Below are 144,179 nucleotides of genomic sequence, written 5' to 3' on the forward strand. Positions count from 1 at the left end.
TATGACAAGTTCATATTCACCTTCATATCCATGCTGGCAGAAGAAAGTAAGGCCATCTCTCACCCACATATCCAATCTTCTATGAGGCATGCCCTAAATATAGGCTAAAACCTTGGTATACCTTACATGTTTGACACCAACTGTCACAAGTCAACAATTCTGCCTATGGACATATTCATGAGAAGTGATATTCATATTCAGGAGATCGACCATTGAGCAGTGTAAACCTAGCATTATACATAGACCTACAACCAGGAAGCCATAACCCAAGCTAGCCTCAATCTTAGCTTTGGTCAAGTCAACACAACTTAACATTATGAAGTAAAAAATGTTATTTAAAAAAAAAAATTTAGTGCCAAAGTGTCATGATGAACATGGAACGTTGTATTAAATAGGGCTTGTTCCGGTGTACTGGTTTCACCTTCTAATCTTCCTTAACCCAATGGCATTGTCACACCACCATGACAGAGCTGGCCATGCACCTTGAAGATGTAGTGCTCTATGTAGGGAATAGGGTGCCATTTGGGACACAGGTTCACTCTGAGCCAACAGTGCACTGACATGACTACATTGTAGTTGGCATTTTCTCTTTCATTATTTAGGCAGGAAATGAATCGCGTTATGCTAACCCAATGTTAACTTTAATGCCTTTCCCTAAATCTAACCTTAACCTCACTGAAACTATACCTCATTTTAACGTTAACCTAAGTCTTGACCATACAGTGCCACTGACACGGCCTGCAACCAAAACATGCGGCCTCTCCTTCACTGCAGCCGAGGTGAGTAAAACATTTAAACGTGTTAACCCTCGCAAGGCTGCAGGCCCAGACGGCATCCCCAGCCGCGCCCTCAGAGCATGCGCAGACTAGCTGGCTGGTGTGTTTACGGACATATTCAATCAATCCCTATCCCAGTCTGCTGTTCCCACATGCTTCAAGAGGGCCACCATTGTTCCTGTTCCCAAGAAAGCTAAGGTAACTGAGCTAAACGACTACCGCCCCGTAGCACTCACTTCCGTCCTCATGAAGTGCTTTGAGAGACTAGTCAAGGACCATATCACCTCCACCCTACCTGACACCCTAGACCCACTCCAATTTGCTTACTGCCCAAATAGGTCCACAGACGATGCAATCTCAACCACACTGCACACTGCCCTAACCCATCTGGACAAGAGGAATACCTATGTGAGAACGCTGTTCATCGACTACAGCTCGGCATTTAACACCATAGTACCCTCCAAGCTCGTCATCAAGCTCGAGACCCTGGGTCTCGACCCCGCCCTGTGCAACTGGGTACTGGACTTCCTGACGGGCAGCCCCCAGGTGGTGAGGGTAGGCAACAACATCTCCACCCCGCTGATCCTCAACACTGGGGCCCCACAAGGGTGCGTTCTGGGCCCTCTCCTGTACTCCCTGTTCACCCACGACTGCGTGGCCACGCACACCTCCAACTCAATCATCAAGTTTGCGGACGACACAACAGTGGTAGGCTTGATTACCAACAACGACGAGACGGCCTACAGAGAGGAGGTGAGGGCCCTCGGAGTGTGGTGTCAGGAAAATAACCTCACACTCAACGTCAACAAAACTAAGGAGATGATTGTGGACTTTAGGAAACAGCAGAGGGAACACCCCCCTATTCACATCGATAGAACAGTAGTGGAGAGGGTAGTAAGTTTTAAGTTCCTCGGCATACACATCACAGACCAACTGAATTGGTCCACCCACACAGACAGTACCGTGAAGAAGGTGCAGCAGCGCAACGTCAACCTCAGGAGGCTGAAGAAATTCGGCTTGTCACCAAAAGCACTCACAAACTTCTACAGATGCACCATCGAGAGCATCCTGGTGGCTGTATCACCGCCTGGTACGGCAACTGCTCCGCCCACAACCGTAAGGCACTCCAGAGGGTGGTGAGGTCTGCACAACGCATCACCGGGGGCAAACTACCTGCCCTCCAGGACACCTACACCACCCGATGTTACAGGAAGGCCATAAAGATCATCAAGGACAACAACCACCCGAGCCACTGCCTATTTACCCCGCTATCATCCAGAAGGCGAGGTCAGTACAGGTGCATCAAAGCTGGGACCGAGAGACTGAAAAACAGCTTCTATCTCAAGGCCATCAGACTGTTAAACAGCAACCACTAACATTGAGTGGCTGCTGCCAACACACTGACTCAACTCCAGCCACTTTAATAATGGGAATTGATGGGAAATTATGTCAAATATATCACTAGCCACTTTAAACAATGCTACCTAATATAATGTTTACATACCCTACATTATTCATCTCATATGTATACGTATATACTGTACTCTATCATCTACTGCATCTTTATGTAATACATGTATCACTAGCCACTTTAACTATGCCACTTTGTTTACATACTCAACTCATATGTATATACTGTACTCGATACCATCTACTGTATCTTGCCCATGCCGCTCTGTACCATCACTCATTCATATATCTTTATGTACATATTCTTTATCCCTTTACACTTGTGTGTATAAGACAGTTTTGGAATTGTTAGTTAGATTACTTGTTGGTTATTACTGCATTGTCGGAACTAGAAGCACAAGCATTTCGCTACACTCGCATTAACATCTGCTAACCATGTGTATGTGACAAATAAAATTTGATTTGATTTGATATGCCTGTTTTCATTCTGCCCGTTGATTTCATTCTGGCACTGCACTGTGTCTCTCCAACAACACCCTGGAGATGCGCGCAGGGCATGGACAAGCTAAATATTTTGCACCCCTGCCTTTGGCAAACTGGGCACTGCTTATCATGAGGCACTCACCTAAATAGCCCTTATGCCACTGGGTGAGAGAAGTTATCATTGTTTATGGGCAGAATAATGTGATGTTTTATGTGTTGTTGGTGGTGTGTCTTTGTCAGTTTAGCTCGGAAAATGCTGCCCTCTTCAAACTGCCGCTCTAGGCGGCTGCCTAATGGACTGGCCGACACTGCCCTACATGATTATTATTTACCACCTCTATCATTAGTTTTAATTTAAGGTCAGGGTTAGCAGTGTGGTTAAGGTTAAGTATAAAATCCAACTTTAAGAAGATAATTTTTTTTTTTAAATAGGCAGGGTTTATAACTTTGTGGCTATTGAAGCTGGTGACAACCAGGTTTTTCGCAGGAGTGTGAATGAATTAGAGTGGTGCTGAGGGGAGAGATTGTAGATGGCCTTATCAATGGTGGAGTAGCCTTAGCTGCGGAGGAACTGACATGCGCTGGGTCCTGCAGAGCACAGCGCCTGGAGCTGATCAATAGCTAACTGATCAATAGTCACAGAAACCATGGCCAGAAAGGACAGACAGGGGGACTGGAAGGGAGGGGACAGGGCAGCTGGCTGACACCCAAAGAGCACCCTATTCTCTATACAGATTACTACTTTTGATCAGGGCCCTGGTTAAAATCAGTGCACTAAATAGGGAATAGGGTGCCATTTTGGATGCATGATCTGTCTAGTGCCCTTTGAGAATGTAGCCTTTTAACGAGGAAGTGACCGTGCAGGCGTCATAGAAGATTTGGTGTATTCTATTTAGTGGTCATTATTTTCAATCCATCTCAGTGCTTTAATGCATAACAGGTTGCACAACCTGGAGAGCACCACTGTAATTGGTCCACTGTTCTGGAGACACGCCTCTCCCTAGAGCATAGAAGGCCTATTAACAAACACTACGCCTACGTAACATGCAGTGAACAATGGAGATGAATGACAGTTTCCTGTTAAAATTGCTTCTATATTGGAAAATGTCATGTTTTTCATAGCGGTTCAAGTGTCTTGGCAGGCGACACAAACGAGGATTTAAGGGCACGCGCCCGTACGCGCTCACTCCCTTTTGCGTCAGCGCGCGTCCTCTGTCTTTCAGCCAGTGCGCGTGCTCCGTGCAGGAAACAGAATTATAGGTGATGATGGCGGAAGGGGAGCAGCGTTGAGTTTCCTCTGAGTTTTTTATTCTAACTGTAGAACCCTCTACAACTTCGTTTCTCTCCTCCGAATCATCTTCTGAGACGATGGGGAACGAAGGCAGCATCGAGGGTGAGGGCCAGCCGGGGCAGCCCGGCTCCGCTGTTCCTTCCCCGGGGGCTCCGACTTCCATTTCAGCACCAGCAGGCTCTGGACAGCTCATCAAGCCCAGCAATGGTGCGCCAACGGGAGGGACGGGGGCCGGACCCGGCCCGGGGATTAACAGGTACTATCTGGGGACAGTTCTCTGCAGAACCGTGACAATATAACAACAGTGTTTCTGTTTCCAGGATATTTATTTATCGTGATGCATGTCATGTAGCGTAGCCTTTAGTGGACGATCAGCTATAGCCTGTAGTGGCCGTTTGTCAGAGTGTGGAGAAAATAGGCTACAGCTGGTGTTTTTAATTATTTATTTACAATATCGTTGTCAACACATATTGTCCATATAGGCTAGGTTATTCCTAGTTTTGCAATGTAGCCATTTGTTGAATCGGTTACTTGTACAAATGTGATGCAACAGTCATGCATAAATGGCTAAAACATCCCGTTAACGGGCGGGTGAGCTAAAGTAAGGCAGTCGGCTACTGTACAAGCTATAAAGAGAAGGTAGACATTTTAAATCGTGAATGGTCACAGCTCTATACTGTATAATTATAGCGTGCGTAAGCATATTGTAGCCACCAAATTGAACATTTTCATTGATGAAGATTCCACGCCCGCTCTTGCACGGTGTGCGTGAGATTGGGATATCAGATTGTAGCTATACTAGAGGGGCCATCTCTTTACGAGGAAGCGAAACACCACGTTCATACTTTTTACATTCTCTTTTGGTGATCTCTAAAATGTAGCCCTTTTAGTAGATACGCGATTCCATTGCTTTTTACACTTTGATTCCACGATGGGCGTGACGTGTGAGGAAAAGCAGCTGCAGTGACTGTAGTGGTCTTTTCACGTGACGTAGATTCAGAGAAAGATCAACCGTTTTTTCTCGTCAATTGATCACACAACACCTGCTAAAAAGCAGTCTAAAAGGCGACCGTTAGAGTCTTAGCAGAAAATACAATCATCACTTCTTCAGTAGGGAATATTCCAATAGAAAAAGAAAAAACGATAGATTAGTAACATACTGTACTTTAGAGGCGGGGTGATGGGATGAAAGCATATTGAGTCAACGTGATTCCATGTTTCCAACTCTTGAATCATTTGTATCGCCACACCTTTTAAATGGTCGGTTGCTGTTGGAGCACCATGGGGTAAAAAAACATACATATTTTCCCACGTATGAGACAGTAAGATGGACTGTGCAAAGTAAAGTTTGCATGCTACCTTCATGATTAATGTTGCATTAACGCCGAATCGAGTGAATCATATGTCTCACGCGAAGGAAAGTCGCATTCCCTCCCCATATGGTCTTTTGTCAATTGTATTATGTAGCCCAGCCTACTGTGTGTTTACTATTAATATTCATTTGCTACTCATTATTCATTTGTAACACACACACACATACACGTCTTCAGCTGAGCATCCTGTGTATGTGTGTGTAGATAACTGCCAGACTGATGTTCTCTAACATCATTGTGACTGGATGACACAAGCTGAAGACCAGAATACCATCAGCAGATAGCGCTGCATGTAGTATGTACAGTATATAGGCTTATTTTGCATGTATGTAAGCCTTGTCTGAGACAGAACGCATAGGGTAGTGAAGGCCACCCCCTCCAACCCTCCAAAATAATATACGGTATATATCGTGCATTCAGACCCCTTCACTTTTTCAACATTTTGTTACATTACAGCTTTATTCTAAAATGGATAAAAATAAATAAACAATCCTCATCAATCTACACACAATACCCCATAATGACAAAGTGAAAACATTATTAATGTTTTTTTGCAAAACAAATCTGATATAACAAAAAACTGATATCACAAACTGAGCAATCGGGGGGAAAAGTGCCTTGGTCAGTGAGGTGACCAAGAACCCGATGGTGACTCTGACAGTGCTCCAGAGTTCCTCTGTGGAGATGGGAGGACCTTCCAGAAGGACAACCATCTCTGCAGCACTCCACCGATCAGGCCTTTATGGTGGAGTGGGCAGGCGGAAGCCACAAAAGACTCTCAGACCATGAGAAACAAGATTCTCTGGTCTGATGAAACCAAGATTGAACTCTTTGGCCTGAATGCCAAGTGTCATGTCTGGAGTAAACCTAGAACCATACCTACGGCGAAGCATTGTGGTGGCAGCATCATGCTGTGGGGATGTTTTTCAGTGGCAGGGACTGGGAGACTATTCAGGATCGAGGGAAAGATGAACAGAGCAAAGTGCAGAGAGATCCTTGGTGAAAATATGCTCCAGAGCACTCAGGACCTCAGACTGGGTTGAAGGTTCACCTTCCAACAGTACAATGACCCTAAGCACACAGCCAAGACAACGCAGGAGTGGCTTCGGGACAAGTCTCTGAATGTCCTTGAGTGGCCCAGCCAGAGTCCGGACTTGAACACGATGGAAGATCTCTGGAGAGACCTGAAAATAGTTGTACGGCGAAGCTTCCCATCAGACCTGACAGATCTTGAGAGGATCTGCAGAGAAGAATGGGAGAAACTCCAAATACAGGTGTGCCAAGCTTGTAGTGTCATAACCAAGAAGACTCGAGGCTGCAATCGCTGCCAAAGGTGCTTCAACAAAGTACTGAGTAAATAATAATAAATCATAAAGGTCTGAATACTTATATAAATGTGATTTTAGGTTGTTTATTTTATACATTTGCAAAAATGTAAAAAAAATCTGTTTTCACTTTTTCATTACGGGGTATTGTGTGTAGATTAATGAGGATTTTTTTGTTATTTTATATATTTTAGAATACGGCTGTAACGTAACAAAATGTGGAAAAAGTCAAGGGGTCTGAATACTTTCCGAATGCACTGTATATACAGTACCAGTCAAAAGTTTGGACAAACCTACTCATTGAAGTGTTTTTCTTTATTTGTACTATTTTCTACATTGTAGAATAATAGTGAAGACATCAAAACAATTAAATAACACATGGAATCATGTAGTAACTTAAAAAGTGTTATACAAATCCAAATGTATTTTTAGATTTTAGATTCTTCAAAGTAGCCACCCTTTGCCTTGATGACAGCTTTGCACTCGCTTGGCATTCGCTCAACTATCTTCACCTGGAATGCTTTTCCAACAATTTTGAAGGAGTTCCCACATATGCTGAGCACTTGTTGGCTGCTTTTTCTTCACTCTGCGGTCCAACTCATCCCAAATCATCTCAATTGGGTTGAGGTCGGGTGATTGTGGAGGCCTGTTCATCTGATGCAGAACTCCATCCCTCTCCTTCTTTGTCAAATAGCCCTTACACAGCCTGGAGGTGTGTTGGGTCATTGTCCTGTTGAAAAACAAATGATAGTCCCACTAAGCGCACATCAGATTGGATGGTGTATCCCTGCAGAATGCTGTGGTAGCCATGCTGGTTATGTGTGCCTTGAGTTCTAAATAAATCCCAGACAGTGTCATCAGCAAAGCACCCCCAACCATAACACCTCCTCCTCCATGCTTCACGGTTGGAACTACACATGCGGAGATCATCCGTTCATCTAAGACACGGTGGTTGGAACCAAAAATCGCACATTTGGACTCATTAGACCAAAGGACAGATTCCCACTGGTCTAATGTCCATTGCAAGTGTTTCTTGGCCCAAGCAAGTCTCTTCTTCTTATTGGCGTCCTTTAGTAGTGGTTTCTTTGCAGCAGTTTGATCATGAAGGTCTGATTCACACATTTTCCTCTGAATAGTTTATGTTGAGATGTATCTGTTACTTCAACTCTGTGAAGCATTTATATGGGCTGCAATCTGAGGTGCAGTTAACTCTAATGAACTTATCCTCTGCAGCAGGGGTAACTCTGGGTCTTTCTTTCCTTTGGCGGTCCTCATGAGAGCCAGTTTCATCATAACGCTTGATGGTTTTTGCGACTGCACTTGAAGAAAACACTTGGTCTTTTACCAAATAGGGCTATCTTCTGTATATCACCTGTACCTTGTCACAACACAACTGATTGGCTCAAACGCATTAAGAAGGAAAGAAATTCCACAAATGAACTTTTAACAAGGCATACCTGTTAATTGAAATGCATTCCAGGTGAATATCCCATGAAGCTGGTTGAGAGAATGCCAAGAGTGTGCAAAACTGTCATCAAGGCAAAGGGTGGCTACTTTGAAGAATCTCAAATATAAAATATATTTTGATTTGTTTAATACCTTTTTGGTTACTACATGATTCCATATGTGTTATTTCATAGTTGTGATGTCTTCACTATTATTCTACAACGTAGAAAATAGAAAAAATAAAGAAAAACCCTTGAATGAGTAGGCATGTCCAAACTTTTGACTTGTACTGTGTGTGTATACATATATATATATGATGTATGTGTGTGTGTGTGGACACGACTTCAAATTAGTGGATTTGGCTATTTCAGCCACACCCATTGCTGACAGGTTTATTAAATAGAGCACATATCCAAACGTTGGCAGTAGAATGGCATTACTGAAGAGCTCAGTGACTTTCAATGTAGCACCGTTGTAGGATGCCACCTTTCCAGTTCTTAAAATTGTTGTTCTTTTGAAGTGGAAATGTCTAGGAGCAACAACGGCTCAGCAGCGAATTGGTAGCCCACACAAGTTCACAGAACGGGACCACCGAGTGCTGAAGCGCGTAGCACGTAAAAATCATCTGTCAGTTGCAACACTCACTACCAAACTGCCTCTGGAAGCAACCTCAGCACAAGAACTGTACGTCGGGAGATGGGTTTCAATGTCCGAGCATTGAAACCCGCCTTTGGAATCTGGGGCAGTGGAAACGCGTTCTCTGGAGTGATGCTTCACTATCTGGCAGTCCGACGGACAAATCTGGGTTGGACAGATGCCAGGAGAACGCTACCTGCCCCAATGCATAGTGCCAACTGTAAAGTTTGGTGGAGGAGGAATAATGGTTGGGGGTGTTTTTCATGGTTTAGGTTAGGCCCCTTAGTGCCAGTTAAGGGAAATCTTAACGCTACAGCATAAAATTACATTTTAGACGATTCTGTGCTTCCAGCGTTGTGGAAACAATTTGGGGAAGGCCCTTTCCTGTTTCAGCATGACAATGCCCCAGTGCACGAACCGAGGCCCATACAGAAAGGGTTTGTACAGATCGGTGTGGAAGAACTTGACTGGCCTGCACAGAGCTCTGACCTCAACCCCATCAAACACCTTTGGGATGAATTAAAACACTGACTGCGAGCCAGGCCTAATCACCCAACATCAGTGCCCGACCTCACTAATGCTCTTGTAGCTGAATGGAAGCAAGTCCCCGCAGCAATTTTCCAACATCTAGTGGAAAGCCTTCCCAGAAGAGTGGAGGCTGTTATAGCAGCAACAGGGACCAACTCCATATTAATGCCCATGATTTTGAAGTGAGATGTTCGGTGAGCAGGTGTCCACATACTTTTAGTCGCAGTTGTGTGTAAATATATATAATTTATATATGTGATTTTGGGGGAAACAACAGCTAACTTTCTACAATTCTACACATTTTGCTATGGGGCAAAGAGAAAAATGTGCTGTTGTATAGCTAACGCCATGCTATTCTACACGCTTTGCCATGAGGCTGAGCGAAAATCTTGCTGTTTGAAAGCTAATTTCCTGCATTTCTACACATATTGCCATGGGGCAGAGAGAAACATTTCCAGTTGTATAGCTAATCTCATGCTATTCTACACATTTTGCGATGAGGCTGAGAAAATTCTGAATTGTAAAGCAAATTTCCTGGTGTTCTACACATCTTGCCATGAGGCTACAAGAAATTCTCCTGTAATTTCTTTGTGTTTTTTTTTGCCATGGCTTATGACATCTGGGGGTGGGGGGACCTCCAGGGTATTCCCCCCCCCCCAAAACAATCCTATGGGCCCCTTTCTTTCAGTGAAGTACACCCTCTGGATCACAGGAGGCTAGTCCAGCCGGTATGTATGCCTATTTTTGCATGTGCAGTAGGTGAATTCTGTGAACGTCAATTCAGATTCCTCCTCGCATATCGGTGAATTTCTGTCTCTCTGGGTGGTGCCACATGCACATCACAAATCACCCAGCCTGTGACAACCACAGATGGGTTCGACGGTTGGTGCTGTTCGCTCTGCATTTTCCGTGGCTATGTTTTATGGTGATATCTCAGCCAATAGCCCATGGCAAATCAATTGGTGTGAGACTGCAACATATATGTGTGTAGCCGTCTCTCTGGAGAGAGAGAAAGGAGAGAGGTAGGGAGAGAGGGCGAGAGAGATAGAAACCCATTACCATGTTTCATTAAAAAAAACAGTAGGTGGTTTTAAAGGCTCATTGCTATCTTCGTCTCACATTCCCGACAAACTGCCTAACAGAGGTGAGACCTAAATCCACGTCCCATACAGCCCCCTATTCCCTATATAGTGCACTACTTTTGACCAGGGCCCATAGAGAATAGAGGGAATAGGGTGCCATTTGGGATGCAAACTGTGTGTGTGTGTGTGTGGTGACTGAGCCACTGAACTTGATTGGCAACGTTTTCACACCTAGGTCTTCATCAGATGAGGGTGGAAAATGCCAATGAAGCACATGGGAGCATAGATTGCACTATGCAGAGTGTATTTTTAATTTAGCTGAACATCTGGTAATGTTAAACAGTAGTCGTAGAAATGGCCTAGAAAAAAAATCATATATGATTTTTTTCTATGATGAACCCAAGCACTCCAAGCTGTAGCTGCCAGAAAACCACATGTCTCTAGGCTTACTCAGATACCCCTCCACAAGGCCCATGGGAGTAGCTGTTGCTAATCAGCATTTGTATCCGTTGCATCCCAAATGGTGCCCTAATTCCCTATGTAGTGCACTATTTTTGACCAGGGTCCCACAGGGAATAGGGTTCCATTTGGGACTCATACGTTGCCAAATGGATCACACACCCGGTCACATGATTGTCCTTTCAATCATGGCTGCTTGTATGGTTCGTCATTGATTCGCAGTATGCAATCAGACAGATTTGATAATGACCGTTGAGGATTATTTGCATCCCAAATGGTGCACTACTTTTGACCAGGGCCCATCTAAATAATATTCTAATATGGTGCACTGCACTGCTATGGACCCATGTCAAAAGCAGGCCACTATATAGAGTCTAGGGTCCCATTTCGGATTTCCACAGGAACATCCCTGCCATTTGTGCGTCCACAGAGACTCAAGGGTCAGCTTGGAATGTGCAGACAGGCACAGAATATGTCCCAAATGGAACCCCGTGCCCTATATAGTGCACTACTTTTGACCAGAGCCCTATGGTCCTTGGTCAAAAGTAGTGTACTAAATATGGAATAGGGTACTGCGGACCCCATCATAGTCCTATAGTCATTCTGTGTTATTTTTCATTGCACTGCCACCTAGGTGATAGAAAAGCTTGGGGAAATGGCTCCCTCCCTGCAATCTTGGCCACATCGTTGCCTTAAATCAAGATCTATATTACTTGCAGATATTGACATGTTTTGGAATAATGGCATATTCAAAATATTATAATCAAATAATGGCATATTTTCACAATGGCTCCCAAACCCCAGACGTGGCCAAGACCAGGCGATTCATTCATTATGATGCATCCCAAATGGCCCCCTATTCCCTATTCTTGTGCACTACTTTTGACCAGGGCCCAATGGTCCCATAAAGGGAACAGGGGGCCATTTGTGATAAACACACAAGCTCTTCCCTACTGTGATTTATCCTTTGTGATGTTTCACCTTGTCTCTGAATGATCCATGGTGTTGTTCCCACAGTAAAAGAGCATCAGTGGTTGACTTGATCAAGCTGATAGTGATGATAGGTGGTTGTTGTATCATAAATGCTTATGTATGTACTCCCAGTTTACTGCCATGGAATCTCACAAACATACAGTACACGGATATGTGGATCTGAGAGCCTTCACAATACTGAACATGTTGTGCACACATATTACGTTCACAGTATGTTCACATGGAGACCTTCACTCTTACATTCCTACTTATCCCTCTTCCTCGTGCACACACACGCGCACGCACGCACGCACACGCATGCACGCACCCGCGCACGCACACACACAACATTTGAGTAGGAATGTCATGCAGTGTCTGAGTGTCTTTGTTAAACAAATGCACACACAGACAGACAGAGAGAGAGAGACAATCTAATTCTCACTCTCAGCTGGCTAGCCATTTCCCTTCCAGTAGAAGACAGGGAGGATGATGTAAATCTATGTACAAACTAAGAAACTCTCTGGGGTGTGAGATTTTCTCCAGACTATTACCTCTATCAGGAGAAAGATGGGAGGGAGTCAGAGAAACCCGGTCTGCTTCTCCAACGGCACACTATTCCCTATATAGTGCACTACTTTCAGGACCTATGAGTCAAAAGGAGTGCACTATAAAGGGGAATAGGGTTGCATTTGAGAGACACTCCAGCACCACCTCCTGCTGCTGAAATATTGAGTTCCCTGCCACTGACCATGTTCATAAAGGAAATGGTAATTGCCTGTCCATTTATTTCAATATATATTGCGTATAGATTGGAATAATTCACTGCTAAAAGGTCCCACATGAAGCGCCATTAGTGAGCACAGCCCTGTGTTGGTTCTGAGGAGGTCAGCGCCGTCTGTCTCTTCACGGAGGAGCTCTGTGTGCTGAGTACAGCAGCTGTGGTTGTACCTCCGACAGTGTCTGAATATCTGTCCGTGCCTGGAATTGTGTCTTGGCCAATTTTCCATGTGGCTCAGTTGGTAGAGCGTGGCGCCTGGATTGTGGGTTCGATTCCCGCTGGGGCCACCCATACAAAACAACGTATGCACGCATGATTGTAAAGTGCTTTGAATAAAGGTTTCTGCTAAATGGCCTATATGATTCTATTACTATCTGCGTTGAAAATGTGCAGTGAGGGGAGAGGCCTCCGTACTGAGAGGATACACTGCATGCTGTGGATTAATTTGTAATGGCTGAGAACATAGATATCTGTCTGTACTCAGAATGTTGTGTTCTATAGTAGCCTTCACTGAAGGTAATTGCTGTACACACTGTACATCGGTAGGCCTACTGCAGATGCGTTGTTGAGTTGTGTAGGTAAGCAAACGCTGTTCACTTGCTCGTCTCTGACATTGGTATTTGGCACGGTGGTTCGGAGCCTAGCTCTCTCGCTCTAACCGCACACCAACAAAAGGCTCTGCTTCCTACTCACTTCCACTGGCACCAGACTCAGAGCGACGCTTATCGGAGAGGAGAGTTGCACCAAGCGTTTATGCTTTTCACTCTGGGATAAAGCAAACCACCTGCCTTTCCTCTTATTGCTTAATAACAACAGATGCAAAATCCCAAGGTGCTTTGCTTTCAACAGAGTGCTGTTCACTGGTGGATGAAAGCGTCTGAAGAGGTTGTTTTGAAGAGGTGGATGAGCATAGAGCGCTGCTATCCCACTCGTGGCTTCCTGCCGTTTGGTTTTAATGCCTGGTGTGTGTGTGTGCGCGTTTGGGATTGTTTGTCTATCGCCTGAGGTTTGGGCTTTGTTTGTTTAACGCCTGAGGCTTGGGCTTTGTCAGGACCACAGGGGATTCCACTCTACAAGCCTTCATTAGCAGAAACGATAGGTTTTGAACCCAAATGAAACCATTTGTTGCCACCAAACATATATGTTTTTAATACTGCTTCATTTGACCTCTTTCCAAACTAGTTGCAGTTGTTAGTAATAAAGTTGTGAACGATGGAATGGAGAAATACAATCGTTTTCCGCGAGTTGAACGGTGATAGCTGATGGCCAGTATTACTACCATGATGGGCACTTTGCCCCATGTAGAACAACATGCTTGGCGCTCTTCTAATAAGACATTATGCATCTCGTAGATGTATATTTGATGTAACCCGGGAGCCTAGCTCAGCTCCTTTTCCTTCGGGTCATTATTACGGATCCTATTGGCGCACTGCCAGGAAGACTTTGTCGAAGCGACTTCTTGTCAAGCCTTTTCTAGTGCTAGTGTTTCTGTGAGCAGGTCTTAGGTGAACAGAACGGTTCCTAGAGAGAGAGTGAGAGCGGAAAAACGGGTGATTTGAGCGCTGCTCCACAACATGCTGCTCTGCTCCGCTCTGCTCAGCCCGTCTTCAGTGACTCACTGTCACAAACAGTTCTATTTTCATTCTCCTCTTCCCTCATTTCCATCTCCTTCTCCCGCCCTTGGAAGTGGTGTGCTGCCGAACAGAGTCTTGACTACTGAAGGAGGCTCCTGGACTTTGAAGAAGACGTGAGCATCGAAACAAAGGCCTGCGTAGCGTGGCTCGTTCTCACAGGGAAGCAGAAAGCTAGGACTTCTGTTTTGAATTGCTGTAGCCACTCCGTGGGCGGGTGTCTGCGGGGCAGAGAGGGCAGATTGGGGAAGAGAAAAAGAGACAAGAGGGGAAGTTGTTAGTGCTGCTAACGTCTGATTTTAAACCACCTTCTCGTCTTTTTCTTCTCAACGGCGTTAAGTCCACAGAGACAAGTCACCGGAAAGGCATTTTCCATACCCAAGACTCAATCTAAACCTCTCATAGGTTGCAGACACCAGCACATTTATTCCATATAGACTCAACACAAACCACTACTTGAATGACATGTATGCATGCTTGGTTCAGTACTCAGAGGACCCGCGAGGTGTGTGTGTGTGATGGAGAGGGCGAGTGTTTTGTCCAGTTGCCTACTTCTTCCTTCCATCTCCAGAGCTACTATGCTGTAGGGGAAACTGAGGCTGTGCCTCAAATGGCACCCTATTCCCTATTTAGTGCACTATTTATGACCTGGGCTCTGGTCAAAAGTAGTGCTCTATATAGGCAATAGGGTGCCATGTGAGACTCAGCCTGTCTTTTCCACTGCCAGGGGGTCAGAAGGCTGAAAACTGTGGGCGAGGAAGAGGAAGCAGTGAAGCAGAAAGGGATAAAAAACATTCACCGCTCTTTGAAGGAGCCAAACGCTGTTCTCCTCTTATCTCACCAGAAGAAAACAGACCATTTCTCCAGCTCACACAGTCTTTCCTTTTTCGTGCGCATATTGGTATTGGCCAAAGCAAATTGGCAACTTGCAAACCCTTTCATTCAGGATTCATGACCAAATAAATAGATATGTTTAAATGTTGTTACTTGTGATATTCAAAATCATTGCTCCCTGTTTAACACTTTAAGAGGTTTCAGTTCAATCTTTGACCCCAAAAAGGCCTGTTTTTCTGAGGTGTAACCTAACATCCTCTAACGAGAGTGTAATGTGTGTCTGTCCTCCACAGCATCTCTGGAAGACTCCCCCAGACAGACCCTGGGTCCGGGCCCAAGGCGGGGGTCCAGACTGGGCCTGGGACGGGGGACCGCCTGGCCTCCCAGAGGGAGCAGCAGGGTCAGAGCCACGTCGCCCGCAAGAACCTCCAGGTGGACGTGGGTAGTAGCAGGACAGGACGGTCCCCATCGGTGTCCCCCGCCGTCACCCCCACCTCACCCTACTCCGTGCCCCAGATCGCTCCCATGCCCAGCAGCAAGCTGTGCCCCGTCTGTAAGACGGCCGACCTGACGGGCACCACGGAGGACAACCAGCCAAACTGCAGCACCTGCACCCAGTGCCGATCCACGGTGTGCAACCAGTGTGGCTTCAACCCCAACCCACACCTCACCGAGGTAGTACCTGCTTCCGATCGGCCTTGTGGAACTGTTTTTTTTTAAGTTATAGACCTGTTAAACAATTATACAAGATATTGTTTATAGAATGTGGTGCTGTTTAGAGAATTTCCGGTTTATGGAATGTGGTCCGGTTTATAGAATGTGGTCCGGTTTATAGAATGTGGTCCTGTTTAGAGAATTCCGGTTTATAGAATGTGGTCTGGTTTATAGAATGTGGTCCTGTTTAGAGAATTCCGGTTTATAGAATGTGTTCCGGTTTATAGAATGTGGTCCGGTTTAGAGAATGTGTTCTGGTTTAGAGAATGTGACAAGGGTTGTAGAATGTGGTTAGAGCCGGTGGTCCAGGTTATAACAGTCATTTGGTCAGGTTGGTTGGTTTCATAGAGTCCGTGAGTCAGGAAGTCAGTGTCTGCATCCAAAATGCCACCCTATTCCCTAACTAGTGCACTACTTTTGACTAGAGCCCTATGGGCAATTCAGTGAGTCAGTGTTCCAGAGAGAAGATAATGCAGGTGGGGTGATGGTGATGAATTCTCCAGTGGTGAGGACCAAGGCCTGTTGGGAGGGCCAGGTAAGGGCCAAGGTAAATAACCCACAGTAAGGTAATTAATCCTGGGACTGAGACTGGCCATCCACTGGGCTCTGACCCAGGACCAGCTCCAACCACACTACTCACTGGCCCTCTGGAGATGCAGCAATGTGTCTGTGACTGAATGGGAGAGAGAGAGAGGGAGAGAGAGAGTGTGTGTGATGAGACAGAGAGTGTGTGTGACTGAATGGGAGAGAGAGAGAGAGAGAGAGAGTGTGTGTGATGAGACAGAGAGTGTGTGTGATGAGACAGAGAGTGTGTACTGTACTGTATATGAGATGAACATATATCGGAGTGAGTGTGTGCAAATAAGAGTGGACAAGAGATAGAGATGAGATGCCCCAGGCTTGAAATGGGAAAGATAGGAGAGGAGGGGAGGAGAGCATAAGACAGAGGAGAGAATGGGAGGATACATGAGGAGGGGAGGAGAGCATAAGACAGAGGAGAGAATGGGAGGATACATGAGGAGGGGAGGAGAGCATAAGACAGAGGAGAGAATGGGAGGATACATGAGGAGGGGAGGAGAGCATAAGACAGAGGAGAGAATGGGAGGATACATGAGGAGGGGAGGAGAGCATAAGACAGAGGAGAGAATGGGAGGATACATGAGGAGGGGAGGAGAGCATAAGACAGAGGAGAGAATGGGAGGAGAGGAGTAGAGATGAGGTTCAGAGAGGGGAAGAAAGAGTGAAATGAACAGAATTAGATGGGGAGAGAGAGCAATAGATAAAGACAGAGAGGATAAGAGAGAGAGAGAAATAAAGAGAGAAATAGATAGACAGAGAGGGTAAGAGAGAGAGCGAGCGAGAGTGAAATAGATAAAGACACAGAGGGTAAGAGAGACAGAGAAACTGAGGGAGCAGTGTGTCTGTGGGTGTTGGTATTTTTTCAGCTGAGCCCTGGGTGAGCTTGTCACAGGCTGTCAGGGAGACAGAGAGAGAGAGAGAGAGGCAGAGTGTTCCGCTTGATCTAGCCCGTGAGAAAGCACAGGACCATGAGATTTAACCTCGAACCCAGTTACCATGGACTGAGTTGGTCTGCGTGGCTGCCTGCCTACTGCACAGCACAGATCTACTTACGGTGCAATGACATTACATTGTCTGTATCGCTCTATATTGAGGTTGATGGGGAGGAAGAGGAGGAGGAAGAATAGGAGGGCTCTGGTCAAAAGTAGTGCACTACATAAGGAATGGGGTGCCATTAGGGACACTGTCCTAGTGTTCAGCACACAGCAGCCCTGACCTCCCCTCACAGTTGATTTATGATAGGCCAATGTGTCATCCTCATCCTGGTGGAATGGAACTCATTGGACGATTCCCAAGTGGCACCCGATTCCCTATATATTTTGGTTAAAAGTAGTGCACAGGGCCTCCCGGGTGGCGCAGTGGTTAAGGGTGCTGTACTGCAGCACCAGCTATGCCACCAGAGACTCGGGGTTCGCACCCAGGCTCTGTCGTTATCGTCAGGGACTTCGAGGTCCGTGGGGCGACGCACAATTGGCCGAGCATCGTCCGGGTTAGGGAGGGTTTGGCCAGTAGGGAAATCCTTGTCTCATCGCGCACCAGCGACTCCTGTGGCGGGCCGGGCGCAGTGCGCGCTAACCAAGGTTGCCAGGTGCACAGTGTTTCTTCCGACACATTGGTGCGGCTTGGTTGGGTTGTGTATCGGAGGACGCATGACTTTCAACCTTCGTCTCTCCCGAGCCCATATGGGAGTTGTAGCGATGAGACAAGATAGTAGCTACTACAACAATTGGATACCACGAAATTGGGGGGAAAAAGGGGGAAAATTCTAAAAAAAAAAGAAGAAAGAAAGTAGTGCACTAAATGGGGAATAGGCTGCCATTTGAGACGCAGACAGTTTTGGTGGTGTGAGGCTGAAGACGAGGACGCATAAAAACAGCGTCATGGCAGCCATGCAATTTAGAGTGGCATTAACAGGGTCTAACATATGGCCATGATATGCCATCAACCAATTGCAGGATTGTCAATCATCCATGCTCATCTCGTCATCTGAAAAGGGAAGATGGATGTTGTGTGCGCATGTGCATGTAAATTGGGGTCCGAAAATGATTGACACCTTTGATAAAGATGAGCAAAAATTACTTTAAAAAAATAAGTAATTCGAATACTATACTGTATACTCAAAAATACCTCTATTTTCATGTCATGCAACAAACTCCTAGTTTGCTTACCAGCATTGGCAGTTGGATTGGAACCAGTGTTTTGGTCAGATGACCTGAAAATAGAGCTCTGTGGCCTCGCACACCAGTGGTGGGTTTGGCATCGAAATGAGAACGCATGAGCCCGAAAATAACCCCATACCTACTGTAAAATATGGTGGCGGATTGTTGATGATATGGGGCAATTTTGCCTCCACTGGTCCTGGGGCCCTTGTTGAGGTCAACGTCATCATGAACTTTATCCAGTACCAGGACAAACTTTGTGGATCTTCCAGGAAGACAATAACCCCAATTACACATCAACATCCACAAAGAAATGGTTATATTTGCCACAAAATCTGCATTTTGCAACGGCCATCTCAGCCTCTGAACTTGAAACCCATTGAAAGCCTGTGGCTTGAATTGAACAATCTTAAGAGCTGCCATTTTATTGTGAGGAACGGCAGTTTCATCAGACATTTCTTCCCGTGTTGTCCTTTAGTTGTGTGAATGATCCTCACTAATGGTGTACCTCGACGGATGTTTACATACATGCAGACATTCTCCAACTCATAAAACATTTTTGAAAAAGGCCCAGTGCTGTTATCCTCGCAAGGTGAGATATCAAAAGGCATTGAAAACACTAATAATATCAAATAATATTGACCCCTATCTTTTTTAGGAAAGAAATATTACTTGTTAAACAAAATCTCTTTCTCTGAGCTATTTTTGAGCATACAATATAGTGCCGTATTTGAATGATTTTATTTTTATACAGTATTCTTGGCTCATCCCTATCAAGGGTGTCAATTTGGGCTCCCGAGTGGCCCAGAGGTCAAATGCACTCTGGTTCGAATCCAGGCTGTATTACATCCTGCCGTGATTGGGAGTCCCAGAGGGTGGCGCACAATTGTCCCAGCGTCGCCGGGGTAAATAAGAATTTGCTCTTAACTAACTTGCCTAGTTAAATATAAGTTACATTTATAGGTTACATTTTAAGCAGCACAAGATATTCCAGACCCCATTTTTAATTTGTACGTATGTGTGGTGTATGCTTGCGTGTATTTGTTGGGATGCGTGTGTACCAGTGTTTGTATGTGTGTTTCTGTCGTATGCGTTGCATTAGAGAGAACAAGAGCTGCTATGACAGAGATAAGACTGCATCAGACGACACTGAACTATTTGTTTTAAGTGAATGTGACGATAACATGCTGGTCTTATGGGGGGGGGGGGGGGTCAGGTGTCCCAATAACAACATCCTCCGCTGTCTACAGGCTGATCATTTCATCAGGGAGGGGAGAGGAGAGGAGAGACGAAAGAGATCCCTATTTTGAAGACCTGTATCGCATGCTATCTTTGCCATGGCATCAATAACCATTGGTTTGGGGATATTAAAGCCATTTCAATTGAACTGAATTGAAGAGTGGAAGATAATAGCCTGGAGAGAAAAAGAAGAAGAAAAGCAGCAAAGAAAGAGGGAGACAGCAGATAGAAAGGCGGAAATGAAATTAGAGCATAAGGCGATAAAAATCAGACGTGGTTAAACCATAATGTGAAGCCATGAAGGATTGGCTGATTTCAGAGAATTCGCACGAGGAGCGAACCTGATGGAATCAAGATTTAATTACAAAGTCATTCATGATTTAGTCAAACAATGAAAACCAACTGGAGAGCGAGCTTGTCGGCTTTTGGCTGAAAGATTAGTTGGAGAAACTGCCTGGTCTGACAACAGGGCTAGCTGCAGCACAGAGAATAGGGCTTGCATCCTAAATGGTACTCTATTTCTTTCATAGTGCACTACATTTGACCAGGGTTCGTATGGGAATAGGTTGCCATTTTGGACGCATCCTAAACCCTCCTATCCCGAGGCTCAGGGATTTCTGCTACTATCTCTCCATGAAACCCACATGTCCTAATTCCATTAAACACCAACTGTATTAAACACCATACTTATACGTTATAATAACTCATTATCGTGTGTATCCACACGTTTAGTTGCATCTTGGAATTTGACAGTAAATACAAGATATCATGACGTTCATACTGTAGGGCATGTGTATCTAATATGCAATGAAAATATATTTTTTTAATCAAACCTATCACCTAGGGTAGCAAAATCTTTCTAAAAATTCCATTTTTTTTTCTCCAGAAATCACGGTTGGAAGATTATCAGAATCAGGAGGGAATAAGCAGGAAATGTGGAATCTTCTAACCAGGATTTCTGGAAAACTTTGACAAGTTACCGGTTGCAACCCTATTACCAATAATTAGCCACAGCAGAGTCGAGAGTTGAGGTGTTGTGAGGTACTGTGCTCCTGGCCTAAACTGGTCAAGAAGAATGTCAGCTAAAAACATACAGAAAACTCTGCAACATCTCTGTTGACGAGTCTACAATATGTAAAACACTAAACAAGAATGGTGTTCATGGGAGGACACCACAGAAGTAGCCACTGCTGTTAAAAACACAACAACATTGCTGCACCTCTGAAATTCGCAAAAGAGCACCAGAATGTTCCACAGCGCTACTGGCAAAATATTCTGTGGACAGATGAAACTACAGTTGAGTTGTTTGGAAGGAACAGACAACACCATTCGTGGAGAAAAAAAGGAACAGCACACCAACATCAAAACCTCAACCCAACTGCAAAGTATGGTGGAGGGAGCATCATGGTTTGGGGCTGGCTTTCTGCCTCAGGGCCTGGACAGCTTGCTATCATTGACAGGTTTCCCAAGTTTATCAAGACATTTTGCAGGAGAATGTAAAGCTATCTGTCCGCCAATTGAAGCTCAACCGGACATCACTCAGAAGTTGGGTGATCCAACAGGACAATGACCCAAAACACAGAAGTAATTCAACAACAGAATAGCTTCAACAGAAGGAAATACACCTTCTGGAGTGGCCCAGTCCTGACTTCAACCCAAATGAGGTGCTGTTGCATGACCTCAAGAGAGCAGTTCACACCAGACATCCCAAGAATATTGCTGAACTGAAACATTTTTGTAAAGAGGAATGTTCCAAAATTCCTACTGACCGCTATGCAGGTCTGATCCGCAACTACAGAAAACATTTGGTTGAAGTTATTGCTGCCAACCAGTTATTGGGTCAACCAGTTATTAAATCCAAGGGTTCAAATACTTTTCCCACCCTGCACTGTGAATGTTTACATGGTGTGTTCAATAAAGACACAATTGTTTGTGTGTTATTAGTTTAAGCAAGCAGTGTTTGTCTGTTGTTATGAATTAGATGAAGATCAGTTCAAGTGTTATGACCAATTTATGCATAAATCCAGGTATTTCCAAAGGGTTCACATAACTTTTCTTGCCACTGTATATAAGCACCACTTTTGACCAGAGCCCTATGGCTGTCATGTGGAACAGCCTATGTCTTCTGTCTTTCCAGTCATTGTAGATAGGATCCTGGCCTTTCAACGGGGGCTGAAGTGAAGTGTATTGTATAGGAGGCTGGGGGTTGAGTTAGTTAGGGAAATACTGTAGCAGGAGGCTGTGGGTTGAGTTAGATAGGCAAATACTGTAGCAGGAGCCTGTGGGTTGAGTTAGTTAAGCAAATACTGTAGCAGGAGCCTGTGGGTTGAGTTAGTTCGTTAAATACTGTAGCAGGAGCCTGTGGGTTGAGTTAGTTCGTTATATACTGTAGAAGGAGCCTGTGGGTTGAGTTAATTCGTTAAATACTGTAGCAGTGACAGATAAAACAAGGGTTTATAACAGGCTGCCAGCCACGGGACAGAATGACAGCTGCCGCCTAGGGTAGGGGGCTGTTCTGTGTGTGTGCATGTGTGGGTGTGTGTGTTCACGTGTACTTGGATGCATGCATGCGTGCGTGCGTGTGCGCGCATGTGTGTGTGTGTGTCTGTGTGTGTGTGCATGCATGTGTGTGTGTGTGTGTGTTTTGTTTTTAAATGCATGTCACCTCTGCAGAATGTTCCATAATTAACCTTGGTAACTAGAGAGTTACAAACTGTACCTCACTAGACCACAGCGTTCTAAGAATCTCCCTGACTGTTTCCCAAATAGTACCCTATTGCCCATATAGTGCACTTCTTTTGACTAGGGCCCAGACACACTTAGGACAAAGGGTGCTATTAATAATCTAGTGGGGTCTATCGGCTGTCCCCATAAGAGAACCCTTTGAAGAACCCTTTTTGGTTCCGGATAGATCCCTTTTTGGGTTCCATGTAGAGCACTTTCCACAGAGGGTTCCACATTGAACCCAAAAGTGTTCTACCTGGAACCAAAAAGGGGTGCTACCTGGATCCAAAAAAAAGGTTATCCTAATGGGGACAGCCGAAGAATCCTTTTGGAACCCTTTTTTCTAAGAGTGTAATGGTGGCAGTTGTTAGGAATATGGTGCTATTTAAGACACACCTCAGACTTCACATTCCAACCACACATTTGACAAAATATTGCATACCTTACCTGAATAGAACATTCCATGTCTTCCCTTGAGCTAGCAGAACTGCATCATTTGGGCAGACATTCCATACCTCACTTCAGTAAAATGTGCCCATTCCTCACCAAGGCTGATGGCGCCGTTTTATTTAGAGAGCAGAGAGCTTCACTCTTCAATGTCAACAGAGTGCTTCTCTGCCTCGAAGTAAAATCTCATTACTTAGCCCAATATTCTGTGTAACACATGGTTTCTCGAAGAATAAAAAAAGGTTGGCCCTCTTTCGGGGGCCGCTTGCGTTACACCTAGCTCTGTAGAACGGACTTTACTGTATGGCTGCGATCCCCGTACAGGGATCAACATCAGGGGAAATTTCAGAGTGACAACTAAAAACACAACGTCGTAACATTAAACATTCTTGAAAATGCAAGTGTCTTACTTCCTTCAAAAGATTAGGATCTTGGTAATCAAACTACGTTTTCCGATTTACAATAGCTATTACAGAGAACAAATATCATGCTTTTGTTTGAGAAGAGCAATCAACAACAAAAAATATTTTCCGCCATGACAGTTTTTACACATTCACATCTGAAGGTAAAATTATGACTTTCATTCTGATATCTTGCTCTTATTTCTCTTCCTGAGGGTCCCAGTGATCAAATGAAGTGCCATTTTCTTTGATAAAATCCATTTTTATAGCCTAAATCTAAACATTTTGTAAACCGTTTGTGCTGTGAATTCCATCTCTATCAATTTTTTTACGGAGCATTCGACGTAATTACACACCGTAAACAATTGTTTATCTAGTCATGGTTGGTTTCAGTACATTCCTCTGTTTGCAACACAGCCAAACGTGATAGTTTTTTTTGGCGGGGAGTATTGACCGAAGTGAACTGATTTGAAGACAACGAGCAATGACTTCCTTGAGCACCAATAATTTTAGCGAAGCTTCGTTGATTGACTGTATTTCTGCCCTATGACCACTGATCTTCTTGAAATCTAGCTGGGTAGATGAGCTGAGCTGAGGTAATGAGCTGAGGTAAACGCCAGTATGTAATGGTTATGGGTTGGACCGCCATTCCTTGTTTGTTATCGCACACGTAACGAACTCCATTCTCGCCTTGACCATCAGAGGAGTTTCAGTGAACCTTGTTATGTACAACAGTATTTTGGAAAGTAGTATTTTCAACTATTTCATTGAAGACATCATGGCGAATAAATCAGGAAAAGCGAAGTCCAAGTTTAAATTTACAGATTTGCACCAGATTATAGAAGAGATTGATCGGGAAAGTGAGGCAGATATTTTTGTTTGAGGAATCTTTGAGTGTTATGATTCAAACAGGAGCTGAGGAGCTGTTTCTGCGAGGACAGGACGTACTTCTGGATGGGTAAGTGCTAATGCCGTTTTATGAAATATATATATTTATTTATTTTTGCAAAAAAATAAAATAAAAAAATAAATGTGGTTTGTTTGGGTGTGTGTGTGTGTGTGTGTATATATGTGTGTGTGTGTGTGTGTATGTATGTATGTATGTGTGTATATATACATACATACATACATACATACATACATACATACATACATACATACATACATACATACATACATACATACATACATACATACATACATACATACATACAGTGGGGCAAAAAGGTATTTAGTCAGGCTGTTCCACTGGATGTCAGAAGGTGAATTCACCAATTTGTAAGTCGCTCTGGATAAGAGCGTCTGCTAAATGACTTAAATGTAAATGTAAATGTCAGCTACCAATGTGTGTGAAAACCTTGTGAAGACTTACAGAAAACATTGGACCTCTGTCATTGCCAACAAAGGGTATATAACAAAGTATTGAGAAGTATTTGGTCAATAACAAAAGTTTATTTTCCACCATAATTTGCAAATAAATTCATAAAAAATCCTACAATGTAATTTTCTGGATTTTCTTTTCTCATTTAGTCCGTCATAGTTGAAGTGTACCTATGATGAAAATTGCAGGCCTCTCTCATCTTTTTAAGTGGGAGAACTTGCACAATTGGTGGCTGACTAAATACTTTTTAGCCCCACTGTATATTCCATGTCAGATATATATATATTTTTTTTTATTCAAATGGAATGGAGTAGAACAGCAAACACACACATGGCCACTGCACCTGCTACTCCTCTGTATTTCCATATGAAATAGCCGTTAGGTGCTGTTCGGGGAGGGCAGGCCCACAACAATGGCCGGAGTTGAATGGAACAGCACTTCACCTTAGTGACTGTTCCCTCTGCTCTATACAATACATATCTGTTTATTGTATGTGTTGATAAAAGGCTCATACAATATAAATATTTTTAAAAATGTTTTCTTTCACAGTGATAGCGACTCCGACTGGGAGCCCCCGGTGCCAAGCTGCCCGCTCTACCTCTGCCCCCACTACTCCTGCGGAGGTGTTCATATGCCACAGTTCATTGCTGCAGGCATGACTGCGCTTCAGGGCCAAAAGGGCACAGCATGGAGACGTCGTTGTGTTCTGTGTCGCATTTGTGTTAGAATTGCTTTTTGATATGTTGTATATAGTTATTTGCACTGTTGTATATAGTTATAGGTTATTTCACCAATTCGGCCACTTGGGTACATTTGGGCAACTTGTGTGGGACACCTGGGTGACTTCATGCTAAATGTCATGTAGCTCACCCATTCCTGAAGTTATCAGTCTGAAACTTTGCACACCTACAGTTGCCCTCTTGTGTTATCCATCAAAATGATCTCCAGCATCCTATCTGACTGTGTGGCTATTCTAGTACATGTGAAAGATGATGCTACAACAATAAAAAACAGAAAACGTATGCTCTTTCTTTCTCTTTTCTTCCACCAGATCTACAGTGTTATATTCTTCTACATTCAATTAACATTTCCAAAAACTTCAGAATGTTTCTATTCATACCAAGACTATGCACATCCTAGCCTCTGGGGCTGAGCTATAGGCAGTTAGATTAGGGTATGTCTTCAGGCTGAAATTGAGAACAAGGGATGCAGCCATAAGAGGTTAACTATCTTATAAACCGATCCGCAACATCTCACGGAGCGGAGGTTGACAAACACGGGTGTCGTACACGGAGCAGCAGAATCAGTGGAGGCTGTTGAGGGGAGTAGAGCTCGTAATAATGGCTGGAATGGAGCTCTATCAAACACATGGAAACCATACCGTTCTATTGATTCCGTTCCAATCCATTACTATGCGCCCGTCCTCCGATTTCGAAGTGCCACCAGCCACCATTGAGAAGCAGACTACTCTGTGAGTTTTTTTCTCCATCTGATGCCAGTCCTGTGGGATCCCTAGCGGGGCCCCTGCTGGGCCTGTAACGTCCTGTCATTGCCTGGTGTACAACATCGAGATGCGGCTTTCACAACACGGAGAGGTTTTCCACTAATCACCTTCAAGACACCTATCATCGTTTTCCTTCCAGCCGCCGAAGGTTTCTGCTTCAGAACTCGAATGCCAGCCTAGCAACATTTAGTAACGAGGGAAGCGCCTTTTGGAGAAAGTGTGTGCGCCCCGTTTGTGTGTTCCATAATTTGTGTGTGTGTACGCTACAAAGGCACAGCGAGGCCTTTTGATGTCTCCTGGCCCAGTTTTGTGCTAGTTGATAAACCACTGCATTTCGAATTCCTCCTTTCTCCCCAGACTGCAGTGTTCAGCAGCAACATGTAGCCTAGCCCGCTGCAGCTTGGTGGTACTGCAGAAGGTTGTTCTGCAGGGCATGGCTTCTCCGTCTGTCTACCGCTGGGTCTGGGTCCGTCTCTGTCCGATCCACCGTTCCTCACAGTACCACTGTGTCTGCTTGCGGCCCAAATGGAAACCTATTCCTTATGCAGTGCACTACCTTTGACCAGAACCCCCTACGCCTGTCTCTGTCTGTTTCGCCTGTCTCGGTCTGCTACGCCATTTCTCACATAACCACTGTGTCTTCTTGCGTCCCAAATGATTCCCTATGCAGTGCACTATGCAGGGGATAGGGTGCCATTCCAGACGTAGACAGTGTCTGCTTGACTGAGGGTGTGGCTGGCTGAGACCTGATGATGTTTAGCATTAGCTTGACATGGCAGCCAGCAAAGATAGAGGAGCAAAAGAAAGAGAAATGGCGTGTGAGAAGAATAGATCCTGATTAGAATTTATTAACATATTTGTTTTCCGCTGGCGTTTAGACAGTGTGTGTTTTGGTATGACAGTTCTGTGGTCTATCCCTGTAATATACGGGGTATATATCCAGCTCTGTAGGCTTCTCACTGCTAAATGATTTCCTAAAATCTCTCTCTCTCTCTCTCTCATTTATATTTGTATAAAAATATATGAGAAGCATTGATATCTGAAGCATTGCTGTGTAATTTGTGCTTCAATCAATGGCAGGAGGTGACAGGGTGCAGAACATACACACACACACTACCAGCCACTACTAGAGTAGTGGAAAATGGATGACGAGATGGGAGAGAAATGAAGATTGAGAGGACTGCGATGGAGAGATGAGGACAGGGGAACGAGTGATAAAGATGTAGAGGGAGACCAAGATGGAGGGAGGGCAGAAGAGAGAAATGAAATGGGGGAGAGACCGCGATAGTGTTGCTGTAATTTCATGCTTTTTCATGGAAGAAAAAAAATCACATTTGATCAAGACTCACATGATTGCCTCAGAATAGGCAGAGAGAGAGAGAGAGAGTTACAGAGGGAGAGAGAGAGAGAGAGGTAAACGAGTGCTGGCTCTCCACAAAATATCATATTTCATAAAGGTCAACATAATTGTCTTAAGCGATGCTACGAAAGAGAGAAAAGGGAGAAAGGGAGAAACTATGAGAGAGCGAAAGAGAGAGAGAGAGAGCTCAACCTTGATTTGATCAAGGCCCTGGCTTGTTTGTTTTTGCATATCTATTTTCCCTGCAGCCCACTGTTGTTTGTGAGCGTGCCAGGTTGATTGACTGTTCAAAGGAATGCCTCGTCACTCCAACCTCAGAGAGACTACAGGGACTAAAACAGGGTGTGGGATACTACTGTGACTGAATGACTGACACACACACTGGCAGACAGACAGACAGACTGACCCAGAAACACACTGACTTGTTGTCATTGACCACCTGACCCAGTGTACAAAATATCAACAAAGGCCTCATGGGAAATATGCACTCCTCAATAATAGGTGTAACAACCTTCTCCTCTCAGCCCTCTCCATTACTATGGTCCAGACGGGCTTATGGCAACAATACGAGATCTCGGCTGTGTCCCAAAGGTCAACATTTATTTCAAGTTTAGTATGATCTGGTGAGGCATCCTTCGCCATGCAGCGAGAGGGGTTCTTTTTCTAGCATTCACCAACCAGGCATAATGATTCTATGCTATCGTGCCTGGCTGGCTGGAGTTGTAATATGCTCTAGCTGTCCATGGGTGTGTCCCAAATGGCACCCTGGAAGTGATTTCGTACACTCGTTTTGACCAGGGCACTGTTTGGAATGGTACCCTATTCCCTATTTAGTGCACTCCTTTTGACCAGGCCCCTTTTTTAGAGCACTACTTTTGACCACTGCCCTCTGCTCAAAAGTGGTGCACTAAATAGGGAATAGGTTGCAATTTGGGACACTACCTACTGTATATGCTTGACACGACCAGTCCTGTGGAGGATAGTACAGGATAGTCAGATACAGAACTAGAGCCCTCCCCACTGGGGCACAAATGTCCATTCAACATCTGTTCCACGTTGTTTCATTTCATTGAAATGACTTGGAAACAACGTTGACTCAACCAGTGTGTGCCAAGTGGGTGTGGACTGCATGTTACAACACAGCCATGGCACCTTGGCTGTCACTGGACATGTTATTGCCCAACAGTGATATACGTAAATACAATAAATATTGCATCTCAAACTCTTCCGTATACAATTCTGTGTATGTCTTTGTAGAACTGCATATTTCGGTGACATATTGTGTGTTTGTCTGTCTCTGGGTACGAGTGAATATATGAGTTTGTGTGTCTGTCTGTTTGTATGAGTGAATACAGGAGTTTGTGTGTCTGTCTGTGTGTTTGTGTGAGCGGAATTAGACAGATCTGTGTGCTTTTGAGCAAAATGAAATACCGATATGCGTGTCTGTGTGCTTTTGAAGCGGTTCAAAATTGGATCTTCAGAGCAATAACATGGAAGGAAGTAATGAGGGAATCATATTCATGAGCAATGATCAATAGTGGCTGGTACAGACTGGCTAGATGGAAAAAAAACCATGCAAGACAAGATTCATTACGTCTCAGTACAAAATGAGAAACTTAATGATGTAAGAACAGACTCATTTACTTGCAATCACTTCCACAGACCATAAACAGCCATTAAATGCGGCGGTGTGTATTCATGGGTGCCAAGGGAAGCCAGGCTTCCCCAAAAAAATGTACCAAGAAAAAAACATAGAAACTAACGTATCTTTCCCCTCTGTGTTTCAAAAATATCCTTCAATTTGGAAGAGGCTGAATGTATCTCACCGGAGAAAGCATCCGAGCAAACGAAACAGCGCCCCTCTGCCTCAGTATGTGTAGCGTATCTATCTGATGCTGTCTGGTCAGAAAGAGCATTACATTGTTGCCGCCCGAACCATTGAATGCAAGGGAAGCCAGCAAGTATTTGGCCTCCCTTAATAAAAAATGAATAAAATAATAGCCAATCAGCATTGAGCTAAACTGAGTGACCTCAGCTGTGAATGGTCCTGGCGCACAAAAAAAAAAAACTGTCCGTTTTTGGATTTGGATTCAGGCCAATCACATCACATGGCAAATGCCATTATTGACAGAAAAACTTGAATTGTTTTACATCTCGTTGTGTTGCTGTCCTGCGGTGGCTAGCTAGCTAAAATCCTCTCTTTACTAAATTCTCCGTACTGGCTAATGATTACAATGGCGATTCTGATCCAACCATTAATTCATACATTGCTGTGCCCCTGGCCTGAGAGGATGGAAGTTTGAATACATACCTAGATATAGAAGGCTAACATTGCCCATGAATGCATGTTAGGCTAGTTAGCAAGCATTTTAGCCAGGTAGCCTAGGACAACAAAAAAGAAAAGAGTGTACTGTATGACAGCCATGGACATCACTGGACAGATGCTGCACTCCAGGTTTTGTAATGAAACAAAAGTGTGGTTGAATTTATTAATCAATTATTTATAAGAATATAATATTATTCTTATTGTCTTGGCATTTAGGGCTATGTATCACAGTCGCAAGGCATATGAACTAACAGGTTTTTAGAGCAAACAACACCATTATCACAACACATAGGTTGTAATATGGCTTTTCTTTCTGTATTGGCTTCCCCAGTGATTTCACCCACGCACCGTTACTCATTAAAGGAAAGAGCGAGTCCTCTGAAATCATACTTCGTTGATGAAACAGGGATGTCTGGGAAGACGGGGCCTTTCTTCTTTGTGTGAGTTGTGTGTGTGTGTGTGTGTGTGTGTGTGTGTGTGTGTGTGTGTGTGTGTGTGTGTGTGTGTGTGTGTGTGTGTGTGCGCGTGTGTGTGTGGTTTGTAAAGCATGGTGCTTGCAACGCCATGAATCGTTGGTTGGATTTGTTCTGGGCCACCCATATGAAAAATATATGCGTGCATGACTGTAAGTCGCATTGGATAAAAGCTAAACGCTAAATGGCATACATGATTAGTATGGTTTGTGAGTGAAACTAGGGGCCACATGGTTCTCTGTTCTAAAGGTCCGAGTTGCGCATCATGGCGCTGGATCAGGGGACAGGGAGGGTGTGGTTTTCCTGTCTTGTTACAGTATCTGCCTGGTGAAGAGGGAGTAAGGAGAAGGGGAGAGAGAGAGAGAGAGAGAGAGAGAGAGAGAGAGAGAGAGAGAGAGAGAGAGAGAGAGAGAGAGAGAGAGAGAGAGAGAGAGAGAGAGAGAGAGAGAGAGAGAGAGAGAGAGAGAGAGAGAGAGAGAGAGAGAGAGAGAGAGAGAGAGAGAGAGAGAGAGAGAGAGAGAGAGAGAAGGTGGAAGAAAGAGAAGGCAGGGGCAGAGAGAGAGAGACAACGAAGACATGAAAGGGAAAGGGAGGAAGAGGGAAGCGAGGAGAGAAGGACTGAGACAAGACAGCATGAGAGAGGACAGAAGGCGGTGGATCCCATGCCATGTGTCAGTAAGCTTACGTCATCATTTATCAGCCCTGCTGTTTACCAACAAGAGGCTCCTAGTGAGACAAGCCAAGGTGTATCAAAGTGCTGATTTAGGATCAGTTCTGCTTTTCCGATTTGCATTTTACGAACAGGGGGACATGACGTCTGAGACGCTTGATACACACGGCTCCAGTTCTCTTGCTCAATGTATATTTGACATATGATTTGTTCCTTGAAAACATCCATCGATTGTCTATAAAGTTTTCAGAAATGTATGTATTCATTTTTGTTAGTCAAACCAATCGGGTAACGCGCAATGATTTTAGTGAATTCAGTTGGTGACACTGGGTATGTATAGTACTCTGTATAGATACCTCTTGCTAATGCGTTTTTATTTCTTCTTCATTGCTACCGTAGGTCCAGGAGTGGCTGTGTCTGAACTGCCAGATGCAGAGAGCTTTGGGAATGGACATGGAGACACCTCGCTCCAAGAGCCAGCAGCAGATACACTCTCCTTCTCACCAAGCCAAACCAGAGCCCATCTCTGAACCTCAACCTCAGCCCCAGGTCCAACCTCAGCCGCAGGTCCAACCTCAGCCCCAGGTCCAACCTCAGCCCCAGCCCCAAGCCCCACCTAAGGCACAGCCCCTAACCCAGCATCAGGCTCCGACACAGGCCCAGCCTCCACCGGGCCCTAACAGACAGACTGGTCCAGGCCCGGGGCAGACCCCTCAGCAGCAGAGAAGTCCAGGGGGCCCTGCTCCAGCCCAGGGCCAGGGTGGGGCTCGTCTCCCCCCAGGAGCTGTCCCTCTCCCAGGTATGGCCAAAGCTCCATCCCAGCCTGACCTCCGTGGCTCCCCTGCCCACCAGCCCCTGCCCCTCCGCCAGGACCACACCCGTAGTGCAGGGAGCTCCCCGTCCCGCCAGCCCCCACCCCCGGCCGCCGCCCCCGAGCAGACCTTTGGGAAGCTGTTTGGAGGCTTCGGTGGCTTCGGTGCCTCCCTCCTCAACCAGGCCAGCACCCTCATATCAGATAACCCAGTAGCTGCTCCGCCACAGCCCTCCAAACCTGCCCCCAAACCAGCCGGACCCCAGGGAGCTGCAGCTGGGGCTGGGAAACCACTAGGAACTCATCCTGGCCAACAGGGACCCCACGCACCCCAACAGGGACCCCACGCACCCCAACAGGGACCCCACGCACCCCAACAGGGACCCCACGCACCCCAACAGGGACCCCACGCACCCCAACAGGGATCCCACGCACCCCAACAGGGACCCCCCCAGCAGCAGGCCAAAGGTGCCTGCTGTCCCCTGTGTAAGACTAGTCTCAACGTGGGGGTGACGGGCGAGCCGGCCAACTACAGCACCTGCACCCAGTGTCATGCCCAGGTCTGCAACCTGTGTGGATTCAACCCTGCACCCCATCTGGAGGTAAGAGCGGTCTCATCTCTAATCTCTAGTCATCGGAGTCTTCAGTTGGTTGTGATTTCTCTTCCTGTGTGTGGGTGTGTGTGTGTGTGGGGGAGTGTGTGAGAGGGAGATGCACAGTTTTGTGGCTTTGTGTGAGGTATGTGGGTGGATGTGATCATGTCTGAATAAGGGCCAAGTGCCCTGTGATAAAACTGGGCCATCTGTGGTGAAATAGATGATAGAATAGTTTATGGATGTGTTTCTATAAAAATGCCATGTCATAGTGCAATAGAATATGTCTCACTCTGGCTGCCCTAGTCTTTCTCTGTCTTTCTTCAACCTGCGTTCTACTAAAGCTTTCCCATGGGTGTGGGTCAGTGGCATTACTATTTGATACATCTGGGTTGTATTCATTAGGCACCAAACGAAAGAAAACAGACTGAAACAGGGAGGGACAACTTGATCTTGTTTTTGTTTTCTGTTGCAAAAACATTTTCCCGTTGAATGCCCCAGATGAATACAAACCGTGGTTTATTGGGCATTCTTCCTGTTGCTTCCTGTCTGTCTCTAGTAATCAGGTGGGATTGTGTCGCTCCAGAAGTGATGCCCTGTGACTCACAACAGTCTCCCCTGTGGTGGAAAGGGAGATTTAGGTCACGTCCCAAATAGCACCCTATTCCCGATGCAGCGCACTAGTTTAGACAGGGCCCATGGGGAATAGGATGCCATTAGGGACATTGACATGGCCAATACAACTAAATTGGGTTTGATCCTTTCTGTGTAATAGATGACTCATTCATTAATATCAATGAGTCATAAGGAAAGACCTATGGTGATTCACAAGGCAGTGTGAGTGACTCACCCCTTTAACCTTCTTAACCCACGATTGTAAAAAATACAACGCTGCCTAAATTACATCCAGTACCGGTCCTAAACTTAAAAAATCATGTCAAACACTACCTCGTTCGTCTCCTTATACCCAAACAGTAGTATTTGGTGTGTGTCAGTATTATTGTGGCATCAGTATCCCCTGAAACATTAGAAAACTGTCCGCTCGTCTGAGATCCCACTGGTCCCCTACACGAGCACACTGTCTGACTCCCGAGTGGCGCAGCGGTCTAAGGCACTGCATGGCATTGCTTGAGGCGTCACTACAGACTCTGGTTTGTATCACAATCGGCCGTGATCGGTAGTCCCATAGGGCGGCACGCAATTGGCCCAGTGTTGGGAGGGTTTGGCCGGGGTAGGCCGTCATTGTAAAATAAGAATTTGTTCTTAACTTTCTTGCCTAGTTAAATAAAGGTTCAATAGAAAACTGTAAATGAACAAGCATACTGTATGTTGGTAGGCGTCCATGCAAGCCCATGACTTGACATTTTTTTTCTTGTCTTCTCTAAGATGATTATGTCGATTTGTTTTGTATTTATTGAGAAACAAACATTTAGAGGTAGTTTTGTAAGTATTCCAAAAACACATAATTGCGCTTAAAGGTTTGCAAATCTGAGACATGGGGCCACATTCATATGTTAATGCAGAAGTAAGTGAGATGCAAATATGGAAAACAAAATGCTTTGATGTTCTCTCTACGTATCAAAAGAACAAACATTTATATATATATTTTGATAAATGATTGGTTTATGAGGTCAGAATACTGCCGTCGACGACCATTCATTTTATGGTGAAGAAGTAAGATAGGATGGCTATCTCTCCAAGTTCAACTAGAAAGGACAACCAAATATTACTGAAAACAAATTCAATGTTCTCCATACATAGAAAACCCACAAAATACTTGATCCTTCAAAAAAGTATGAATTTGTTAGCAAAATACTAACATTTGGATAGATCCAAGTTGATCAATTTAGCTATTTCAGACATAATATCACCTCATTTTAAATGTATATACCATAAGACAATTTTTTTCCATCACATGTCAATGCTTTTAATCCAATTTGATGTGATTTTTTTTTAAATAAAATAAAAATTTGTCCCGCCATTGAAGCTCAATGGTGCATTTTTGCAAAGCTTACATACAATTATTCTACAAACTTGAAATTCCAAAAATGTATTATTTTTATCATTGGCCTATTAGAAGTATTTCTGAAGGGTAATACATTTTTTTTATCCTCATTTGGATTTTTGCTTGGGTCTCACAGGGATAAAGGTGCGCCCCCTGATTCTTTCCAATAGAACCAAAACAAAAAAGAAGGCCGCTCGTTAGAACAGAGGCTTGTTAGGCTTTCAGGCCAATCAGGAGTCAGGCCAATCACGGAGCTTAATTATGCAAATCAGGCCCAATTGAATGATGGCAGTAATAACAAGATTAGTGGCCGGTGTTGGGCTTGTTATGGGCCTGCCTTGTCTTCCTCGGCATCTGGCTGGCAGTAGCAGTGGCTCCGGCCAATTATAGATAGATAGATAGATAGATCGCTATGGAAACATGGCGCTATCGTTTGTCAGGTACTGCTTTGATGCCTGGGTGGATTCAGAAGCAGCTGAATAAGCCGAGCCGATGAGTTTCATGAGACGTCCAAAGAGTACAGAAAGTTTCGACGTGATGTGATGAGATGTCTCGCCGTGGTGTTGTGCAACTCTACGGCAGCGTCAGTCAACCTGTGTGTGTTTGAAGATTGCATCAGCAGGCTAGGTTTTGTTAGTGGCAGATTCGGATGTAAATGTAATTGGTACAATGCCTATGTTGTATCTGTATCTGCAGGTTTGTTGGTAAGGGCTAGAGAACTGTGTAAGGAGAGTGCTGATTCTTCTGTATGCTTCCCCGACTAACACACACAAACACTCTCCCTCTTTTTTTCCTGTCTTCTCCCTCTTTCCTGTCCTGGCTGTAGGCTAACCCTCTCTTGATCTCTCTCACCCTCCCTCTAGGTTTATTTGTGGCCTTTCTCTCTCTCTCTCTCTCACTCTCTCTCTCTCTCTCTCTCTCTCTCTCTCTCTCTCTCTCTCTCGTCCTGGCTGTAGGCTAACCCTCTCTTGATCTCTCTCACCCTCCCTCTAGGTTTATTTGTGGCCTTTCTCTCTCTCTCTCTCTCACTCTCTCTCTCTCTCTCTCTCTCTCTCTCTCTCTCTCTCTCGTCCTGGCTGTAGGCTATCCCTCCCTCTCTCTCTCTCTCTCTCTCTCTCTCTCTCTCTCTCTCTCTCTCTCGTCCTGGCTGTAGGCTAACCCTCTCTCTCTCTCTCTCTCTCTCTCTCTCTCTCTCTCTCTCGTCCTGGCTGCAGGCTAACCCTCTCTTGATCTCTCTCACCCTCCCTAGAGGTTTATTTGTGGCCTTTCTCTCTCTCTCTCTCTCACTCTCTCTCTCTCTCTCTCTCTCTCTCTCTCGTCCTGGCTGTAGGCTAACCCTCTCTTGATCTCTCTCACCCTCCCTCTAGGTTTATTTGTGGCCGTCCTCTCTCTCTCTCTCTTTCTCTCTCTTTCTCTCTTTCTCTCTCTCTCTGGGTGTGGCTGTAATTGGTCTAATGCATGGGGAAAGGAGGAGAGGAGCAGCCCCACTGCACTAGACAGCTCCTATAGCCCAGACTCCGTCCTGGGGTCCCCCCTGGGGCACGTTTTGGTTTTTGCCCTAGCACTACACAGCTGATTCAAATGACCAACTAAGTCATCATCAAGCTTTGATTAGTCGAATCCGCTGTGTAGTGGACCCTGCTCAAGCCAACCCACATTCAGCACCCCTGCATTTCACAGCTCCTCCAGCCAACCCAAATTCAGCACCACATCACCGGACAGCTCCTATAGCCGTCCCCCATTCAGCACCACCTCACCGGACAGCTCCTTTAGCCAACCAGCATTCAGCACCACACCATTTGACAGGTTCTCTAGCCCAGTGGTTCTCAAACCTCTCCTCGGAGATCCCCAAATGTTTCAAAATGTTGTTGTAGTCCTGAACTAACTCACCTGATTCACCTAGTCAAGGACTTTATGATTAGCTGACAAATTGAATCAGGTGTGCTCGCTCTGGAATAGATCAAATACATGGAATGGCTGGGGGTCGCTTAGGAAAGGTTTGAGAACCACTGCTCTAGCCAACCCACATTCCCCACCATACAGACAGCTCCACTAGCCAACCCATATTCCCCTCGGGTCTAGCAGGTGCTGCCTTTGACCAATCAGAACATTTCATCGCTTGTCTCTACATTTAAGCGGGACCACTGTAGACCAGTCAGTGGTTTACATGGTGTACTCTACAATACATTGTTTCATTGCATACAGGCTTGGGCATTGTGATTTGTCATTGTGTTTGTGTATATTTGTGTGTGTGTGGTTATTTTAAGAAGTCTAATCTCTCATGGGCAGATGCACGTAACATAACTGGTATCGTAGCATCTGTCAACCGATGCAACGACTAAACAAGGAACTTTGTTCCGGTGTGCAGATTTTCCATCACTAGTCATTTAGACAAATCCCGATTTTTGCAGTTGTTCACATCTTTCGAAATCCGGAGGAGGAGGGAACACTTGGCCCATAGACATCGTTCCGCTTCCGCTCCTCGTCTTAGTATCTTCTCTAAAACTGGCGCAATTATGCACGATTTTAGTTCTCGAAGAAAACCCGGAAATCTTTACACTCTGAGAATAGGGTTCCAAAAGGGTTCTTCGGCTATCCCCATACGAGAACCCTTTTTGGTTCCAGGATGAACCCCTTTTGGTTCCAGGTAGAACTCGTTTGGGGTCTTCAAAGGGTTATCCTACGGGGACAGCCGAAGAACCCTTTTAGGTTTTAGATAACACCTTTTCCCCCCCTGCGAATGTGGGGTAGAAAATCTGGGATTATTTTTGGGATTACAATTCCTTTCAGCCCTATGGGAACCATAATGCATCATTCATTGCCATTTGATATATGGACTGTACTGTAGTGTATATCAAATGAGGACTTAGCTCCCATTTTAATCTGTACAGTTTACTGAAAAGAGAGCGAGAAAGACAGTGTGTGTGTGTGAGAGAGAGAGCATGGAAGTGAGAGATGAAGAGAGATAGCGGGAGGGAGAAAAAGAGAGTGCGAGACAGAGATAATGACTGAGAGGAGAGAGAGAGAGAGATTTTTTACAAGTAACTGCCAAAATATAGGAAACACCAAAATAAAAAGTGTCTTAATAGGGTGTTGGGCCACTATGAGACAGAACAGCTTCAATGCACCTACTTGCTTTATTAACTCAGGAACCACACCTGTGTGGAAGCACCTACTTTCAAAATACTAATTTACTCAAGTGTTTCCTTTATTTTGTCAGTTACCTGTATGTTACAGCAGCCTATGTGATTCACATCAATCAGAGCTGTGGGATTTCTATGGGTCTCTAGTGAATAAGATGTCCGTGTGTGTGTGTGTGTGTTAGTTACTTCCCCAATGCTGGCTTTCAGGGGAGATTATTCTATTGTAATCTGTATTATTCTCATGTATTCTATATTATTATAGTGTCATTGTTCCTCTGGTTGTGCAGGTAAATAAAACAACATAAATTGTTGTTGTTTTTCTACTGATGTGAGCAGACTGGTCTAATTTACATCTGGGTCTAAATGGAGGTGGTGGTTTGTGTGTGTGTATGATCGCTCCTGGGTGTGTGTGTGTGTGTGTGTGTGTGTGTGTGTGATTGCGATATTACCAGATTTACTGACATTTATATAAATGTAAAATGTCACAGCGCACTGCGAACAGCGTCTATAAAAAACAGACCATGACAGACCACAAACAATGTGTTTGTGGTCCTGCAGGCAGGTGTGTGTGCAGAGGAGTGTGAAGCTTTATCCTCCTGTGTCTAAGACTGCCAATGGCACCCTATTCCCTATGTGGTGCCCTACTTTTGACCTGAGCCAATAGAGCTCTCGTCAAAAGTTGTGCACTAAATAGGGAATAGGGTGCCATTTGGCACACATCCTTAGATTTTCCTCAGAGCATCTAGAATAGAGAATGTTACTGTGACTCAAATAACTATGATTATAGTGTCAGTCCCGATACTCCTAGTCGATATTCACACCATAAAAAGGAATTCTCCTCAACCACACCCACAAATTGGGGAAAACAAACATTCTTTCCCATTGACCTCCATGGTAAAAGAGCCAACGTTGTTGTTGAGTGTTTTATATACAGTTGAAGTCGGAAGTTTACATACATGTACGTTGGAGTCATTAAAACTTGTTTTTCAACCACTCCACACATTTCTTGTTAACAAACTACAGTTTTAGCTAGTCGGTTAGGACATCTACTTTGTGCATGACACAAGTAATTTTTTCCAACAATTGTTTACAGACAGATTATTTCACTGTATCACAATTCCAGTGGGTCAGAAATTTACATGCACTAAGTTGACTGTGCCTTTAAACAGCTTGGAAAATTCCAGAAAATGATGTCATGGCTTTAGAAGCTTCTGATAGGCTAATTGACATAATTTGAGTCAATTGGAGGTGTATCTGTGGATGTATTTAAAGGCCTACCTTGAAACTCAGTACCTCTTTGCTTGACATCATGGGAAAATCAAAAGAAATCAGCCAAGACGTCAGAAAAATAATTGTAGGCCTCCACAAGTCTGGGTCATCCTTAGGAGCAATTTCCAAACGCCTGAAGGTTTGGTCTCTGTCTCGGGGCGGCAGGGAAGCCTAGTGGTTAGAGCGTTGGACTAGTAACCGAAAGGTTGCAAGTTCGAGTCCCCGAGCTGACAAGGTACAAATCTGTCGTTCTGCCCCTGAACAGGCAGTTAACCCACTGTTCCTATGCCGTCATTGAAAATAAGAATTTGTTCTTAACTGACTTGCCTAGTAAAATTAAGGTAAAAAAAAGTACCACGTTCATCTGTACAAACAATAGTACGCAGGTATAAACACCATGGGACCACGCAGCTGTCATACCGCTCTGGAAGGAGATGCGTTCTGTCTCCTAGAGATGAACGTACTTTGGTGCGAAAAGTGCAAATCAATCCCAGAACAACAGCAAAGGACCTTGTGAAAATGCTGGAGGACACAGGTACAAAAGCATCTATATCCACAGTAAAACAAGTCTTATATCAACATAACCTGAAGGCCGCTCAGCAAGGAAGAAGTCACTGCTCCAAAACAGCAACCTGCACATGGGGACAAAGATTGTACTTTTTGGAGAAATGTCCTCTGGTCTGATGAAACAAAAATAGAACTGTTTGGCTATAATGACCATCGTTATGTTTGCAGGAAAAAGGGGTCTTGTAAGCCGAAGAACACCATCCCAACTATGAAGCACGGGGGTGCAGAATCATGTTGTGGGGGGTGCTTTGCTGCAGGAGGGACTGGTGCACATCACAAAATAGATTGCATCATGAGGGTGGGAAATCATGTGGATATATTGAAGCAACATCTCAAGACATCAGTCAGGAAGTTAAAGCTTGGTCGCAAATGGGTCTTCCAAATGGACAATGACCGCAGGCATACTTCCAAAGTTGTGGCAAAATGTCTTAAGGACAACAAATTCAAGGTATTGGAGTGGCCATCACAAAGCCCTGACCTCAATCATATAGACAATTTGTGGGCAGAACTGAAAATGCTTGTGCGAGCAAGGAGGCCTACAAACCTGACTCAGTTACATCAGCTCTGTCAGGAGGAATGGGCCAAACTTCACCCAACGTATTGTGGGAAGCTTGTGGAAGGCTACCCAAAATGTTTGACCCAAGTGAAACAATTTAAAGGCATTGCTACCAAATACTAATTGAGTGTATGTAAACTTCTGACCCACTGGGAATGTGATGAAAGAAATAAAATCTGAAATAAATCCTTCTCTCTACTATTATTCTGACATTTCACATTCTTAAAATAAGGTATCCTAACTAAACTAAGACAGGGAATCTTTACTAGGATTAAATGTCAGGAATTGTGAAATACTGAGTTTAAATGTATTTGGCTAAGGTGTATGTAAGCTTCTGACTTCAACTGTAGAAATAACAAAATATGCTGAAAAGCTGCTGTGTTGTTCAATGTAACCAGGTATAAAATCCCAACCTATGGTTCGGTTTGCAATGCTCCCACATAGGGAAATGGAGAATGTGAGAAGAACCCTGTGGCCTCACGCTATTCGACGTGGGAAATGTGGGTACCTGGGGTCCAAGTAGGGTACACGTAGCTAGGTTCATCACAGGTAAGCAGTGCCGATTTGAGCATGTAAATCTTGGTGGGGCAAAAAATAAACTATGTGGGATGCATGCCAGCAAAACCACTACTGTCGTGGAAATTTATCCTGAAGAGAGAATTTTTTTCATTTCTTCAAACAATCATCCTTTTCTTTTAAATCGTTTTAATTATTGCAATAATGAAGCGGTTCGACCCCACACCCTTGAGTGTTGGACCGAGTAACCTAACCTTTACACAAATGCAGAGTTCTTTATATAGCTGACACTAAGAATGCTTAGTCATGATTAGTTCAACCCCTCCCATGCAGACCCAGGAGCATCATAGGCCACTCTGGGTTCATCCTGTTGTTATCTGCACGGGTTGTTGTCTTAACCCCACCCTGGCTTAGTTTCCCAGTTGCAAGGATGATTTTGAGACAATGATTGATTGTTCTACTCCTAAACTATCGCTAGTAAAACACATTATTGTCTATGCAATACAGTCTTGAACTTATTTGTCAGCTCAAGCCATCTCTAGTGACCATACGCCCAGATTAGGGAACTAGAGTGGAGACCATAAAAACACAGACACTAGTAGGACAGAAATATATTACTATTAGTTAAATATTAATTGTTAACCATTAATATCAAATAGATCAGGTAAATATGTAATTTTTCTCTCACACTACAACACTAAACAATACATTAATTGCACTAAACAGTGCCCACAAACTGGGCCTACATAAAGCTGTCTCAACATAAGGCCGTCTCTTACTACTGCTACACCTGCTTATCAGTGGACCCTTGTCTGGCAGGGAAACAGTTAATTCAGCCTTATTTATAACTTATATGACTGACTTGCTTAAACAAATGTTGTTTCTAATGTCAATTTAGATGTACAAACTATGGCATAAGGGGACAACGAGCGGTAATCCGTCATTTTGTTTAAGACATTAATGAGCGAGCTAGGATGGACGTAGTCAATACAACTATTTGTTTAGCACTTTTGAAATGTACAGCGGCAGAATTCAGAACATTCAGAACGCTCTTACTTTGTTCTCCCTGTACACCAAGTCAGAACCGTAGGATAAGTAAAGGGGGCATAAAAGCACACAATGAAAGCTTTTACAAAATTTAATGATTACATTTTTCTAAATCAGGTTATAGGCTACATGTGTACCACAAAGTCAGAACATTAGGGAAATTAAGAGGGGTAAAGAGACCAAATTATTAGGCACATACACTTAGTATTACTTTCTTAGCTACGGTATGGGGCAAAAAAGTATTTAGTCAACCACCAATTGTGCAAGTTCTCCCACTTAAAAAGATGAGAGAGGCCTGTAATTTTCATCATAGGTACACTTCAACTATGGCAGACAAAATTCGATTTTTTTTCTCCAGAAAAATCACACTGTAGGATTTTTAATGAATTTATTTGCAAATTATGGTCCTCCACTCAATACCTGTATTAATGGCAACTGTTTGAACTTGTATAAAAGACACCTGTCCACAACCTCAAACAGTCACACTCCAAACTCCACTATGGCCAAGACCAAAGAGCTGTCAAAGGACACCAGAAACAAAATTGTAGACCTGCACCAGGCTGGGAAGACTGAATCTGCAATAGGTAAGCAGCTTGGTTTGAAGAAATCAACTGTGGGAGCAATTATTAGGAAATGGAAAACATACAAGACCACTGATAATCTCCCCCGATAATCTCCCCCTCCACGCAAGATCTCACCCTGTGGGGTCAAAATGATCACAAGGTACGGTGAGCAAAAATCTCAGAACCACATGGGGGGACCTAGTGAATGACCTGCAGAGAGCTGGGACCAAAGTAACTTTTTGGTAAAAACTCAACTCGTCGTGTTTGGAGGACAAAGAATGCTGAGTTGCATTCAAAGAACACCATACCTACTGTGAAGCATTGGATGGAAACATCATGCTTTGGGGCTGTTTTTCTGCAAAGGGACATGGATGACTGATCCGTGTAAAGGAAAGAATGAATGGGGCCATGTATCGTGAGATTTTGAGTGAAAACCTCCTTCCACCAGCAAAGGCATTGAAGATGAAACGTGGCTGGGTCTTTCAGCATGACTATGATCCCAAACACACCGCCCGGGCAACCCCATAGAAAATCTTTGGAGGGAGTTGAAAGTCCGTGTTGCCCAGTAACAGCCCCAAAACATCACTGCTCTAGAGGAGATCTGCATGGAGGAATGGGACAAAATACCAGCGACAGTGTGTGAAAATCTTGTGAAGACTTACAGAAAACGTTTGACCTCTGTCATTGCCAACAAAGGGTATATAACAAAGTATTGAGATAAACTTTTGTTATTGACCAAATACTTATTTTCCACCATAATTTGCGAATAAATTGATTAAAAATCCTACAATGTAATTTTCTGGATTTTTTTTCTCATTTTGTCTGTCATAGTTGAAGTGTACCTATGATGAAAATTACAGGCCTCTCTCATCTTTTTAAGTGGGAGAACTTGCACAATTGGTGGCTGACTAAATACTTTTTTGCCCCACTGTACATATCTCCTTGGCATATTGCTCCCTGGGATATTTATAATTTATACCTTGTTGTGCTGTGATCACTTGAACAGGAAGGTGGCACGGCGGTCCTTCCTGGGCCAACTTTGTCATTAAAATCTGGCATTCGCTGGATTTATGGTGCTTTCAAGACCACTGGGAATTTAAAAAAAAACTATGTTGAATCATGACGATGTCATTGATCTTTAGGCCATAGCTCTAGAAAGAGGCCAGAGTTCATGACTTACAATTCCAAGTTAGATGAACGTTCAAAACGTTTTTTTCCTGGAATTCCCAGTTGTCTTGAACTCACTGAAGTCAAGTTTTCGCAGTTCCGAGTTACCAGTTGTTTTGCGCACACAAATCATGCTTCATTGACAGCACGGCAAATGTTGAATGTCTATCATTTTAAACATGGAAAAGAGACACGTAATACCAGATTTGTGACCACACAGCCACTCCACTGAATAGCAGGCTAGTGATTGCTTTGCAATGCTTGCAGTTAGCCACTGTCACTGATTCCTTCCAAACCACTCATTGATAAATTTGCGATTTCCAACTTGTTGTTTGGATTAAAAAGGATTTTCCAGTAGATTGTCGACTTGATTCATGATGATGACTGCAAGCTAAGATTTTGAAAGTATGACGTTGACATCAGTCCAATCAAAGCTACTGTAGATATAATGTTATTTGATGTCATTTTATCTGTGGCCAATGACCTTGAGACTTCTTGGATGGGCACTTCTAAAATAACTCTATGGCAGCACCCAAGGGGCTTGAATTCTCGAGGTCTACCCTTAGACTTGGCGGTGAAGTACTGTGCCCACGAATGACCGAACACTGAGCTAATCATGGCACAACTAGAGAACATTACCAACAGCTACGCTCCTTATCTTCCACTGGCTGCCCCTCCACCACAGGAAGCACTGAGCAAGGCTGAAACACCTGCATTTTGGAGCTGCCTTACTCAAGAAAGTATGCAAATACTTATTAATGCCAAAATAACATGCAAAACAGGTCCAAAACTTTTTTTTCTTCTAAAAATGTGTGGCTTAAAACAGGTGTATGCTCCAACTGCCCTGATTGACGGGTCGCCGCTGCAGGTAAGACATATTTTTTTTGAGTATAGTCCGTTTGTAATGCCGCTGTATAGTCCGTTTTGTTTGTGTTGGTTTGTTCCGGTCGGTAGCTAGCTAGCGCTCACTCACGTGGATGCTAGCACGTCATGAAAAGGGGCATGAGGGAAGCCCTACAATATAACATTTTTCTAAATGGTGAGAACGCTCGAGAGCAGGCAATGTCGAAAAGTCATCTTTAGACATGTTGTACTTTTCTTAAATGTACCTTTGTAATTGACTAAAACAATCAGACAACAAAAAATGTGCATTTGAAAAAACTTTTGTGAGACAGTGGGGTAAACTAGGCAACCACAGGTTGTTTTCCCCACAGGCGGCCAGGGCCGCCATGTTTTATCTAATACCGGGACTATACTTTAATAATGGCAGGAAATGGTTACCTTCCGCTGCTTACAGTTCTGTCCCCTTTAGCAGTATTTACATCCGAAATGGCACCCTACTCCCTATATACTGCACTACTTTTGACCAGGGCTATGGTCAAAATTGTTGCACTTTTTTGCAACCATTGAAAAGGCCACAGAGAGAGATGGGCCCTGAGTGGGTTGTTAGTGAGGGTACTAGATCCTTCATAGAACAGTACAGAAAGTGCAGGGAGAGGAATAGAAAATATAGCTCATCAATAATTTATCCAGGGAGAACATTATAAATAGTGTATGAAATGTGGAGCAGGGAGAGTGCTGCGTTTGATCCCAGGTGTTCAGAGAGTGTGTGTGTGTGTGTGTGTGTGTGTGTGTGTGAGATGCTGTTTCACTAGCGTCAGGGCATTTATTTTGGTCACTGTCAACATCACCCCTAGTGTGTTGGGGCTTCACGTGCACAGTGATAATGGGACATATGAAGTACTTCATCCAATGAGTGCTTGGGGTTTTGTAGAGCTATGACGACTTAGGCCAAATATGTGTGATGACACTCCCTGCAGGTCACTATCTCTATTTCTGTCCATCTCAGACCATTAGACACCATTTTGTAAGAACTCCTCCTATCTATGCTGATTGAAGATAAAAACCGGCTTCGTTTTAAGTGTTCCTTGTTTAACTAGTTGTATATACGAGATACTCATGGTATTCATCGTCCGACGAAATGCTTACTTGCAGGTTCCTTCTCGACAATGCAACAACAATCAGAAATAATAGAAGATAAGAATACGGACATAAAGTCAACGGCTCAGTAGAATAGAATACATTTTTCAGCACAAGTATAATACAGGAAGGCACAATGTATAGTCCAACATTTACACCTGTTTTGGGAAGGGGGGGGATTGAGCAGTATAACAAGAGTCTGGTTGAAGCAGTTATGATGTATACTGTGTATATGTGTGTTTGTGTGGGTGTGTGTGTGCGTGCATGAGTGAGTGCATTTGTGCTAAGGTGCAGAGAGTCAGTGCAGGTTGTCAGTCCAGTTCAATTTTCAGCAGTCTGAAGGCTTGTAGACAGAAACTGTCTCGGAGCTTGTTGGTATCAGACCTCATGCTCCGATACCGTCTGCCTGACGATAAAGGAGAGAACAGCCCGTGGCTGGGTTGTGTGGGGTCCTTGATGATGCTGTGCACCTTCCTCGGGCACTGTTTCAAGTAGATGTCCTGGATGGGTGGGAGCACGGTCCTAGTGATGTACTGGGCCATCTTCACCACCCACTGGAGGGCCTTGCGGTCATGGACGGAGCAATCCCCGTACCAGACCGTGATGCAACCAGCTCTCGATGGTGCAACTGTAGTATTAGGGAGGACTCGGGGCAGCTTGATGAATTTCTTCAGCTGCCTTAGGAAGTAGAGACTCTGTTGTTCTTGGTCCTTTGATACCAGTGGTGGCTGGTGAGCGGACATGTCAAAGGACAGGCTAATCACAATGGCTGGAATGGAATAAATACAGTATATATTGAACATATGGAAACCATGTGTTTGATACCTTTTCCATTTCAGCCAATACGACGAGCCTGTCCTCCTATATCTCTGCCCGCCAAGTGAAACCTAGGTACAGTATTCAATCTAAATCACCAAGACACAGTGGCTATGATCAGTCCACTCCTTTGTCTGGGCTTTTCTTTGGCCCTCCATGGCCCCTGAGTGGCCCCTGTGATATCCAGGCAGAGACCCCTGTAGCCAGTGGCTGTATTCAAATAGCAACACTAGTCTAGCACAATACTTAGAATTAAGGCATTGTAATAGATATGGATTGTGGTATGGTCATTGGAACCTAGTGGGTGTGTGGCTGCAGCCTGGCATGCCGACCGACCCGGGATTACTGACCCTCTGCCCAGCCAATTGATTTGCCTCTTGTAGTTCAGGGATTATGGCTGTGTAAAAGGGCCTGGGACTGCCAGGAACTGTTCACTGCTCACACAGACACACGCACGGCACGCACACATAATGTAACACGCGGTCTCGCTTGCTAATTTTGTTTCCCATGGACCCCCCCCCCTCCTCCTCCTCCACCCCCTAAAATACACAGGAGTGCCTAGCTGTGACAGAGCAAATATGAACAGTCTAGTAGGTGTAGACTAGACAAAGGGGGAAGAGGGTTACCCTCTGTAATGCAGTCTCAGTGGAACACATTAGCTCACAGATTGATCTTTCTCTTTCAGTAAATATCAAGCTTGTCCACACGGTAAGGCTGTGTCTAACATACATTCCAGGCCTCTATAAGACATAGACACTAAGTAGACATAGACACTAAGCAGACATAGACACGAAGGATATTTGCAGTAACACAGTCGTTTAGCCTACAGTATAACATTTGGTCCCGTGTCGAATATACATTTGACATAAGACATAAAATAGATAATACATATATAGTTGTAGGAAATAACACAGCTCCTTGACATACATTTCTATTTTTATGAACGACATTATGAGCAACATTAAATGCTCCTTTAGGGGCGGCAGGTAGCCTAATGGTTAGAGCATTGGGCCAGTAACCGAAAGGTTGCTGGATCGAATCCCCAATCTGTCGTTCTGCCCCTGAACAAGGGGCAGGCTGTCATTGCAAATAAGAATTTGTTCTTAACTGAATTGCCTAGTTAAATAAAGCTTAAATAAAATAAATATAGCCTCCACTCCTCGTCCTAACTAGGCCACAACGTTGACTAAGACTGAAGATTCCCATTCGCCCACAGCTATGCTGCCTCCTGCCACAGTCGCACAATGCTCCAGTTTAGCTTCGTCTCCATCACGACTGGCATGTGAAGACCTTGATAACACACCAGCCGTTCTCACATGATAGAACATGCCTGGACACGCCTGGCCATGGCACAACATGGCTGCATCCCAAATGTCTTCTGTAAAGCAGTGCGCAATATACGGAATAGGGTGCCATTTCGGAGGCAGGCCCATGGCTTCTGTGTTGTCACAAGAAAAGCATACAATGGAATGAGAGCGGAGCATGCCAGAACATTTGGGAGCATGTCGGAACATGCCGGAACATTGGGGAGCATGCTAGATCGGGAAGTGTTGCTGCCTGGGTGATGGCGCTAGCTAGGCTCTCTTCCACAAGAGGCCCATACTGAGCCAGATGGCTGCTGGCGTGTTGGCACCGTCCATCCAGGCCTGCCACACTATGCCCAGCCTGCCTGGTCTCTCTCATAGGAAGTAGGGAGAGGGGCTGAGGGGGTGATGAAACACCAACGCAGAGCAGACCCCCCACATCCTACCTCGGCAGCATGGAGCCAGAGTGTGTTTCCAACACTACCGTAAGGCACTCACACATGTTCGCGGGCGAACCCCCTCAGCCAAAAGTATGTGGACACCCCAAATTCATGGAATCGGCTATTTCAGCCACACCCGTTGCTGACAGGTGCATATAATCGAGCACACAGCCATACAATCTTAATAGACAAACATTGGCAGTAAAATGACCCGTAACGAAGTGCTCGGTGACTTTCACCGTGGTACTGGTGGGTGCCACCTTTCCAACAAGTCAGTTAGTCAAATTGTGGAGTGGTGTAAAGCTCACCGCCATTGGACTCTGGAGCAGTGGAAACGTGTTCTCTGGAGTGATGAAACACGCTTCGCCATCTGGCAGTCTGACGGATTAATCTGGGTTTGGCAGATGCCGGGGGAATGCTACCTGTCCGAATGCATTGTGCCCACTGTAAAGTTTGGTGGAAGAGGAATAATGGTCTGGGGCTGTTTTTCATGGTTCGGGCTAGGCCCCTTAGTTCCAGCAAAGGGAAATCTACAGCATACAATTACATTCTAGACGATTCTATGCTTCCAACTTTGTGGCAACAGTTTGGGGAAGGCCCTTTCCTGTTTCAGCATGACAATGTCCCTGTGCACAAAGCAAGGTCCATACAGAAATGGTTTGTCGAAATCGGTGTGGAAGAACTTGACTGGCCTGCACAGTTCCCTGACATGAACCCCATCGGACACCTTTGGGATGAATTGGAACCCTGACTGCGAGCCAGGCCTTATCTCCCAACATCAGTGAATGACCTCACTAATGCTCTTGTGGCTGAATGGAAGCAAGTCCCCACAGAAATATTCCAACATCTAGTAGAAAGCGTTCCCAGAAGAGTGGAGGCTGTTATAGTTGCAAAGGGGGGACCAACTCCATATTAATGCCCATGATTTTGGAATGAGATGTTCGACGAGCAGGTGTCCACATTCTTTTGGCCATGCAGTGTAGACAAAGGCATGTGTTAACGGATGTGGGCACGCACACGCGAACGCCAGCTGCACATATCCATGCGCACACACACACACACACACACACACACACACACACACACACACACACACACACACACACACACACACACACACACACACACACACACACACACACACACACACACACACACACACACACACACACACACACACACACACACACATGCGTCAAATTAAGCCCCATAGAGAGCTCTCCTGCATGGCTCTGCTATGCCAAATGAAAAGGATGAGCATGAAGTCATACTATCTCCCCACTGGGACCATGGGTTTAGCTGGCCTGCCTAATTCTACCGTGATGATGAGACAGACTAGATCCCAAATGGCACCCTATTCCCCATATAGTACATTACTTTTGACCAGAGCCCTATGGGCCTTGGTCAAAAGTAGTGCACCACATAGGGATTAGCAGTGCCATTTAGACCTCACACAGACAGCATCTTCTGAACCATATTTTATCAGCAACGTAATTAGCTTCCATCTTAACTATACACCATTAATAGCATTACAAGGCATTGATCTAGTGCACTGTGTCCCTGGCCTGGGTCGTATTCATTAGTGCAAACCGTACCGAACCGTTTTGCAACGAGAATTTGAGTTTGTTATTGGACAAGTTCAGCTGCACCGTGTCCGTGCATTTTCTTTGGTTTGGTGTGTAGGGGGTGCACATCACAATCACATCATTGCATTATTGTGCCTGGCGGTCACACTCTTTATTTCTCTGTTTATCTCCCTTCTCCATCTTGATGGTCGTTTGTTTCTCTGTATCTCTCTCTTGCTGTTCGTCTGGTTATATCAGCTCCTCTCCTCTGCTCTTTCCATGCCTTCTCTCGTTCCCCTCTTTCTCTCTCCCTCCCCCTGTCTCCCCACCTCAGTAGGAGGCTGCTTGCCGTTGACACATTGATTGAATTGCCAATTACTGCCAGTTGAATTGCTTGCAGTTGTTGTTGCAACACGAGCACTCAGCCCTCCTGATGCCCACACTGTTGACTGTTGATTTAGCAGCAACAGCTCAGAGAGGCAGCAGTTAGGACCTGCTACACATGGGAGGCCGGAGGAGGCTTGTATGTGTGGTGTATGTGTCGGAGAAAGAGACGAGGAGAGGTAGAATGGGGGGGGGGGGGCAGGAGAAAGAGAGATGGGGGGAGTGAGAGAGAGAGGGGGAAGAAAGAAGAGAATAGAAGTGGTAGAGTGAGAAGGATGATGTCGGGTGACCTAATAGGCCAGGGTGTTGGCGCTTGTAATCCGTGTTAAGGGAATACTGCTATCCCCATTGAGCATGGTGCTTAACCTCAACACACCATTGTAAAGATCCACCCACACAAATACATGTCACCGGAGAATAGTCTGGAGTGAGCCTTGTAAGATGATTAAGCAGGGCAACAATGCTGAAAACAATGCATTAAATGTCTGATGAGTGAGTCAGAAGCCCAATCTGATTTAAAGGAGAAATTCACTATTTAGGTCCCCAATCTGCATTTTGTATGTAAATTTACCACACCAGCAATTGATTTCCTGAGCCTCATTCTGGAGTTCCGGTGGCGTCCCAAAAACATGAACAAAGACTGCAAAAACACACAAATACGTCTTATTACAAATGGCAAAGCTCTCAGTATCGTGATGCAGGTCTCTAGATGCTGTACGCATGACATTTTGTCATACTGGACTTTATCCACAATGTTCTAGTCCATTTTGTTGAACTCAACCGGTCATTTCTGGCGTGTGCATATTGGCCCTTCTCAACAATGCAGAGAGAGAGAGATAGTAGAGAGATAATAGAGAGATAATAGAAAAGTAAAACACGTAATAATACAAGTAATAATAGATACACAATTCAAACACTTATCAAGAGAACATCCCTGGTCTTCCCTGCTGCATCTGATTTGTCGGACTCACTCAACACAAATGCTTTGTCTATAAATGATGTCTGAGTGTTAGTGTGCCCCTGGCAATTCGTCAATAAAACAAAAACAAGGAAGTGGTGCCGTCTGGTTTGCTTAATTTAAGGAATTTTAAGTGATTTACACTTTTACTTTTGATACTTAAGTTCATTTTAGCAATTACATTTACTTTTGGTACTTAAGTATATTTAAAACCAAACACGTTTAGACTTTTTCTCAAGTAGTATTTTACTGGGTGACTTTCACTTTTTACTTCAGTCATTTTCTATTAAGGTATTTTTACTTTTACTCAAGTATGACAATATAGTAATTTTTACAGCATACATATAACTAGGAATAAAGTTACACATAGTAAACAGTAGCAGCAGCGTATTTGATGAGTCAAAAAAGGGTCAATGTAGATAGTTATCCGGACTAACTATTTAGCGGTCTTATGGCTTGGGGGTAGAAGCTGTTCAGGGTTCTGTTCGTTCCAGACTCGGTGCATCGGTACCACTTGCCGTGTGGTTGTAGAGACAACAGTCTATGACTTGGGTGGCTGGAGTCTTTGACAATTTTTAGGGCCTTGTCTGACAACGGCTGGTATAGAGGCCCTGGATGGCAAAGAGCTCGGCCCCAGTGATGTACTGGGCCGTACGAACTACCCTCTATAGCTCCTTGCGGTTAGAGGCCAAGCAATTGCCATACCAAGTGGTGATGCAGCCAGTCAAGATGCTCTCAATGGTGCAGATGTAGAACGTTTTGATGATCTGAGGGTCCATGCCAAATCTTTTCAGCCTCCTGAGGGGGAAGAGGTGTTGTTGTGCCCTCTTCACAACTGTGTTGTGTGTTTGGATCATGATAGATCCTTAGAGATGTGGACACCGAGGAACTTAAAGCTCTCGACCCGCTCCACAGTCTGTCGATGTGAATGGGGGCATGCTTGGCCCTCCAATTTCTATAGTCTACAATCAGCTCCCTTGTCTTGCGGATGTTGAGGGAGAGGTAGTTGTCCTGGCACCACACTGCCAGGTCTCTGACCTCCTACCCCATAAGCTGTCTCATCATCGTTGGTGATCAGGCATACTGCCGCTGTGTCGTCAGCAAACTTAATGATGGGGTCGGAGTCGTGTGCGGTCATGCAGTCGTGGGTGAACAGGGAGTGTTAAGGGTCAGCATGGCGGATGTGTTGTTGTCTCCCCTCACCACCTGGGGGAGGCCCGTCAGGAAGTCCAGGATCCAGTTGCAAAGGTGGGTGTTCAGTCCCAGTGTCCTTAGCTTAGTGATGAGCTTGGAGGGCACTATGGTGTTGAACACTGAGCTGTAGTCAATGAACATTATTCTCACGTAGGTGTTCCTGTCTTTCGAGTGGGAATCTGCAGTCTGGAATGCAATAGAGATTGCAAGAGATTGTGACATCTGTGGATCTGTTGCGGCGATATGCGAATTGGAGTGGGCCCAGGTTGTCTGGGATGATGGTGTTGATGTGAGCCATGATCAGCCTTTCAAAGCATTTCATGGCTACAGATGTGCGTGCTACAGAGCGATAGTCATTTAGACAGGTTACCTTGCCGTTCTTGTGCACGGGGACTACGTTGTTATGCTTGAAACATGAAGGTATTACATACTGGGTTGGGGAGAGGTTGAAAATGTCAGTGAAGACACTTGCCAGCTGGGCTGCGCATGCTCAGAATACGCATCCTGGTAATCCGTCTGTAAATGTTAACCTGTTTAAAGGTCTTGTGAATGTTAACCTGTTTAAAGGTCTTACTCACATCGGCTATGGAGAGCGCGTTCACACAGTCGTCCAGAACAGCTGGTACTCTCATACATGGCTCATTGTTGCTTGCCTCAAAGCAAGCGAAGAAGGCATTTAGCCCTCTACGGCAAGACAATAGTCAGACTCTAGTCGAGTGATTGTAACCTATTTGATGCAGCCTGAGAATCACAAATGTTTCCCCAACTCCCTCTCTGAGAGGGTTCAGAGATGATATTCTACAGATAGTGTCTATATTTTGTTATGTATTTCATCTGTGAAATAAAACTCTTGTACATGTTCTTCATTCCTCAGTTGGAAATGTATTATTTCCCCCCAAAATATAATTCAAAGTGATTATACTGTTTTTGGTCTTGTTATACATCCATAGCACACGTGTTTTCAAGGCTATATGTTACATGTATAGTAAGGCCTATTTGATGTTGTACACATTGGCAGATACACGAAGGATGTCAGTAAACAAATAAAAAACAAATGAATGAGAAAGGGAGATATAGAAAGGGAAGGGAATGGTGATGAGCCATCGTTGGAAGGTTCTTCAAAGGATTCTGAATGCACCATCTGCCTCCTGGAATCCAGTGTAGACACCGGTGGGTGAGGGGTACTTGTTGTGGATGGTGATGACGACGCAACTGGGTAACACTCGTCTCTGACCACGTCAAAGTCATTCGCCTTTCAATCCCCATTCCAAGACCACTGTAAACCACAAGTCTATATTGCCCCCCCCCCCCAAAAAAAACAACAACAACATGTTAGCTAGCTGTGCGAAAGCTGTTGAACATAAGGGTGACTGATTAGATATTTGACACAGGTTATGAATACTGCAATGCTGGGAAGTCTACTTATCACACACAAACTATCGGTACTTACTTTATTGACAGCTGACCATTGGGTCCCTCTGGCTAAGTTCTCTTCTTCCAGTTTATTTTTGGCACATGGAAAAAGGTTTCTACAACTGCTGGGTTTATGAGGGCTGGAAAGTAATTGTAACTGGTTACACAGAGTAGGGTGGGCTCACGTGTCAACGTTATCTCGTCGCTGGACAATTCTAGATTTTCCAAGGCTGGTATAAGCAGGTCCATCTCCCTGCAGCGAAGACGGTTGTCTTCAGTGGGCATCGTTTGGCATTACCCCACAGGTACACCATCATTTCCCAGATGTCCTGAGTCAGGCCTCAGCTGTTTGTTGAATATGTGCCTGAGCCGCTGCCTGCTCCATCTCTCTCTCTCCTTTCTCTGTCATCTTCCATCTGTTTAAGATGCTCGCCTGCAAATTCGAACACTTCCTCCTAGTATTCGTAGTCGAACATGTTGGTAATGGAGTAGTTTGAAAGAAAAGATTATGAGCTAGCTTGTTAGATTAGCGACCGGCAGCTAGCTAGCAGCTCTCCGCATGTGTATTTCTCACCGTAAAGCATGGAGGAGGAGGTGTTATGGTGTGGGGGTGCTTTGCTGATGACACTGTCTGTGATTTATTTAGAATTAACCAGCATGGCTACCACAACATTCTGCAGTGATACGCCATCCCATATGGTTTAGGATTAGTGGGACTATCATTTGTTTTCAACAGGACAATGACCCAACACACCTCCAAGCTGTGTAAGGGCTATTTTACCAAGAAGGAGCGTGATGGAGTGTTGTATCAGATGTCCTGGTCTCCACAATACCTCGACCTCAACCAAACTGAGATGGTTTGGAATGAGTCGGACCGCAGAGTGAAGGAAAAGCAGCCAACAAGTGCTCAGCATATGTGGAAACTCTTTTGAGACTGTTGTAAAAGCATTCCAAGTGAAGCTGGTTGAGAGAATGCCAAGATTGTGCAAAGCTGTCATCAAGGCAAAGGGTGGCTATTTGAAGAATCTCAAATATAAAATATATTTTGATTTGTTTAACACTTTTTTGTTTACTACATGATTCCATATGTGTTATTTCATAGTTTGGATGTCTATATAGTAAAAATAGTAAAAATAAAGAAAAACCCTTGGATGAGTAGGTGTTCTAAAACTTTTGACTGGTAGTGTACATGTTTGCGCGTCAATATACACGTTCGGAAATTATGGATTACAAGTTTGTGGATCAAGTTCGGTAAGACACAATTTAATTTGTACAGCGTGTAAAGACCTGCATCATGATACTGACAGCTTTGCTGTTTGTTAAATGACGTATTGGGGTGTTTTTAGAGCCTTTCTACATGTTTCTGGACACCCTGGATCTCCAGAATGAGGCTCAGAAAGTAAATTGCTGGTGGAGTATGTTTCTCAAAAACAAGTGAAATTGCAAAGAAAAACTGTCTGGAATCTACAAAATGCCATTTACATAAAAAATACAGATTAGGGTCCTAAATAGTGAAATTCTCCTTTAAGGTGGCACTTTGTTTATGTGTAACAATTACAGGCCTGGGCAATTCCAGTCCTCGGGGCCTGATTGGTGTCACACTTTTGCCCCGGCCCCAGCTAACACACCTGACTCCAATAATCAACTAATCATGATCTTCAGTTAAAAACGCAATTAGTTTAAATCAGGTGTGTTTGCTAGGGATGGGGGAAAAGTGTGACACCATTCAGGCCCCCGAGGAATGGAATTGCCCAGGCCTGCGGCTACAGGAATAATTAAGATGGATTCAACAGCACTGCACTAAATATTTATCATTTCAGGTCCATTTAAACCAGTCCACCTTAAATCTGTTTTTTATTTTTTTATCCTGCCCTCCCCTGTTCCTAGCGTGATTTGGGCTTGGCCAATAAAAACAAGTGTGGTGACAACAGGAAGTGGAGGTGTCAAACAACTGAGGCAGCTTCCTGTGTGGATTAATGTGGCACCCAGCACATATGTTTACTGGTTTTGGAGGAGCTTAAACGCCAACCCCCGTCTCTGCTCTGTGGCCTTTGTGTTGGGAGATCGGCAGGCAGGGGGCTCAAAGCTGGCTTATCCAGGAGACTTTCACACAGCATCTCTACTGTATGCCAAGGATTTGCTTGGTTATTCGTTTGGTATTAGGGGGTGGATTTCTAGTCTATAGATACTGCAGTGGTCTATATCTAAGGGCTGGTTTGATTTCTCATTGGATGCTGTGGACTGTAGACATACATTTTTTATGAGATGACTGGGTGGTCAGCCTCTAGCTGTGCTGAGGTCTCTCTGCCCTGCAGCAATATAAGCTCTCTGTTGATGAATATAATGTACTTTCCAGAGAGCACAGCCACTGACCATATTGAACTCTGGTTACCTCTCCTCTCTGGTTCTTTTCCATGGTCCTCCTGTTCTGAAGATGCCCTTCATTCCTTGTTTCCCTCTTTCGGTTTCTATCTTTCGGTTTCTATCTTTCGGTTTCTCTTTCTCTCGGTTTCTCTCTCTCTCTCTCTCTCTCTCTCTCTCTCTCTCTCTCTCTCTGTGTCTGATGAGGGATGGAGAGCCTATAAGGAATACTCTGCGTTGGCTTAATCACCTCTTCACTACTCATCATCGTCAAGGCCTGGTGGCTGTGCTAACAAGCTCCAGCGATGCTCCAGGGGCCCCTTGCTGCGCCGTGTCTCTCCCTGCTGTCAGAGGCTCAGAGGTGGGGTGGACCAGGTCCTCCACCCCCTCTTCCACGTTGAGTCCCCTTGTCTCTCCACATCATTCACCTCGTTTGCACTCCTCTTCCGCCTGCACTGTTCCCCAAAGCACCTCAGACATGTGACTGTACACCCACTAACTCTGGCATTAGTACCGAGAGGAGAGGAGGAGGAGTCTGCAAGAGAAAGGAGGAGAGGAGAAGGAGTCTGCAAGAGAAACTGCAAAGAAAAGTGTGAAACAATGCAAAAAACAAATGTGGTATCTTTGAAGAATCCTTTTTGGTTCCAGGTACCTGGAACCAAGAGGTGTTGTACCTAGGGCCATGTTGTTGTTGGTTCTATTTATCTATTTAGCCTGAATCCAAAGTGATATGCTCTGTTTCACCATTGTTTCACTTCACAATACAGAGCATATCTTTTTGGATTCCAGGCTACTATCCAGCAGCACTCAGCCAAGAGTACATGTCCTCCCACAGCCTCCCACAGCTCCCATTAGTAGAAGCACTACAGCTCCCACAGTGAGAGAGACCACAGAGCTCACTCAGTGGAAATAGACATCCATTGGGATAATTATTGTTAGACCTTTTAAAAGTCACATGGCTATGTCACAAATGGCACCATATTCCCTTTATAGTGCACTACTTTTGATCAAGGTCCATAGGGAACCCGGGTGCCATTTGGAACACACAATAGTATCAGTGGGTTGGACTGGGGGCATTTACAATAGATCATTGTGTCACTGTAAGAGAACAGTCTTTTTTATAGAAGCAGTGAACCGACCTCTATATATACGCCTCTGTGCTGGAGCTTTACGATTAAGTCGTTTTGTCTCTTACTGTAAAGTTCAATCCAGGTTTAGAGAGAGGCAGGTAGGCTATGACGCTCTGCATGTTCTTCTGTTTGAAGGCTTGGGTACTGCAAGCTCTTTTTAGAGGAAGATGAAATATTAATAGGTAGATTAGTGAGATCACAGGGCTTTTTTGGTGCACGTTTAATAAGAGATACCACTGAAGGTACAGTAGGGATTACGCATCAGCGCGAGCAGGACAGACCCAGCGGGCGAAACTAGTCGAAACTGGTTGAAATGACCTCATTACACAACCACAAACTGATATCACTATGATGTCATTTCATTCTGCTTTGCCCGCTGGTGAGGAGTGGTGTATTTTGGTATCTGACGTTAGCTTCCTGGACCACAGGTTAGAGCTTGACCTTTGAACCCTGGGTAGGTCCCCCTCACTTTCACTCCCTCGTTTAATTAACCCTTAGTGTCCAATCTGACCTCGCAGCTAGGCTCAGAAATTAGCGCGAATGAGCACGAACCAACAGAGCCACCATCTTGGATGCAGTTGGCCCAAATAGCCACCATGTTGGTTCTAATTTCAGCCGTAAGATATTCATTTGCCTGTTGTGTCATTCCCTAGGCCCAGGATCTGGGATCTGCCAGTAGATAAGCCCAAAGGACCACCATTCTGACTCTAATATGGGCCTGATGGACTCCGTTTAAAAAAAAAATCTAAATTGAGGCCAGTTTCTGTGTCCAGGCCCTAATGAGTGCCACTGAGTCAACGTGTCTGGAAAGTCAGAACAACAGTCTTTTTTTATATTGCTGTTCTGGCTCTAATGTGGACTGTTCTATTAATCAGTGTGATGTTGCTGAGAGATCGATGTCTGTCCTGCCTGCCTTCCTGCCTGCCTGTCTGCATGTCTGTCTGTCTGCATGTCTGTCTGCATGTCTGTCTGCATGTCTGTCTGCATGTCTGTCTGTCTGTCTGTCTGTCTGCCTGTCTGTCTAACGTGTTTTATAGTTAGTATGCACACTACATAGGGAATGGGGTTCCATTTGTGATATAGCCTAGGTTCTGGTAACAGGTGCTACAACATTTGAGTAGGAATGTCAAGCAGTGTCTTTGAGCGTCTTTGTTAAACAAACACACACACACACACACACACACACACACACACACACACACACACACACACACACACACACACACACGATTGAGATAATAGATACTGCTAATACAGATGATTGCTTTGCTGAGAACTTCCTGGCCTCTCTGTCAGCATTTAATCACACCACATTCTGATTGGCCGGTGTGTGAATCTCCCTCAATTTGATTTGGCAGCATAAATTGTTCTCAACCCTCCTTTGGCCAGGACTTGCCACCATTAGAAGGGACTCCTTCAGCCCATGTGCTGACTGAAGGATTGCTAGAGTTGAAAAAGACATCCTGGGAGCAAGAGAGAGAGTGATGGCGAGGACAGGAGTAGGGAACGAGTGGAGGAGAGGATCTCTCCTTTTTTTCTAATTTGTCACGTAAAGATGAGGTTAAAGACGGAATGAGCAGAGAGTGAGATGTCCCCAGTACTTATCTGAGCTGACCCTCGTGTGTCAGTGTGTGCATCATGCCGTGTGCTGCCTGACTCTGTGGCAAGGGGGGATTAAACACTAATTCATCCTCCTTATACTCCCCTCAAACTAGCAGATTTGACAGATTGACCGTAAAACTAAGAGCATGAAATAAAGAGAAAACATGTTCTGTGTGTGTGTGTTGTGATCTGTGTGTGTCCGTGTGTTTACAGTATTAGTCTGTGTGTTGTTAATGAGAGAAGGGAAAACAGAGAGCGAGTAAAAATAGCGAGGGCTTTTGGAACACTCAGTCCAGAAACAAATAGCTCTTCCCACACTCCTGTTCAGAACTCCTCGTCCTCGATCTCGCCTTCCTCTCTAATTAAATGGACACACAGTGTATCAAAATCAAATCAAATTGTATTTGTCACATGCGCCGAACACAACACCTTACCGTGAAATGCTTACTTACAAGCCCTTAACCAACAATGCAGTTCAAGAAATAGAGTTGGGTAAATATTTACTAAATAAAGTAATGAAATTAAAATAAAATAGTAACACAAGAAAATTACATAACAGGCACCCTGCCCTCCTCCCCCCTTTTCTCCATCTTTTCTTCATGCGGATGATGGGATTTGGGTCTTGTCTTGACAAAGCAGAATATCCTTCACATCGGACTCTTTAAAGAAAACATCTTCTCCTAGTTCGAGGTGCATAATCGCTGTTCTGATGTCCAGAAGCTAGTTTTGGTCATAATAGACGGTAGCAGCAACATTATGTACAAAATGAGTTAAAAACAACGTGAAAAACTATCAAAATAGCACAATTGGTTTGGAGTCTGTAAAACGGCAGCCATCACCTCCGACGCCATCACTTAGACCTGGATTCCAATAGTATTTGGCTTCCCCCAAATACTTTTAGTGTTCGATTCAGCCTGCCTGTAGTGCCAGATTTGTATTTTTGGGACTACAAGTGCAGATAAAGTCCTTGAAAGAAAGCAAACACGATTTGAACCCAGGTCTGTGTACATCAGGAAGGAGTGGGCTCTGGTCTGGAGGATGACTGGGGTTTAATGTGTAGATAGTGGAAACAGAGGCCAGCTCCTTTGACACCACTCCTCACAGATCCAGACATGTTTTTTCAAGGGAAAAAAGGAGATAGACCGGTCATCCTCAGTGTGTCCTGTCCAGGGTTTCATGATTCCACAAATTTTCTACAAATTCCCAGGTTTTTGAGAAATCCTTATTCCCTCCTGTTTGCGGGAATCTTCCAACCAGGATTTCTGGAAATGTTGGGCCCCTAGTCAAGTCTTGTCCCATTTCAGTGATGTCAGTACTACGGGACCCTGTCTGTGCCGTGTCTGTACTGCAAGCTGTGGAAGTGTCCCCATCCATGTACAGTTGTGTCGGGGACAAAGTTGTCAGTGCTGAGAGTTAGACAGTCATGTTAGTCAAGACACTGTGTTGTAAACCCTGCCCTGTCTGTCGTTCACCACAGACACGGCGCTGTCGGTTCTGAATGACAGACACGGCGCTGTCGGTTCTGAATGACAGACGCGGCGCTGTCGGTTCTGAATGACAGACGCGGCGCTCTCGGTTCTGAATGACAGACGCGGCGCTGTCGGTTCTGAATGACAGACGCGGCGCTGTCGGTTCTGAATGACAGACGCGGCGCTGCCGGTTCTGAATGACAGAAGCGGCGCTGTCGGTTCTGAATGACAGACGCGGCGCTGTCGGTTCTGAATGACAGACGCGGCGCTGTCGGTTCTGAATGACAGACGCGGCGCTGTCGGTTCTGAATGACAGACGCGGCGCTGTCGGTTCTGAATGACAGACGCGGCGCTGCCGGTTCTGAATGACAGACGCGGCGCTGTCGGTTCTGAATGACAGACGCGGCGCTGCCGGTTCTGAATGACAGACGCGGCGCTGTCGGTTCTGAATGACAGGCCGTGTGCTGTCAGTCCTGAGGCGAACACAGATGGACAGAAGGAGTAAATAAAGAGCATAAAAACATGACCTGGCCCTACTTCCACCCTGCCTTTCAAGCCCCAGGAAAGAGTTACTGCACAGACACACTGTTAATGTCCGATGACAGACTGTTGTCCTGCAGCATTACTCTAACTCTGTCTCTGACTGTGACAGTTTGTTTCTGCTTGAAGAAATTGTGTCATACTCTATGGGTGTAGGCTTTATTAAAAAGGGTCAATACGCTGTTTATTTTTTGCAAAAGTCCAAGGTTCATGGAAGTGTGTTTTTTGTTGTTGCTGTAGGAATTATGTCCTGTCAGATGGCTACTTCACGGGATGTTGGATACTATCCAACTGGGCACTTTCTCAAAGTTTGTGTCCTTTTGAGAACCGCCATTCAGTTAAAGATAACGGCTGTTGATTCATGGAGAGCTTGTCCATGAAAACCCTTTGTGAGGATGGTCTGCTCAGGTCCTGTATTTATAAAACCGCTCAGAGTAGGAGTGCTGATCTAGGATCAGGTCCTCTAATCTTATTCATTATAATCTAAAAGACTAAACTGATCCTAGAGCATCAGCATTCTTACTCTGAGACAGTTTGTGAATACAGGCCTGCTCTGCTCAGCGATACAATCTGTCCAGATCCGGAATGCTATATTAAAAACTACTGTAACTGTAGAAACATTCCATCCATCACTCCGATTAGCGGAGAGACAGGAAGTGATGTCAGGTGATCCCCCCCCCCCACCCTAAACACCTAAGTAACTAAGTTGTTTGTACACATTAGTACTCCTTCTGCAGTCCTCTAATGGAGAAAGTTAATGAACGGTTCACAACACAGGTACATTAATGATATGCATATTAGTGGTAAGGGAAAACATTTATATAATTGCACATCACAATATTATTTTTGAATGGTATTATATCGATATTTGACTTTTTATCTCATTTGCTACTGTAGGTAGTGTTAGCTAGCGCTAGTAGGCTGGCTGTACCTGCACCAAATAGTTTTCAGCACTTTTATTTCCACGACTCATCAAAATGTGTTTTCTCTCGTCTCTCTGACATATGGTGAACAATATGTTTGGAACATTAAATCGCAATATCGAATCGCAATACATGCAGAATGGTGGGAATTGCAGTACATATCGTATTGGTACCAAAGTATCGTGATGATATCATATAGTCATGTCCCTGGTAATTCCCGGCCCTAATAAATATTCAGTGTTATATGATTATGACGCCATTTAGTAGACGCTTTTATCCACAGTGACTTACAATAGTGTTGCATACATTTTCTTATGATTGGCCCCAGTGGGAATCGAACCCACAACCCACAACCCTGACACTGCATGCACCATGCTCATTGTCCTATACACATTCTCAAAAACCCCTTATATCATTGCATCAATGTATCAAATCACCTGTGAGGCCAAATAGATCTGACCATGTACTGTATGCAATGAGAGTTGTAAAGTATCTGATCTGCAAGCGCTGTATCTCTATGCCTGGCAGTAGCTGTGGCTCAGTCCCTCTGGCTGGCTCAGTGGATGATCCTTCATTTCCTCTGTAATCCTGCAGCCCTGGTCATGTGACGCTCATTGAAGGAGTCCCAGGGGATTAACCCACATACCTGCTGACTCGGCCTGACCTTGGCTGTGTTAGTGCTTGGGTGTGAAGTAGCATGACTGGGTGTGGCAGGCTGCAACCTTATAACTAGCGCACACACACACACACACGCACGCACGCACGCACGCACGCACGCACGCACACACACACACACACACACACACACACGTCTGTTTTACTATCCTTGATTGATTGATTCCCATTCAAAATCCTATTTTCCCTAACCTTAACCGCAGAACCTACGCCTAACTATTAAACCTAACCCCTAACCCTATTTAAACCTAAAATAGCCTTTTTCCTTGTGGGGACTGGAGAAAAGTGCTGTGAGGGTGTTACTGAATACCAGTGGTGGTCAGAACCGTTTAAGATGAGGGAGGACAATTGGATGACTATGTCATTCATATTCCATTCACCCTGTTCAATGTAACAGTGATGGGTTTAGCCTATTACATGATACTCAAATCTTCCCTATATCCATCATGAGGTTGCTACAACCGAGCCTATGAATGACAGTTTTCCACGTACAGTTGAAGTCGGACGTTTACATACACGTAGGTTGGAGTCATTAAAACTCATTTTTCAACCACTCCACAAATGTCTTGTTAACAAACTATAGTTTTGGCAAGTCGGTTAGGACATCTACTTTGTGCATGACACAAGTCATTTTCCAACAATTGTTTACAGACAGATTATTTCACTTTTAATTCACTGTATCACAATTCCAGTCTGAAGTTTACATACACTAAGTTAACTGTGTCTTTAAACAGCTTGGAAAATTCCAGAAAATTATGTCATGACTTTAGAAGCTTCTGGCTAATTGACATAATTTGAGTCAATTTGAGGTGTATCTGTGGATGTATTTCAAGGCCTAGTTTCAAACTCAGTGCCTCTTTGCTTGATATCATGGGAAAATCAAAAGCAATCAGCCAAAACCTCAGAAAGAATTGTAGACCTCCACAAGTCTGATTCATCCTTGGGAGCAATTTGCAAATGCCTGAAGGTACCACGTTCATCTGTACAAACAATAGTACACAAGTATAAACACCATGGGAGTGTGTGTAAACTTCTGGGGCGGCAGGGTAGCCTAGCATTGGACTAGTAACCGGAAGGTTGCGAGTTCAAACCCCCGAGCTGACAAGGTACAAATCTGTCGTTCTGCCCCTGAACAGGCAGTTAACCCACTGTTCCCAGGCCATCATTGAAAATAAGAATGTGTTCTTAACTGACTTGCCTGGTTAAATAAAGGTAAAATTAAAAATTAAAAAAAAAATACCTCTCAGGAAGGAGACGCATTCTGTCTCCTAGAGATGAACGTACTTTGGTGCGAAAAGTGCAAATCAATCCCAGAACAACAGCAAAGGACCTTGTGAAGATGCTGGAGGAAACAGGTACAAAAGTATCTATATCAACAGTAAAACGAGTCCTATCGACATAATCTGAAAGGCCGCTCAGCAAGGAAGAAGCCACCATTTCAAAACCGTCATAAAAAAGCCAGACTGTGGTTTGCAACTACACATGGGGACAAAGATCATACTTTTTGGAGAAATGTCCTCTGGTCTGATGAAACAAAAATATAACTGGCCATAATAACCATCATTATGTTTGGAGGAAAAAGGGGGAGGCTTGCAAGCCAAAGAACACCATCCCAACCGTGAAGTACGGGTGTGGCAGCATCATGTTGTGGGGGTGCTATGCTGCAGGAGGGCCTGGTGCACTTCACAAAATAGATGGCATCATGAGGGAGGGAAATTATGTGGATATATTGAAGCAACATCTCAAGACATCAGTCGGGACTGCCTTTGCCTTTGTATTGGGAAATGTTTATACTCTTTTGTGTTATAGAATTTGTAAAATAGATTGCCATGTTGGCAGTTTGATTTTTTTTTTTTTTTTGCATTTGCTTGGTTGCAAATGGGTCTTCCAAATGGACAATGACCCAGAGCATACTTCCAAAGTTGTGGCAAAATGGTTTGAAGACAACAAAGTCAAGGTATTGGGGTGGCCATCACAAAGCCCTGACCTCAATCCTATAGAAAATCTGAAAAAGTGTGTGCGAGCAAGGAGGTCTACAAACCTGATTCAGTTACACCAGCTCTGTCGGAAGGAATGGGACAACATTCATCCAACTTATTGTGGGAAGCTTGTGGAAGGTTACCCAAAATGTTTGATCCAAGTTAAACAATTTAAAGGCAATGCTACCAAATACTAATTGAGTGTATGTAAACTTCTGACCCACTGGGAATGTGATGAAAGAAATAAAAGCTGAAATGAATCAATCTCTCTACTATTATTCTGACATTTCACATTCTTAAAGTAAAGTGGTGATCCTAACTGACCTAAGACAGGGAATTTTTACTGGGATTAAATGTCAAGAATTGCTAAAAACTGAGTTAAAATGTATTTGGCTAAGGTGCATGTAAACCTCCGACTTTAGGTGCACACAGGTCGAGAGAAACATTTGAGGTGACAGACAGTAACACATGGACAGTTACGTTCAATACCGCCTTGAACACTCTTGCCTGAATCTACCTGATATAGGGTGTAATCATTAGTCCAAGAGTTACAAACAAGAGTTTATTTTGGACAAATTCAGGTATGTTTATCCCCGTTTTGTTGTTTGCTTCTGTTTTAAGAAACGTTTTTCTACGGAATCGGCGGAATGAATACACCCCTGATCATGTATAGGCACAGTTCACTTTCATAGCAGCCACGTTGTATTCCTTCTCCCATCAATGCGCTCTCCTCCCTTCACCTCTTCCCTTCACTTGTGGACTTCAGTGCACAACACATCAGCTGTTTGTGACCAGGTGAAAAAACCTTTCCAAGCCAAACCTCTGCACACAACCTACATCTTTGTCACCATAGCTAAAGTAACGTCATAGTCAGCATAGCTAATATAACTAACGTGTTTTGTAACCTGCTACAATCATGCAGTAACGTTACAGTGTACAGTCAGCAAGCAGTTACACTGGCGAGCCCCGGTGGCAATAATAAATTAGTAAAACCAAAAGCTTACGTTGGAAGTGTTCCAGTGCTGTGTTGGAAAGTCATAGCCAGCTAGCTAACATACCATCCCTGTGTTTGAGCAGGGTGTTTCAGTAGGCTAAACTAGCTAGCTGAATTTGCTTGCTAAGTAAATGAAAATGAACGTAAGAAATAAGACTCTCTCTCTCTTGCTTCTCCTTCATTTTGAAAGAAATGAATTTGTTAAACTGTTGAACTACTGTCTTTCTCTCTCTCTGAATCCACTACTCACCACATTTCATGCACTGCAGTGCTAGCTAGCTGTGGTTTATGCTTTCAGCACCAGATTCATTCTCTGATCCTCTGATTGGGTGGACAACATGTCAGTTCATGCTGCAAGCGCTCTGATAGTCTATGGATGGGGGTGAGGAGCATAAGCCTCGGTTTTGCAAAATAGTGTGATTCAATTGGTGACGTGATTATATGTCGTGTAGTTTTGTCTAATATGATAACTTTTTAAATGTTTTACCATCTTTATTTTTAGGAAATTCACTGAGGACGGTCCTCCCTTTCCTCCACTCAGGGGCCTCTACTGCTGAATACTACTATTGTGATGAATGAGTAGTGATAGGATCCCACTGTTTGCTGAGCCCGTTCTGTGTGTGTGTGTGTGTGTGCGTGTGTGTGTCTGTGCCCGTGTGTGTGTGACACATTTCCCCAGTACCCTAAGGCTCACCCAGTCTCACCTGGCTGGCAGTGGGGCCCCCTGCTCTGCTGACGTTAATAATTCATAGTGACCCTGGGCCACACTAACCTTCACTGTTCAACGCCAGCCATTTAGTATCACCTGGCTGCTTCTCCTCTACTGAGCAGCATAATTATGATGACCAGCTACTACGCTGTGTACTAATGATGACCTCCATCTTTGTTTATTAATCATCATACAGTAGGCACTCAATCACAGTTGTTGTGTGGTTGTTTTTTTTACGGTGAAGGTTAGGACAGGACAGGTTAGACACGGTCCCCTGGCCAGGCTGCGTCCCAAATGGTACACTATTCCCTATGTAATGCACTACTTTTGATCTGTGCATTACATAGACGGGTTGGTTGTTTAGCAACAAAACCCACGCGTGCGTAGCTATGGGTCAAAACAGATGGGGTTGGCTTAAACTGTTGACAACGTGTCAACTTTTTTTCTGTTTGAAAACATAAATAATTGAAAACCGAAATAAAGTTGTGCAATGAGTTTCTCAAATACATTGTTACAGTGGTTGGTTCGCTAGCAAATTTGAGCCAGTAGCATAGATGTGACATCAGTCAAAACACCTCAAAACAAGACAATGTATCAAAAACGAGCTAAAACTAACTGAAACGAGCCACTTACGATTCCCCACATGGCATTTTCTTGTCGTTGTTGCTAGCTATCTGGCCAGTCGGAATCACAACAACACACGGCCTTCTGGCCCATTGAAGCTCGCGCCTCGTTTTTGTGATGTTCCCAGCTAACTCGTCAATAGTGCCTTAAAGAGGGCATGCTGTAGGCCAGTGCTTTTCAATCCCTAACCGTTTCTCCTAGGGGAACCCTAGGCGTTTCACAATTTTGTTGTAGCCCCGAACTAGCACAGCTGATTCACCTAGTCAAGGGCTTGATGATTAGTTGACAGGTTGAATCAGGTGTGCTAGCTCTGGAACTGTTCAAATACATGTAACGGCTGGGGGTCCCCGAGGAGAGGTTTTAAAAATGCTGTTGTAGGAACCTCAGGGGAATAAAGAACAAAGCTGTTTGAGTGGGGTGAAAGTGGTTATTAATAGCTGTCAAGCGAGCACTTTTGTGAGTGACAAGTGACAGAAAGATATGAGGAGCGGGGCCAGAGGTGTGAAGTGAGAGAGAGAAAGAGTGGGAGAGAAAGAGAGAGGGAGAGAGAGAGGAGAAAAAGAGGGAGAGTTTATGTGTATGTGTGTGACAGAGAGGGAGAGTACGTATGTGTGTGTGACAGAGAGTGTGTGTGTGAAAGAGAGAGAGAGAGAGAGAGAGAGAGAGAGAGAGAGAGAGAGAAGTAGAGAAAAGAGAGAAAGAGGAGATGAATACATATTGACAATGACCACCTGAGAAATTCCTGGCCACTGGAGTGTGTTTTGGCATTTAATGACGGCTGACATTTCATGGTCCCAGTGTGTGTTCCTACACCCAGTAGAGAGAGCATGTGGGAGAGAAGGTCCTGCTGGGAACTGATTATCTGGCAGGAGTATCCTAGTTGGCGGCATCCCCATGACACCCTATTCCCTTATAGTGAACAGCCAGGGCCCATAGGTTTCCGGTCAAAAGTAGTGCACTATATAGGGAACAGGGTGCCATTTGAGACACATCCGATGTGTGTGTTTGAGATTTGGTGACAAAAGGATTATTATATCATTATGATAGGCTAAAGTGATAGGTTTTTCTAGGCATTATGAAGGAATGTTGATTTGCACCTAATCTGTATGAATCTCACATTTCTATATGAGAACGTGTCAACAAGCAATTTCTGTGCCTTTGTGTGTGTCTTTGTGTATATGTTTCTGTGTATGTATTTGTATGTATTATGGATCCCCATTACAGCTACTCTTCCTGGGGTCCAGCAAAATGAAGGCAGTTAAAAAAACATTACAATACATTCACAACAGATTTCACAACACATTAAGTGTTTGCCCTCAGGCCCCTGCGTGTGTTTGTGATGATCTGTGTGTGACACTCACAGTAAGTATCCGTGTTTGTCTGTCTCTGTGCGTTTCTGTTTGTATATTGGTTGTTATGGTTGTGTGTGTTTCCCAGTCTTCCTGCCTCTCTTGATCTCCCTGTCTATGATTCAGATGAGACTGTGTCCTCTCTGGCTCCCTCCGTAGGTGACAAGTGTTGACACTTCTATAACCCCCTGTACCCTTTCCCTAGTGTCTTTATTTGTGCGTCACACTTTCATCATTTCACATTTGCTGTTGACATTCTGATGACATTTCTGGTAGTTATGGGTTGCCCTGTCTTGTCTTAAACACACATGTACAAACATGCATAGGCACACACGTTCCCATACACATACACACTCATGCAAGCGAACGCGCACGCACGCACTCAATGGTTCAATGACTAAGCAGGTTCCTCTGTGAGTGTGAGGGGATCAATCGTGGTGACCTTTTTCCTTTGGATAACCTGCTGTTCTCAACCCCTGATTATTGCCGGCGGGGAAAGACTAGCTCTTCCGGCCCCAAGGACTGAACTCCGACCCTGCCGGGATGGAAGGACCTCTACCCATAGAATTTGAATATTAGAATGTATAACCACTAAGCATCCTGCTGTGGCTCAATCACTGTTTCCAGAACCACACAACTACAATTATGTTTCTCCAATTCTATTTCTGTATGTCCAGAAGCATTCATTGTGGCTGCAATAGATACTCAGCTACTGTACACTGAGTGTAGAAAGCATGAGGAACACCTTGACAAAGGCTGTCCAGGTGAATCCAGATGAACGCTATGATCCCTTATTGATGTCACTTATTAAATCCACTTCAATCAGTGTAGCTGAAGGGGAGGAGACAGGTTAAAGAAGGATTTTTAAGCCTTGAGACAATTGAGACATTGATTGTGTATGTGTGCCATTCAGAGGGTGAATGGGCAAGACAAAATATTTAAAGTGCCTTTAAAAATGGGGTGTAGTCGCAGGTGCCAGGCACACTGGGTTGTGTCAAGAACTGCAACGCTGCTGGCATTTTCACGCTCAACAGTTTCCCGTGTGTATCAAGAATGGTCCACCACCAAAAGGACATTCAGCCAACTTGACACAACTGTGGGAAGCATTGGAGTCAATATGGGCCAGCATCCCTGTGGAATGCTTTCGACACCTTGTAGAGTCCATGGCCTGACGAATTGAGTCTGTTCTGAGGGCAAAAGGGGTGTTGCAACTCAATATTAGGAAGGTGTTCCTAATGTTTTGTACACTCAGTGTATATCTCTTTGCGGAAAAGGGTACTGTAATGGGAAGCGTGTGTGCTATTGTGTTCGAGGGCCTATTGCTTTCTAATGAGCTGACCTGTGCTGCTACACCCCCTGCTGCTTAATGAGGTTAACAACTCACTAACGAGATCATCTCACTAACGAGATCATCTCACTGACGAGCTGAGCTAGCCCACCCCGCACGAGACACACATGCAAATGAGACACACGCGCGCACATACGCACACGTGCAGGGGTGCACACGCACAAAGATACGTCTGTGTGGGTGTGATTGAGTAGGTTGGGCTTTGACGTGGGTGCCGTTATGTACGCGACACAATTCGTCCCGGTAGCGAGGTAGCTACACGTTAAACGGCACAGACATGACTCCACAGTCGTCGTCGTCCTTTGTGAACCGGTGGAGTGTTTGTGGTGCTCTAATGCCTGGGACTGCCTGTGTTGTTATTGGACGTCGCTCTAACACGCAGTATGACAGGCAGCACCATCTGTGTGTGTGTGTGTGTGTGTGTGTGTGTGTGTGTGTGTGTGTGTGTGTGTGTGTGTGTGTGTGTGTGTGTGTGTGTGTGTGTGGAGGGTGGTAGGGTGTGTATTTGTGTGTGTGTGTGCCTCAGTTTGCTACTTCTTCCTGTAAACCCAGGTCATCATCCATTGACATAGACTTTCTGTAGCAACACAGCATCCTCTCCTATGGGGGGCGCTTATCTAGTGACCCATTGTCATCCTTACATTACTGGCTTCATAATCATCCTTCTCTTGCTTACAAATCCTAATCTGTTTTTGCATCGATTTCATGAGGTTGTTGCAGGCTGGTGTTAGTCTTGTCCAGACTGTGCGTTTGGGAGAGGGGAGAGGAGAGGAGGGGAGGAGAGAGGAGGGATGGGAGAGAGACAAAGAGGTGAGGAGAGGGGCGGTCATTCACAGTGGGCAGTAATCTGTACTTTGTTCTGGGGGAAGTGTTTACAGGTTCTAGAAATGTCTGGATGTCTCAGAAGCCCAAAGGTGCAATGTCCTAAATGGGACCTATTATCCTTCTACACAGGGACTGATTGTGTGTGTGTGTGTGTGTGTGTGTGTGTGTGTGTGTGTGTGTGTGTGTGTGTGTGTGTGTGTGTGTGTGTGTGTGTGTGTGTGTGTGTGTGTGTGTGTGTGTGTGTGTGTGTGTGTGTGTGTGTGTGTGTGAGAGAGAGAGATTTACATGGCTGTAAAAGCCAAAGCACTCTCTACATAAACAACTCTCCTTTCCCTTCTCAGCCCTCTGGTTTGGCTATGTTCTCTCCCTCTACTCCCCCTCTCTCTTTCTCCTCTTTATTTTATTTCTCTATTTTCTCTCTCTCACTTTCTATCCTCTTTCTCTCTCTCGGTCTCTCTTTATCTCGTCTTCTCTCTTATCTCTGTGTGTGTGTTTCTCTCTCTACCCTCTTTCCCCCTCTGTCTCCAACACAGTTATATTATGCTGATTCAGTAAAGGAGCAAGAGAGGGGGACATTTGGCAGCACAAACGTGTGACAGGAAGCGAGCTGCTCAAACGCTTATTAGCATCTCATATTAGCATTTTACATTAGCATCCTCTTTATGAACGCAGCCGCCCAAAAGGCTAAAGGGACTTCCTGCTGTTTGGGTGTCAGCCATTGATAAGCCTGTAGTTGATGGATGGGGGTCAACCAGCTGACATTTCAGTACACAGGGACCACACACACACACACACACACACACACACACACACACACACACACACACACACACACACACACACACACACACACACACACACACACACACACACATACTCACTCTCCTCAGGCCAACTTCTTCACATGTTTGTGTGCCGTGTTACTGTGTTAGGATGGTTGAGTAAGTCTGAATATGCATGTATGGGTGTGGAGTCTGAATATGCATGTATGGGTGTGGAATCTGAATATGCATGTATGTGTGTGGGGTCTGAATATGCATGTATGGGTGTGGAATCTGAATATGCATGTATGTGTGTGGGGTCTGAATATGCATGTATGGGTGTGGAGTCTGAATATGCATGTATGGGTGTGGAGTCTGAATATGCATGTAAGGGTGTGGAGTCTGAATATGCATGTATGGGTGTGGAGTCTGAATATGCATGTATGGTTGAGTAGTCTGAATATGCATGTATGGGTGTGGAGTCTGAATATGCATGTATGGGTATGGAGTCTGAATATGCATTTATGGGTGTGGGGTCTGAATATGCATGTATGGGTATGGAGTCTGAATATGCATTTATGGGTGTGGGGTCTGAATATGCATGTATGTGTTTGGGGTCTGAATATGCATGTATGTGTGTGGTATCTGAATATGCATGTATGGGTATGGAGTCTGAATATGCATGTATGGGTGTGGAGTCTGAATATGCATGTATGGGTGTGGAGTCTGAATATGCATGTATGGGTGTGGTATCTGAATATGCATGTATGGGTATGGAGTCTGAATATGCATTTATGGGTGTGGGGTCTGAATATGCATGTATGGGAATGGAGTCTGAATATGCATGTATGGGTGTGGTGTCTGAATTTGCATGTATGTGTTTGGGGTCTGAATATGTATGTATGTGTGTGGGGTCTGAATATGCATGTATGTGTGTGGGGTCTGAATATGCATTTATGGGTGTGGGGTCTGAATATGCATGTATGTGTGTGGGGTCTGAATATGCATGTATGAGTGTGGAGTCTGAATATGCTTGTATGTGTTTGGGGTCTGAATATGCATGTATGTGTGTGGGGTCTGAATATGCATGTATGTGTGTGGGGTCTGAATATGCATGTATGTGTGTGGGGTCTGAATATGCATGTATGGGTGTGTGCTCTTGAGTGTGTAATGTATATTATTCTAAATATGTACATGCCCCCTTTTTCCGCCTCACACCCACACCAACACAAACCCATCACACGCACTCTCTGACCATATTCCACATTTTCCATCTCATTTAGGTTTTCCACGTAAATGCAAACTGCACAGATGGTTAGTTCTGAGAGCCCTGCCTGTACCTGTTTATATTTAGCTCCTCAGTAGAGCACTTGAGGGAGAGAAAAAAACAAAGCGTGTTTCGTTTGTTTGGCATGCCAATGACTCCCTCGCCTTCTCGCTTCAACAGCCAACTACATTGAACAAAAATATAAACGCAACATGTAAAGTATTGGTGCCATGTTTCATGAGTTGAAATAAAAGATCCCAGACATTTTCCATACGCACAAATTGCTTATTTTAATCGAATTTTGTGCACAAATAGGTGTACATCCTGTTAGTGAGCATCTCTCCTTTTCTTGGCATATCAAGAAGCTGAAAAAACAGCATGATCATTACACAGGTGCGCCTTGTGCTGGTGACAAAAGACCACTCTAAAATTTTCAGTTTTGTCACAGATGTCCCAAGTTTCGAGGGTGTGGGCAATTGACATGCTGACTGCAGGAATGTCCACCATAGCTCTTGCCAGAGAATTGAATGTACATTTCTCTACCATAAGCCGCCATCCAACGTTGCTTAAGACAATTTGGCCGTACGTCCAACTGGCTTCACAACCGCATACCAAGTGTGTGGCGTCGTGTGGTCGAGCGGTTTGCTGATGTCAGTATTGTGAACAGAGTGCCCCATGATGGTGGTGGGGGTTATGGTATGGGCAGGCGTAAGCTACAGACAACGAACACAGTTGCATTTTATTGATTAGAATCAATTAGAATGCACAGATGCATATCTGTATTCCCAGTCATGTCAAATCCATAGATTAGGACCTAATGATCTGTAACTGTAACTCCGCAAAATCTTTGAAACGGTTGCATGTTGCGTTTACATTTTGTTTCAGCGGGATTTGGCCAGAATTGGTGAAGGCATTATCTGGCTCACAGAGTGCTGTGGTTAGAGATGCTCTCTGCTGCTTAGGTAATACAGGATGACCTATAACCCCTTCCATCTCTCCCCTTGGTTGTGTTGTTGGCCATTCTGTATCGGATATGTTGATTGGTCAGGCTTGGTGGCTATTGTTGTGAGTGGCTAATAGACCTTCAGTATCACAAGAGCCGTGTGCAGGGATATGTTAGCTTCGTCCTTGAAAAGTACAGACTCGTTCATTTTTTTTCTCTCTCTCTCTCTCTCTCTCTCTCTCTCTCTCTCGGTGATCTCTCTCTATGGTGTCCACATTATGATAGTCTCAGCAGGACAGAGTCTGAGGCTGTCCTAATATGGACACCATACACTTGGCTAACGTCAGAATTGTTTCCCAGCTCCGTAACGTCATCGACTGATTATCCAGTTTCTGTTAGGTGTCCTGATATGGACACTGCACACATGGCAGTTGGGAACAGCATAATGCTGGTGTCGTGTTTCATTTCATATCTCTAATGGTTCTATACATTGTGTCTAAATGATGTCTCTGCCTAGATCATTAGCAGCCATGTTGCACACAGTCCCTAATTAAACCAGTACCAACCATGGGAAACATGCTGTAACCATCACCATTATTAGGATGTATAGTTTAGGCCATCATCATTAATAGGCTCGTCCTATCTGTGCAGTTCACATGAATAACCTATGTCTAGTAACAGTCGGATTTGTTGGGGTGAGCTAGCTAGGTGGTTTTGTGCAATTATTGTTTTATGGTCGACTATATTCTGATTGGCAGGAAGATGGATGCGCTCACTCTGCATCATTTGGTGTGTGCGAACACAGTGAACGTACCCCTTGCCGGCGCTTCTTCATTCCTGTTCATGTAGCGCTGTTAGATTTTAACATCCATCGGTATCCCTCTACTAAATGTGTGAGTCTCGGTGTGTTTGGAAAGGTGTGCCAGATATGTTTGAGAGAACGGTGTGTGTGGTGCTCAGGTACAACTCAGTGTTTCTGCACCTCATGTTGTTACACAACCATAGCAGAGCACCCCCCCCCCACCCCTACCCCCCATGGGGGTACACTGGGTTACTAATGAGCCTAGACTGAATAACACAAGCAAGGAATCACACACACACAGCTCTAATCTTGTCCACCAGCCGTCTCTCTTGAACCGTCGGGTTTCATAGCGCCTCAGAACGAGGACTTGACTGGAAGTCTATGGCAGGAGAGGACGAAACAACCGCTGGTTTTAATTGGCTGATCTCTCTGTCCATTCACCATCCAGCATAACCCTTAGAACGTCCTGCCGACATTGTGGACTTCAATGAGCGAGCAGCGCAAGTGATGCAAAGTATGCATCTTAGAAATAGCTTTCACATACGTGCTTTGTATGCCCCCGAACTCGATTGGGCTTCCCAAAAAACAATATGGCCGTTGTGATCGAACGTTTATTTTGATTGGCGATTTTCGCCATATTTCAAAGTCCCATCTAATACGGCTGTAGCAGGCTCGCCCCCTTCCCTGCCTCGACATCAACCACACCCCTTACAAGTCCCGCTTTGTTGCGTGGTTTTCACAGGTTCTATGCGCCTGCAATTATTTTCTGGGACTGATGTTAACACAGCTCTAACCTGTTAACAATCACTGTTCATGCACCTACAGCACAGTCTCACACTTGCACATTTACAATACAGGTGTACATTGACTGATAAACCCTTGCACACACTGACACCCCAAAAAGCAGTCGCATACCCCCGCACTGTTGTATTTACACAATCATACGAAACTCCAATACATTCACTGATTCACTTTGACCAGATGTGAAGGCCAAGGCAGAGGAGATGAGTAGTGGCGAGAGTGGCACTCCCAGGCCTTATTGCTGGAGAGACTGTACCTGTCAACCGCTGTTCTTTGGGGCCCTCAGATTAACGTCCATATCAGACTGTCTGTTAGTCAGGAGCCTCCAGGGCCCATGGCCCAGACACACAGACGAAGTGACTAAATTATTTCCCTGAATGTGGCACTTTTAGCTTGCTCGTTCTCTCTCTTTTTTCATGATCAATTCTATTTCCTTATCTCCTCCCTCCTTGTAACATAAACACGCTATCTCTACACATTTTATGCAGGGAGCAGGTTGCAGGTAGAGTAACTCACTTGTAACTTGCCATTCCTCATGCTGCTGCTGCTGCACACTCAATTATGGAGTGTAACCAAAATCCGAACACATTTTTAGCTTAAAATGTGACATTTAAAGTATGCTGCAGTGAATTATGGGAGCGTAGCAGGGGTGTCCTCCACTCTACGATGGGATCATTTAACACCTGTGTTGTGTTGTGCTTTCCTTTATGAGCTTTATGCTGTGGGACTGTTTTGTAGTCTATTGTTATTGTCACGTTCTGACCTTTATTTCCTTTGTTTTGTATTTATTTAGTATGGTCAGGGCGTGAGTTGGGGTGGGCAGTCTATGTTTGTTTTTCTATGATTTGGGGATTTGTATGTTTCGGCCTAGTATGGTTCTCAATCAGAGGCAGGTGTCATTAGTTGTCTCTGATTGAGAATCATACTTAGGTAGCCTGGGTGAACTGTTTGTTTGTGGGTGATTGTCTATGTTAGTTGCTTGTGTCAGCACAGGTCTCATTTATAGCTTCACGGTCGTTATTTGTTTATTGTTTTTGTATAGTTTTGTATTCAGTGTTCAGTGCTTTCTTTTATTAAACATTCATCATGAACACATACCACGCCGCATTTTGGTCCTCCGATCCTTCTCGCCTCTCCTCTTCAGATGAAGAGGAGGAAGACCGTGACAGTTATAGTCTTTATTTCCTCCTCGGAGGTTAAAGAAGGCATCATAACAATAAAGGAGGGTGTCCTAATATGGACACCGTATAAAGATAGCATCTATGGTACAGTGGTATCGATGGTAATCGGCTATAGATGTGTTTATGAGGTTATTTGTTATCGCCTTGACGCCAACAATACACGTTACACACAGATGCCATTTCTCCATGCCTTGAGGCCATGGGCCCAGCTTCACAAGGCGTCGAAGAGTATGGTTGCTATCTAGGATCAGTTTAGCCTTTTAAATCATCAATGAATAAGATTTCATGGACAGGGAGGGAGGGGCCTGATCCTGGATCGCTTTGTGAATACGGGCCCTGGGCTACAAACATGGTGCCACCATCTCTCGTTGTGCTTTTCATAACCTGGTAATAAGAAGCATTTAAATGTTCCCGTTGATCTGAGAATAAAATAACTCCTGCTGAGACTAAGGCTGTCCTAATACGGACACCGTAGTTCTGTCTCATTGATCAGATCTTTTAATCGGAAATGGAATCTGTTTCTGCTAATATCCTGTCTTTGATGGGTTTACACCCTTTTTTTCCTCAGTCAGAATGTTGACATAATCAATACCTCCATAGAGGTGTGGTGGCAAGTGCATTGGAGACAGGTTGTGTCCACAATGGCACCCTATTCCTTAAACAGTGAACTGCATTTGACCAGGGCCCATAGGAATCAGGTAAAAAGGAGTGCGCTATATAGGAATATAGGATATAGGGTGCCATTTTGGATGAACCCCGCTGTTGATTGAATGTGAGGGGTGACAGTCTGTATCTAACTCTCTGTAGATGAGTGTTATCTGCTCCGTGAAGGGCTGATTACATCTGAACAGTTGACTGTGGAACTAATTGCAGTTGGGTCTCTGTGTCTCAACACTAATAACCATAGTGCTGATTTGTATTCATGCAGCGGCCGTCCTCCTATGTGCTTCAAAGCGCTTCACATTGTCTGGTGACCAAGCCTTCTCATGCAGATGAAAGGGTTGACTTCAACAACTACAGGGGTTTGAGTCCTTTAGCCAGCTCTGACCTAACCTGTCTGTGCTGTGGCTGCGGCTGCTGCTCGGAGTACCTGATCTGACCTCAAACACGCTTCTTCATAGGTATATCTTAGATAGTTTGCCCAAAATCTAGGAAGGAACATTTCTTTCTTGAACCGAGACTTTATCCCAACGGCCGGCTTGTTTTAATCCGAGGCCAATTTATCACAATTTCTGATCCTTTTAAACCGTCTTTATTATGCTGGTCTTTGGCCATATGGTGTGAGAGGGTGGCTATTTCTTTCATTTAGTAATGGTACCCTAAGATGCTTTTAGTTTTTTTTATACCCCTCCATCACTCCCTCTTTATCGAATCAATTTTTAGCAAGAGTAACCAGTCTTCCTCCATATGTGTTGACTCTCATATCAACATAAAGGTCAATGTTAAACAAGTCCCCTGTGTTCAGAGTCAGTACACTCCCTGTTAAAAGCCTTGGCTCTCTGCCACCACTGTAGTCTCACTGTACAGTACTTTATTGCTTAGCCTAACCACATTGTTTCTACAGTATATTACAGCCATATGAAAGAAGAAGGACCGGTATTAATATATAGTGTACTACCTTTGACGAGAAAAAGTACACTATATAGGAAATATGGTGCCATTTGGGACGCAGGTGCAGTGTAAATTAGCAGCCTAAACCTTCTACCAGACAGCTGATTTATGGGGGAGTCGTGTTTTTACATATATTTTTTTCCGGTTAGGAGGGCATGCTTCATTTGTAAGCGCTGCTGTGAGCACAGCGGCAGTGCAGACAGCTAGCTATTCCTGTCCCCTTCTATCTCAATGTTACTCAAGCGTACTTTCACTTTGTTTGACAAGTATAGCACCTCTTTTCATCTACCACCGTCCTACTTCTACTCCATTATGTTTCACTATGGTATGATAAAGTTTATGGAGAGTATCAATGTGAACAGCATATATATATTTACAAAATGTTGATCGTTGTGGAATAATCATTAGCTTGCAGACAATGTTTGGTTTTATACAATCCTGTACCATGCAGTTTTCTAAATGTCGCTTTTTGTTCTGTCTGTGTTTCAGAATAAAGAATGGCTCTGCCTGAACTGCCAGACCCAGAGAGCTTTGTCTGGGGCCCTGGGAGACACTCCACTTCCTGCTCCTCAGCCAATGGGATCCCCACGGCACCCGGCTCCAGCCAATCAACCACAGCCTCAGCAGAGAGGGCCCAATCAGCAGGCAGGGTTACGGCCCACTGGTCCTCAACAGCAACAGAAACCACCGGGTGCCCAAGTAAGTGGCCCTCCTTTCTCCCCTGCCAAACAGGCAGGGCCCACCGCCCAAAGCAAGGGGCCTGCTCAACCGTCCCCTGCCAAGGCACAACCCTCCCCTGCTAAAACAGCCCAGCCCTCCCCTGCCAAGGGCGTACCCTCCCCTGCCAAACAGACAGGACCCACTACCCAGAGTAAGGGTCCTGCCCAGCCCTCCCCTGCCAAGGGCGCACCCTCCCCTGCCAAACAGACAGGACCCACTACCCAGAGTAAGGGTCCTGCCCAGCCCTCCCCTGCCAAGGGCGCACCCTCCCCTGCCAAACAGACAGGACCCACCACCCAGAGTAAGGGTCCTGCCCAGCCCTCCCCAGCTAAGGGCGCACCCTCCCATACTAAAGCTGCATCCACCCCTAGCAAGGGTGCACCCTCTCCTGCTAAGGGTGCACCTACCCAACCTAAACCCAACCAGAGTGTACCCAACAAGCAGTCTGGTAAGCAGCAGCAGGGCCAGGAGAAAACTAAAGTCGCCACCAAAACTCAAAAGGAAGCAGAAGTCAAAGCCTCGCCCAAGAAGGGAGCACCTGAGACCATCACCACATCAAAAGATGAAAGGAAAAAACCTGCTGGAGACTCGCAGAAGTCAAAACACCATGACGTGAGCGACCTGCAACTTTGCAACTTCAACGTCTTTACCACTGTTATTGTTCTTGATTTACCACCAGAATTGTATTTACCTTCATTTCAGTCATTCTTGACAGTTGTCGTCATCGTCATCAGCTTCATCATCAACGTCATCCTCTTTGTCATTGTCATCATCTTCATCATGAAATGTTTCCATATATTGAATAATTTCTTTCTCTGTCTATAATCGTGTGCTGAGCGATGAGTGCTTTCTGAGGTCGGTTTGGTTTCGGTTTGATTATAGAGCATTTTTCGTTTTTTTTGGTTTAAAAAAATTTGTTTTAAATTATTAAGTGACATTAAAATAATTTTTAGAGCTTTTTAATGGATATTTCAAAGCCAAAAATATTGAACATTCAATTGCTAAAACATTGAAAATATTCCATTGCCTCTGTCAGCTCCACATTGGCTAGACATCAATAGAAAAATATGAAATAATAAAATATTCCAGTTTATATTTGAAGAAAAAAAATAATGTTGGTCAATTCGTTTTTTAATAACCGGCCAATCACTCAGCATTACTATCATCATCATCACTGCCATCATCATCACTATGATCATTACATTATATCAAATAGGAGGCTGCAGGTAGTCTAGCAGTTAGAGCGTTGGGCCAGGAACCAAAAGCTCGCTGGTTCGAATCCCTTTGCCCACTAGGTGAACAAAAATCGGTCGGTGTGCCATTGGCACTTAACCCTAACTGCCCCTGTAAGTGGCTCTGGATAAGAATGTCAGCTAAATGACTAAAATGTAAATGACCACCACTGCTATCATCATCATTACAACATATCATTCTTATCCCCCTTCCCCTCGTCATCTCTATCCCCAAGCATCAGCTGTTTACCATGCACCAGGTTTGGTATCTTTTACCTCTCGTTTTATTTCACCAATCATAATGTTAAGCCTGTGTTATCTTTATGGTCATCGTTCTCTGGCATTGCGATCGTGATTAATCAGTGTTATTAACATGCAATGCCCTTTTTAATTTTTTGGAATTATTATTTATTTTCTTTTTTTACTTCACCGTTATATTTTGATCAACTTGCTCATTTATTTCCGTCATTCTTCAACTGTATTGCAGTGATTGCATTGGAAAAATGTATTGTACAAGCATGTAACAAAAATATCATGTTTTTTTTCTTTGTGTGTTGTTTTGTTTTTTTGTCGTTTTTTTGTTGTCTTTATCTCAAGCTTTTTATTTAGTCATATTTATACAGTAGCGTGAAAAAGTATTTGCCCACTTTCAGATTTTTCTCTTATTTTTGCATATTTTTGATACTGAATGTCATTTGATCTTCAACCAAAACCTAATATTAGATAAAGGGAACCTGAGTTTACAAATAACACAAAAGAATATACTTATTTTATTTATTGTATTAAGAAAGGTATGCAGTGTTTGGTTTTCGTCAGACATAATGGTACCCATCTGGCCCAAAAAGTTGACTCAGGTTTGCCAAAAAGCCCCTGGATGTACCTGGATGATCAAGACTCTTGGGAGAATGTTCTATGGACAGATGAGTTTAAGTATAACTTTTTGGACGACATGGGTCCCGTTATGCCTGGCGAAAACCAAACACTGCATTCCACAGTAAGAACCTCATACCAACGGTCAAGCATGGTGGTGATCATGTGATGGTTTGGGGATGCTTTGCTGCCTCAGGACCTGGATGACTTGCCTTAATAGAAGGAACCCTGAATTCTGCTCTGTATCAGAGAATTCTACAGGAGAATGTCAGGTCATCTGTCTGTGAGCTGAAGCTGAAACGCAGCTGGGTCATGCAGCAAGGCAATGATCCAAAACACACAATCAGTGTTGTTTGGACCAGTCAAAGTCCAGACCTAATCCCAATTGAGATTATTATTATAGATTTTTTTTATTTAACCTTTATTTAACTAGGCGAGTCAGTTAAGAATAAATTCTTATTTACAATGACGGCCTACCCTGACCAAACCCGGACAACGCTGGACCAATTGTGCTCCGCCCTATGGGACTCCCAATCACGGCCGGATGTGTTGCAGCCTGGATTTGAACCATGGACTGCAGTGATGCGTCTTGCACTGGGATGCAGTGTCCTTAGAGCGCTGCGCCACTCGGGTCCCCAAAGTCCTGTCAGATGTTGTGGCAGGACTTGAAACAAGCAGTTCATGCTTGAAAAACCACACGTGTTCGGACTCCCGGCCACAAACCTGAACCTATAGGGGAGGGTCCGGGTGGGCATCTACCCTTGGTGGCGGCTCTGGTTCTGGACACAGCCCCCCCTCCTTACGCTGATCCCTCCGCTTCTGTGGAACCGGACCGTGGATCATAGCTCGTCGCTGAAGACTCTAGATTGCAGCTCGTCGCTAGAGGCCCCGGACTGGGGATCGTCGCTGAAGACCCCGGGCTGGGGACCGTCGCTGGAGACCCCGGGCTGGGGACCGTCGCTGGAGACCCCGGACTGGGGACAGTCGCTGGAAACCCCGAACTGGGGACCGTCGCTGGAGACCCCGGACTGGGGACCGTCGCTGGAGACCCCGGACTGGGGACCGTCGCTGGAGACCCCGGACTGGGGACCGTCGCTGGAGACCCCGGACTGTGGACCGTCGCTGGAGACACCGGACTGTGGACCGTCGCTGGAGACCCCGGACTGTGGACCGTCGCTGGAGGTTCCGGACTGGAAACTATCGCCGGAAGCCCTGGACTGGGAACTGTCGCCGGAAGCCCTGGACTGGGAACTGTCGCCGGAAGCCCTGGACTGGGATCTGTCGCCGGAAGCTCTGGACTGGGAACTGTCGCCGGAAGCTCTGGACTGTGGAGGCGCACTGGAGGCCTGATGCGTGATACTGGTACAGGTGGCACCGGGCTGATGACACGCACCTCAGGGTGAGTGCAGAGAGGAGGCACAGGACGTACTGGACTGCGGAGGCGCACTGGAGACCTGATGCGTGTGACCGGTACACATGGTACCGGGCTGATGACACGCACCTCAGGGCGAGTGCGAGGAAAAGGCACAGGACGTACTTGTCTATGGAGGCGCACTGGAGGTTCTAGAGCGCAGAGCTGGCCCAACTCTTCCTGACTGGATGCTCACTCCAGCTCAGCAATTCCGGAAGCTAGCACAGGGTGCACTGGAGACCTTATGTGTGGGACCGGCACAGGTAGCACCGGGCTGATGACACGCATCTCAGCACGCCCACTCTGCAGCGCTCTCAATGCCAGCACCTCTCTCTGGAATCTTTTGTCGAGCTCCTCACTTGACTCCCTGACTGGCTCCATGTGCCCCTCCCAAATGTTTTCTTGGGGTTGACTCTCGTGCCTGCTCCGTTGGGCTATCTCCTCATATCGTCACCGTTCCACTTTCGCTGCCTCTATCTCCTCCTTAGGACGGCGATACTCCCCGGGCCTGCATCCAGGTTCCTTTTCCATCCTGGATCTCCTCCCAAGTCCACTCCTCCTGTACATGGTGTTTGGTCCATTTTTGGTGGGATCTTCTGTTATGATTGTCGTATGAGTGAGACCAAGGCGCAGCGTGATATGCGAACATTCTCCTTTAATGAATGAAACACTTAACAAAAACAACAAAACCAACAAACGAAACGTGAAGCTATACAATTTAGTGCAGACAGGCAACTAAACATAGTCAAGATCCCACAACACAAATGAGGAAAATGGCTACCTAAATATGATCCCCAATCAGAGACAACGACAAACAGCTGTCTTTGATTGGGAACCATATCAGGCCAATATAGACGTACTAAAACCCCTAGACATACAAAAACTAGAGTACCCACACTAGTCACACCCTGACCCAACCAAAATATATAGAAAAACAGAGATATCTAAGGTCAGGGTGTGACACTCAGGTTCCCTTTATCTAATATGAGGTTTGGTTGAAGATCTGATAACATTCAGTACCAAAAATATGCAAAAATTTAGAAAATTAGAAAGGGGCAAGTACTTTTTCACAGCACTTTATGTATTACATTATCTGTTATAGTTGCATGTGCTTTGATGATTGAATTCCTTTCAATGTAATTCGTCTCTTGTGTCTTGCCAGAATAGTAATATATCCTGTATAAGCTCCATTGCTTTAATTCCAACCCCTATCATCTGTGAAACAAATGCTCATAAAAGTGACACTACCGTTGAGTTAGGTGAAACGATAGGAAAGAAAGGGTGCGCTGATGCCTGTAATAGACTTTTTGCTATAGAAACAAATTAAGTCAAGGGGAAAAAGGACTGATGCTAATACCGCCCTCTGACCTCTCTCTTTCTTTCTCTCTTTCCTTCAGTATTCCAACAAGTCCAGCACACAGAGCCTCAGTGACACGGGCTACTCGTCAGATGGGATATCCGGCTCCATGGGCGAGATCACAGGCCAGATCCAGGAGGATCCAGGGTTGAAGCTGAGTGAACGAGGCCCCTCTAGCCCCTCTGAGATAACCAAGCTGGAGAGCTCCATGCGGCCACTGCTAGAATCAAAGTCCAAGGAGGCTGCAGACCAGGGCCGGGGGAGGCCTCACTCTCTGTCCATTGGCCAGGACGAGGAGTACAACTCGGATGGGGAAGTGTCGGACGATCTCAGCTCAAAACTGCGACACGACTATGTGGAGGACAGCAGCGAGAGTGGTTTGTCCCCCTTACCGCCCAGGCAGAAGAAGTCCCATAAAGAAATGACAGATGAGGAGTTCATGAGGAGGCAGATCATGGAAATGAGTGCTGACGAGGATGAGATGGAGGAGGAAGAAGGGTACGGCTACCAGAAAACAAAAAACAAAAAGGATTTGGGGAAGGAGAAACGACGCAGTCTCACCCACCATTCCAGTAGTTTTGAAGAGGACACCAAGGGCGCTGATGGTGAAGAAGACGAAGGTATGATGGCTTCCCAAGGAGGCCTGCGGCGGTTTAAGACCATCGAACTGAACAACTCAGAGCATGACCTCAGAGAGCCAGAGCTGGAGATGGAGAGCCTAACTGGATCACCAGAGGAGCGGTCGAGGGGGGAGTATTCCTCCACCCTACCTGCCACCACTCCCAGCTATACCTCCGGCACGTCCCCTACCTCTGTGTCCTCCATGGAGGATGACAGTGACAGCAGCCCCAGCCGCAGGCAGAGACTGGAAGAAGCCAAGCAGCAGAGGAAGGCTCGCCACCGCTCCCATGGCCCACTCCTGCCCACCATTGAGGACTCATCAGAGGAAGATGAGCTGAGGGAGGAAGAGGAGCTTTTGAGAGAACAGGAGAAGATGAGAGATCTGGACCTGCAGAGGATCCGCAGCACAGCCAGGAAAACTAAGAGAGACAAAGAGGAGCTGAGGGCCCAGAGACGTAGAGAGAGATCCAAGACTCCGCCCAGCAACCTCTCTCCCATCGAGGATGCATCCCCAACAGAGGAGCTGAGACAGGCAGCAGAGATGGAGGAGCTCCACAGATCCTCCTGCTCAGAGTACTCCCCTTCCATGGATTCAGAGGCAGAGGGCTTTGAAATGATGGGCTCCAAGCTCTACAAGTCAGGAAGCCACCACAACCTACCCACGTTCATGTCTCTCTACTCCCCCACTGAAAAACCTACTGCCACTTCACCATCTGACAAGACACTGAAAAGTGCAGAGGAGGTTTATGAAGAAATGATGAGGAAAGCAGAGATGCTGCAGCAGCAGCAGCAGGGACAGCCAGGAAGGCCAGGTCAACAACAAGGAAGTCCACAAAGGCAACCGGCTGGGGCACCTCAGCCTGGCAATAAACAACATCTAGACACTGGAGCTTCCCTAACACCTGGCTCCAGCCCCACACAGATCTCTGCACCTGTTTCCTTCTCCTCAAACGACCCACGTGGGTCTGGACGAGGGATCCCCCAAGGAATCAGTGTGACACAGCATCTATCGAAAGAAACCCAAGACAGGATGAGGACGCAGACTGCCAAAATAGGGGGTGTTATCCCCCCGGCAGCTGGAAGACCAGGTACTCATGGACCAGCACATGGGGTGCCTCTTCCTGACCCTGGAGTGCCCTCCATCGCATCCTCCCTCTTCTCCTATTTTAAAGGCCCCAGTCCTCCTATTTCCCCTGCTCCCTCTCCCTCACAGAGCCCCACTCATTCCCCGTCCCCACGACCCACAGGGCCTGGGGTGTCCCCACGACCCTCAGGGCCTGGGGTGTCCCCACGACCCTCAGGGCCTGGGGTGTCCCCACGACCCACAGGGCCTGGGGTGTCCCCACAAACCACTGGGCCTGGGGGGTCCCCACGACATTCTCAGCCTGGCGCTGGTGGCCCAACCTCCCCAATACCGCCACAACAACATGGAGCCCAGACGCCACAAAGATCAGCGTCGCCACGCCTTGCAAGACAACAGTCCTCCTCCGACTCACCAGTAATGGTGATAACTCTGGGCTCTGAGACCACCACCAGTTCTGCAAAGCCTTTAACTGTAAACTCTTCCACTTCGCCCCTGTCCTCGCCAACACAGGGTATACGTCAGCCCATGTATCAGCAACATACTCCTTCAACAAGCTCCCCAACATCCACACAAATGCACCCACTGCACCAAACCCCTCAACCTGGTTTACAGAGGCCGCAAACTGCAGAGAGGGTTAATGTTGGTATGAGCATGACAATGACAACCACAGCTACCACATACAGTCGTGGGTCAATGTCAATGGAAAATATCTCCCTATGTAGAATCTCCAACGTTCCAGGTACCTCTAGGGTCGTGGAGCAGGGCCAAATTCAAATGCATCCGACTGGACCTGCATCTGTGGTGGACCTGAGAGCACCAATGAAGCCTGCCCCAATCATCATGACTGACCAGGGCATGGATCTAACGTCTCTGGCAACTGATACAAGGAGGTATTCTCTCGATGCTGAACAACCACCCAGCCGTCACACAGCGGTGCAGGACCTGAATGCAGCCATGAACCTGAATGCACAAGAGCAGCCGCATGTGTCTGCGTCCACTCCAACAACAGTCACCGTGGCAGCCTCCATGTTTATATCTCAGCCGAAGGGGCATCCAGTGGTTTACGGAGATCCCCTTCAGAACCGTATGGATCTGGGGCAAGGCGTGGGATCAGCAATGTGTCTTACACAAACTAAGACACCCATCACTGACCCGTCCATTCCTAAGATTGACGCATGTCTGGAGGATTTGGGCATCCAGCAGCAGCAACTCCAGATGCAGCAGCAGAAGCTCCTACAGCAACAACAGCTCCTCGAGCAGCAGCTCCAGCAGCACCAGCAGTCCTCTTTCGCTCGCTATAACCTAGCAAACCAGGTCCAGCCGCTGTTGCTGAAGAAAGACCTGGTGGTGAGCCAGACAAGCATTGGCATTGCTCAGCCTGTGGTCAGTGTCAGTGCAATTCCTAGAGTATCTCCCTTACCTCCTCAGCCAGTGTCTGTGGCTCCACCTTCCTCTAACACTCTGCATGACTATTGTCAGGGTGGGCTTGCTTTGGAGTTGAAGAACAAGCCCACGGTCATGAACCTGTCCACGGGAAAGCCCCATGTCATGATGGTCCAACTGGAAGACCGCAATACATCTCAGGTGGCCACAGTGACTCATCTGGTCAAAGAGCCTCCTCCTCCTCCCCAGGTCCTGGATCTCACTGGTGGACAGATGCAGAAACCAGAGAACCAAGTGGCTTGTTGTGACGTTGTTTACAAGTTACCCTTTGCTGGTAGTTGTGCAGGGAACTTAACTCAGAAAAATCTTACCACTGAACCTTCCCAAGTCACCCTTCCACCCCCTGCCCCACATTACAGTGTAAGCCAGCAGCAGCAGCAACAGCAACAGCAGCAGCAGCAGCAACAGCAGCAGCAGCAGCAGCAGCAGCAACAGCAGCAGCAGCAACAGCAGCAGCAGCAGCAACAGCAGCAGCAACAACAGCAACAACAACAACAGCAGCAACAACAACAACAGCAGCAGCAACAGCAGAAACAACAACAACAACAACGTCAACAACAGCAACATCATCAACAGCAACAACAACCTGGAAATAATGGCTACCAGACATCAAGCATGCAAGGAGCACCAGAGGAGCTTAAACCAATGCAGGGAGTCCCTCCATACCCTATACCCCCTGGAGGGAGACTTCAACCTTCCATGTCTGACACCAACCTGTCTAATGCAGGGCTTCAGTACTATCAGAGGACTGACCCTGGGGACTTGGCTGTGGATCTGAGCACCATGAATCAAACCTACGAAGGAGGATATCTTGGCATGGGTGCGCAGTATGGATCCTACACAGACTTACGTCATGAAGGAGATGTTACAGGTCCTCCCTTACCCTTGCGAAGATACGGCTCCATGTCAAACATCAACCAAGACTACGGCTATGGTCAGGCAGGTTTACCGGACGCCAACCTGGCACAATATAGTGCCACCACTGCCAGGGAGATCAGCCGAATGTGTGCAGCTCTGAACTCTATGGATCAGTTTGGTCAACGGTACAGCAACCCTGACATGATGCAGTATGGTGCTGGAAGAGGAGCAGGCCCTGCAGCCAGGCTCAACCTACAGCAAAGTTTAGCATCAATCCGAGCCAACCTACTCTATGCCCCTGACGGCAGGCCCACTGCACACGGCCAAGCCCTAACCAATCTGATCAATGCCAGACAAGCAAGCATACGGGCCTTATATCCATCTGCAATGAGAGGAGCTGATGGCATGACATACTCCACCATCAACAGCCCAATAGCCTCTACCTTGCCAATAACCACCCAACCTTCCTCTGTTCTGCGACCCATGCCACAAGGAATATACCGACCTTACCCTGCAGGCGTGACTGCTGTACCACTGGCTAGCCTCACAAGGTTGCCTCATGTGACCCCAAGGATGCCTCTGTCTACACAGGGACCGTACGGTTACGCTTCTCCCAACCAGTTTCCTACAACAGCGGGTGTTCCTGGAAATGTACCTGACACAAGCACCTCCACCCAGGAAGCTCCTGTCTACCTTGGGAAGCCTTTGGAAACCGTTGCTGTGCACACAGCTGCAACTTTACCACCGGCCCACTCGGTTTCTCATATGGGTGGACAGATTGTACAAACTACTGCAATGGCAATTCAGTCTGCAAACCAACAGACCCCCCAAACTCATATCCAAGTGCAAAAAGTTACGACACATCCCCTTACACAAACTCAAATGCAAGCCCAAATACAGCAACAAATGCAGTCCCAAATACAGCAACAAATGCAAACTCAAATGCAACAACAAATACCAACTCAAACTCAAGCTTTATCCCTCACTCAAACCCAGTCCCAGCTAATAACTCAGCCTCAGCCCCAGGCTCTAGTGCAGCACCAGACTCAGCTGCAGCCCCAGACCACACTCCAGGCTGCAGCAGCCAGCACCACCATTGCTACTTCTGTAGACCCAGAGCTAGAAAAGGTAGAAGAGCGTTTGAGACAGCAGCAAGAGCAGATGCTGCAGATGGAGCGAGAGCGTGTGGAGCTGGAGAAACTTCGGCAAATGCGCCTGCATGAGGAACTGGAGAGAGACCGCATGGAGCTCCAGAGGCACAGGGAGAAAGAACAGATGTTGGTGCAGCGCGAGATTCAGGAGCTGCAGACCATCAAACAGCAAGTCCTGCATCAGCAGCAATCGGAAAGGGAGACCCAGCTGGTCATGCAGAGGGAACAGCTAGCCCAGCAGAGGATGCAACTGGACCAGATCCAGTCGCTGCAGCAACAGCTCCAGCAGCAGTTGGAGGAGCAGAAGAGGCAGAAGACTGCAGTGGTGGAGGCAGCAGCTGCAGCCGCAGCAGCCGAGGCAGCTGCTGCATCGGCAGCAGCAGCTGCTACAGCCACTACTGCTCAAGGGTTAGTAGTTGGAGGAGGAACCCCACAAGGTTTCATCATCTGTGACCAGAGTGGTAGGGTGATTCAACAGGAGGGCCAAAGTGTGCAGTTCTGGCAACCCCACATGGAAGGGCAGGTGGTCCAAACAGTGGTGACCCCAAGGCCTATACCTAGCTCTGCCTCTGAGATGTCCTTCAGAAATAGTGAGGATCAGGCGGAGTCCAGGGTCATGAAGAAGCGGAACTCCATGCCTCGTCTTAGGGACGAAGCAGAGGAGGAGCCAGTGAGGAGGATTGCAGATAGCTGCGTGCAGACGGATGATGAAGATGGTGAGGACAGGTATATGAACCGTAGGGGCAGGAGAACCAGGCGCATCGCCGACTGCAGCGTCCAGACAGACGACGAGGATCAAGCAGAGTGGGAGCAACCGGTTAGGCGCAGGAGGTCACGCTTCTCCAAGCACTCAGACTCTAGCGCGGAGGTCAAATCCGACGGAATCTCCAAAGTGTCCTCCTCTAGCATAGCCATTCAGACCACCAACGACTCCTCATGCCAGACTGAGACAGACCAGTTGGGCAGGGTCTCACCTGCAATTCACATCACTGCGGCTGAGACAAACAAGGTGGAGCTACTACACTACATCTCTGCTCCTGAGAGAACCCATAAGGGTGAGAGCTTGGCCTGTCAGACCGAACCAGAGGTCCAGTCTCAGGGGGTGGTGGCCCCTCAGCTCAGTGTCCCCACCACCATCAGCCCATACTCCACCACCATGCAGATGGTAGGCTCCACCCCATCTCCTCCCCAAGGGGTGGCCAAGTTTGAAAGGAGGAAACCCGATCCTCTGGATATTGGCTACCAAGGCCAGCAGCAGAACGAATCCCCATCTCGCCAGCCTCCCAAGTCTCCTCAGGTGCTGTACTCCCCTGTGTCCCCACTGTCACCCCATCGGATGCTGGAGACCACCTTCACCTCCCAGGAGAAACTCAACAAGGCGCACGTCACACCCCAGCAGAAAGCCTTCACTGCCGAGTCCCCTCAGCGTCATCAGAGCCTCCCCAGGCCCATCAAGAGTGTGCAGCGCTCCATGTCAGACCCCAAACCCCTCAGCCCCACCTCAGAAGACCCTGCCAAGAACAGGTTTTCACCGTATCATCAGCAGGCCCTCTCCAACAGTCAGGTATGTAATAAGTTACGTTATTATTTCACTTTCACTTCAGTAACATTAAAACACTGTGAGAACCCCGATTGCAAAGATGAAACAGGTCCTACCCTGCAAAGAAATATACTAAATATATTCACATCACCAAATAACAGATTAGAACACACTGTTTTGCAAAGGTGGTCTACAGTATCCTACAGTATCCTCAACAGGACTCTCTGGCGTAGCACCATAGTGTAGCCGGAGGACAGCAATTTTCCGTCCTCTTCTGGGTACATTGACTTCAATACAACACTTAGGAGGTTAATGGTTCTCACCTCCTTCCATAGACTTACCCAGTAATTATGATGACGTCCGGAGGATTCAGAGCTCTTGCAGCATGGATTGACATGTTGTCCACCCAATCAAAGCATCAGTGAATGAATCTAGTAATAAAAGCATAAGGTACAGATAGATAGCACTCCAGTGCATAAAATGTGTTGAGTAGTTGACTCAAAAAGAGAGAAAGACAGTTGAGCATTTTTGAACAAATTAATTTCTTAAAAAGTTAAGGAGAAGCATCAGACAGAGAGCTAGCTACAGTGCTTTCAGAAAGTATTCATACTCTTAATTCATAACTTTTCCACATTTGGAAATGTGTCACTGGCCTACACACAGTACCCCATATTTTTTTGTTTTTAGAAATGTTTACAAATTAATTAAAAACGAAAGCTGAAATGTCTTAACTCAATAAGTATTCAACCACTTTATTATGGCAAGCCTAAATAATTTCAGGAGTAAACTTTTGTTTAACAAGTCACAGAAGTTGTATGGACTCATTCTGTGTGCAATAATAATGTTTAACCTGTTTACCCTACATATATAATTATCTGTAAGTTCCCTCAGTCGAGAACTGCAATTCAGACACAGATTCAACCACAAAGACCAGGGAGATTTTCCAATGCCTTGCAAAGAAGAGCACATATTGGTAGATGGGTAAAAATGTTCAAAGCAGTCATTACATATCCCTTTGAGCATGGTGAAGTTATTAATTACACTTTGAATGGTGTATCAATAGACACAGTCACGACAAAGATACACACGTCCTTCCTAACTCAGTTGCAGGAGAGGAAGGAAACCGCTCAGGGATTTCACCATGAGGCCATTTAAAGAGTTTAATGACTGTGCTATGAGAAATCTGAGGATGTATCAACAACATTGAAGTTACTTCACAATACTAACCTAAATGACAGAGTGAAAAGGATGCCTGTACAGAATAAAAAATATTTCAAACATGCATCCTGTTTGCAATAAGGCACTAAATTTCTATTGCACTGCACACTGCCCTTTTCCACCCCTCCTGTATTCCCTGTTCACTCATGACTGCACGGCCAGGCACGACCATTATTAAGTTTGCAGATGACACAACAGTGGTAGGCCTGATCATCGACAATGAAAAGACTGCCTATGGGGAGGAGGTCAGAGACCTGGCTGTGTGGTGCCAGGACAACAGCCTCTCTCTAAACGTGATCAAGACAAAGTAGATGATTGTGGCCTACAGGAAAAAGTATACCGAGCACCCCCCCTTTCTCATCAATGGGGCTGCAGTGAAGCAGGTTGAGAGCTTCAAGTTCCTTGGTGTCCACATCACCAACAAACTAACATGGTCCAAGCACACCAAGACAGTCTGGAAGAGGGCACGACAAAACCTATTCCCCCATAGGAGGCTGAAAAGATTTGGCATGGGTCCTCAGATCCTCAAAATGTTCTACAGCTGCACCATCGAGAGCATCCAGACTGGTTACTTCACTGCCTGGTATGGCAACTGCTCGGCCTCCGACCGCAAGGTACTACAGAGGGTAGTGTGAACGGCCCAGTACATCACTGGGGCCAAGCTTCCTGCCATCCAGGACCTCTATACCAGGCAGTGTCGGAGGAAGGCCCTAAAATTTGTCAAAGCCTCCAGCCATCCATAGTCATAGAATGTTCTCTCTGCTACCGCATGGCAAGCGGTACCTGAACACCTAATCAAATGGCTACCCAGACTATTTGCATTGCCCCCCCCCACTTTACACCGCTGCTACTCTCTGTTGTTATCATCTATGCATAGTCACTTCAATAACTCTACCTACATGTACATATTACCTCAACTAAACGGCGCCCCCCGCACATTGACTCTGTACCAGTACCCCCTTGTATATAGTCTCACCATTGTTATTTTTTCTGCTGCTCTTTAATTACTTGTTACTTTTATCTCTTATTCTTATCCATATTTTTTAAACTGCATTGTTGGTTAGGGGCTCATAAGTAAGCATTTCACTGTAAAGTCTACACCTGTTGTATTCGCCACATGTGAGGAATAACGTTTTATTTGATTTGAACTGCATAACTGCAAAAAATGTAGTAAAGAAATCCAACACAACACATCAATAGGTACCACTCTTCATATTTTCAAGCATGGTGTTGGCTGCATCATGTTATGGGTATAGAACTAAGTGCAGGCAAATTCCCAGCGGAAAACCTGGCTCAGTCTGCTTTCCAACAGACACTGGGAGACAAACTCACTTTTCAGTAGGACAATAACCTAAAACACAAGGCTAAATATGCACTGGAGTTGCTTACCAAGACGACATTGAATGTTCCTGAGTGGCCTAGTTACAGTTTTCACTTAAAATGACTTGAAAATCTATGGCAAGACTTGAAAATGTCTGTCTAGCAATGTTCAATAACCAACTTGACAGAGCTTGAAGAATTAAAATAATAATGTGCAAAATTTGTACAATCCAGGTGTGCAAAAATCTTAGGGACTTATCAATTAAGATTCAAAGCTGAAATCACTGCCAAAGCTGATTCTAATATAACAGTATAATTTTAAACTGTCCCCTCGCCCATACCCGGGCGCGAACATCCGTTACACTAACATGTATTGACTCGGGTGTGAATATTTATTGAAGTTAGAGATTTATATTTTTAATTTTCAATATAATTGCTTAAATGTATTGAAACATGTTTGCACTTTGTCATTATGGGGTATTGTGTGTAAATGGACGAGGACAATAATATATTTAATCAATTTTGAATTCAGGCTGTAACACAGCAACATTTGGAATAAGTGAAGGTATGTGAAGGTATTAACTGTTAAACTGCTTGCTGTACAATGTACTGGGAAAGGGAAAGGGGGATAACTAGTCAGTTGCACAACTGAATGCATTTAACAAAAATGTTTCCTTTGCATTTAACTTAGCCCCTCTGAATCAGAAAGGTACTGGGGGGGCTGCCCTAATCGACATCCATTGGCCACCCGGGAAGCAGTTGTTGGGGGTTAATTGCCTTGCTCAGAGACATTTATAGTATGATATTATGGGGAATGGGGAATAAGATGAATACTAACAATGTTGGGAAGGGATCGCAGCAGTGATTGAATGAGGGTATGAGGCATGAGTTGAGGTGTTCAGAGTCTTGACTTCAGTGCAGGACAGGGTCATTATGGATGAATGGTGTTGGAGAACAGCTCAACTTCTGCTGAGGGCAGGACAGAATTTGACTGGGAGGACAAAAAACTATTACACAATAGACTACACAGTTAGAAAAAAAGAGATAAGAATGAGTTAATACAATCAAGGAGTAAAATCATTGATGTGTAATAATGTGATTGTGTATGTGTCTCTGATTGACTACATACGGTAATGACAGAAAATTGACAGGTATAATCACAGTGCTTGGAGAGGAAACATTCAATGTGCCAGTGGCATGAGACGTGGCTTCAGTTCACGTCAGGAGAGATTCCTCACAAGTTCTCAACTGGCAGCTTCATTAAATAGTAACCGCAAAACACCAGTCTCAACGTCAACAGTGAAAAAGCCATATCTCAGACTGGTCAATAGAAATAAAACATTAAGATGGGGAAAAAGAACACAGACACAGCAGAGGAACTCTGCCTAGAAGGCCAGCTTCCCGGAGTTGCCTCTTCACTGTTGACAATGAGATTGGTGTTTTGTGCGTACTATGTAATGAAGCTGCAGTTGAGAACCTGTGAGGTGTCTATTTCTCAGACTAGACACTCTAATGTACTTGTCCTCTTGCTCAGTTGAGAACCGGGGCCTCCCACTCCTCTTTCTATTCTGGTTCATTTGCTCTGTTCTGTGAAGGGAGTAGTACACAGCGTTGTACGAGATCTCAAGTTTCTTGGCAATTTCTCGCATGGAATAGCCTTCATTTCTCAGAACAAGAATAGATTGACGAGTTTCAGAAGAAAGTCCTTTGTTCCTGGCCATTTTGAGCCTGTAATCAAACCCACAATTGCTGATGCTCCAGATATTCAACTAGTCTAAAGAAGGACAGTTTTATTGCTTATTTAATAAGGACACCAGTTTTCAGCTGTGCAAACATAATTACAAAAGGGTTTTCTAATGATCAATTAGCCTTTTAAAATCATAAACTTCGATAAGCTAACACAACGTGACATTGGAACACAAGAGTGATGATTGCTGATAATGGGCCTCTGTACACCTATGTAGATATTCCATTCAAAATCAGCCTTTTCCATCAACAATAGTAATTTACAACATTGACAATGTCTATCCTGTATTTCTGATCAATTTGATGTTATTTTAATGGACAAAAAATGTAATTTTCTTTCAAAAACAAGGACATTTCTAAGTGACCCCAAACTTTTGAACGGAAGTGTATATATACTGTATATATATATGCATATATACACTTCTGTTCAAAACTCAGAGGCACTGAGTTTGAATGACTTCAACTGTATATATATATATATATATATACAGTTGAAGTCATTAAAACTCGTTTTTCAACCACTCTACAAATTTCTTGTTAATTAACAAACTACAGTTTTGGCAAGTCGGTTTGGACATCTACTTTGTGCATGACACAAGTCATTTTTCCAACAATTGTTTACAGACAGGTTATTTCACTTTTAATTCACTGGTATAACAATTCCAGTGGGTCAGAAGTTTACATATACTAAGTTGACTGCCTTTAAACAGCTTGGAAAATTCCAGAAAATTATGTAATGGCTTTAGAAGCTTCTGATAGGTTAATTGACATAATTTAAGTCAATTGGAGGTGTACCTGTGGATGTATTTCAAGGCCTAGCTTCAAACTCAGTGCTTCTTTGCTTGATATCATGGGAAAATCTAAATAAGTCAGCCAAGACCTCAGAAAAATAAATTGTAGACCTCCACAAGTCTGGTTCATCCTTCGGAGCAATTTCCAAACCCCTGAAGGTACCACGTTCATCTGTACAAACAATAGCATGCAAGTATAAACCCCATGGGAATACGCAGCTGTCATAGAGCTCAGGAAGGAGACATGTTCTGTCTCCTAGAGATGAATGTACTTTGGTGCGAATCAATCCCAGAACAATAGCAAAGGACCTTGTGAAGATGCTGGAGGAAACAAGTACAAAAGTATCTATATCCACAGTAAAACAAGTCCTATATCGACATTACCTGAAAGGCCACTCAGCAAGGAAGAAGCCACTGCTCCAAAACCGCCATAAAAAGCCAGACTACGGTTTGCAACTGCACATGGGAACGAAGATTGTACTTTTTGGGAAATGTCCTCTGGTCTGATGAAACAAAAATATGACTGTTTGGCCATAATGGCCATCGTTATGTTTGGAGGAAAAAGGGGGAGACTTGCAAGCCGAAGAACTCCATCCCAACAGTGAAGCACTGGGGTGGCAGCATCATGTTGTGGAAGTGCTTTGCTGCAGGAGGGACTGGTGCACGTCACAAAATAGATGGCATCATGAGGGAGGAAAACTATGTGGATGGAAAACTATGTCGATGGAAACAGTATGTGGATATATTGAAGTGTGTGTGAGCAAGGAGGCCTACAAACCTGACTCAGTTACACCAGCTCTGTCAGGAGGAATGGGCCAAAATTCACCCAACTTATTCTGGGAAGTTGTGGAAGCCTACCCAAAATGTTTGACCCAAGTTAAACAATTTTAAGTACCAAATACTAATTGAATGTATTAAAACGTCTGACCCACTGGGAATGTGATGAAAGAAATAAAAGCTGAAGTAAATAATTCTCTCTACTATTATTCTGACATTTCACATTTTTTTAAATAAAGTGGTGACCCTATCTGACCTAAGACAGGGCATTTTTACTAGGATTAAATGTTATGAATTGTGAAAAACAGCGTTTAAATGTAATTGGCTAAGGTGTATGTAAACTTCCGACTTCGAGTTCTTAGGAAACTATGCAGTTGTCATGACATTGGCCTGTGGGTAAGGTTTATGACCCCCCCATGAATACCTTTCTCCCTTCCCTCTCTCTTGACTCTACAGGGGGTCTCTTGAATTGCCTTTGTTAAACAGAGAGGCTGGGAACATCAAACAAGTGGAGGGAAAGGAACCATATTTTGGTAATAGAACCAGTTGAAAATATGCGTTGGTACTTAATGAATATGATGTCAGTTTGGTCAGCCACCAATTGTGCAAGTTCTCCTACTGAAAAAGATGAGAAAGGCCTGTAATTTTCATCATAGGTACACTTCAACTATGACAGACAAAATGAGGGAATCCAGAAAATCACATTGTAGGATTTTTAATGAATTTATTTGCAAATTATGGTGGAAAATAAGTATTTGGTCAATAACAAACGTTTATCTCAATACTTTGTTATATACCCTTTGTTGGCAATGACAGAGGTCAAACGTTTTCTGTAAGTCTTCACAAGGTTTTCACACACTGTCGCTGGTATTTTGGCCCATTCCTCCATGCAGATCTCCTCTAGAGCAGTGATGTTTTGGGGCTGTTACTGGGCAACACGGACATTCAACTCCCTCCAAAGATTTTCTATTGAAATGCTTGAAATGCTTCTTACGAAGCCACTCCTTCGTTGCCCGGACGGTGTGTTTGGAATCATTGTCATGCTGAAAGACCCAGCCATGTTTCATCTTCAATGCCCTTGCTGATGGAAGGAGGTTTTCACTCAAACTCTCACAATACATGGCCCCATTCATTCTTTCCTTTACACGGATCAGTCGTCCTGGTCCCTTTGCAGAAAAACAGCCCCAAAGCATGATGTTTCCACCCCCATGCTTCACAGTAGGTATGGTGTTCTTTGGATGCAACTCAGCATTCTTTGTCCTCCAAACACGACGGGTTGAGATTTTACCAAAAAGTTATATTTTGGTTTCATCTGACCATATGACATTCTCCCAATCTTCTTCTGGATCATCCAAATGCTCTCGAGCAAACTTCAGATGGGCCTGGACATGTACTGGCTTAAGCAGGGGGACACGTCTGGCACTGCAGGATTTGAGTCCGTGGCAGCGTAGTGTGTTACTGATGGTAGGCTTTGTTACTTTGGTCCCAGCTCTCTGCACGTCATTCACGAGGTCCCCCCCCCGTGTGGTTCTGGTATTTTTGCTCACCGTTCTTGTGATCATTTTGACCCCATGGGGTGAGATCTAGCGTGGAGCCCCAGATCGAGGGAGATTTTCAGTGGTCTTGTATGTCTTCCATTTCCTAATAATTGCTCCCATAGTTGATTTCTTCAAACCAAGCTGCTTACCTATTGCAGTTTCAGTCTTCCCAGCCTGGTGCAAGTCTACAATTTTGTTTCTGGTGTCCTTTGACAGCTCTTTGGTCTTGGCTGTAGTGGAGTTTGGAGTGTGACTGTTTGAGGTTGTGGACAGGTGTCTTTTATACTGATAACAAGTTCAAACAGGTGCCATTAATACAGGTAACGAGTGGAGGACAGAGGAGCCTCTTAAAGAAGAAGTTACAGGTCTGTGAGAGCCAGAAATCTTGCTTGTTTGTAGGTGACCAAATACTTATTTGGTCACCTTATTAATGCCAGTACAGGGACAAGGTGGAGTTGCATTTCAACGGCTCAGACATGAGACGTATGTGGCAAGGTCTACAGGAAATCATGGACTACAAAAAATAAATCCGGCCATGTCACGGACACCGACGTCACGCTTCCAGACAACCTAAACACCCCCTTTGCCCTCTTTGCGGATAATACAGTGCCACCGTCGTGGCCCGCTAACAAGGACTGCCCCCATCTCCTTCTCCGTGGCTGCTGGCCCAGACGGCATCCCTAGCCGCGTCCTCTAAGCATGTGCAGACCAGCTGGTGTAGTGGAAATTTCCTGTATTTACCAAATCATGAGACCAAACCACCACACAAGTCAGAGTTATCATAAAGTCCATCTTTAATTATTACGAGCTCCATCACAACCCTGTGACTCTCAGATCAATTCAGTGTCTATAAATGAATTATCTGGCCACCACTATAGTACAACAAGATACATTCTAAATGAGAAGTAACTCACAAGCATATAATGAAAATAAAACATCTTATCTATGTTACCCAACTATTCTGATTAATCCCCAACACTGGCTGGAGTGTTTACGGACATATTCAATCACTCTCTATCCTAGTCTGTTGTCCCCACATGCTTCAAGATGGCGCTTGCAACGCCAAGCGTCGTGGGTTCGATTCCCGCTGGGACCACCCATATGTAAAAGTAGTGGCCCCAGCTGACTTGTAAGTCGCTTTGGACAAAAGCGTCTGCTAAATGGGATATATTTTATATTTTTTTATTTTTCAAGATGGCTACCATTGTTTCTGTACCCAAGAAGGTAAAGATAACTGAACGAAATAACTACCGCCCCGTAGCACTCACTTCTTTCATCATGAAGTGCTTTGAGAGACAAGTCAAGGATCATATCACCTCCACCTTACCGGCCACCCTAGACCCACTTCAGTTTACATACCACCCCAACAGGGTCCACAGACGACGCAATCGCCATCACACTGCACACTGCCTTATCCCTGGACAAAATTAATACCTATGTAAGAATGATGTTAATTGACTACAGCTCAGCATCCATCACCATAGTACCCTCCAAGTTCATCATCAAGCTGGAGGCCCTAGGTCTCAAGCTGGAGGTCCTGGACTTTCTGACAGACCGCCCCCAGGTGGTGAAGGTAGGAAACATCATCTCCACTTTGCTTACCCTCAACACTGGGGCCCCACAAGGGCGTGTGTTCATCCCCCTCCTGTTCTCCCTGTTCACCCACAACTGCATGGCCATAGATGACTCCAACTCAATCATCAAGTTTGCAGACGACACAACAGTAGTGGGCTTGATTACCAACAATGACGAGACAGCCTACAGGGAGGTGGTGAGGGCACTCGGAATGTGGTGTCAGGAAAACAACCTTTCACTCAACATCAATAAAACAAAGGAGATGATCGTGTAGTTCAGGAAACAGCAGAAGGAGCGCCCCCCTATCCACATCGAAGGGACAGCAGTGGAGAAGGTGGAAAGTTTTAAGTTCCTCGGCGTACACATCACAGACAAACTGAAATAGTCCACTCACACAGACAGTGTGGTGAAGAAGGCGCAACAGCGCCTCTTCAACCTCAGGAGGCTTAAGAAATTTGTCTTGTCATCCAAAATCCTGACAAACCTTTACAGATGCACAATTGAGCGCATCCTGTCGGGCTGTATCACCGCCTGGTGTGGCAACTGCACCTCCCTCAATTGCAAGGCTCTCCAGAGGGTGGTGCGGTCTGCATAACGCAGCACCGGGGGCAAACTACCTGCCCTCCATGACACCTACAGCACCCGATGTCACAGGAAGGCCAAAAAGATCATCAAGGACATCAACCACCCAAGCCACTGCCTGTTCACACCACTACCACCTAGAAGGCGAGGTCAGTACAGGTGCACCAAACCTGGGACTGAGAGACTGATAAACAGCTTCTATCTCAAGTCCATCAGACTGATAAACAGCAATCACTAACTCAGAGATGCTTCTGTCTACATTTAGACCAAATCACTGGCCACTTTAATAAATGGATTACTAGTCACTTTATACAATGCACTCTAAATAATGCCACTTTAATAATGTTTACATATCTTACATTACTCATATCACATGTATATACTGTATTTTATACCATCTATTGCACTTTGCTTATGCCGTTAGGACATTGCTGATCCATACACTTACATGCACATATTCTCATTCACCCCTTTAGATTTGTGTGTATTAGGTAGTTGTTGGGGAATTGTCAGATTACTTGTTAGATGTTACTTCACTGTCGGAACTAGAAGCACAAGCATTTCGCTACACTCGCATTAACATCTGCTAACCATTTGTATGTGACAAATGCGATACGATTTTGATTTGATTATTAGTAGCCTACAGTTGATCAGACGGAATAATCGTCTCATTTTCATCCCATACAGCATGTCAGATCTCTAATATTTAGGTGTAGACTAGGCTGCTGCAACATTTCTGTGACGGGTTTTTGCTTGTGTCTCTCCAGAGGGATCATGTGTTATCACTTTTGCAAAAGAAATATCAAAGGAAAGTAGTAAGCCTACTTGAGCGGACGCAAAACAATGCACTGCGTCAACCTCTATTTTTAATCTCACTTTCCAAGCAAAAAAAAAGTATATTTCAATATATTACAACTATACTAATGTATACTTAAATATGCAAACAATTTGAATAACATACAATATGTTTTTTTCTAGTATATCTGAAGGAGCCTGATACTTGGCCACAAATCAATCTTCCAGCAAGACAATAACCCCAAGCAAACATCAAAATCCACAAAGAAATGGTTAATTGACCACAGCTTTTTTGGGGGGGCAGAATTGTTTATTTATTTATTTTTCTGTATTGTATTGAACACGATGGTAGACAGAGAGCTGGTTTCAAGCGCAGGGCGCAGCAGGTGTTTATTTGTAAAGGACCACAGAAGGAGGCAGGTAGCTGGGTCCAGGGGCAGGCAGAAAGTCATACACAGGGGGTCCAAAAAGGCAACAGTACAGGCAGGGAAATGCTAGTATTGTCGTCCGGGAGATCAGGCAATAGGTTAATAACAGGAAAACTGGCTAGGTTATTGGCAGGGAATAGGCAAAAGGCGCCATTAGTGAGGCAGGCAAAAACAATCATACACAGGAGGATTAAATTCCTGGAAAACCATAGCTCACAATGATGGGGTGCAAAGAACTGAACTAAATAGTGTGTGATAATAACATACAGGTGCGTGAACAGGTGATCAGAATTCAGGTGATTGGGATCTGGAGAGTGAGCTGCGTTCAGGGGATCGATGTGTTTGAGAGTGTGAGTTGAAAGCAGACTTTACATCTATCCTGCCCTGATTCAGAATATATATATTTTTTATAGCCATGGCACACCTTTTTAAGAGCAGTGCTAGAGGCGTCACTACATACCCGGGTTCATCTTACAAAAGTCCTAACATGGTCCTCAATGACGTCCTGGTAACTAACAGGGAAGTAGACAAAGGTCCCCCAGAGAACGCTAATTTGGGACCATCATGAAACGTCCCCTTGTGGTCATTGAATGTCCCATGGGTAACATCCTATCAGAACCAAATAGGAACATTTTCCCAACGTTCCCTAATGACCATCAAAATACCTTATTATAACATCATACTGTGACCAAACTGGGACCTGTACTGAACATGCTCATATGGTCCCGCCTAATGTTCTTAGCACACCCCCTGTTTGCTGGGTAAACTCATGTTTAGACCTAGATGTAACTTTTAGTAGCAACTGGTGTGTGTCCTGTCTTCTCTAAAATATAGAGATTATGTAGAAAAAGAAAATTGAGAAACAAACATTCTGAGCCAGAACTAGAGGTATTTTCGTGTGTTGCAAAAATGCATTTGCAAAATTACTTGGGACTAACAGGGTTAAGACACTGTAAATCATAATGACCTGCTAGGAAAATAAATACATACATTCATTATTTTGAAGAGAACAAGCATTTGTTCTCAAACAATGTTTTTTTTATTATAACTGTGCTATATACAGTTGAGAGCATAGAGAGTAGACAACACAATACTGAACAGAGTGATACTGAATAGACTAGAGTCTTGTGTGAGAGCACATATGCATCACACAGGGTTTGGCATCAAAGGACGTGACAGAATGTTCTCAGGAGAGCAGCTGTCCATGCCAGGCACCAAGCAAGCTTCCCCTTTACTCCATTATACCATCATCTCTGTTTCTCACTCCATAGTTTTCCCTGATATCATTTTCTTTTTTCTACTTTGCCTTCTCTTGCTTTCACACACACACACACACACACACACACACACACACACACACACACACACACACACACACACACACACACACACACACACACACACACACACACACACACACACACACACACACACACACACACACACACACACACACACCCTCCAACCCCATCCCTCTTTTTCTCCATCATGCTATCCCCGCTATATCTGGCAAAGCCCTTAGACATGCCAAGGGGAGACACAATGTGAAGGCATCCTGCTACAGCCCTGCTGTCTTCCGGCATGTTAGCAGCTGGTCAAAGTAAAGTCAGATCCTTCTGCACTCAGTGCGAAGGCTGTCAGAGGAACAGGCACACATAGAAATCATAAGGAGATTTTTACATATATTTTCTTGTTTTATTTGTGCTGGCCATTCATCAACATTTGTAAAAATGGGATTCTCACGGATACTTATTCAATTCACCATGGGTCTACACAACTCCTAAACTGTAAGTAGAAAGAAGGAATCTTGCCATGTTTGAGTGTTTTTTTCTTTACTGTGAACAAAAATGTATTATTGCTCTTAGTTTGTTGTTGTTGCCATTTGGTTTTGAGACAAGTAAGGAAAAGGTGGATGACTATGTTACGATTGGAATTTTATAAGGCTCTGAAAATAAGAATATGAATTATTTATGCTGAGAATCGCTCCCAGGTTGTCTATTCTCTCTCACGTGGACATTATTCTTCACGGTCTCTTCCCATTGTAGCACTCATCTTTTGCAGAGTTCTGTTTTAATAAGAAACTTGCTCTTGGTTATTATTTTTGCTCATATATTTATGATGGAAGTGTTTTTTAATGGACCCATACTAATTTGAAACATAATTATACATTTTACCTTAAATTGATGCTAAGCTATTCTATGAAATTGACATTTTTCTGAATTAAGCTATAATTTTTTTTACAATGAGTAGAAGAGGGAGACTGGACTGTAATCGTCACATAAGCACTTTAGTGCAATTAGTCTGATTTCCATGCAGGCATTCTGTTCATTGTTATGTGCGTGTCGTCCTAATGGTGCTTCTCTTTCTCTAGCTCCAGATGGCCACCCTGCAGCAGCAGCAGAACTCGCTGATGAGAAAGGTGAAGAGGACCCTGCCTAGCCCTCCTCCAGAAGAAAGCCCTCTCCCCATCGTCACCCCAGCCATGTCCCACATGTACAGCAGCCCCCCGGGGATGCAGCCCCAGAGGGTGCTGCCAAGGCCTGCCCAGGGAGTCACTAAGGCTGGCCTGCTGAGCGAGCTGAAGGCCGTGGAGCAGGAGTCTACCAAGCTCCGCAAGCAGCAGCAGGAGTTGGAGGAGGAGGAGAAGGAGATTGACGCCAAGCTGCGGTACCTGGAACTGGGCATCCATCAGCGCAAGGAGACCCTGGTGAAGGAGAGGGAGAGGAGGGAGCTGGCCTACATGCGCTGCATGGGCGACGCCCGTGACTACATGTCGGACACCGAGCTTAACAACCTGAGGATGGTTGCGGCCACGGGGACATTCGATGGTAACGGTCTGCTGACGAGGCCTAGTACGGCGCCTCTGAGCCAGTTCACCAACGACCTCGGCCCGGCCTCCCAGTACCCGCCCACCTCCTCCTACATGGCCTATCAGTACGCACAGAGCCAGCCCACGCCCACACAGCAGCCAACCGCTGCTTACCAACAGATCGGGTTCCAGCCCCCTCAGTACCCAACAGCTGGCCAGCCCCAGCCAGGCACCTTCCAGCCACACCCACCCCAAGGCCCAGGTTACCAGACCCAGCCAGGCTACCCAGCCCACGGGGGCTATGGCCAGCCTTCCTACCATACAGACCTGGGCATGCAGCAGCATAGCCACCAGGGTTTCCAGCCTCCCAACCCCTCTATCCCAGGCCAACACCTCCCCTACCCAGGCCAGAGCCCCTATCCCGGCCAGGGGATGTCCTATCAGCCCCAGGCTGAGATCCTTACTGTCCACCAGAGGCCTCGTCAGACCTCCCTGGCCGACCTGGAACAGAAGCTGCCCACCAACTACGAGGTGATCAGTAACCCTGCCGTCTCGGTGGCCACATCAGCTCCAGACACCTGCTTTGGCTCAGTCTATGCCTCTAACACCATGCCCAACGCCTACGGGCAGTACCGCCCCCCGGAACCTGTGCTGACCCACGGCGTGGACAGCCCCACATCAGCCTATGCTGCAGAGGGCCTCTACACTTCCAACCTGGAGCAGAATATCCCCAGGAACTACGTCATGATTGACGACATCAGCGAGCTGACCAAAGAGAACACGGGCCCTGCTGTTGATGCTCTTGGCCATCCAATAGGAGGACGTTACGGTGAGAACGGCCCCGTGCGCCAGACTGGCTACGGCAATGAGCCTGTGGACCCGTACATGCCCGCAGGCACCACGGGCTACCACCAGCAGGGTGCTGTGGACCCCCGGACCAGCACTACTGGGGGATCTTCTTATTACTATGACGACTATAATAAACACCCCAGCACAACACGTCCAGGGGGCCCAGGGCCCCAAAAACACCCATCCAAGAACCTGGCCCCTGCTGTGGTCTCCTCCGGTAAGCGCAGCAAGCACAGGAAGCAAGGCATGGAGCAGAAGATCTCAAAGTTCTCCCCCATCGAGGAGGCGCGGGACGTGGAGTCTGACCTGGCCTCTTACACCATGACCACCTCTACCGGCGGCAGCTGCACCGTGGTGTCCCGGTCCGGGATGAAGAAGAGCGGCTACGACCAGCAGAAGTACTATGGCGGCCAGCCGGGAAGCCGGGAAGCCCTGGAAGAGGAGGACCGGATGTACGGCTCGGGGAGATCCCGGTCTACAGGCTACGGCATGGACAAGATCTCCTCCAGGGACTCCTCAGGCTACAGGAGCAAGTCCTACGAGAGGGACGCCTTGGAGCGGTCTCAGAGAGGCAACCGTGGTGGACGGAACTCAGAGGAGGAGAGCCCCCTCAGCCCCGTGGGGAAGCCTGTGGGGATCGGACGAGGCGGCACTGGGGTACCAGGGGATCCCCATGACGTGAGGAACCAGTATGGCTCCAGCCACTCCCTGCCGGACGTCCAGGATCACCACATGAAGGACCTGCCCAGGAGCCACGTATACAAACCAGATGACTCATACCTTGTAGACGACATGCACGCAGCTGTGTCGGACAGCGAAGGTAACTGGTGCTGAATGCCACTAACTGCCTGACCTCCTCTGTCTCTCTGTCTGCTGGAAAGAGTCTGTATGCCATGTGTGGTCTTCAGAGCAGCACGACGGCTCCTTCTATTATGTGACTGTTTGAAAAGACGTGCATGTTGTGCCCAATGCATAAACCGCATATGCCTATGTTTCGTATATCTTTTTCTGTTTTTGCATGCTGAAAACATTTTTTGAGTTTTGTGATTTTACATGTTTTTGCTGTTTTTTGTTTGACTCTGAAAGACTTTGCATGTTTTTGAGACTTTGGGCCCGTCTTTTTGTCTGTCTTCCGCATTGCTTCAGTTCAGTCTGCATGTCTCTCTTCTTCTCCTCTCTTCACATCACAAAACAAAAGGAAACTGACTGATGATAATCTTTGTTGTCCAAAAAGCCTATCATCTGGGTCAGGAGGAGACGGACTGGTTTGAGAAGCCGAGGGAGGCTCGCGCCAACCGCTCCAGACACCACGGGAGTGCAGGCCACATCTCCACAGGTAGACAACAGACCGGCACCAACGTGAAGCACACCTACCATGACTACGACGAGCCCCCCGAGGAGCAGGACCTGTGGCCTCAGGATGAGTACAACAACCAACCTCGCCACCCCTCGTCCACCTCATCATCCCGTGACCACCGTGGTTACCATGGCAGTAGCGGCGGCAGTTCGGGGAGGCACTCATCTTCTCGCCACTCTGGCGAGGAGCCCCGGTCGTCCAGCCGCTCCTCCAGAACACACCCCAAAGACCCATCCGCCCGCTCTGAGGGCCGTGGATCCTCCTCCACCCAGAAGAGGGGAGGCTCGGAACCCCGTTCCTCCCGGGAGGGCTACCGGGACTCTGGGGACTACTCCTCCCGTGATCCGGCCTCTGGACACCACCGCGAGAGCACCGGGGGCAGGGGTCAGAGGCCGCCGGGCTCGTCTTCCAGGAGACAGGAGGGGGTGCCCTCTGCAGGGGCCAAGCAGGGCCAGGGGCAGCAACCCCAGGGTGGTCCAGGGGGGCCCCAGCAGCAGGGGCAGCGTTCCAGTGGGCAGTCCCAGTCAGGCAGACAGCCTGGGTCCCAGGGGCCAGACGGGGGACAGCCAGCCCAGCAGCCTGGCCAGCAGCAGCAACGCACCCAGCAGCAGCAGCCCCTGCAGCAGAGCCAGCTTCCTCAGACCACTGCTGGTGGGCCTCAGGCCAATCCAGGGACCGCAGGGCCAGGTCCCATGGCAGGACCAGGAACAGGACCAGGGACAGGACCAGGTACAGGACCAGGGGCAGGACCAGGAGCGGCACAGCACCAGGATAAACCTGTCCAGACTCCGGCACAAGGCCGGCAGCCAGCTGGACCCGCCACAGGCCAGTCACCAACCACAGTCGTAAGTACATCTTAGATGGGGTTGGTATTTTAATATCCATTGAATGTCATGTGAAAATGTATGCCATCTTACTTTCTACCTCTTGGTGAACAGTTAGACAGTAATGATTTTGTTCCCCTCTCTTTCTGTTCTGTGACAGGCGACCCCTGCTACACCTGCAGCAGCCATTGGGGGGGTGAAACCTGCAGCAGCGATTGGAGGGGCAGCAGCAGCACAGCCTCCCAAGACAGTCACACCCCCCCTCACAGGCATTGGTGAGACTGACATCTCCCCTATAGTCACATTACATAATTCCCAAACACAGAATGACATACTACCCAAACACAGAATGACATGCTACCCAAACACAGAAGGACATACTACCCAAACATAGAAGGACATACTACCCAAACATAGAAGGACATACTACCCAAACACAGAAGGACATACTACCCAAACACAGAAGGACATACTACCCAAACACAGAAGGACATACTACCCAAACACAGAAGGACATAGTACCCAAACACAGAATGACATACTACCCAAACACAGAATGACATATTATCCAAACACAGAATTAGATACTACCCAAACACAGAATGACAACCTACCCACACACAGAAGGACATACTACCCAGAAACAGAAGGACATACTACCCAAACACAGAATGACAAGCCCCCGACATACTTGGGCCCCCGAGTGGCGCAGCGGTCTAAGGCACTGCATCTATGTGCTAGAGGCGTCACTACAGTCCCTGGTTCAATCCCAGGCTGTACCTCAACTGGCCGTGATCAGGAGTCCCATAGGGTGGCGCACAATTGGCACAGCGTCGTCCGGGTTAGGGGTGGGTTTGACTGGGGAAGGCCATCATTGTCAAATCTGAATTTGTTCTTAACTGACATGTCTAGTTAAATAAAAATGTAATAAATAAAAATACCATCTGACAGTGCTATTCTTGTTCCACTGCAGGCTCTAAAGCAGCACCTCCTGGAGGGATAGGTAGCAGGCCTGGAGGGATAGGTGGGATCGGCAGTGCAGCGGCAGGCCAGCCTCCAGCGGACGGGGGAAACGTTCTCACCAATATCCTGGGAGGGGCGGGAGGGGCTGCCGAGCAGGCAGGGAAACTGGGTGATGGTAAGGCCCTGAGTGCCTGAATACTGGAAAACCGACACAAAAACACTGGGTGCATCTCAAATGGCACCGTATTCCCATACAGTGCACTCCTTTTAGCCAGAGGCCTATGGGCCCTGGTCAAATGTAGTGCACTATAGAGGGAATAGGGTACAATTTGGGACACAACAAGAGTCTGATGTGGAAGGAATTACAGTTGAACAAATTCTGTATGGTGTGTGTGTGTTCAGTGGTGGAAAAAGTATACAAAATTGTCATACTTAAGTAAAAGTAAAGAAAATGATTCAAGTATAAGTGCAGGTCATCCAGTATAATACTACTTGAGTAAAAGTATTTGGTTTTAAATATACACTACTGGTCAAAAGTTTTAGAACACCTTTTTCTTTATTGTTACTATTTTCTTGAATAATAGTGAAGACATCAAAACTATTAAATAACACATATGGAATCATTTAGTAACCAAAAACGTGTTGAACAAATCAAAAATATGTAATATTTCAGATTCCACCCTTTGCCTTGATGACAGCTTTGTACACTCTTGGCATTCTCTCAACCAGCTTCACCTGGAATACTTTTCCGACAGTCTTGAAGGAGTTCCCACATATGCGTAACGCTTGTTCGCTGCTTTTCCATCAATCTTCGGTCCGACTCATCCCAAACCATTTCAAGTTGGTTGAGGTCGGGGGGTTTTGGAGGGCAGGTCATTTGATGCAGAACCATCACAGCCTGGAGCTGTGTTGGGTCATTGTCCTGTTGAAAAATAAATGATAGTCCCTCTAAGCCCAAACCATATGGCATGGCGTATCACTGCAGAATGCTGTGGTAGCCATGCTGGTTAAGTGTGCCTTGAATTCTAAATAAATCACAGACAGTGTCACCAACAAAGCACCCCCACACCATAACACCTCCTCCTCCATGCTTTACGGTGGGAAATACACATGCGGAGATCATCTGTTCACCCACACCACGTCTCACAAAAACACAGTGGTTGGAACCAAAATTCTCTAATTTGGACTCCAGACCAGAGGACACATTGGCACCGGTCTAATGTCCATTGCTTGTGTTTCTTGGCCCAAGCAAGTCTCTTCTTATTATTGGTGTCCTTTAGTAGTGGTTTCTTTGCAGCAATTTAACCATGAAGGCCTGATTCACAAAGTCTCTTCTGAACAGTTGATGTTGAGATGTGTCTGTTACTTGAACTCTGTGAAGCATTTATTTGGGCTGTAATTTCTGAGGCTAGTAACTCTAATGAACTTATCCCCATGAGAGCCAGTTCATCATAGCGCTTGATAGTTTTTCAAAGTTCATGATATTTTCCGCATTGACTAACTTTCATGTCTTAAAGTAATGATGGATTGTTGTTTCTCTTTGCTTATTTAAGCTGTTCTTACCATAATATGGACTTGGTATTTTACCAAATAGGGCTATCTTCTGTATACCTGGTTGAGAGAATGCCAGGAATGTGCAAAGCTGTCATGGCAATGGGTAGCTATTTGAAGAATCTCAAATACAAAATATACAGTGGCAAGAAAAAGTATGTGAACCCTTCGGAAATACCTGGATTTCTTCATATATAAATTGGTCATAACATTTGATCTGATATTCATCTAGGCCACAACAATAGACAAACACAGTCTGCTTAAACTAATAATACACAAACAATTCTATGTTTTCATTTCTTTATTGAACACACCGTGTAAACATTCACAGTGCAGGGTGGGAAAAGTATGTGAACCCTTGGATTTAATAACTCGTTGACCCTCTTTTGGCAGCAATAACGTTTTCTGTAGTTGCGGATCAGACCTGCACAACAGTCAGGAGGAATTTTGGACCATTCCTCTTTACAAAACTGTTTCAGTTCAGTAATATTCATGGGATGTCTGGACTCTGACTGGGCCACTCCAGAAAGCGTATTTTCTTCTGTTGATGCCATTCTGTTGTTGATTTACTTTTGTGTTTTGGGTCGATGTCCTGTTGCATCACCCAACTTCATTTGAGCTTCAATTGGTGGACAGATAGCCTAACATTCTCCTGCAGAATGTCTTGATAAACTTGGAAATTCATTTTTCTGTCGATGATAGCAAGCTGTCCAGGCCGTGAGGCAGCAAAGCAGCCCCAAACCATGATGCTTCCTCCACCATACTTTACAGTTGGGTTGAGGTTTTGATGTTGGTGTGCTGTGGTGTGCCTGTTTTTCTCCACACATGGTGTTGTGTCTTCCTTCCAAACAACTCAACTGTAGTTTCATCTATTCACAGAATATTTTGCCAGTAGCGCTGTGGAACATCCAGGTGCACTTTTGCAAACTTCAGACGTGCAGCAATGTTGTTATTGGACAGCAGTGGCTTCTTCCGTGGTGTCCTCCCATGAACACCATTCTTGTTTAGTGTTTTATATATCGTAGACTCATCAGCAGAGAAGTTAGCATGTTCCAGAGATTTCTGTTAGTCTTTAGCTGACACTCTAGGATTCCTCTTAACCTCATTGAGCATTCTGCGCTGTGCTCTTGCAGTCATCTTTGCAGGACGGCCACTCCTAGGGAGAATAGCAACAGTGCTGAACTTTCTCCATTTATAGACAATTTGTGTTACTGTGGACTGATGAACATCAAGGCTTTTAGAGATAATTTTGTAACCCTTTCCAGCTTTTTGCAAGTCAACAGTTCTTAGATCTGAGATCTCTTTTGTTAGAGGCATGGTTCACATCAGGCAATGCTTCTTGTGAATAGCAAACAAACATTTTGTGAGTGTTTTTTATAGGGCGAGGCAGCTCTAACCAACATCTCCAATCGTGTCTCATTGATTGGACTCCAGCTTAGCTGACTCCGGACTCCAATTAGCTTTTGGAGAAGTCATTGACCTAGGGGGTTCACATACTGTTTTCCAACCAACACTGTGAATCTTTAAATTCTGTATTCAATGTAGACAATAAATATACAATAATTTGTGTGTTATTAGTTTAAGCACACCATGTTTGTCTATTGTTGTAACTTAAATGACGATCAGATCAAATTTGATGACCAATTTATGCAAAAATGCAGGTAAGTCCAAAGGGTTCACATACTCTTTCTTGCCGCTGTATTTTGATTTGTTTAACACTTTTTTGGTTACTACATGCTTCCATATGTGTTATTTCATAGTTTTGATGTCTTCACTATTATTCTACAATGTAGAAAATAGTACAAATAAAGAAAAACCATTGAATAAGTAGGTGTTTAAAGTATGTTGACCGGTAGTGTACTTTAAGTATCAAAAGTAAATGTTATTGCTAAAATATACTTAAGTATCAAAAGTAAAAGTTTAAATTATTTAAAATTCCTTATATCAAGCAAATCAGACGCCACCATTTTCTTGTTGATTTATTTACGTATAGCCGGGGGCACACTCCAACAATCAGATATAATTTACAAACGAAGCATGTGTGTTTAGTGAGTCCGCCAGATCAGAGGCAGTAGGGATGACCAGGGATGTTCTTTTGATAAGTGTGTGAATTGGAGCATTTTCCTGTCCTGATAAGCATTCAAAATGTAACAAGTACTTTTCGGTGTCAGGGAAAATGTATGGAGTAATAAGTACATTATGTCCTATAGGAATGTATTGAAATAAAAGTAAAAGTTGTCAAAATATAAATAGTGAACAAAAACTACTTAAGTAGTACTTTGAAGTATTTTTGCTTAAGTACTTTACACCGCTGTGTGTTCGTCCTTAGTCGATGTTCTTTCTTAGTGATTGAATATAATACAAACATTGATCCTTTATAAGATGTACTGTACACACCTACTACATAATATTCTGTGAAATGTACTAATGTGCTATCTTACTGTCTTAAACATTATTCTTTCATTATTTTCATTCCCCCCCCTTCCCCATCTATCTCTTTTACACAGCTATTTCTGGCCTCGGCAAGAAGTTCACTTCGTTTTGGTGAACGGAAGAGAGGAGGGTAAATGCGATGGATTTGTTTGTGATTTTCTTCGATGTAAAGCTTACTTAGTTGACACTTTCAGTTTGCTAGTGTGTTGTGGAAGTCCCAGGGGTGAGGGACAGCTTGTGTTTGTCTTGCAGGGTATGAGGACTTGAGAGGGATTGGAGGCTTGGTAACTGGAAAAACCTATGAAACTGTTTGCGCCATTTTATACATTTCACTATCACAAGGAAACGGAGGAGGAGGGAAGAGGAGGGTACCTGAGCGCATCAGTGAGTATCTCATTACCTCTCCCTTCCCTTGCCAGATGAATACATTTCTTAACACATTGGGGCTGTGGGCCTTGTCTTAGGAGAAAAACGGTGTAATGAGAGATTTTTTTATAGGATAGTGAATCATCATTCTGTGGGCCCCAGTTTGTGTGTGTGTGCGTGTGTGTGTGTGTGTGTGTACATGTATGTCTGTGTGTCCCTGTGTGTGTGTGTGTGTGTGTGTGTGTGTGTGTGTGTGTGTGTGTGTGTGTGTGTGTGTGTGTGTGTGTGTGTGTGTGTGTGCATGGAAGGACAGCATGATCCCCCTTGTCCTCTGCTTATTTCCAAGATGTATATGAGAGTTTATTAAGTATTTAAATATATTGAAATAGATTTCATCTTTTTAGAAGTTAAATACGCACCCCTCAAAGTAGTAATACTATCAACAATGTTTAAGGTTAGGTTTAATGCAGTACGGGATACAGATCTGCATCCCCGATGGCACCCTGTTCCCTATATAGTGCACCACGTCTGCTCATAGATATCTGGTCAAAAGTGCTCTAGGTAGGGAATAAGGTGCCATTTGGGATGCAGACAGTATCTTCAAGCTGTGGCAGCAGTCCCACACTGTGATGGATAAAGTGTTGTATCAGCTGGATATTTGCATAGATTAACATAGATCCATGTCTGCATAATGCATAATGTAGTAGCATGAGTGAACTGATGACTCATTAAGTACTGTAATTGTATATTCTGTCTGACCAGCTGGGTGCATTTTTCTCTTTTTTTTTCTCCTTCTAATTTTCCCCTCTCTCTTTCTCTCATTTTCTTTCTTTCTTTCTCTCGCTCTCTTTCTCCCACTTGCTATTTTCTCTCAACCCACGTTACCACCAATCAGGGCTGGAATCAAAGGATGCCTGGTCAGCACTGAACTCCCCAGACATGAGCACACAACATGATCAGAATTAGAATGGGTGGATGCTTTGTCAGCACTGGCTGGGATCTCCAGACATGAGCAGAGGATGGAGGAGAGGACGAAGTGGATGGATATCAAGTCAGAGCGGGGGTCCCAAGCACGAGCAAACTATTTAAGAGAGAATTCTGCTGCTGCCTCTGCTGGCTGTAAGTGAAAATCAGATGTACATTAATCCAGCGTATGTGTGTCTCTGTGTATGTGTGTGTCTCTGTGTGTGTGTGTCTCTGTGTGTTCTTGTTTATTGTGCATTTTCAGTTAATTGGTTCTCTGCTGGGTCAAGTCAGGTAAACAGAATGACTGTGTCCATGTTCTCACTCTGCTGGAGAGGTCAGAGGTTAGAGCCCAGGATAGGTCCAGGAGGTTTACCCGTTCACTTGTCCACACAGAGCACTATAATTAGCCAATGGATGAGCAGACTAAACATGGCTTTTACTGTCCTTCCATGCACACACACGCACGGACACACAAACATGCGCACACACACACGATCGCACGCGCGCACGCAGAAACTGTGAAGCCCACAGAATGATGATTTACTATAAACAATCCATCATTACATGGTAGAATGGACTAACACTATAGAATTGTTTTGCAAACAAAATACATTTCAATGCATTTCTATTGGGCCCCTGTTCAAAACACATGAAGACTAATTGGGTCCCTGCTTTCTCTTTCTGGCCACTGCTATCTCTACTAGAACTAGTCATTATGGCATCTGGGTTGGGTTGACTGTGATATCATAGGGCATGACACCAGGTGCCTCTCTGTGTGTGGGGCAGGGGGTGAGGGATCCTGTGATCCAGTGCAGGGATCTAGAGATAAACCCAGCTCAGTGCCTCTTTGAGCAGCAGGCAAGCCTTCTCAGCCCAGGGGATTACTGACAATCCCAGCAGTGCTCTGATTGGCTGCAACCGCCCGGGGAGGGAGGGGCTTGGGACATAGTGGGTGAGTTTGTTTTGCAAGGGTGGGCAGAGTTTGCACATTTTAGACCATGTCCACCCACCTGGGGCACCGGGCCAAGCAAAACAAACTGGCCCAGTGACACGTAGGGCGGAGTAGTGAAACTGGAAGCACTCAGCGTGACTGTCTTGGGCCAGTTGTGAGGTCTTAGATAGGGAGTGTGGTCTGTTTTAGTGAGGTGTCAACTCGTGGTGGGTGTGGCCTACTCCTGTACAGCCGCGTTAGAAGTGTAGCGCAACTAGTCGATGAGGGGAAAGGTCACGAGCAAAACTCAGTACATTAGGATGAACCTTTCTAATCAGTCATATTGCAGAGCTTGTATTTATTGTCCTATTTTAGAGCTCGGAGCTTTAAAAAAATAAATAATAATGACTTTGTTCAACAACAAAAAGTATTGATATAGACAGTTTTACAATAATTCCCTGGTATTAGGGTGTGGGATTGGTTCCCATGGTAAATAGAGTCTGGCACTGGAATGTTAGCCACTGGATGACCCTCCATGCTGCATGAGCTCTGGCTCAAGGATTTAAGGGAATACTGTGAATAACGACAGTGGTTCTCTCTGTCTCTTGTTCTCTCTCTGTCCCTATTTCTTTATCTTGTTCTCTCTCTCTGTCCCTGTTTCTTTCTCTTGCTCTCTCTCTGTCCCTGTTTCTTTCTCTTGCTCTCTCCCTCTGTCCCTGTTTCTTTCTCTTGTTCTCTCTCTGTCCCTGTTTCTTTCTCTTGTTCTCTCTCTGTCCCTGTTTCTTTCTCTTGTTCTCTCGCTGTCTGTTTCTTTCTCTTGTTCTCTCTCTGTCCCTGTTTCTTTCTCTTGTTCTCTCTCTGTCCCTGTTTCTTTCTCTTGTTCTCTCTCTGTCTCTGTTTCTTTCTCTTGTTCTCTCGCTGTCCCTGTTTCTTTCTCTTGTTCTCTCTCTCTGTCCCTGTTTCTTTCTCTTGTTCTCTCTCTGTCCCTGTTTCTTTCTCTCGTTCTCTCTCTCTCTGTCTGTCCCTGTTTCTTTCTCTCATTCTCTCTGTCCCTGTTTCTTTCTCTCGTTCTCTCTCTCTGTCCCTGTTTGCTTCTCTCATTCTCTCTCTCTGTCCCTGTTTTTTTCTCTCGTTCTCTCTCTGTCTGTCCCTGTTTCTTTCTCTCGTTCTCTCTCTGTCCCTGTTTCTTTCTCTCATTCTCTCTCCCTGTCCCTGTTTGTTTCTCTCATTCCCTCTCTCTGTCCCTGTTTGTTTCTCTCATTCTCTCTCTCTGTCCCTGTTTTTTTCTCTCGTTCTCTCTGTCCCTGTTTCTTTCTCTCGTTCTCTCTCTGTCTGTCCCTGTTTCTTTCTCTCGTTCTCTCTCTCTGTCCCTGTTTCTTTCTCTCATTCTCTGTCCCTGTTTGTTTCTCTCATTCCCTCTCTCTGTCCCTGTTTCTTTCACTCGTTCTCTCTCTGTCCCTGTTTCTTTCTCTCGTTCTCTCTCTCTCTGACCCTGTTTCTTTCTCTCGTTCTCTCTCTCTCTCTGTCCCTGTTTCCTTCTCTCATTCTCTGTCCCTGTTTCTTTCTCTCGTTCTCTCTCTCTGTCCCTGTTTCTTTCTCTTATTCTCTCTCTCTCTGTCTGTCCCTGTTTCTTTCTCTCGCTCTCTCTCTCTGTCTGACCCTGTTTCTTTCTCTTGCTCTCTCTCTCTGTCCCTGTTTCTTTCTCTTGTTCTCTCTCTCTGTCCCTGTTTCTTTCTCTCGCTCTCTCTCTCTCTGTCCCTGTTTCTTTCTCTCGTTCTCTCTCTGTCTGTCCCTGTTTCTTTCTCTCGTTCTCTCTCTCTGTCCCTGTTTCTTTCTCTCGTTCTCTCTCTGTCCCTGTTTGTTTCTCTCATTCCCTCTCTCTGTCCCTGTTTCTTTCTCTCATTCTCTCTCTCTCTGTCTGTCCCTGTTTCTTTCTCTCATTCTCTCTCTGTCCATGTTTCTTTCTCTCATTCTCTCTCTGTCCCTGTTTCTTTCTCTCGTTCTCTCTCTGTCCCTGTTTCTTTCTCTCGTTCTCTCTCTGTCCCTGTTTCTTTCTCTCGTTCTCTCTCTCTGTCCCTGTTTCTTTCTCTCGCTCTCTCTCTCTGTCTGTCCCTGTTTCTTTCTCTCGTTCTCTCTCTCTGTCTGTCCCTGTTTCTTTCTCTCACTCTCTCTCCCTGTCCCTGTTTCTTTCTCTCACTCTCTCTCTCTGTCCCTGTTTGTTTCTCTCGTTCTCTCTGTCTCTGTGTCCCTGTTTCTTTCTCTTGTTCTCTCTCTCTCTCTGTCCCTGTTTGTTTCTCTCGTTCTCTCTCTCTCTCTCTCTCTCTGTCCCTGTTTGTTTCTCTCGTTCTCTCTCTCTCTCTGTCCCTGTTTCTTTCTCTCATTCTCTCTCTCTCTGTCCCTGTTTCTTTCTCTCATTCTCTCTCTCTGTCCCTGTTTCTTTCTCTCATTCTCTCTCTGTTCCTGTTTCTTTCTCTCATTCTCTCTGTCCGTTTCTTTCTCTCGTTCTCTCATTCTCTCTCTCTGTCCCTGTTTCTTTCTCTCATTCTCTCTCTGTTCCTGTTTCTTTCTCTCATTCTCTCTGTCACTGTTTCTTTCTCTCGTTCTCTCTCTCTGTCCCTGTTTCTTTCACTCGTTCTCTCTCTGTCCATGTTTCTTTCTCTCGTTCTCTCTCTGTTCCTTTTTCTTTCTCTCGTTCTCTCTCCGTCCCTGTTTCTTTCTCTCGTTCTCTCTCTCTCTGTCCCTGTTTCTTTCTCTCGTTCTCTCTCTGTTCCTGTTTCTTTCTCTCGTTCTCTCTCTCTCCATCTCTTCCTGTTTCTTTCTCTCGTTCTCTCTCTCTCCATCTGTTCCTGTTTCTTTCTCTCATTCTCTCTCTCTCTCTGTCTCTGTTTCTTTCTCTTGTTCTCTCTCTCTCTCTCTCTCATTCTCTCTCTCTCCCTCTCTCTCTCTCTCTCTCTCTCTCTCACTCTCTCTCTCACTCTCTCTCTCTCATTGTGTCTGTTTTCTCTCTCTCAATTCAATTTACATGTTCAATTCAAAGGGCTTAATTGGCATGGGAAACATACTGTATGTTTACATCTCTCTCTCGCTCTCTCTCTTTCTCACTCTAAAGGACACTGAGCTGAACCATGTGTGAGGAATGAGAATGGAATTGTGTGTATACCTGGGCCCTTTTGTCTGCCTGTAGGGGAGGCGTGTGCGCACACACATAGTTATCCCTCTAGCGGTACAGTATTACGGTCCTACAGCTCTTCTCTGCCCCCTTGAGGTGAAAGCAAGTCCTGAAATCGTTCAAATCAAATCACAGTCTATTTGTCGCATGCACAGATCAGCAGATGTTGAAGCAGGTGTCGCAAAACCCTTACGTTTCTAGCTCCATCAATGCAGTGTCTAACAGTGCAATGCTGATACACAAATACACAAAAAAAACAGAAATGAAGAAATATCAGAATGAGCAATGTCAGAGTCCTGAATATAAATATGTGGTGGTGTATAGGCAGTCTGGACAATGTGTAAGTAGGAAAAGGTACTGGCTGTCCAGCAGTAGTTATATAGGATGAGCTACAGTATGTCTAGAATACAGTACGTACATATGAAATGACGAATCAATTAGTTAGCTTCATTTCTCAGAGATCAAATAAAATGTCAGCAAAATGATGTCGCAGGAGCTCTATGGGACAGTAATGAACACATGTAATGAACACTCTGTGCACTGCCCATTGTTCTGCCCTGTGTTTTTCCTGTGTTTGTCATATGATTCAAATGACTGTGACATATTGGATCCTAATGCAACACATACCGTATAGATTTGCTGCATATTGTTCTCGTAGCGTTGCAACATTTTGGTACATTTGCCAGAAATCCCTGGTTTTCCAGAAATCCCATTTGGAAGATTCCTGGAATCGGGAGGACATAAACTGAAAATCTGGGAATCTTCCAACCGGGAAGATGGAAAATCTGGGAGTTTTGGGAAAGTTACCAGAATTTTGGAACCTTTAGTTCCCAGTAGAAATGATCTCCAGGTGAGGGACACTGATCTTTGCCCTTGTGTTTTCAGATACACCAACAGAATGCCAGGGAGAGCCTGCCTCACAGGTCCCGTAAGAGAGTGAATAAGACAGATCGAATCCTCACCTCCCTGTCGGTTGTCTGCTTACTGAGAGATATAACTCCGGATCCAGGTACAGGACAGGGAGCTGTCACACACCTTAGGCTTGGCTTCAGCATCTCTCAGCTCAGGGGGACAGCAACGGAGGATGCTGATTTTTCATCTGAATGTCTTGTATCACTCGCTGAGGTTCTCCTGTTGGAAAACCAGGCCAGATGGGAGCGATTGTAGTTGAGGGAAGCTTCATAGTGCCCTCTACAGGGCATTGAGGGGAAGTCACTCTGTCTGAGGAGTCCACATCTGACCACAATCTACTCGGGACAAGTCCCAAATGACACCCTATTCCCTATTTTGTGCACTACTTTCAACCAGGGTCCTTTGGGCTCTGGTCAAAAGTAGTGTATTATATAGGAAATAGGGGACCATTTGGGATGCAGAGTCTGACTGAGGAGTCCACATCTGACCAGAATCCTTCACGACCCCACGCTTTTGTGCCCAAAGGGCCTTTTTTTTTACAGCATCACCGTTATAATGCAATGGAGGAGGTAGACAGAGGTACACAGCTCATAGGTTTTACTAGTACCAAAGAGACTTCTTCGCTAACTATGACACTCCAACTACTACTACCGGAGGAGGCAAGATGTTACTACGGCGACAGACAAAACAAACAAAACAATTCCCTGTTATTAAACCCTTGAATGCTTGGTTTCTATGATCTCTACATTCCAGTATAGGGAACGATGAAAAACGGTGTTTTAATATTTCTCCTCCAACTGTTGTGATGATATGATGTCTCCAGAATGCAACATGTACATGTGGACATGGGAATGCACGCATAATAATAATAATCGAATAGAAACCCATATCTTCTCAATACTTTTCCCACCACCATGTCCAGAAGAGGGGCCACCAGACATTACTCGACGAGTAGGATCACGAGAGGTGGAGGAGCTACCCGTGGTGCCCCACCAATGAGAGTGTGTGAGATCTACACAGAAGGGAGAACCAAACGGAGCGCAAGTAAGCGTGGCCACGGCTGTTTTTTTGTTTGTTTGTTAGCCATCACAAAGCCATCAGTTGTCAGTCCCAGAGCACTTTGGGACTTTGTTGTTGTTTCGTTTCTTTTTATGATCTATTTGTTGATTTATTTTCATCTTGTTTAGTTTCTTATCATTTCTGCCTGGTATTTTTTGGGAAAAGAAGAGCCTTATTCGGTCCATATTTTTTACTTGTATACCTCATATGTTTTGAAATGTCCATATCATACCTTTCTTAATTTATTTTTTTGCACAAATGTATACTACTGTATGTATATACATCTAGCTAGAACACTGATAATGTAAATGATTAATTTGTGTATTTATTAATTTATATTTATGTGACTTCTGTATTTTTTTGTTTCATGTTTTTCTTTGGTAAATCTATTTATATTTGAATGGTCTATGGTTTTCTTATTATCTCGTGTTTGAATACTTTGCTGGTTGATTTTTAAAAGCAATAGCATGCAGAAAACGTTATACAGCACAATGGTGTTAATGTTGTTTAAATTCGTGCTTGGGGATATCTGAGACATGTTGAATAACATCAGTAAATGTGTCTGAGAGAGTTGCATAACCACACAGACACACCTAAATCTTGGCATTTACACTAACCCACACACCCACACACACACACACACACACACACACACACACACACACACACACACACACACACACACACACACACACACACACACACACACACACACACACACCCCCGCACGCACGCACGCACGCACGCACGCACGCACGCACACACACACACACACACACACACACACACACACACACACACACACACACACACACACACACACACACACACACACACACACACACACACACACACACACACACACACAGGATTGGTTGGAAGCAATCATCATTTCAAATGTTCTATGCAATGATTCATTTTGAAACTGGAAAAGACTCCAAAAAAGTTTAATATCATGATGACCAATGTTACTCACACGACTCCCAACATCATTGTGAACTGAAAAACGTCAGAAAACGGTTATGAACATGTTTGTACTTGTATGTATGGATCTTAATATTGAACTATTGAATCTAGACTTGTTTTTATTTTTGTGGCATGTTTAATAGTACCCCATCACTCCCCATACGGGGGACTTGTTGCCAAAGGGTTAACTGTATAGACTGTCAGTCATGAATGTCCAACATCTTGTTGCTAGAAGCATGGGTTTGCTTGGCTTCGTCCGGCTGTTTGTATGACCTCATTAAGTCTTGGTGTGTGTGTGGCTTGACCAGGTTTCCACTGTGCCGTGGCGTGTTCGGCTTACAGTGACTGTCCAATCCGTGCTGCTATACAAACCTGTGATGCAGTTGGTCAAGAAATTCTCCATGTAAAATGTAATTGTGCGTATTACGGTCGGTGTATAATCTGAAGGGTGGGTGGGGGGGGGGTTAGTTTCTGGTATCTGATTGGTTGATCAGACCATCCAACAAATAGAACTGTTTCGTATGCCTCACTGCATATCGGAATGGCTTCATGTGGTAATATATAATGTGGGAAACAACATTAAAGTGCTTTGAAGCCACTAAAAGGTACATTTAAAGAACAACAAATCAAGGTATTATTTGTAGTTGGAGGAACAATGGGGAAATCCTTTCCTCCACTTAGTCGTGCATTCATTTCACTGGGAGACTACGTGAAAATGTGACTTAAATTGATGTTAAGATACGCCCTTAAATGAACAGAAGCACGTCTAGAACTCAATCAGTGAACCGCTGAACCTTCCATATCCAAGGCCAACCTAGAGGGAACCTAAAGGGAACCTACAGTACTGTCAGTCAAGTCCGAGAGACTCGACATGCTGCTGACCCCAAGCCTGTCATTTACCAAATCCGGGCACGTTATAATGAAAGCACAAGCCTGACTGGTTACAGTTTGTCACTATACTGTCTGTAAAGACACAGAAATATGACACACCGGTAGGAAATGTGTTGACAATTTCAAGGCGAGGTAAAAACAAATCAAGTATCTCATGTCATTAATATGAATGAGTGTGGGTCGAATGAATCACAGAGGGTCCTTAGTGGTGGTTCGGTATAGACAGATGCAGGCTCACCATCTTCATGGAGACGTTGTGGTCGATAAGAGAAGAGCTGCATGTGACAGAACAGCCATCACAGACTGTAGCCGTCCAGCGAGACACAAGGACAGACAGACAGACAGACATTGTCACTGTAAATACAGATGGATTCTTCTGTACAGCGTTTGAGTTCATAGTAAGGCCGTCTTGTGCATCCCCCACGCTGTACTTGCTGCCAACTTTTTGTGCTTTTGTGCATAATATAATATTTATTATGATTAAATATTATGATTATAATGATGAAATGAGCGGTGTATGTGACTGTTGGCAAAAGGGGAACAACTTGTATTCAGAAAACATATCTGGTCTCTGTAGAGTTTCTATACATATTGTGTTTGTAAAACAAGGAGAAATACCTCCATGGCAAAAGTTTATCCAGGCGTTCTATTGTCATTCTATCAGGAGGTTTCAAAGGTGATGGGACATGATCCGCTAATAAAAAAAAAGAGATTGAAATAAGAGGAAAAAGGAAAGAGAAAATGCAACAAAAAATCCAGAAAAAGTCTTAACTCAAGTCATTCACTGTTGTAAGTGCAATGGGCGAAACATCAGTCGTGTATCCATTGTGAAATCTTGTGTTCTATTCAGTGTATTCCTGTAAACAGATAGAGTAACATTTTGGTGCATCATGTCATGTAATGTGATTAATGAAAATAATGACCCTGCAATTTGTTTCCAATCAGGAAAAAGAATAAAGAGAAAATGAAAAATGTCTCGTAGTTATTTGTTTGTCATTCACTTTACTATTTTTCCTTGTTCTTTCACTGACTGACTGGCTGAATGACTGACTGAAATGGTTGCCAACAGCAACCACTGTTCACCACATTGTATTCAAGGAAATAATTTATGCCTGTCTCCCTAGAAATGACAGAAAAATACAAAGCTCTGCTGAGCCCCTTGGAGCATTGAATAATAATAGCCATCAGAACAGCCTCTATTTGTCAGCGCATGGACTTTACGAGGTGTCAAAATCGTTCCACAGATGCTGGCCCATGTTAACTCCAATGCTTCCAACAGTTGTGTCAAGTTGCTGGATGTCATTTGGGTGGTAGACAATTCCTGATGCCAGTGGCGGTCAGTGTCGTTACATGAGCGTTGCCTTATTTCTATTACAGCATATTGGATGAATGTCATTCATATTGCATTCACCCAGTTCAATGTAACATCGATAGGTTTAGGCTACTACATGATACTCAAATTGTAAGGAATGACGCTGGAGAATAGACGCAGGTACGGGGAGTTGACATTTAATTGGGAATGGACATGGAACAGCGTCTGAACTGGGAAACACAAAGCCAGACGACAAACAATGCAGCAACGGGGAACAGCGCTGGGGGAACTGACAAATATAGGGGAGGTAATAAACAGGAGATTGAGTGAGTCCAGGTGAATTCAATATGACTGATGCGCGTGACGAGGAAAGGCGGGTGTGCGTAAATGATGGTGGCAGGAGTACGTGATGCAGGGCAGCCTGGCGCGGCGCCAGGCTGGAAGAGCCGAAGCAGGCGTGACACAAATGTTCCCTATACCCATCATGAGGTTGCTACAACCTAGCCTTTGAATGAACGTTTATAACGAAGGGGCACACAGGTCTAGAGACAAATTTGAGATGACAGACAGTGACATTCAATACTTGCACACTCTTGCCTGCATCTAGCTGATACTGTATAGGATGTAATCATTAGTCCAACAGTTGCAAATTAGTTTCTATTGGACAAATTCAAGTATGTTTATCCCTGTTAGCTTCCGTTTAAGAAACGTTTTTCAACAGAATCGGCGGAATGAATCAAATCAAAGTTTATTTGTCACGTGCGCCGAATACCACAGGTGACCTTAAAGTGAAATGCTTACTTACAGGCTCTAACAAATGGTGCGGAAAAAGAGGTATGTGTGTGTATAGGTAAGTAAAGAAATAAAACAACAGTAAAAATACATTTCAAAAAAGAGTAGCAAGGCTATATACAGACACTTGTTAGTCAGGCTTATTGAGGTAGTATGTACATGTGGGTATCGTTAAAGTGACTATGCATATATGATGAACAGAGAGTAGCAGAAGTGTAAAAAGAGGGGTTGGCGTGTGGTGGGGCACAATGCAGATAGCCCAGTTAGCCAATGTGCGGGAGCACTGGTTGGTTGGGCCAATATAGGTAGTATAAACATAAATGTATAGTTAAAGTGACTATGCATATAAGAAAAACAGAGAGTAGCAGCAGCGTAAAAGAGGGGTTGGGGGGGGACAATGCAAATAGTCCGGGTAACCATTTGGTTACCTGTTCAGGAGTCTTATGGCTTGGGGGTAAAAACTGTTGAGAAGCCTTTTTGTCCTAGACTTGGCACTCCGGTACCGCTTGCCATGCGGTAGTAGAGAGAACAGTCTATAACTGGGGTGGCTGGGGTCTTTGACAATTTGTAGGTCCTGGAATGCAGGCAGCTTTGCCCCAGTGATGTACCGGGCCATACGCACTACCCTCTGAAGTGCCTTGCGGTCAGAGGCCAAGCAATTGCCGTACCAGGCAGTCATGCAACCAGTCAGAATGCCCTCGATGTTGCAGCTGTAGAACCTTTTGAGGATCTCAGGACCCATCTTTTTAGTTTCCTGAGGGGGAATCGGCTTTGTCATGCCCTCTTCACGACTGTCTTGGTGTGTTTGGACCAATCTAGTTTGTTGTTGATGTGGACACCAAGGAATTTGAAGCTCTCAACCTGCTCCCCTACAGCCCGTCGATGAGAATGGGGATGTGCTCGGTGCTCCTTTTCCTGTAGTCCACAATCATCTCCTTAGTCTTGGTTACGTTGAGGGATAGGTTGTTATTCTGGCACCACCAGGCCAGGTCTCTGACCTCCTCCCTTATAGGCTGTCTCGTCGTTGTCGGTGATCAGGCCTACCACTGTTGTGTCGTCTGCGAACTTAATGATGGTGTTGGAGTCATGCCTGGCCATGCAGTCGTGGGTGAACAGGGAGTACAGGAGGGGACTGAGCACGCACCCCTGGGGAGCTTCAGTGTTGAGGATCAGCGTGGCAGATGTGTTCCTACCTACCCTCACCACCTGGGGGCGGCTTATCAGGAAGTCCAGGATCCAGTTGCAGAGGGAGTTGTTTAGTCCCAGGATCCTTAGCTTGGTGATGAGATTTGAGGACACTATGGTGTTGAACGCTGAGCTGTAGTCAATCAACAGCATTCTCACATAGGTGTTCCTTTTGTCCAGGTGGGAAAGGGCAGTGTGGAGTGCAATAGAGATTGCATCATCTGTGGATCTGTTTGGGCGGTATGCAAATTGGAGTGGGTCTAGGGTTTCTGGGATGATGGTGTTGATGTGAGCCATTACCAGCCTTTCAAAGCACTTCATGGCTATGGACGTGAGTGCTACGGGTCTGTAGTCATTTAGGCAGGTTGCCTTTGTGTTCTTGGGCACAGGGACTATGGTGGTCTGCTTGAAGCATGTTGGAATTGCAGACTCAATCAGGGACATGTTGAAAATGTCAGTGAAGTCACCTGCCAGTTGGTCAGCACATGTCCTGGTAATCCGTCTGGCCCCGCAGCCTTGTGTATGTTGACCTGTTTAAAGGTCTTACTCACGTCGGCTACGGAGAGCATGATCACGTCGTCCGGAAGCATCATGAAGCTGAGGCATTCATGATGCTCTCATGAATGCCTCAGTGTTGCTTGCCTCAAAGCGAGCATAGAAGTGATTTAGCTCGTCTGGTAGGCTTTTGTCACTGGGCAGCTCGCAGCTGTGCTTCCCTTTGTAGTCTGTAATAGTTTGCAAGCCCTGCCCCATAAGACGGGCATCGGAGCTGGTGTAGTATGATTCAATCTTAGCCCTGTATTGATGCTTTGCCTGTTTGATGGTTCGTCGCAGGGCATAGTGGGATTTCTTGTAAGCTTCCGGGTTAGAGTCCCAGTTCTACCCTTTAGCTCAGTGCAACTGTTGCCTGTAATCCATGGCTTCTGGTTGGGGTATGTACGTACAGTCACTGTGGGGACGACATCCTCAATGCACTTATTGATAAAGCCAGTAACTGATGTGGTGTATTCCTCAATGTCATCGGAAGAATCCCGGAACATGTTCCAGTCTGTGATAGCAAAGCAGTCCTGTAGTGTCGCATCTGCTTCATCTGACCATTTTTTTATAGACCGAGTCACTGGTGCTTCCTGCTTTAATTTTTGCTTGTAAGCAGGAATCAGGAGGATAGAGTTGTGGTTGGATTTACCAAATGGAGGGCGAGGGAGAGCTTTGTACGTGTCTCTGTGTGTGGAGTACAGGTGATCTAGAATTGTTTTCCCTCTGGCTGCACATTTAACATGTTTATAGAGATTTGGTAGAACTGATTTAAGTTTCCCTGCATTAAAGTCTCCGGCCACTTGGAGCACCTCCTCTGGGTGACTGGTTTCCTGTTTGCTTATTTCCTTATACAGCTGACTAAGTGGGGTCTTAGTGCCAGCATCTGCCTGTGGTGGTAAATAAACAGCCATGAAAAGTATAGCTCAGAACTCTCTAGGCAAGTAGTGTGGCCTGCAGTTTATCACAATATACTCTACTTCAGGCGAGCAAAATCTAGAGGCTTCCTTAGATTTCGTGCACCAGCTGTTGTTTACAAATATGCACAGACCCCCCCGTCTTACCGGAGTGTGCTGTTCTATCCTGCTGGTGCAGCATGTATCCCTGTAGCTGAATATCATGTTATCATTCAGCCACGATTCCATGAAGCATAGGATAATACAGTTTTTGATGTCCCGTTGGTAGGATATTCATGATCTTACCTCGTCTAGTTTATTGTCCAATGATTGCACATTTGCGAGTAATAGTGACGGTTGTCACGTCCTGACCGTAGAGAGCCTTTTAATGTCTCTGTTTGGTTTGATCAGGGTGTGATTTGGGGTGGGTATTCTATGTTTTGTTTTCTATGATTTTGTGTTTCTATGTTTTGGCCGGGTATGGTTCTCAATCAGGGACAGCTGTCTATCATTGTCTCTGATTGGGAACCATACTTAGGTAGCCCTTTTCCCTCCTTTCTGTGTGGGAAGCTGTCTGTTTGTTGGCACTTTGCCTTAAGCATCACGGTTGGTTTTTGGATTGTTTATTGTTTTTGTCGGCGTCATCCTAAATAAAAAGCGAATATGTACGCTCACCACACTGCACCTTGGTCCTGTCCTTTCAACAGCCGTGACAATGGTAATAGCAGCTTTCCTAGTTGTCTTCTGCGGGTCCGGATGAGGCATCCGGCTCTTCGTCCTCTGTGTCGCTTCCTTTTGCAAATAATTGGGATGTTTGCCCTGTGGGGTGTTTGGAGAATATCGTGTGAGTCCTGCTTGCTGCTGTTGTTGTTGTTGAAGAAATCTTTGTCTATTCCGAGGTGAGTGATCGCTGTCCTGATATCCAGAAGCTCTTTTCTTCCGTAAGATACGGTTGCAGAAACATTATGTACAAAATAATTTACAAATATTGCAAAAAAAAAACACATAATAGCACAATTGGTTAGGAGACCGTAAAACGGCGGCCATCTCCTCTGGCGCCATTTTGCTCAATACACCCCTGATCATGCAGAAACACACAGCCACGTTGTATTCCTTCTCGCATCCATGTTCTCGCCTCTTTTCACCTCTTCCCTTCGCTTGTGGACTTCAATGCACAACACATCAACTGTCCAAGCCAAACTGCTGCACACAACCTACATCTTTGTCACCATAGCAAAAGTATCGTCACAGTCAGCATAGCTAATAGAACTAACGTGGTTGTAAAACCAATCATCCAATCAACCAATACAATCATGCATCAACAGGAACTTCAGGAAACAGCAGAGGGAGCACCCCCCAATCCACATTGACGGGACAGTAGTGGTGAGGGTAGTAAGTTTTAAGATCCTCGGCGTACACATCACGGACAAACTGAATTGGTCCGCCCACACAGACAGCGTTGTGAAGAAGGCGCAGCAGCACCTCTTCAACCTCAGAAGGCTGATGAAATTCGGCTTGTCACCAAAAATACTCACAAACTTCTACAGATGCACCATCGAGAGCATCCTGTCGGGCTGTATCACAGCCTGGTAAGGCAACTTCTCCACCCTAAAACTGTAAGGCTCTCCAGAGGGTGGTGAGGTCTGCACAACGCATCACCGGGGGCAAACTACCTGCCCTCCAGGACACCTACACCACCCGATGTCACAGGAAGGCCATAAAGATCATCAAGGACAACAACCAACCGAGCCAGTTCACTCCGCTATCATCCAGATTGCGAGGTCAGTACAGGTGCATCAAAGCAGGGACCGAGAGACTGAAAAACAACTTCTATCTCAAGGCCATCAGGCTGTTAAACAGCCACCACCAACACTGAGTGGCTGCTGCCAACATACTGATTCAACTCCAGCTCAATTTAATAATGGAAATTGATGTAAACATTTTTTTATCACTAGCCACTTAACAATGCCACTTAATATAATGTTTACATACCCTACATTACTCATGTCAGTATTTAGTCAGCCACCAATTGTGCAAGTTCTCCCACTTAAAAATATGAGAGAGGCCTGTAATTTTCATCATAGGTAGGTACACTTCAACTATGACAGACAAAATAAGAAAAAAAATCCAGAAAATCACATTGTAGGATTTTTAATGAATTTATTTGCAAATTATGGTGGAAAATAAGTATTTGGTCAATAACAAACATTTATCTCAATACTTTGTTATATACCCTTTGTTGGCAATGACAGAGGTCAAACGTTTTCTGTAAGTCTTCACAAGGTTTTCACACACTGTTGCTGGCATTTTGGCCCATTCCTCCATGCAGATCTCCTCTAGAGCAGTGATGTTTTGGGGCTGTTGCTGGACAACACGGACTTTCAACTCCCTCCAAAGATTTTCTATTGGGTTGAGATCTGGAGACTGGCTAGGCCACTCCATGACCTTGAAATGCTTCTTACGAAGCCACTCCTTCATTGCCCGGGCGGTGTGTTTGGGATCATTGTCATGCTGAAAGACCCAGCCATGTTTCATCTTCAATGCCCTTGCTGATGGAAGGAGGTTTTCACTCAAAATCTCACAATACATGGCCCCATTCATTCTTTCCTTTACACGGATCAGTCGTCCTGGTCCCTTTGCAGAAAAACATCCCCAAAGCATGATGTTTCCACCCCCATGCTTCACAGTAGGTATGGTGTTCTTTGGATGCAACTCAGCATTCTTTGTCCTCCAAACACGACGAGTTGAGTTTTTACCAAAAAGCTATATTTTCTTTTCATCTGACCATATGACATTCTCCCAATCTTCTTCTGGATCATCCAAATGCTCTCTTGCAAACTTCAGACGGGCCTAGACATGTACTGGCTTAAGCAGGGGGACACGTCTGGCACTGCAGGATTTGAGTCCCTGGCGGCGTAGTGTGTTACTGATGGTAGGCTTTGTTACTTTGGTCCCAGCTCTCTGCAGGTCATTCACTAGGTCCCCCCGTGTGGTTGTGGGATTTTTACTCACCGTTCTCGTGATCATTTTGACCCCACGGGGTGAGATCTTGTGTGTGGAGCCCCAGATCGAGGGAGATTATCAGTGGTCTTGTATGTTTTCCATTTCCTAATAATTGCTCCCACAGTTGATTTCTTCAAACCAAGCTGCTTACCTATTGCAGATTCAGTCTTCCCAGCCTGGTGCAGGTCTACAATTTTGTTTCTGGTGTTCTTTGACAGCTCTTTGGTCTTGGCCATAGTGGAGTTTGGAGTGTGACTGTTTGAGGTTGTGGACAGGTGTTTTTTATACTGAGAACAAGTTCAAACAGGTGCCACTAATGCAGGTATCAAGTGGAGGACAGAGGAGTCTCTTAAAGAATAAGTTACAGGTCTGTGAGAGCCAGAAATCTTGCTTGTTTGTAGGTGACCAAATACTTATTTTTCCACCATAATTTGCAAATAAATTCATAAAAAAATCCTACAATGTGATTTTCAGGATTTTTTCCCTCATTTTGTCTGTCATAGTTGAAGTGTACCTATGATGAACATTACAGGCCTCCCTCATCTTTTTAAGTGGGAGAACTTGCACAATTGGTGGCTGACTAAATACTTTTTTGCCCCACTGTATATACTGTATACTCTAGAAGCACAAGCATTTCGCTACACTCGCATTAACATCTGTTAACCATGTGTATGTGACAAATAAAATTTTATTTGATTTTAACATTACAGTGTACAGTCAGTAAGCAGTTACACTGGCGAGTCCCACTGGCAATAAATTAGTAAAACCAAAAGCTTACCTTGGAAGTGTTCCAGTGCTGTGTTGGAAAGTCATAGCCAGCTAGCTAACATGGCATCTCTGTGTTTGAGCAGGGTGTTTCAGTAGGCTAAACTAGCTAGCTGCATTTGCTAGCTAAGCATGTGAAACTGAAAGTGAAAGAAATCTTGCATTTTCATTGAAATCAATCCCAGAAAGGTACTTAATTGTTACCTATAACTGATTTGATATTGAATAAAACATGGCTGTATTGGGTCTTTAATTAGAAAAAAAAATCCCATCTCAGGAGGTTAAATCAAACAATTACAATAGAAGTGCCTATTAAAGTGCCAAATAAAGTAACAAGGATGACGATTTCATCTTAAATCAGGCATAAATCCCCTTATGACAGGGTGCATGGAAACGTTTTATGTGCAACAGGGAGGTACATTTTTTTTATTGATAATTGTCGAGTCTGTCTATTTATGTGGAACAGGGTTGATGTGTTATGCTCAAACCACTTTTCCATCACAAAACTGCAGAAAATGTCCAGAGAGACTAGAACCAGCTCATCTGCTTTTCCAATATGTTTTGACTATTAGATGACAGTTCAGTTCACATAACGGGGTAGACCTTAAAATGAGGGACAGGTCTTTTTTCTCTCCACTAATCACATTGAAGAAATAATCATCTTCAGAAATGACTTTGTCAATGCAACAAAATAACTAGGCCTAGATTCAGTCCGATCAATTATTAACCAGCGATAGCCGACACCCGCATTGGGTGATGTTTTGGTGGTGTCGTAAGTTTAACTGTGTTGGAGCTGTCAATTCGGTGAGCTGTCAAATCGGTGAGCAGCTGCTCTCGATCATTGTCATGAAGCCACACCCATCCCACTTGCGTTTCAAGTTTAGAATGAGATAGTGTAAGCTGTAAGAAATAGTTACGCTCAAACTAAATAATTAGGATTTCTATCAACCTAATTGAGGTGTAGATTACATCTCACATTTGAACTTCTAAACAAGGCTGCATGGGATTTCTTCTAATGCAACTCTGTGCAGCCAATGGCAATGCCCAGTTTAGGTATAATGCCAGGAGCCGCTTGTGAATTTGACAGCTCTAATGCAATTCCACCTACGACTCCCCCTCAACAACTGCCATGCGAATTTCGGGCTAAAGCAGATGTTTTTATAATAGAGCGGAGCACCTAGGGCTTTAACATGATGGTGAAACTTAAAATTCAATATTGGTGCAAAGAAAGACAATATGACAATATTAGGGAGGCTGTGTTGAATTATCACCGTATGGGCAGGCCAGTCCAGCCAGCCAGTGGAAATATCTCTGTTGATGAGAAAAAATGACAATATTATCAACACTGGCTTCTGGACTGTAGCATCACACACACGCGCATGCACGCTGTGGATGGAGAGGAATGGAGGTGTGAGTCATGCTCCAGTCCATGTCCCTATGTCCCTCCATGTCATGTCCCTCTTATCTACCTGTTTTCTGTATTGTTCTCTCTATGATATTAGTACTCCTCTACAGTAGTATCCCAACAGGCCCCTTTGTTGATTCTATTACCATTACTGTATGTCCAACCAGACTCTCAACATCCGTACTAGCTATTTGGAATGCTAGTAGCATGCTAGGGTTGACATCGGCACAGATATATCAAGGCACTGCACTCATCAAGTACAGCTCGGGTTTGTTTCTACTCCACTGGCGCTGTCTAGGTTACTATCAACATGTCTGCATTATTCCATCTCTCTTGACAATACAATTTTAAGATGCAAACTGGTTGAAATGACATCCTTAGAACCTGGTAAGAAACAGCAAATGATGTCATTTCAACTTTAAGAACAGAAATGCAGGTTCAGCATCACATCCAGTTGTATTTCTTCAGATTAGCTTTAGCTGATATCTGTTAGCTAACAATTGAACTAAACGCCCGCGAGTGTTGATTCTCAGGGTACTAAAATTCCATGCATCCAGGGAAAGGCATCACATCAGAACCACCTATAATGTGGAGTCCAGCCCCTCTGTGAATCAGTCTATTGATGATGACCTACGTCCACAAGGTAAGTGCCACGGCAACCATCAGTCTCTGTTCTGGACATCAATGACATATTGTGAGAGGAGTCTACAGGCCTACTTCCACTCCTTTGTCTCAACTGTTGTCTCTTCGCTTCTCTTCTGTCTTTCCTACACTCATTTGTGCATGTCCTCTCCCCTCTGCTTTGATTCTTCGCCCCTCCTTTACCATTCTCCACAGCCACAACACTACTTTTCATTTCCCCTTTCCTCTCTTCTCCTCTACTGTACTTGTGAAAGGCTGTGCAGTTATCTTCCATAAGGTGAACCAACAGGATCCTTTCTTCACTTCCTGTGTATCTGTAACCATAGTCCGAGCCACAGACTGAGACTGCCCCCACCTGGTCAGATACAAGATTACAGGTGGAGCCGGAAAATTGATGTGCTGTAAAAATGTAATAAAATGAAAGAAAAAAAATGTGTACCAGATTAATAACACTCTGGATTATGACTACTGACTGCAGAGACCATCTCTACACAGACTTTGCTGTGTCGGATATGTGTGGTTATAATTACACATGTATTACAGCAAAACTAGTCTTGAATAGAATTTTGAGGGACCTCAAATTTGATATCCAAACAGTATTCAAATAAAGGCAACACTGTTGTCTTTATATAATACTGTAATACTACAATAGTATTACAGTATTATATAATCAAGCCAAAAGCGGTTAACTGTAAAATATTTAAATGTGCCTCTGCTCCATAGCGACAGTCCCAGTGTTTGTGATGGTGACTCAGGTGAATGAACATGATCCCTGCTTCACTTCCTGTGTATCTGTGGGTGAAAATGTGAATGCTCCTCTGGGTCCCATGGTAACTATAATCTGATCCACAGACAGAGACTGTCAGGTAAAAGATTACAGGCAATGCTGGAAACAACCCACTCAAGTTCTATATTGTCCCTGATTCAGGTCTAGTGCAGTATGGCAAATAATTTAAGAATATACACTACCGTTCAAAAGTTTGGGGTCACTTAGAAATGTCCTTGTTGTTGAAAGAAACTGACATTTTTTTGACCATTAAAATAACATCAAATTGATTAGAAGTTCTTTGTTTCTGGCCATTTTGAGCCTGTAATCGAACGCACAAATGCTGATGCTCTAGATACTCAAATAGTCTATAGAAGGCCAGTTTTATTGCTTCTTTAATCAGACAAGGTTTTCAGCTGTGCTAACACAATTGCAAGTGTTTTCAAATGATCAATTGGCCTTTTAAAATGATAAACGTGGATTAGCTAACACAATGTGCCATTGGAACACAGGAGTGATGGTTGCTGATAATGGGCCTCTGTACACCTATGTACAGTCGTGGTCAAAAGTTTTGAGAATGACACAAATATTCATTTTCACAATGGCAACCATCATTACACACACCTGCTCCTCATCGTCATGCACACATGATCTTCCTCATTACCTTGATTACTTCCCCTTTTCTGCTTACGGTTGAAGTTGTGGATCTCAACCAAGACCATAACCTACTGAACCAGAGGAAAGCCAGCTGAGGACAACCTAAGTTGACAAACAGGTGACTCCTGTTTGTCAACGTCCTGGTTTAAATAGACTCAACATCTGTCAGGGTTGAGGTTCATGGGGTCAGTAAAATGAATATTCATGCAGCCCTTATTCAAATGAAAGAGGAAGAAACATGACCCTTTAGATATTATGTACAAACAGTGAGGCCTCCGTTAAGTTTTTATACTATACTGAAGAAAAATAGAAAGGCAGCATGCAACAATTTCAAAGGTTTTACTGAGTTACAGTTCATATAAGGAAATCAGTCAATTTAAATATAAATTAGGCACTAATCTATGGATTTCACATGACTGGGAATACATATATGTATCTGTTCGTAACAGATACCATAAGAAAAGGTAGGAGCCTGGATCTGAAAATCCGTCAGTATCTGGTGTGACAACAATTTGCCTCATGCAAAGCGACACATCTCCTTCGCATAGAGTTGATCAGGCTGTTGATTCTGGGATGTTGTCCCACTCCTCTTCAATGGCTGTGTGAAGTTGCTGGATATTGGCGGGAACTGGAACAAGCTGTCGTACACATCAATCCAGAAGATCCCAAACATGCTCAATGGGTGACATGTCTGGTGAATATGCAGGCCATGGAAGAACTGACACATTTTCAGCTTCCAGAAATTGTGCACAGATCCTTGTGACATGGGGCCGTGCATTATCATGCTGAAACATGAGGTGATGGCGGCGGATGAATGGCATGACAACGGGCCTCAGGACTTCGTCACAGTATCTCTGTGCATTCAAATTGCCATTGATAAAATGTCCGTAGCTTATGCCTGCCCATACCATAACCCCACCGCCACCATGGGGCACTCTATTCACAACGTTGACGTCAGCAAACCACATGCCCACACAACGTTGTGAGGCTGGTTGGACGTACTGCCAAATTCTGTAAAACGACGTTGGAGGAGAAATGGTAGAGAAATTAATATGACATTCTCTTGCAACAGCTTTGGTGGACATTTCCTGCAGTCAGCATGCCAATTGCACGCTCCCTCAAAACGTGAGACATCTGTGGCATTGTGTTGTGTGACAAAATTGCACATTTTAGAGTGGCCTTTTATTGTCCCCAGCTTCAGGTGCACCTGTGTAATGATCCTGCTGTTTAATCAGATTTCTGATATGCCACACCTGTCAGGTGGATGGATTATCTTGGCAAAGGAGAAATGCTCACTAACAGGAATGTTAACAAATTTGTTCACAACATTTGAGAGACATTTGCTCATGAAATATGGGACCAACACTTTACATGTTGCATTAATATTTTTGTTCAGTGTAGATACAACCTTATACTAAATACTAACCCTGTAACAAAATACTAACCCTGTAACTAAATACTAACCCTGTAACTAAATACTAACCTTGTAGCTATCATTGTCTTACTTAAGATAGTAGAGACCGAGTCGTCAGGCTGAGTTCATGGCAACGCAGTCATGTTAGAATGACACTATCTGTCAGAAGACAATGTATATCCTTAAAATGAAATACTAACCTTATATGTACACCATATCTTAGGGTAAAGTAATAGAATGTCTCGTTTTTGTAGAATTCTAATGATGACCCGCCTCAGTGTAGCCCTCTACACTAGTGCCGGTATATATTCCATGCTGAGGGAGTGGGGATACTGACTGTCAACTGTGAGGATGTGGACACACCCTGACAGAGCCTCACTTACAGCATTGTGAGAGGTGAGAAAATATCCCATTTCACATGTAGTGCACTATTTTTGACCAAGGCCCATAGAGTTCCAGTCAAATGTAGTGCACTATATAGGGAATGGGGTGCCATTTGGGACACATCCCATATCACATAATGTGCTCTATTACTAGTGTTCAGTGATCAACGGCTTGGCTGCTATCTAGAATTTATGTTCGAAGAACTCCTTTTGGTTTCAGGTAGAAACTTTTTGGGTTCCTGGATCCAAAATGTTGCTCCTATGGGGATAACCCCAGGTACAGATGGAACACAGAACATTCAGCCCAGACAGAACACTAGAAAGGACATACGCAATGCTTTATTTGTCTGTTGTTTTACCAGGTAAGTTGACTGAGAACACGTTCTCATTTGCAGCAACAACATGGGGAATAGTTACAGGGGATGAATGAGCCAATTGTAAACTGGGGATTATTAGGTAACTGTGATGGTTTGAGAGCCAGATTGGGAATTTAGCCAGGACACCAGGGTTAACACCCCGACTCTTACTATAAGTGCCATGGGATCTTTAACGACCTCAAAGAGTCAGGACACCCGTTTAAAGTCCCTTCCGAAAGACGACATCCTACACAGGGCAGTGTCCCCAATCACTGCTCTGGGGCATTGGGATATTTTTAGACCAGAGGAAAGAGTGCCTCCTACTGGCCCTCCAGCAGCATCTGGTCTCCCATCCAGGGACTGACCAGGACCAACCCTGCTTAACTTCAGAAGCAAGCCAGCAGTGGTATGCAGGGTGGTATGCTGCTGGCATACAGATGGAACACAGAACATTCAGCCCAGAGAGAAATCATACAAATTATGAAAAATGCAGCCCAGAGAGAAAACAGAGCATTCAGCCCAGATGGAACAAAGACCTCCAAGCCAAGACAGAATGAATCAGAGGGAATGTAATTCACCATCTGCTTGAATTGCGGGTAAATTTGATTAGATACAAACTACCGCATTCCTGTTCTCCCAGGGAGCACTAACAACCGATTTACCATGGATGGAGCACAGCTGGTGTCCAGTGCCCAGTTCTCCTATCACACCCCATGGTTTATGAGCTGCTGGTCAGGGCTCAGGGACCATGGCATGCCTGTATGCTCCACTACTGTTACGGTCATTGCCAATGTGGTTCCCTGAACCACAACTCGACCAACAACCACCACCACGATCAAGGTATCTCACCACTTTTACACTTTCTATCCTACCTGCAGCTAGTAGGTATAAACAAACATAGTGTGAGTGCCTCTGCATGTTGTGTGTTATATGTGTGTCGTAACGTGACCATCATTAAATGAAGATGGTAATATTATCAAATCAGTTCTCTATGTGTAATTACAGTGCCTTGCGAAAATATTCGGCCCCCTTGAACTTTGCGACCTTTTGCCACATTTCAGGCTTCAAACATAATGGTATAAAACTGTACTTTTTTGTGAAGAATCAACAACAAGTGGGACACAATCATGAAGTGGAATGACATTTATTGGATATTTCAAACTTTTTTAACAAATCAAAAACTGAAAAATTGGGTGTGCAAAATTATTCAGCCCCCTTAAGTTAATACTTTGTAGCGCCACCTTTTGCTGCGATTACAGCTGTAAGTCGCTTGGGGTATGTCTCTATCAGTTTTGCACATCGAGAGACTGACATTTTTTCCCATTCCTCCTTGCAAAACAGCTCGAGCTCAGTGAGGTTGGATGGAGAGCATTTGTGAAAAGCAGTTTTCAGTTCTTTCCACAGATTCTCGATTGGATTCAGGTCTGGACTTTGACTTGGCCATTCTAACACCTGGATATGTTTATTTTTGAACCATTCCATTGTAGATTTTGCTTTTTGTTTTGGATCATTGTCTTGTTGGAAGACAAATCTCCGTCCCAGTCTCAGGTCTTTTGCAGACTCCATCAGGTTTTCTTCCAGAATGGTCCTGTATTTGGCTCCATCCATCTTCCCATCAATTTTAACCATCTTCCCTGTCCCTGCTGAAGAAAAGCAGGCCCAAACCATGATGCTGCCACCACCATGTTTGACAGTGGGGATGGTGTGGTCAGGGTGATGAGCTGTGTTGCTTTTACGCCAAACATAATGTTTTGCATTGTTGCCAAAAAGTTCAATTTTGTTTCATCTGACCAGAGCACCTTCTTCCACATGTTTGGTGTGTCTCCCAGGTGGCTTGTGGCAAACTTTAAACAACACTTTTATGGATATCTTTAAGAAATGTCTTTCTTCTTGCCACTCTTCCATAAAGGCCAGATTTGTGCAATATACGACTGATTGTTGTCCTATGGACAGAGTCTCCCACCTCAGCTGTAGATCTCTGCAGTTCTTCCAGAGTGATCATGGGCCTCTTGGCTGCATCTCTGATCAGTCTTCTCCTTGTATGAGCTGAAAGTTTAGAGGGACGGCCAGGTCTTGGTAGATTTGCAGTGGTCTGATACTCTTTCTATTTCAATATTATCGCTTGCACAGTGCTCCTTGGGATGTTTAAAGCTTGGGAAATCTTTTTGTATCCAAATCCGGCTTTAAACTTCTTCACAACAGTATCTCGGACCTGCCTGGTGTCTTCCTTGTTCTTCATGATGCTCTCTGCGCTTTTAACGGACCTCTGAGACTATCACAGTGCAGGTGCATTTATACGGAGACTTGATTACACACAGGTGGATTGTATTTATCATCATTAGTCATTTAGGTCAACATTGGTCATTCAGAGATCCTCACCCTCCTCTCTTCCCTTTCTGAACTTCTGGAGAGAGTTTGCTCTAAATTCCAAGCAACGGACTCCCTCCTGACGTCAACCATTTTGAAAAGAAGGCGACGACATCCGATTTTGCTAAGTCAATTTGATCAGCTCTGACCTCTTTTCTCTCTCCAGATGAAATCTCGCTTTGTGACGGCCGGCCGCCCAACAACCTGCCCGCTTGACCCTATCCCTTCCTCTCTTCTCCAGACCAACTCACCTCGCTCATCAACTCATCCCTGACCGCTGGCTACGTCCCTTCCGTCTTAGAGCGAGAGTTGCACCCCTTCTGAAAAAACCTACACTCGATCCCTCCGATGTCAACAACTACAGACCAGTATCCTTCTTTCTTTTCTCTCCAAAACTCACGTGTCCGTCCTTGGCCAGCTCTCCCACTATCTCTCTCAGAAAAATACAGTTTGCTATCATTCAACTGAGACTGCTCTTCTCTGTTTGAAGGCGCTCCGCACTGAAATAACTCTCTCTCCTCTGCTCTCATTTCAAAACTGTGAACCATCAATTTTTCAGTTTCTTGATTGCGTCCTACCTGACAGGTCGCTCCTACCAGGTTGGAGAATCGCCACGCGCTCTCACCACTAAAGGGCTCTGTTCTAGGCCCTCTCCTATTCTCGCTATACACCAAGTCACTTGGCTCTGTCATTCATGGTCTCTCCTATCATTGCTATGCAGACGACACACAATTAATCTTCCTTTGATGACCAAAATGCATCTCTGCATGTCTGGCAGACATATCAGTGTGGATGACGGATCACCACCTCAAGCTGAACCTCATGAGACGGAGCTGCTCTTCCTCCCGGGGAAGGACTTTCCATGATTGACAACTTCAAGAACCTTGGCGTGATCCTGGAAAACCCTGTCGTTCTCGGCGGTGGCCCGTTCCTGTAGGTTCATGCTCTACAACATTTGCCTCACACAGGAAGCGGCGCAGGTCCTAATCCAGGCACTTGTCTCTATTTTGGGCCTCTCCAATTTCATCCTCGCAAAGACCATGGTGCTTGCCTACGGAGCTGTGAGGGGAACGGTGTTTATTAAACTGGCCTGCTCGTCTACCATTGAGGAAGTACAGTTGGCTCCAGCCCAGTCAAAACTGTGCTCTGGCCCCCAATGGTGGAACAAATTCCCTCACGACGCCCAGGACAGCGGAGTCAATCACCACCTTCCAGACATTCCTGAAACCCCACAAGAATGCACTATTGTAAAGTGGCAGTAGTCGCTTCTGGATAAGAGCTCATCCACCTCTGGCCTGCTCGCCTCCCTACCATTGAGGGAGTTCCCGTCAGCCCTCAAAATTGTGGCCCCCCAAATCTGTCAATCCATTACATGTCAAGGAATACCTAGGATAAGATAAGTAATCCTTCTCACCACCCCCCTTTGATTTAGATGCACTATTGTAAAGTGGCTGTTCCACTGGATGTCTGACTTAAATGTAAATGTAAATGTAAATGAGATCCTCACTGAACTTCTGGAGAGAGTTTGCTGCACTGAAAGTAAAGGGCTGAATAATTTTGCACGCCCAATTTTTCAGTTTTTGATTTGTTAAAAAAGTTTGAAATATCCAATAAATGGTTCCACTTCATGATTGTGTCCCACTTGTTGATTCTTCACAAAAAATACAGTTTTATATCTTTGTTTGAAGCCTGAAATATTTCAAAATCGCAAAGTTCAAGGGGCCGAATAATTTAAGGCAGAAACTAAATGTCAACTTCAATTAACTAGGAAGTCGGGGCATCACGGGATTTTTTTAAAAAGAGTCTCTATTTCCCAAATCTTATCCATTACAGTCACTTATTAATGTCTTATTACCTCATCAGTCTCATTCCTGAACGTCACAAACCCTTGGATATCTGATATCCGATATGACGGCTTGGTAGACAAAGGAAAGGGGTGAGGACAGGTAATAAAGAGCGTGGAGAACAGAATGGACCCACTGCATACATACAGTTGAATACGTTCATCGTAAATATGGACATTACTAGGAAAACCTATTCTCATTAGAATACTAAGATCACATTGTTATCTTTGCAAAAGTATTCTTATGCTTAATCATTTATTTTATACAACATTCAGATGCAAACCCCATAACTGAGAAGTGTATACAAACAAATATACAGTAATATGTGTCTCCTGTCCTTCATGAGGTCATCAAATGAAACAAACTCAACATGACTCTTCCTTGATTTCCCACCGACCGATTCCACATTCTCAAAAATATAAATATTGTTTAGTTCTACAATTTTGGGGATGTAGGAGTTTTGGCAAGTCTCTCTCTGTGTCCAGAGCCCAGAGGCCGAGTATTTACAACCTCCATAAAGCGACCTTCTCCCCCTCTGTGGGAGAGAGAGTTGCTATAGAGTGGACCCACTGTAGCCTGATTCTTCAGATCTTTACAGGAAAGTAATGACAGTCCCCCTCTGGTGGGGTCAAGTTGAAAGGATCCTGCAGGTTGCAACCCACCATAAGAATGAATCTCGGATATCCTGGTTGGGGATCAGCGTAGCAGTCCCCCTCTGGTGGTTGACCCGGGTAGGATTTCTGCAAATGGAGCAGGCCGCCACAAGGATGGGCAGCGGATGTCTGGATTGGGATCGCCAATCTGGTGGATCTATGCAGTAATTTAGGCAGATGTTAACGCACACACACTCACTGTAACGGTTTTCTTGTGTCGAAGGAGAGGCGGACCAAAATGCAGCGTGGTTATAATTCATGGGTCTTTAATAAAGAAACTATACATGAATAAACTACAAAAACAAGAACCGTGAGAACCTGAAACAGTTCCGTGTGGTACAAATAATGACACAGGAGACAACCACCCACAAAACCCAACACAAAACAGGCTACCTAAATATGGTTCCCAATCAGAGACAATGACTAACACCTGCCTCTGATTGAGAACCATATCAGGCCCAAACACAGAAACAGACAAACAAGACATCCAACATAGAATGCCCACTCAGATCACACCCTGACCAAACAAAACATAGAACATACAAAGCAAACTATGGTCAGGGTGTGACACTCACAAAATACATAATTACATTTATTCCCAAATGAGTGGTGTTGTGGCACTAAGGGATTGTTGTATGGGGAACTTGTTTATGGCTCTATCAATTCCTAAGTGTCAAAGGAAATTAAATGAAAAGGAATGAAAGCATAAACAAAGATATACAAAATATAGTTCTCACACCATAATCATCTAATTGGACTGTATTCTATATACGTCCAAAGTTTTGGCAAAATGACCCTATCATGGCATTGTCTAATGTCATATCTAGGGCGTTCCTAATTTGCAGTGTGTTGCTAGGGAACTATCCTAAGTTGATAACTGCATGATAAGTCTACATCTGTAAGGCTCCAGTTTGGGGCAGTCTACAGGGATGACCTATGGACCTCTGTGGAGAAACTGGTGAGTACTGTAGCTGTAGAGTCAAATACCTCAGAGTAAATGTTCAACTTTACTAAGGCTGGTGTTTTGTTCTGACCCTAAAGTGATCCGAGCATAAATCCTCATTAAATCTTCCGTTGTACGTGTGCGTTTGTGCTTACACAAGCGCACATACTAAGGGAAATAAGCCAAGTATCCGGGTAGGCTGCAACCTGTTCAGATTGAGTCTGACATCATCAGATCATTTCCGGGTCAGTGCCTGAAGTTTTAGTAACAATTGATGCCAACCTCATGACCTACGTTAAGGGGACCTGTAGTAGTTTTATTACACGTCAATGTGTCTTACACCATTGTAGTGGCGATAGGTATGACGGAATCTATTTCAGAGCCAAGTTATCCACGGAGGAGCTAACCTCACGACGGTGTGAAGGAGGTGTGGGAGGCTGTGAAAAAGAATAACTTTTCCCAACGTTATGCAAATCACCAGCGGCGACCGCTGACCAACCAGGCTGTCGTCTTGTGAAACAGTGGATGTAAAGAATCTAGCTAGCTAAAGCATTTACTGCAAATTGAATGTACAATTTTGTAAGCTTGTCTTGCTGATATTTGCTATGCAATGCATATATATTAAATAACTATGTTCTTACTTATTGTGCAGTGGAGGATAAAAATACCTGTATGCCTGTGGATGTGTAGCTAGCTATCTAGCCGATCTGTGTATGGACCCAAACATTTGGTATACATATTAGTTCAGCACCTAGCTATGAACCTCAGCGATCATATCCAGTTCTATCAACTTCAAAACAGTCTGAATGACATTAATGAAGCCTATGGATTGAGTAGAATATAATATAACTTTGTGCCAAGGATGCAAGTTGAATATGCATGTAGTTATTACCATGCATGAGATCCCCACATTGTAGCCTGCCAATTTAATGTATTCCCTGATCATGTACTCTATCTTGGCAAATACAGGTGCAGTTCAGGTATGAATCTCTTCGAGATTATTTTGCAGTCATATGCAATACCAGGAGTATAAAAATCCAGTCTTTGAATGATGCTGTGTCTGCAAGTATGTACTACAATTATACACTTCAGTGTTAACCAATCTTGGTCCTGGGACATCCATGGTTACACATTGTAACTTATAGACTAGAAACAGGATTTAACTAGTTAAAGGCTGATTTGTAATTCATATATACAGAAATAGAATTTTAAAAAACAGTATACTACACTTCCTATGCATCATGTAAAACTGGTTCATCTCAATATCAAATGCTCTTTATCTGCATTGATCTGATAAACACAGGATAGGTGTAAATGAGAGACTTCATTTCAACCACGAGAGAATATGAAAAGCTTTATTGAAAGAGGTTTATTATCCAAGTGTTATAAATACATGCATAAATACATGCATTATAAATATTAAAGTTCAATCTGTACTTCAATGCACATCTGTTGTGCATTATAAAAACAGAGGAAGAAACGAGGTGGCGAGGGGTGTAAAAGACAGGAAGGGAAAGAGCTAAGAACATAGGAGCAGAGAAGGTAGCATATGTGTCACGATCGTTGAATGAGGTGGACCAAAGCTCAGCGTGGGGAGCGTACATATTCCTTTATTTTCGGATGACGCGGACAAAAACAATAACTGTTTCGGATACCAGTATCCTGTGTGTGTATCCTGTGTGTGTGTTTCCTTCCTCTCCTTCTCCCCTCACAGGTGAAAATCATCACTCCCAAATCAGTCACCAATCCAATCATCAATCAGAAGACACACCTCCTCCTGTGTCCTACCCTATCACAGTTCCTTTCCCTTGGTTTAAAAACTCTGTCAGTTGTTTGCTCGAGAGCTCAATCTCTCTGTAAATGCCATGTCTGTAGGTCTCTGTGTTTCACTCTCTCTTTGTGTATTAACCTCTCTTTTGTTTGAGCACCTCCATAGCACTTTGTCCTCACCTGTGAGTATTGTTTTTTGTTATGGTGTTTGTGTTTGTTTGCTGGTGGGAGAAGGGGAAACCAAGACAAGTCGCCCATGGGCCTACACTACCTGTAGGTAAACTTTGTTAAATACACTAGTTAGAACTGGGTGGACCACCCACTGTATTTTTGGTTAGTTAATTAGCTGTTGTTAAAGTAGGCTAGTCTAGCTTAGGGGTGTTTTTGAATACTTATTGTTTCTTTCCTTGGGTCCAGCTCAGCCCCTTTTCCTGCTCCCCCCATTACCGTGTGTTTTCAAATAAACCTTGAGTTTGACGGTAGATTTCAGTTGTCCTGGTTATTTCGTTCACACTTTTACTTTGTCACTATTAGAATTTGCATGAGTTATGTTACGGGTCTCATTACCATCCCCCCTAGACTGTCTGGCCAAAAGGGATTAGTAACAATAACCATACAAAAACAACCGTGAAGCCTAAGGGCTATAATGCTACAAACAAAGACAACTTCCCACACCCACTGTCAGGACCCAGTTACGAACCCAGGTCTCCGGACTGAGAAACAGTCACTTAACCAACTGAGCCACGAATAGTCGGCAGAACCCAGAAGATGAGGCAGACACAGCAGTACTTGAGACGGTGTATTTAATAAAGTAAAAAGTGAAGTCCTTCAGGAAAACATGTAACTCCACAACCTCAAAGGAATTCCACAAGAACAAGGTAATCCACAAGGTAATCCTCCAAGACAAAAAGGTAAATCCACAAGGTGGTAGGTATAGCATAAAAAGCCTCAAAAGATACTCAAAAATAAATAAACAAGAACAAAAAACAGAATTCCACAAGAGCGTCCACACGGGATCAACAAGAGTTCACAGAATACTAGGGCTGGGTGCTAACATACAAACACAGAGCAAAGAACTGCAGGGAAACTAAGGGTTTAAATACAATCAGGGAAAACTCAGGCACAGGTGCAAGCCAATAAGGGGATCAAGGGAAAGCAAAGGTCAAAAAGCACAATGGGGGCATCTAGTGACCAAAAAACCAGAACAACCTGGCCAAATCCTGACACCCACAGGTGGGGAAAAGGGTACCTAGGTATGGTTCCCAATTAGAGACAACGATAGACAGCTGTCCCTGATTGAGACATAAAACACAGAATGCCCAACTCCCCGGCGTGACACAATATCTTCTTTTAAACAAAGAAATAGTTTTTCTTAAAAAAGAAATAGCCCACACCATAAGTGTAAGAGGTTAAATACATGATTAATGAACTGGGTGGACTACCCATATATTCTCTCAGTTCATCACAATTAAAAGTGTCTCTAGTCTAGCTTAGGGGTTATTTTAATACGGGTGAGGTGGCGATGATGGGTCTGGGGGTCCAGCTCCTCTCTCATATCAAACATATCTGCAGATGAGAGACAGATGGAGAGAAACCTAGAGCATGGGTTGGGTTACCTTGGGTTTTATTTTATTCTAACATTGTTAGTCATCATACTAATCAGGTGAAATGCAAAACTGACCTTGGATCATTAACTCTGGGACTATTGCATCTCTATCTGTATTTCAATGTAAAGCATGTCTTTAATAATACTTCCTGTTGAACTGATCAAGTGACCTCTCACCTCTGAACATGTTGTACCCTCCATGTTGCCAGTTCCACACCCACTGTTCAGGACCAGCTGATATAATCTAGAACCCGGGTCTCCGGAGAAAATAAGAGAAATCTGTGTGTGTGTGCCTCACCTGGTATCCCACCACGTCACTTAACCAACTAAGATAGTTAAAGAACCCAGAAGATCAACAGGAACAGCAGTACTTGAGCCTCACTGGTATTTAATACACTAAAAAGTGGCAGCAGAGCACTTTATGCTGAAAAACATGAACTCCACAAGGACAAATAAATTGCATAGTTATGGAAATAAAGAACAAGTGTCTTACTATTCTCCATGGTTGGCCCTCCTTGTCTATTCTTTGAAGGTGGAAGAAGCCACAAAAAGCCTCAAAAGATACTGCAAAAATCCATCAATCAATCAGATACAAAT

At 44.8% G+C, this 144,179-nt stretch overlaps 1 protein-coding gene across 1 annotated transcript; it reads left to right on the forward strand.

The window, feature by feature from the left end:
• The first annotated feature begins 3,950 nt into the window (after window positions 1-3,950).
• bsnb (bassoon (presynaptic cytomatrix protein) b) lies at window positions 3,951-119,144 on the forward strand. The gene is made up of 13 exons (XM_064965702.1): window positions 3,951-4,216; window positions 15,318-15,699; window positions 31,401-32,414; window positions 77,676-78,518; window positions 82,817-89,497; window positions 102,615-104,721; window positions 105,136-106,103; window positions 106,243-106,357; window positions 107,056-107,220; window positions 111,104-111,159; window positions 111,282-111,413; window positions 112,291-112,514; window positions 117,347-119,144. The coding sequence occupies exons 1-10, from the start codon at window positions 4,038-4,040 to the stop codon at window positions 111,142-111,144; spliced, it is 12,495 nt and encodes a 4,164-aa protein (XP_064821774.1). The 5' UTR covers window positions 3,951-4,037; the 3' UTR covers window positions 111,145-111,159; window positions 111,282-111,413; window positions 112,291-112,514; window positions 117,347-119,144.
• Window positions 119,145-144,179: the final 25,035 nt, after the last annotated feature.

This window comes from Oncorhynchus masou, chromosome 5 (genome assembly GCF_036934945.1).
Source record: "Oncorhynchus masou masou isolate Uvic2021 chromosome 5, UVic_Omas_1.1, whole genome shotgun sequence".
Taxonomy (NCBI): domain Eukaryota; kingdom Metazoa; phylum Chordata; class Actinopteri; order Salmoniformes; family Salmonidae; genus Oncorhynchus; species Oncorhynchus masou.

Coding starts and splice junctions, on each gene's coding strand:
- bsnb (XM_064965702.1), top strand. CDS start 4,038: ATGGGGAACGAAGGCAGCATCGAGGGTGAGGGCCAGCCGGGGCAGCCC. Junction 32,415..77,675: donor ACCCTGCACCCCATCTGGAG/GTAAGAGCGGTC, acceptor TCTGTGTTTCAG/AATAAAGAATGGCTCTGCCT. Junction 89,498..102,614: donor AGGCCCTCTCCAACAGTCAG/GTATGTAATAAG, acceptor CTCTTTCTCTAG/CTCCAGATGGCCACCCTGCA.